Source organism: Pelobates fuscus, chromosome 11 (assembly GCF_036172605.1).
Source record: "Pelobates fuscus isolate aPelFus1 chromosome 11, aPelFus1.pri, whole genome shotgun sequence".
Taxonomy (NCBI): Eukaryota; Metazoa; Chordata; class Amphibia; order Anura; family Pelobatidae; genus Pelobates; species Pelobates fuscus.
In genome coordinates this window covers 24,865,012-25,009,190 of record NC_086327.1, presented here as the reverse complement: position 1 = coordinate 25,009,190, position 144,179 = coordinate 24,865,012, and the positions used below count along the sequence as shown (strand labels likewise).

The 144,179-nt window shown below is 43.3% G+C and overlaps 3 protein-coding genes across 3 annotated transcripts in view; 1 reads left to right on the top strand and 2 right to left on the bottom strand.

The window, feature by feature from the left end:
• LOC134576779 (lutropin subunit beta-like) overlaps nt 1–1,491 on the top strand; it is a 2,056-nt gene extending 565 nt beyond the window's left edge. The window contains exon 2 of the mRNA XM_063435483.1: nt 1,095–1,491. Within this exon, the coding sequence (XP_063291553.1) occupies nt 1,095–1,325 (231 nt within the window). The 3' untranslated portion in view covers nt 1,326–1,491. The remainder of the gene's footprint in view (nt 1–1,094) is intronic.
• A 703-nt stretch (nt 1,492–2,194) lies between these two features.
• On the bottom strand, nt 2,195–18,012 carry RUVBL2 (RuvB like AAA ATPase 2). The gene is made up of 15 exons (XM_063436861.1): nt 17,931–18,012; nt 16,677–16,725; nt 14,870–14,925; nt 14,274–14,415; nt 13,470–13,599; nt 11,286–11,352; nt 10,935–11,041; nt 10,649–10,742; nt 10,440–10,563; nt 8,879–8,973; nt 8,185–8,303; nt 7,971–8,090; nt 6,710–6,839; nt 2,563–2,677; nt 2,195–2,433 (listed from the first exon to the last, which is right to left on the bottom strand). The coding sequence occupies exons 1-15, from the start codon at nt 17,943–17,945 to the stop codon at nt 2,408–2,410; spliced, it is 1,389 nt and encodes a 462-aa protein (XP_063292931.1). The 5' UTR covers nt 17,946–18,012; the 3' UTR covers nt 2,195–2,407.
• Nucleotides 18,013–35,685: 17,673 nt separating this feature from the next.
• Nucleotides 35,686–100,622, bottom strand: TMEM145 (transmembrane protein 145). Its single transcript, XM_063436619.1, has 15 exons — nt 100,216–100,622; nt 55,758–55,832; nt 54,469–54,546; nt 54,289–54,375; nt 53,513–53,614; nt 52,014–52,098; nt 49,959–50,030; nt 47,968–48,036; nt 47,305–47,385; nt 45,836–45,914; nt 42,152–42,245; nt 41,868–42,040; nt 41,550–41,670; nt 37,856–38,047; nt 35,686–36,403 (listed from the first exon to the last, which is right to left on the bottom strand). Exons 1-15 carry the CDS (start codon nt 100,312–100,314, stop codon nt 36,167–36,169), a joined length of 1,644 nt encoding a protein of 547 aa, XP_063292689.1. The 5' UTR covers nt 100,315–100,622; the 3' UTR covers nt 35,686–36,166.
• Nucleotides 100,623–144,179: the final 43,557 nt, after the last annotated feature.

Here is a 144,179-nt window from a genome sequence, read left to right as displayed (position 1 = left end):
TCCATTTCAATTCTAGTTGCTTTGCAGAAATATATTTTAAATGATATAGGTTTAAAATTAAATGGGAATCAGTACCTCAGTGTACAGGGCTGTTGGTACAGAACATATGTGAAGAAGTGAGTGACAAGAGAAGGACAATCCTCCCACACTTGGTTCTCCTGCTCTCTGACACAGAAACTACAGTGTCACTGCCAAGCATATCTTGCACATTGCTGGATAAATATAGGTTCAGATGCCCTTGTGTTGGCAACGAAGTCAGCTGTGGACATCATTGGGTGAGTATTTTCCATGGAGGTCCAATCAAGAAAGTTCAGGGCTTTTTTTTTTTTTTAAATTTAAACTTCCTTTTTTAACCAATAATAGAGCCAAACGTTCTTAAGCAGGAAAGCTTATTAGGTCTTGTGAGCTAAGCCCTGCAAGGTGCTCTCAACCAATGCTTAGGAACCTCCAGCTCCACAGTAGAGGAAGCAGGGAGCAAAGCCTGGCAAACACCCAAACCGTTCAAACACTATTTTATTACTTACTGGTGTGTGTGTGGTGGGGGGGACGGAGAAGAGGGAGCGATTGTTATTTTGAGTGCTCATTTAATAAGGAAATGAAAGGGGGTGGTCACTGTGGCTAAAAGGTTGGGCTAGTAATGGGAAAGGTATGGAAACTATGCAAGTGAAGAGGCTACAGCAACGAGGGAGGTAACAGGGTGTGTAGAAAAGAGAAAGGAAAGAACTAAAGTCTGAGGTGGCCACGTTCATGCAGCCAGAGCACTGTGTGTGGGACAAGGTAAATGACTAATCAGCCTGGGCACTGGGAGTTTAAACACTGCAGGAAAGAATATGGCATGCACGCATTTCCTAGAAAACATATTAGAAATGACTAGCATGTATTGATCTGGGATGCAAAACTAAACACTGTACACTAAACTATTACATGCGATAATAATAGTGGCATTGATACTCATAACTTTCAACATGTCTGACTTGCAACTTTTGTGAGCTGTAATTTTAGATGATATAAACCTGACACTAAATTAGAGGTCATGAATGTAGGTGTCTGTACCAAAAGGGGTGCACAGCTAACGGCTGTTTTTATTTCACCAGGAATTTGTACTCAAGACACCCCTTTCCACATTGAGGCAGAAAGTTTGTACCTACAAAGAAATTCGATACGAGACCATCAAACTGCCCAACTGCCTGCCGACCACTGATCCATTCTTTACGTATCCCGTGGCTGTGAGCTGCGACTGCGGTTCGTGCAAAATGGACTACAGCGACTGCACAGTTCAAAGCATAGGGCCAGCCTTCTGTACTAGCAACGCCATACTCATATAACCTGCTTCACAAAGAAGAAGTCCAGAAACACAGCCTGCTCCCTCTAACGTGCTTTGTCTGGCACTGAAATATTAATGTGTTGTATATGTTATTTTTTGAACTGTTGTTGAGCAGGGCTGCTCACTGCGAAGGGAACACTGCACGTTCTTGGGTTTGTTGTAATTTAATCATACGGTGATCATATTACTCTACCAACCCCTTTCACACACCTACCAAGGCGTATAAGAGAAAAAAATAAAAAAAAAAGCTCAAGTGACTCCTAAGACCAAACATAATAAAGTATGTTCTTAAGACTTCACTACCTCACTCGTTGGACAAGCGTCATTCTTTTGTTCTTCTGACTTATTGTAATCTAGAGATTTAACCTCTAAAAAACAATGGCAATTTTGTCATAAGATACCAGCCTTTAAATAGTATAAAGGACATGCCAGTTATGTAATTTAAAAAGCCTGCAATTCACAGACAGCAGGCAAGAGTTGCAGGGAGACGCAGGAGGCAATATAAAACCCACCACTAACGATCCACTTGAAGTCAGAGCTGCAATCGGATTGGCTTCTTGGTATTGCTAGCCAATCAAAATACAGGTAGCATGCAAATCATAGAAGAAAATGTACACATGAACATTAAAGAAAGGTCTGCCCCTGCCTGCTTTAAATTGCAAAAACACTAGAATGAGTACAATAATCAGCAAATTAATGTATTGGAATACAGTTAAGTTAATTAGTATTGCATCATGTCTAACTGCAGTACCAAATAGCTTGTTTCTCTACAATAGAGTTACTTGCAAAATACAAAGCAGTTACGTGCTTAAACGCAAAACACATGATATATATTTGTATACACATATATACACAAACACACAAAGTAAATCAATTAGAATGTTCTTTATATATAAAAAGGGAGACCGATCACAACAGCATGAACATAAGGCATGAAACGAATTGTTTAACCTTTTGAGTGACAGGGAGGCATGGATGACATAATTCAATGCATTGCTCAACTCTGGCATACAAAAGGTTAACCAGACTAAGGAATAATAAAACAAACAAAAAATGCAAAGCATTCAGTTCATTCTCTGATTATCACGACGTGTCCATGGTGTCTCCTTCTGCAAAACAGGAAAAAAAAAAAAAAAAGTAGCATTAGTAAAAAAGTGATTATTTGATTGCGGCAGGAATCACATTTTCTTTTTATCTTTGAGACATAGTAAGCAGAACGAAGGCACTTGAATACTTACTCATTTCATTAAACATAAAGGCATCTTGATATTCTTTCATGTACTGTGTTGATCTGGACTCATCAAGAAAGAGGGAATATACTCGTTTGATATCGTCTACCTGTACATCATTTCCCTGGAAGACAGTAATGGAAGAGTAAGATGGCTGCCCTAATACAGACAAGCAGCTCTTTTTCGTATGACTGTAGCTCAATGATCTCTTTATTCATTAAGGGGATCTTACAGGAACACTCAAAGTACCATAACCACCAGAGTCTGCTTTAGGGGTTATTGTCAAAAGTGCCCTGGCTCCGTCCCAGAGTTAAACTCTTTTAGAACGGTTTTAGGACTTCTGTGGGTCCCCAGGTGGCTACATCACATCCAGCAGTCTCCTATAGAAGAAGACAGGTCTCTCCACAAAGCACAAGCATGGCCAATACAGGACTGAGCTCTTGGATGAGAAAGTTCAGCTGACACTCTCGGGCAATGAGCGTGGTCGTTCATGGCACTTGCAAACAATAAATGTTTAAAGGAAGAGGACACTGCCATTTTCTGATTTGTTTACACCTGACCTGGCACTACTGTTTAAACAAATAAACTGTAGTAAGTCCGTAACTTTGGACAGTTCTGAAAGGTACTGTAATCTGTAACAAATTATTAGATTTGATGCAAATAATGCATATATGTTGATATTAAAACAAGGGACAATGCATTCAAACAGTTTAAGGGCAGCTCAGGGCAATATACACAATATAATGGAGCACTGCACTAGGGATCGACCGATATTGATTTTTTTAGAGCCGATACAGATACCGATAATCTGTGAACTTTCAGGCCGATAGCCGATAACTTGCCGATATTCTGTACATTTACCATTTTGAAAAAATAAACTATTTCTAACGGTAAATGCACAAAAAATACATGCCACATGTAGTGGATGAAGTGTATTTAGACAGGGGAGCTGTGTGTGTAGTGGATGCAGTGTGTATTTGTGTAGTGTGTATAGTGAATGCAGTGAGAGTTTGTGTAGTGTGTATATAATGCAGTGTGTGTGTATGTGTGTATGTAATGCAGTGTGTGTTTGTGTAGTGTGTGTGTGTGTGTGTGTATGTAATGCAGTGTGTTTGTGTAGTGTGTATGTAATGCAGTGTGTGTATGTGTGTATGTAATGCAGTGTGTGTTTGTGTGTATGTAATGCAGTGTGTGTTTGTGTAGTGTGTATGTGTGTATGTAATGCAGTGTGTGTTTGTGTAGTGTGTATGTAATGCAGTGTGTGTTTGTTTAGTGTGTATGTATGTAATGCAGTGTGTGTGTAATTTTTTTTTTTTTTTTTTTTTTTTTTAATATTTACATTGTGGTTTTTTTTTGTTTCTTTTCGTCCCCCCCTGCTTCTTACCAGGGGGTAAGTCCTGGGGGGGCGAGCAGCAAGCGCTGACTTACCTTGCCAGCAGCTCCTCCAGCTCCCCAGTGTAAATCTCGCGGCCCTTAGTGCCGCGCGGAGCGTTGCCATTGTAACCCGTGGCAACGCTCTGCGGCCGCGGGTCTCGCGAGATTTACACTGGGGAGCTGCAGCAGCTGCTGGCAAGGTAAGTCAGCGCTTGCTGCCCGCCCCCCCAGGACCGCCGGGCTTGTAATGAGCCTGGCGGTCCTAGGAGGTATTATCGGCAATATCGGTAGCTATATTGGCCGATACCGATATTGCCGACAATACCGAATATCGGCCGATAATATCGGTAAAACCGATAATCGGTCGATCCCTACACTGCACACAAGTAAAATACGTTGGAGCTCTGTGGTAGGGGTCCACCACAAACCAAAACAATGCTTCCCATTCACAAAACAAAGCGAAAATGGTATATACTTGCACCGCAAGTACTTCATTTTGATTAAGTTGTTATAGTGCCCGGAGTAAAGATAGGAATACATAGGTAACAGTGTAGGGTGCAAATAGAAGGATTTAGTCTTGACAAAAAGGACAAAATAAAATATACAATGTTTAGGCCCTGACTAAGGCCTGACAGCCAAAACGTATATTTTATTTTGTCCTTCTCGTCCAGAATAAATCTATTTGCACCTTACACTGTTACCCGATTATCCCAATCTTTACTGCAGGCACTATAACTACTTAATAGAAATTAAGTTCTTATGATGCAAGTACGTACCATTTTCACTTCCTTTTGTGAACGGGAAGCATCAGCGGCACCCAGTCCAATGCTTCCTGATTACATTTGCTAATGAAAGAACACATTGCAGGATGGAATTTCATCCAAGAAGCAATTACGTTTTCATTTCGTTCATTTGTCTTATGGACGAATAGCAAGAATTCTGACAAAAACATGCTCGTCCGAAAACGTATTCCAAAGTCTAGTAAACAGCGCAAAGCATGTTAAATTATGAAGAAAAAATATAAAAATAAACACATGTTTAAATGTACATGGGGGCGGGGCCTGACCGCCATGCTAAACCGTCGCACTAGAAGTGAGCTCCCGGCTAAACCACGGAAACAAGCTGACAAATCCACTCAAAACCCGACAACTCCTGCTGGAGACACCCTGTGACATACCGACCGAACGGTGGTCTTACCCCGGCGCATCTCCCGTGGGGGTGACTGGGGAGAAACGGCCGATCACCCTGCTGACCACCCTGCCGGGACGAGGAGAGGTGTTCGGGCTCCCCGTTCCCCCCCCACCCCACCCCCCTGCCAGTGAGGGACATCCTGGTACAAACTCGACGGCACATCAAACCACAAGGGCCGGTGTGATCCTGCAGAAGCCCTCCCAATTAACCACCCTAAAATAGCGGACGCGCCATGTGACAGCAGCCTAGAGACCTCCATGAGGCGCCTGGACGAAATCTTCGCCAACTTCTGGCTCAAACTTGCTGACAGGTACAAGCAACATGAGGAGAGGGTGCAGGGCAATAGCTCATCGCAGGACTCACCTCCTAATACCTATCGACCCGCAAAGCAAGTAACCTCCACACCGCACACCCTACACAAGCAGAGGCAACACAATAGACCCCCTGGCACTTACCGGAACCCAAAGGCGACCAAAACCCAGCGCCGCACTCCCGGGCAAAGAACCGCAAGGGGGAGTAACCCTGGAGCACGCATCGCACCTCCGGAGGATGAAGCTTCCAGATCAAGCTTGCACTGGACCACACCGAGACTTCGGCAGAGGAACCGCATGCAGGCGGACCCGGATCCTGACTCAAGCCTGGGGTAAACAGCATGACAAGCGCAGGGCCATAGACCTGGAAGCGGACTCTCCACTATGGCATGCACGGGGCATAGGCTGAGGACGGCGGACAACATATTTAACAGCCCATCACCTGAAGCCCGACCCCGGTCTGAGCCCTGACAACCCTACTTGGACACTGCCAAACATAACTAGCATTGTATACACATGCCAACTCACCATGGCTAGCTACAAAAAAAAAAAAAAAAAAAAAAAAATCGCTTTATATAGCTCTGGACTGTGATATAATCTGTTCATTTAAGCTGACGCTCAAACCAGCTTGTTACATACCCGGGACACAGCCTCCGCTTGGGACCCTGAAAGCAAACGTGGGGGTGGGGTAAAACCTGCAAATAAGCCTGGGTGCATTGAAGGGATAATGACATTATTACTGCTGTAACTCTCAGTTCTGACATGCATATCCCAATTATTTGTGCCTAGGGAACTCCTTCCTGCTCACTCCTTTATTACTAACTACCACCACTGCACTGTGCTTCCATTTAGCAGATTACGCACGAGGCACTGGTAACCCACAAGCACTTGGTCGGTCAGTCTATTAGTCTGTCCCAGTGCCTCGGCTGCCTTAACTCACCACCGACGGTCCGACCTACAATAAGACACCCACTTATGCCAGTTACCCCACTAACGCAACCGTTGTTTGCCTTGATATTGTTTTTTCGTGTTTTGCAAACTGGCGAGCCCCTGTAGTACATTTATGGAAAAATACAAAACAAACCACACATCTATTGTCAAGACCATAAAGATCACGTTAGAAATCTCAGGGCAAGCAGCTTTAATGTGAGCAATCTGGTTTTATAGTTATTTAAAAACCGGTTTAAAGCATGACCAAAATACACGTTAGTCAAGATAATAAAGTGTAAAAAAAAAAAAAAAAAAAAAAAAGGGACCAGAATATGAACTGTAGAACCCACCTTCCGCTTCCTGCAGACCAGACTTGCAGCTGTGATGAGCTGAATGGAGTATCGGAGAGAGGTTTCCATACCGATCCGCGTCAGTACAGTGTAAGCATCCTCGCTCATATCCACATCTTCCTCTTCACACCTACAGAAAAGCCACAAATGAAAGATAGCCGTTGACACAGAGTACCATGTCTGATTTTCCTGTGAAGCTCAGCCACTCATTCTACTAGCTGAGCATCATGGAAAACACAGTCCACAACACACATTATGTCTATTCTCATTTTCTGGTTAGTCTAGAAACAGACAAGGTTATTAAAGGGACACTGTAGGCACCCAGACCACTTCTGCCCATTGGAGTGGTCTGGGGGCCAACTCCCATTACCCTTAACCCTGCAAGTGTAATTATTGCAGTTTTTTATAAAGTGCAATAATTACCTTGCAGGGTTAAGTCCTCCCCTAGTGGCTGTCTACTAGACAGCCACTAGAGGGAACTTCCTGCTCTATAGCACAGGTTTTCTGTGCTAGAGCATCGCTGGACGTCCTCACGCTGTGTGAGGACCTCCAGCGTCGCTCAATTATCCATAGGAAAGTATTGAAAATCGCTTTCAATGCTTTCCTATGGGGTGCACTAATGCGCATGCGCGGCATTGCCGCGCATGCGCAATAGGTCTCCTCGGCCGGTGGGCGGGATCAGTCTCGCCCAATGGCCGACATAGGCAGAAGGTGGAGCGGCGAGGGAGGAGCAGGCAGCGACGTGGGACATGTCGCTGCCTCAGGTAAGTCACTGAAGGGGTTTTCACCCCTTCAGCAACTGCGGATTGGGGGGTGGGAGGGAGAGGAATCCTGCAGTCCCAGGAAAACGGATTGAAGTATTGAAGGATTAAAGTCTGTAAAAAGCCAGGAAGCGCCTATCTGAGAGACAACCACTAGAGGCAGTCTAAAGCCTGCAATGGAAACACTGCGGTTTCTCTAAATGTTTTCCATTACTGGGTTAAGGGAACTTGCGCACTGCACCCAGGCCACTTAAGAGAAAGTGGTGCGGGTGCCTAATGTCCACTTTAGTGAAAAACTCTACCTGAGAGTTTACGAATCTGATTTAGATCTTCCTGTCTGGAGGGAAAAGCTTGCATACTGGCATGAAGCAGGTTGCTAATACTATGTTAAGTGAAATAAACCAGAGGCAGCTGAGCAACACTTCGGCTAAACTCTTAAATATATATTTAAAACAAATAATAAAAAAACTGTTTTAAATCCAGTAAACTAGAAAACTCACCTGATCTTCAAGATCTGTTTGGTTTCCTTTTCATTGTATGGTGAAGTTGAAATGATAAGTAACCGGTCCAGTAAATCGATTGGAATTCCGTGGGGACTCTGGTAGTTTGTTCCGCGAATCCTAAAATACATTTAATTCTCATTAATATCTTGAAATGAAATACATTTGTTCTTAGAAGGAAAAAGCAAATCCATGCCAACTGCAGGTCACTTACCTAGTGATACCTCTGTTTGTGGCCATGATCAGCACAGGGGCCATGTCACTCTCCAATGCCCGATTTAAAAATGAGAAACATTCAATGTCCAACATGTGTACCTCATCTATAAAGAGCACCTATGGGAGAAAACAGAGGGTTAAACAGAAGTCAAAACAATATAAAGATTTACAAATATGTGAACCCTTTGCAAATGGAAATTTCAATGTTACCCATGGAGTCTTTTCATCCTGGTAAAAAACACATACTTTCTCCAGAATTGTAGTTTTTAAACACTAACATCTGAACTGAAGAAAACTGAAATTCAAGTGACCCAATTTAGGCTAAAATAGGTCATTTGGAGAATCTCTTCAACTCACGTAGAGTCACATTTTTAATACTTTAGCTAAAATCTTGCCATTTGTATTTCAATTAGCTACAATTTGGAATTTAGTAAATAAACCCCATAATCAGCAAATATGGCAGGTCATTAGAACATGGGAACTTCATTGCACATTCACCACTTGAAGTAGAAGTCCTATTGACTTCCTTAAAATACGATTGCAAGGTACTTGTGATTATATTTATGAACTTGAATAGGAAGCTATCCGAAAGCGAATGGGGATAAAATACGATTATATTTATACCTAAAAATCTACAACACAAGTGTGAACTTTAACAAAACGATCAGGCCTTTCAGAGGATTGAAATTTACCCCAGGGATAATTTCAGCCTTTCCTTCCTCTCGCCATTCTGCCACCTTCGCATTGATCTGTTCACGAACTTCAGATTTGATCTCTCCGGTGTCGCCTACATCGGAAAGAAACTCCATAAAATGAGGAAATATTTCAAAACTAGATACACTATCACGTTCACTACAATACAAGACTATGTTCACACTTAAAGCGGCACGGTCACGCCGTACTTACCTTTCCCCAATCGATTCCTCTTCTCTACCTGTCAGGAGCTGTTCTTTATGTCTGGTTTTCATTAAAATCATAGGACAAAGTAGGGACTATTTGTCTTATGGGGGGTTCCTACGGCTGACCATCGGAGGAGCACAGTGTGCTTAATTTTCGGTGGTCAGAGCAATTTTGCCACAATTCTCAACTTTCCTCTGTGTTCCCGCAAAGCCTCCTTTCACTTTTCCCGAACGTCCTGTCATTCAGACAGAACGCTGGCGAAACTACAGAATTTCATCCTAACAGAATGGAAACAGATCAGGACTTTGTTCGGATCGGAATTTGGGGGGGGGGAGGGAGAGAGGACAATAGCTGCCCCCCCCCCCCCCCATTTAGGGCAGACACCCGCCGCTCTGGGGTGGGAGGACAATAGGTACCCTATTGTTATTTAGGGTCCCCACCCGCTGCTCATGGGTGGGAGGGAGCACAATAGGCCCCCTCCCCATTTTCAATTAGGGACCCCACCCACCACTCATGTTTAATAGCCCCCACTTGCATGGTTTTGTTTTTTGTTTTTTTTAACAGTGAGCAGCCACTGTTTACTAGACATGCCCCTAATCGCAGTATAGCGAGTAGGGGCAGAATTTACTAATACGAAGTAATCTTTACTTAGTATTAGTAAATTTGGCTGAAAGACCAATTTAGTTCTTCCAGCCTTTTGGTAGATTGCTCCCTAAATCCCACAGATCCTGACAGGAGGAGAGAAGAGGAATCAATTTGGGAAAGGCAAGTTCGGCATGACAGTGCTGCTTTAACTGCAAGTTTAGTCTGCACTAAGATCTTACAATAAAAGTACTGAGCCCCCACATCCTACAAGGAAAATCATTAAACTGAAAATGTACACCTAGAAATACCTTAAATCTAATCATGTCATGTCTCTATGCACAATTAACGCTTTCTCATGCATGTTCCTGCTCTTAATGAACATTAGCGATCGGTTTATACACAGAAACCTCTAAACATGCAGACACCCAGTCATTTGCGATGCCCATATTTATTTAATTTCCTGTTGGAACTGGAAGCTAGGGCTAAACTCATCAGATTTTATGTGAATCATGCACGGTAGGCAAGAAAATATGTATCCATCTATTCTTTAAAATCCAATTACTTGCTCTAGCTAAAAAACTATTTCCGCCCCCTGGTTCCACCCGTTCTAAATGGTTATTATAACAGTGTATCCAGTCTTTGCACTGTTGCAAAATTCTTGGATGTTCTTTGCGCTCACGTGCCACTAATCGGCTACTTGTCAATGCAATGCACCGTATAAGGCTACTGGCGAATTTTTAAGAAATGCTACCCACCCTTTAACCATACCTGAAAAAAGAGCAAGAAATCCCTGAGTCCTGCTGTTAATAACATCGATTTCATGTAGAGACACAGTGTGGACTACTTCCTTGCGCTTCTGTAATTCCCCATCAGGGCACTGGACAAATTTGGTCTAAATAGGGGGGGGGGGGAAATGTAATTTAAACAAGTTCATGCAAAACATGCACCCAACACATAATCTCTCTCCACCAACATACCTGGGATCCCATGGCATCATAGTCTCTCGCTCTTGTGAAAGCACGACCCAATTTGGTAATCTTGCCTGTGGCTTTATCAATGGTAATAACATCGCTAAGAAACAAATAAAACAGATGAATAAACTAGGAAACAGAACAAATATCAAGTAAATAAAAACACACAAATTTTAGAAAGAAAAAAAAAAAAGGCACTTTTGCCTTCCCATTGAGGTAGACTGTTTAATAAAGAAGAGATTCCCAAATCCCATGTCTGGATAAACCAGATCCAGTGCCATTATCAGCTTACCCAGCCTGAACTTTTTCCTTTGTCAGTGATTCGATCATCTTTGTTCCCAAGTCATAAATAGTCTCCATCTCTGTAGTTTTCAATGTCAGTTTGCCCACCTTTGCACCCTTTAAAAGCAGGAATAATAGAACATAAACATTAAGCTTCAGCAAAGATTCAGAAATCAAGCCATGCCTGCAGCAATACAAAAGCTCGTCAACTGCTGGAAGTGGGTCTGTGGTTATTACAAAGCTTACATGAGGCTGTATTTATTTGATACAGAAATGTCGCCAAATTGTATGTTTAAACTTGGAGTAAATATGTTTTTAAAGTTATGGGTCACAAAAGAAAAAATAAAATTAAAAATCTTACAGTTCCAGTTGCAGGTCTGTCAATTTGAACTTCGACAACCTCTCCTTCAATTATTTCAGTTTCTTCTCTGAAAGGGAAAACAAAATGAATTGAATCCACTGATTGTAATGTAAACTTTTAAGCTGAAATCCAAGGTGTAAAAAAAAATATATAAATATAATCATGACTGCAGAAGTAAAGCAAAGTTCATTATTGTTTTATTTCTAAAACACATGCTAGCTAGATGAATCCTTTCGGGTTAAATCTTTGATATCATTATCAATAGCTATATCGTATTAACGTTGTATTTTGTCAAACTGGCAAGAAGAAACTCCATAATTATTATTATTACCATTTATATAGCACCAACACATTCCGTAGCGCTTTACAATATCACAAGGGGGGGGGGGGGGGGGAGATTTAACAATAAATGAGAAAATTACAAACATTTACAGGAAGGATAGGTTGAAGAGGACCCATCTCAAAGGAGCTTACAGCCTAGTGAACGTGGGGTATAAAACACAATAGGACAGGAGATAGCAATCAAATAAGGTGGGAGTGAATCAGAGCTGGAGGAGAGAGTAGAGTGCTGCCCTTTAGGAAGAGACAGGTATGTGAGGTAGAAGCTACTTTGGGAGGCCATAAGCTTTCCTGAATAGATGGGTTTTAAGGCACTTCTTAATTAAACGATTAAAGACTAGGGGAGAGTCTGATGATGGGTAGGCAGGCTATTTCATAGAGCGCAGGTAACTTTTTCTTTGGTTTTTACTGTATGTATTGGGGCTGATATGTGCTATGGTCATTGCTGCCGCGTAGGCGTGATGGGAGTTTGAGCGCAGGACTTGTTTTTTTGTGTTTGTATTTACTTTTGTATCACACAGCTACATTACAATGGTGCCACCCATCCCATGTGTTCCTTTTTAGGGGTTAATAAACATGTAGGGGTGTCTCATTATAGATATCTTTGCCAGAAACTCAAGGAAGCAAGGTAAAAGGTTAGTGTAGGACCCACCTGAGAGGTTTGCCTGGATGTGGCAGGTGGGCTAAAGTCTCTCATGGCCATTGGAGAACCTACATAATCTCCATTTGTTTAAATATGCATAGGGATTTGGGAAGAGCGCAGATAACTATTTTTATTAGCATCACTCGGCGGCCCGGCAGTCAGGAGAGGTATTGCAGGATGCCTTGATGCAATACCCTTAGAGCGGCTGGAAGTGATAACGATCGCTTCCAGCGCTCATATTTGCCACGGACGTACTAGGTACGTCCATGATCCTTAAGGGGTTAAAATAGGGCAGACTTATTGTGTTACATTGTGAGTAAAGTGAATAAATTCTTCCCTCACATGTTCCAAACACCTTATTAAATTGCCAACATATTATACAGCACTGTACAATGGGTGGGCAAACAGAAAATCGTAGTAGGACAAGTTAGATTTACAAATAAATAAAAAAAAAGGTAATGTGTGTCCTGCTGAAACAAAGTAAGCAGGCTGAACTATATTTTAAAGGGACACTATAGTCACCAGAACAACTACGGCTTCTTGTACTGGTGAGTAGAATCAATCCCTTCAGGCTTTTTGCAGTAAACATTGTCTTTTCAGAGATAATGCAATGTTTATATTACAGCCTAGGAACACCTCTAATGGCCACTCCTCTGATGGCTAGTTGAGGTGTTTCCCAGGACAATGCTGCACACTGCAGCTTTGCCATTCAGTGTCTCCACCCTCTGCATGGAGACACTGAACTTTCCTTATAAAGATGCATTGATTCAATGCCCCCCCCACACCCCCCAGTCTGCCATCTTGTATAAGGTCATCAGAATTGACAATCTGAGACGATCCAATGTTTTCTATGGGAAAGCATAGTGATTGGCTGATAGCCAAGAAGGCATATTGGGGCAGAACCAGCACACTGGGATAAAGGTACGATTTTACTATCTTTAGGTTTCCTGAACCTATAGTGTTCCTTTAAAAATGACGTGGTAGGAGGTTGAGATTGACTGAATGCAAGATGAAGCAACAAGTGTACTTGGCACTTTAGAAGTGAAATAATTATGTATGCAGAAGTGCATACTCACATGGAGTACCAATGGGCACATGTTAAGGATTTGGGTTAACCATGTAAATCCGTTAAATATAGAACCTGCAGTAGACATGTTTATAATGCAAGTACGAAAGATAGTCACAGTGACAGTAATGCTTACTTGATTCGGACACCGATAGAACGACGGAATGATTGCGTCAAAGCTTCAGTTTTGCTCATTTCTAGGGAGAAGATTTCACTGCCAGCAATTGCTGTAAATGGCGTATCTTGGCCCAGGGCTTGTGCCATGCCTGAATAACAAAGAAGGTAGGATTCATGGACATGTTAAAACGTTCACCAAAACCTGGAGTTTACTATAAATAAACAATACAAAGTTGCCCATTACAAAGGAACACTTATTGTGAATAATAAAAATATTACACTTATTATAGCTTATCTGTGCATTATTTTGTAAAGCATACCCATTAGTAAGACACCTATCAGGGCCTCTCCCCCTCTTATCTTTTGTAGACCCAGTATTCAACCCGTCTTTGGCCAGAAGCACCACATATCCAATTGAAGACCATGCCTAATTTAACATTTTTGCAGATGTCAGGATTCATGAATGTGTACCATTTCTAGATTTTGTAGTGTTTTTTTTTTCCCCCTCCTTCTTCAAACCAAAGAGGACTTAAAAATGTCAGCCCAGGTGGACATTACAAAACAATTAAAACACAGGCTATATTAAAAAAAAAATATATATATAAAGAAATGATGACAGTGTTCCTTTAAGATCTACATTTGTTAATTCAAACTGAACACTTCCCTACTGCACCGCAACTGTGTTCAACAATCAAACAATGGGACCTTCTAATCGAACTGGAAGCCTGTCTTAAAGGCAAGATCCCAGGTGAATGTGCCATAAACAACCTTGGCATTAAAAAGGGAAATACAGCCTTAAATTCTTGTTGATTTATAGACCTACCCATAGCTATGGCAGTTTTTCCAGTGCCAGGTTGTCCTGCAATCAGCACAGCTCGTCCTGCAATTTTGCCTTCTCTGATCATTTCCAAAATAACTCCAGCAGCACGGCGAGCAGCCAGCTGGCCCACCATGCCCTGCGAAACCTGGAGAAAGAGAGCGAAAAAGCTTTGAGGAGCATGAAGGTAAAATCTTTAATATTATCAGTTAGATATATACTGTGAAATCAGAAATTTAAAACAGAATCTGAAACGCCCGAGAGAGAGAGAGAGAGACAAGAAAACAAGAACAGATAATCACATTTAATGAATACATTTATTTTACGCTTACATCAAAACTATGCTTTTAGGTCTCTTTTTTTTGTATATATTTTATTTTTTAAAACTATTTCCAATACTGGTCTAAAATGCATTGTATTTCCCCTATGAAAAAATGTTTGGATTTCAGTACTCTTTAAATTTTTATTTACCAAAACCTTTTCCTTACTAATAAATTAAAAACACCAAATATTTATTGCTAAAGTATGAGGACATGAAGAAAGAAAACAAAAAAACAACAACTTTATATTGTGGGAATTTACAGATATTAATATTGCATTACCTGTCGGGGTTCCAAAGCTTCATCCAGACCAAGTCCTCGAATGTGAGAATGTGCACCTAGTGAGACAAGAGCCAATGAATTGCCACAAAACAGAATTTGGCTTTGAAAATTGTTTGAATGCCACCAATCAGTGCAGTGAAGAACTCTAGCTGCATATATGCACAGATTGTGTGAACTAGACTTCTCATAATCCTGAGCCTACCATGTATAGTGGAGGAGCAAAGGAATTGTAGTAAAATGCTAGCTGAACGAAATGAAAGTTAAAGGACCACTCCACACCCCAAAAGCACTATATGGGTGAGAAGTATCCTAGTTTAATCGGCACTTTTATAAATTAACAAGGGAACGCCCCCTGGCTGGTTTGCAGCCTCCTTCCGTTAGCTCCCCTGAGGTAACGCAAGTGGCAGGCACGCTTTACTAGAGCATGTCTGCCTCCTCCCACATCGAACTCAGACCAGACATGCGCACGTGGACACCAATTCAGAGACGTCTCAATGAGAAGCCTCTGATTGGTTATTTCCCTGTGAAGAGACTGAACATCTCTTCCAGCAAAAAAAGGGGAGGGGCATGCCAAGGCTGCAGTCTCTACAAGCTTTTTAAAGATATACCCCAACAAATAGTTGCATGAAATATTCATGTATTCATTGGGGGTATATCTACTGAACAGTGACATTGTTTGCCCATTTGAGCAGTGTAGCGTTCCTTTAAAAAGGGACACGATAGGTATCAAAACAACTTAATAACTAGCTTAATGAAGCAGTTTTGGTGTATATATCATGCCTCTACATTCTCTCTGCTCACTTCTGTCATTTATAAGTTAAATCACTTTTGTTTCTGTCCATGCAGCCCTAACCACACCTCCCCAGCTATGAATGACAAAAAAAAAAATGTCAATCATATCTTAACTGTCTAAATTAAACTTTAATTATAAACAGGAGGCTCATGCAGGGTCAGGAGATAAAGTCTAATTTTAGCAGCCTAAAGGAAGTTTAAGCATTGGATCTCTCTTCATAGGAAATGTTTAGGATGGCTGCTTAAGTCACACACAGGGAGGTGTGACTAAGGTTGCATAAACAAAGTGATTTAACTCCTAAATAGCAGAGAATTGAGCAGTGAGACTGCAGAGGCATTATCTTCAGACCAAAACTGCTTCAACAAGCTAAAAGTTGTTTTGTTGCCTTTAGCATCCCTTTAAATCTAAGTAACTACCAGGAGTGTGCAGAGCTGAACAATTACACTCTACACACACACACTGAACCGTTTAAGTCATATATACGGTTCAAAATGGTTTGACTTTACATTAGCAACTCAAAGCAGAGCTGTAAGCACATAAAGCATACATAATAGAATTCAAATAGTGAATACATAGTATGCATGGTTTCAGTAACAGATTCATTATATTTAATTTTAAAAATGTATGAACTTTTTAAAATTAAATATTTTGTATATTATATATATATATATATCTCTATCTTGTAAAATATCATAAAAAATAAAGTTGCCAAATGTATTGGCATAACTAGCATTTAATATATAGCGCTGAGAGCAATACAAACGTAACTTTGTTTTGCAGCCCTCATCTCCATGGACACAGGCTGCAATGTGACAGTTGTAGTTTCCATGGAAACTAATTAGGAGCAGTAACAAACACCCTTTTCAGTGCACTCTTTGTATAAATACCAGGTAGAAAGCACTGCTACTTCATTCTGACTTTTAAAGTTAAAACGCAGACAAGCAAAAAAGTCTAAAAATCTTATTCCAAACCAGAACTATGTAACTAGTTAAAATATATTATTGCTACACTTACCAATTCTTTCAATTCTGGTGACATCACGCACTTCGGGCACCTTGGGAGTCTGAGAAAATATGTGCACAAATACAATAAAGATGTAAATGAATAAAAAATAAAATAATATACACTACTACTAAGTAACTATGTCATGATTAACAGAGCAGTAGTTTAGTTTAAGTTATCAAAAGGAGATGAAAAGGAATGCTCTCGAGCTACAGCGGAATTAAATTTTCAAGGTATTACAAAGATTGAGTGAGAACCATAGGTGTGGTGGTAGATCAACTAAGAATTGCAAAGGAATCGCAATACGCAAAGGAGGTACAAACACAAAGCTGACATTCTATATCGCATAATGATGAAACTATACAGTAGATTAGATGTCTACTGAAACAGCATTACAAGAGTCACAAAAATATAGCCATTTACTCCTAAAACTACAAAAGTGAAGGGTGTGTTACTCCCATAAGGGCTTCACAACGGGCATGGGTTATTTAAAATGTTACTGTCATTTAGCAAACAGAATTTTTGCCTAATTTCCAGGCTCCAAAGAATGTCTTGATCCTGAGAGTACGCAACATCTAACAGCATAAATAAATCAATATAAAAATGCGAGACATGGATTGTTCCCAGACCTGGCACACAACATTAACCCTTTTACCACCTAGTGAGTGCAATATGGAGCTCATTCAATTCTTGAAGTTAAAGTTAACCCTCAATACAGTGGCACAGCAATACAAGATTGCTGCAGGAGTTATTACTCCTTTTACACTCAACCTTAACCCTTTCACTGTCGGGGGGGGGGGGGGGGGGATCATAACACAGGCCTACAGGAGGAGTGCTCACTCATTCTGCACTCAGTTTCAGTGCCATTGCCTGGGTTGTAATACAGGGCTGCTGCAGGGTTGTCCAGTACTAAAAATCTAACCCTTTCAGTGTCATCGAGTGCATTAAACAACCACAGAATGAGTGCTTACTCATCAGAAACTTAACCCTTACACTGCCACATGGAGTCCACAGGAGGGTTTCCTACTCCCCCCAATTTAATATCACTCCATGGTGGCCCTGTCCATTGCCATCAGGCATGTTTGCTGGATCAGACTGTCCCCAGCACTCACAGAGGGGGGAGCAGGGGGCCCTGCTGGGGACACATTATTCTGGGAATGGGGGTCCCTGCTTAAATTGCCCCCCCTGTCTTCCTAGGACCTGCTAATAGCCTCCTTCTAACCCCGTTCTCATTGAAACCCTGCTACCCCCGCCTGCCCAGCTTACCGCCATGGTTGCCATGCTTTCAACTCTTCTTCCGCCACTAACAACCGCTTCCAGCAAACTGAATGTGCAACCAGGAAACAGTCCCGACTGGGGAACAAATCCGCCCACCAACGTTCCGGGAGAAGACCCTCCCTCCCTCACAGGGGGAGGAGGAGGAGGGGAGAGCAGAGTACAGGGAACAAAATATTCTATTTACACAATGTTTGCAAATTAAATAAAGGCATAGGATGCTTTGGAATGTGAAACAATAAATTGTACTTAAAAAATAAATAAAGAAGTTTGTATTTTAAAATAACAATGAGCTTTAAAAGGACAAGCAAACAGGTTAAAATGATAATTATATTTGGGACTTACTACATGAATATTCACTGAATTGTGAATTCTAATGAAGAAGGTAATGGCAAGTGTTAGGGCAAATTAGCAGAACTGGTCAGATAGTCCCCAGCTTACCTTTAGTCACAGCATCTCACAAAAGTGAGTACACCCCTCACATTTTTGTAAATATTTTATTTTATCTTTTCATGTGACAACATTGAAGAAATGACGCTCTGCTACAATGTAAAGTAGTAAGGGTACAGCCTGTATAACAGTGTAAATTTGCTGTCCCCTCGAAATAATTAAACACACAGCCATTAATGTCTAAACCGTTGGCAACAAAACTGAGTACACCCCTAATTGGAAATGTCCAAATTGGGCCCAATTAGCCAGTTTCCCTCCCCATTGTCATGTGACTCGTCAGGTGTGAATGGGGAGCAGGTGTGTTAAATTTGGTGTTATCGCTCTCACACTCATTCATACTGGTCACTGGTCACTGGAAGTTCAACATGGCACCTCATGGCAAAGAACTCTCTGATGATCTGAAAAAAAAAAGAATTGTTGCTCTACATCAAGATGGCCTAGGCTTTAAGAAGAATGCCAAGACCCTGAAACTGACCTGCAGCAGTGTGTCTTGCCTTAAGTCAAGCATGGTGGTGGGAGTGTCATGGTCTGGGCCTGCATGAGTGCTGTTGGCACTGGGGAGCTATAGTTCATTGAGGGAACCATGAATGCCAACATGTACTGTGACATACTGAAGCAGAGCATGATCCCCTCCCTTCGGAGATTGGGATGCAGGGCAGTATTCCAACATGATAAAAAAAAAAAAACACCCCTCCAAGATGACCACTGCCTTGCTAAAGAAGCTGAAGGTAAAGGTGATGGACTGGCCAAGCATGTCTCCAGACCTAAACCCTGTTGAGCATCTGTGGGGCATCCTCAAACGGAAGGTGGGGGAGTGCAAGGTATCTAACATCCACCAGCTCTGTGATGTCGTCATGGAGGAGTGGAAGAGGACTCCAGTGGCAACCTGTAAAGCTCTGGTGAACTCCATGCCCATGAGGGTTAAGGCAGTAATGGAAAATAAGTGGCCCTGATACCGGAGAAACTGACGGAAGCCAAGCACAGAGAGATGGACACAGGTTTCTTCAGGAAGGAAGAGATTCTTTATTGGATCACCGATCGGGACTCAGAGGGACTAATGTCACCAAAATACAGCAAGTTCTGAGCCCCGGACAATAGTGCAGGCTCCTTATATAGGCATATAACTCCTCCCATATTAAGCTCCACCCGCACATTCTCTTGACCAATCAATACAAATAAGAATTAAGTTCCTGCTTGACCGCATGGCTTGTCCAGCACAATGGAGGAGGGGAATACTATATCCTGTATTCTTGCACATGCTCCGTACACTACTGATCGTATCTTGCCTCGTGCAACCAACTGATCGATACGTCAGCATATGCACGTACACATGCCACGTGGTAATCTCGGCCTACTAAATTTATTTTTACCGAGATTCCACCACATTCCCCCCTTTGATGCCTCTTGATATTTCACAATTACTTGAGGCATCACTTAACCTTGGTTTGCATACACCACAAGTTACCTTGAACCAGACCAGACTTATCTTATGATGTGAATCTTCAACACTCATCTTCCTGCATTGGCTCTCCCTGATCTAGAGCCTTATATTTATAAATTGCCATTATCTGTGCAGCAGCCTTCCTCTCTGCTATATTTTCTATCAGGCTTTGCACAGACCTAACTACTAAGGGTATAAGACACGGCAGGAGTAGACACAACATTAAAATCAGTAGGACTCCACCTACCACTGCCTTAAGCCCTCCAAACCACTCATACCAGCTACCAAACCAACTACTTGGATTATACCCTTTCCATACCTGAGTAGGCACATGCGCTAGTTTAACCATATGGCTAGTAAGCTCAACTATTGCTTGCCCTTCGTCATCTATTTGAAGACAGCAATTGCTCAGGTTAAACTTCCCACATACACCTCCCTCTACTGCCAAAAGGTAATCCAAGGCTGTCCTCATCCTGGTATTGTGCTTCGCTAGAAGATTGAGCGCTTGTGATGTCTCGTTAGTAATGATCTCAACCACCGCCTGTAATCGTATAATACGGTTGAGCATATAAATAGGGGTTCTATAACCAAAGGTACCATCCTCTGCCCACGTGGCTGGCCCATAGTAATCTATAATACGCTGGGGAGGCCATTCATTATCTTCCCAGGCGCCTATCTCTATGGGTCCCCTTTTCTTCCTATGATTCACATCATACACTTTAACACCTAAAGTCTCACCTGTTTCAATAGGTAACAAGAAGAAGGATGGTTTGAGCATACCCAACACACATGCCCCTTCCCAGTCCTGTGGCAACTCCGAATAGGCTTTCTTACCACAGATCCAGTACAAATTTGCTGGGGCTCTCCAGGTAGATGTGATGGATAGATCAAACCACACATCCTTTAAATTGGCGTATCTAGCAAACGGGTTAGATGGTTCTGAGACATTTGAAGCCGACCACCAAGTTGTATTCTTCGTATCATCATCATAAGCTTTTTGCCCTAGACAAGTTAATTCTCCTACAGAAGTATTATACATCACTCCTTTGCTTCCCAAGGCCATTGGTCTCCCATGTTAGTACCTCCACACACATAGCAGTTGGTAACATTAAGACTACCGGCAATACTCTCAGCTAAATCAATAAACAGGTTTTTAGCATTATGGGGGATCTTATTATCTATGCTCATCTCTTCATAAAAGGAATGGTATACTTGATGAGTCTGGGAGGATACCGTATCAGTCTCTATCCCTATAAACAATACTGTCCCAGGATCTAAACCCGTCCCATATATTTGAAACCCAAATAAATTACCATATTTATCTAAGAACTTGTCGGGGTTATTTATAAGTATATGGACTGGATTGCATTCCATAGACTTACAATATGGGCTGGTAGGCAACTTAGTCACAATCATGTCCTTGTCTACTGTCTGTCCCCAAGTTGCCCACCCCACACAAGACCAATATGGGCAAAAGTTATAATCTCTATTTGGGCATCTAGGACTCACATATTTATTTTTACTACTGGGACAAATATATTTATCGTTAGACCCATACGTCCTCTCCCATCTAAGATCCCCACATACATTCCACGGCTTTCTACCACTTGATATCGCCTTACACGCATCAAATAGCAGAACACCCGAAGAATATACGGATTCTAATACCGTCTTATTAATTAGGGTCCCCTGAGGATCTCCATTCCTGAGAGTCAACCAAATTGTACGAGGTTGATACTCTGGACTGAAGCACTTAGGTTCTCCTACTCCTAAATGGCACACACTATATTCTATATTTAGGTATCTACATCTTGATACATCTCCTTTACACTCGTATTGCGAATGCCAAATTAGGGTTTGGGAAATATGGTTACCTGTTCTTGTAGTCTTAATGCATACCTCACAGCTAGGAGTGTCGGTACCTCTACCTTCCTGAATATAAAAATACACATATAAAAACATTATCAGAAACACATCTTTCGTCGTCATCCTCAGTCTTCGTCCGTGCGAAGGCACCTCAGCTTCCAGGATGTAAGGGCTGCAGGGAATGGAGTTCTGCTCGTCTTCACAGGGGTCCCTTCGAGACTTTTCCTGGCTTATATACTATACGTCGGTGAGCGGACAGGCTTTATTATGGCCTTCTCACTCACTTACCAAATCCCTGAAACAATAAAATTTTGTAATCCACAAAGTTCCTCGTCACTCCGACTGAGTCGTGCGCTTTAACCGGATCTTGCAGGGATTCTCTGGATCTGCTGTAACTTGCCAAGAATCGACTGCTGCTGGTTTAACCCTGGAGTGATGTATCCACGGAGTCACTTCGGCTACTTTTATCGCTGATGGGGTAGACAAAAGAACAACATAAGGACCTCTCCACTTGGGCCCTAACGGTACATTATTCCACTCTTTAATCCACACTTGGTCTCCTGGGTGGTAACTATGAACTGGGGGATAAATATTCACAGGTAATCTATCTTGTACCCATTTCTGTACCTCCTCCATAGTCTTACCCAACTCTACAACCTGCTGCCGGGTAATTCCTTCTCCCAACTGACTCAAATCCCTCCTTAAGTTACCAAGTACGAGAGGTGGTCGCCCATACATGATTTCAAAAGGAGAGAGGCCCATCCTTCTGGTAGGTGTACTGCGGATTCGCAATAGAGCTATGGGTAAGAGAACGTTCCACTTAAGTTGGGTTTCCTGACACATTTTAGCCAACTGATTCTTAATAGTTCTATTCATTCTCTCTACCTTACCAGAACTCTGGGGTCTATATGCCGTATGAAGCCTCCACTTTATACCAAGCATATGAGTCAGTTGTTGTAGGCACTGATGAACAAAAGCTGGACCATTGTCCGATCCTATAGAGCAGGGTAGTCCATATCGGGGTATTATTTCTCGTAACAGGAATCTCACAACTTCTCCTGCTTTCTCTGTACGAGTAGGACAGCCTGAATAGGTACACACAACCACCAGCAGGTAGCGATGTCCACCAGATTTAGGCATCACTGTATAGTCAATTTGTAAATCGGACATGGGGAGTCCCCCCATAAACTGGACTCCTGGTGGCTTTACTGGTCCTTGCCTTGCATTATTTTTAGCACACGTTACACATCTTCGTACAATGGCCTGAGTCAAGTTGGACAATCTTGGTATGTAGAAATGTTTTCTGAGAGATTCTTCTGTGCTGTCTCTCCCAGAATGTGTCCCGTTGTGATAGTTTTGGACAATTTCTACCGCTAGTGATGCTGGAATGACTATTCTTCCGTCTTCTAACTGATACCATTTGTTCTCCAAATACTTTCCAGGTTCAGTCTTTAACCACTCCTCTTCTTGACCTGTATAAACTGGAGTCCATTGAGACAGTGGAGTTGGTATAAGAGCAGCTATATGCCCCACATACTCCTGTCTTCCCGATTCAGCGGCACGCTTAGCTGTACTGTCTGCCATCCGATTTCCTTTGGTTACATCACCATCTCCTCTCAGATGCGCTCGACAATGTATAATACCGACTTCTCTCGGCTCCCACACTGCTTCCAATAGTTGTAGGATTTCAGCTGCGTACTTGATTTCTTTGCCTTCTGAATTCAATAGTCCTCTTTCTTTATACAAAGCTCCGTGGGCATGAGTGGTTAAAAACGCATACTTGGAGTCCGTGTAGATGTTCACTCTTAAACCTTCAGCCAATTGTAACGCTCGTGTCAGTGCTATCAATTCTGCCTTTTGTGCTGATGTTCCTTTTGCCAGTGGCCGAGCTTCTATCACCTTGTCTATCGTTGTCACTGCATATCCTGCATAGCGGATCCCTTCTTTCACATAACTACTGCCGTCGGTGTAATATTGAACATCGGGGTTCTGGATGGGAAAATCACGAAGATCGGGTCTACTTGAAAATACTTCATCCATTACTTCCAAACAATCATGTTGACTTTCAGTAGGTTGTGGCAAAAGGGTAGCTGGATTTAAGGTGTTTACAGTCTCTAAATGCACTCTTGGGTTTTCACACAACATTGCTTGAGACTTGGTCATACGGCTGTTACCAATGATTTCCTTTGTAATCCAACAACGTCTGTACTGCATGTGGGACTCGTACATAAAGTTCTTGACCCAGAGTGAGTTTATCGGCTTCAGCTACTAGCAGGGCGGCTGCAGCTACGGCTCTTAGACAAGGTGGAAGTCCGCTGGCCACTGCATCCAGTTGCTTAGACATGTAGGCAACAGGTCTTTGCCATGATCCCAAGTACTGTGTCAATACTCCCACAGCCATTCTTCTTTGTTCGTGTACATACAGGTAGAATGGTCGTGTGTGATCAGGTAGACCTAATGCTGGGGCACTCATCAAAGCCTTCTTCACATCTTCAAATGCCGTTTGCTGTTCTTGAGTCCATAAGAAGGCTCTGTACCTTTGATAGCTGCATACAGAGGTTTTGCCAGTATCGCGTAGCTGGGAATCCATATCCTACAGAAGCCTGCTGCCCCCAAGAATTCTCGCACTTGTCTTCTATTCTTGGGTATCGGTATTTGGCACACAGCTTCTTTTCTCTCTGGCCCCATGATTCTTTGACCTTCAGAGATATGGAATCCCAGATATTTGACAGTTGGCAAACACAACTGAGCCTTCTTTCTAGACACCTTGTATCCTGCCTTCCAGAGAATGTGTAGTAGATCGTGCGTCGCTTGCTGACATATTTCCTTTGTAACTGCTGCTATCAACAAGTCATCTACATATTGTAACAATACACACTCTCCTGGGATGGACTCGAAATCCAGTAGATCTTGACTTAGAGCTGAACCAAATAGGGTAGGTGAATTTTTAAACCCTTGGGGCAGTCTTGTCCAGGTCATTTGGCGTTTTGAGCCCGTTACAGCGTTTTCCCATTGGAAAGCGAAGATACATTGACTTTCTGCGGCAATTCGGAGGCAAAAGAAGGCATCTTTGAGGTCTAAGACTGTAAAATAGGTAGCCCCGCCCGGAATTAAAGCAAGCAGGTTATATGGATTGGGCACAACTGGATGTATACTAACAACCGCATCATTGACTGCTCTCAAGTCCTGCACAGGTCGATACTCATCTGTACCGGGCTTTTGAACAGGCAGCAATGGGGTGTTCCAGGGGGAAGTACAGAATTTTAGGATACCATACCGTATGAACTTATCCAGATAAGATTGGATGTTCTTCTTAGCCTTCTGCGGGATGTGATATTGTCTTAGGCTCACTGGATAAACCCCAAGTTTTAGTTCGATTTTAATAGGTGGAATATTGCGGGCCAGTCCTGGTGGGTTGTTCTCTGCCCAAACTCCTGGTATGTTGAATAAGGATTCATCACTCCTAGGGTTTTGACTAGTCAACGCTGTATAAAGTCGCCACTCTTCTTCCTTTGGTACGGATAATGTCATAATACCTGAAGGTCCATTAAACTTTAAGGATGTTGTTCCATTTGGTAGGAACGTAATCTGCGCTTGTAACTTAGATAGCATATCACGTCCCAGCAATTGGACTGGACATTCAGGCATATAAAGGAATTGATGTTTTACTACGTGGCCTCCCAATGTACAGAGTCGACTTTTAAGAACCGGTTTTGCAGCACTTCTTCCAGTTGCTCCTATTACAGTAATAGTTCTTCCAGATGGAGGAGCAACTAGGTCAGTCACCACCGAATGTTCAGCACCAGTGTCGATCATGAACGCACTCCTTTTTCCCCCTATTGATACATCGACCATAGGCTCCGCTCGACCAAGGGGGATGGAGCCCGGTCGGTATCAATAGTCCTCCATGACCGTGTCAGCCAATCCTACAAAGTCCCTACCTTCTCTATCGCGGGACCTTTGCGCTGCTGGGTAGTACCTATCTTCCCTTACACTTCCTCTGTTCCCATTACTCCCTCTATTACCATTGCTCCCTCCAGGGCCTCCTCTACCTCTCGCTCTGCCTCTAAAGTTTCCATAACCTGTCCTAGGTCTGTCTCTCTCATACTGTTCTCTTCGCGGACACTCATTTCTCCAATGCCCTTCTTCCCTACAGTATGCGCACTGATTTCTACTCAGAGGTTCCTCATTCCACTTACTATCACCTCTATCTGTGCCCCGTCTATCTACGCCTGCGATCGCTACCGCTAGCATATCTGCCTTTCTACGCATCTTGCGCTCTTCCTCTTTCTTTGTCTCTGTTTCCCTGTTCATATATACTTTATTCGCTACCTCCATTAGTTGGGTGATAGACATACCTGCAAACCCTTCTAACTTTTGTAGCTTGCGCTTAATATCTCCGTAAGCTTGGCTGACAAAGGCGGAGTTCACCATTCGGGAATTATCTGCGTCTTCCGGATTAAAGGGGGTATACAAGCGGTATGCCTCCAATAATCGGTCATAAAAGACACTGGGCGCTTCATCACTTTTCTGAATCACCTCAACTGTCTTCGACATATTAATGGCTTTCTTCCCTCCGGCTTTCATGCCAGCAATTATAGCGTCTCTATAGGCTCTGAGTTGAACCATATCTGCGCCATTTACATTCCAGTTGGGATCGGTATTAGGGTAATGTGTTGCGGCCCATGCTGCCGGATTGGCTTGATTCAAAGCACAGGCTCTATCCTCTAGCGCTTTAATGGCCGCTTGATTAATCCTTGTCCTTTCCTCATTATTAAACAAAGTCATTAATAACTGCTGGCAATCAGCCCATGTCGGGTTATGTGTCTGAACTATCGAGGTGAACAGATCGGTCATAGCTTGTGGTTTCTCAGTGTACGAGGAATTGTGGGTCTTCCAATTCAAGAGATCGGTAGTCGTGAACGGGACATATACGAAGACTGGGTCAGCATGTGCCATTTGACCTGCGGCATCGATATAGGCTGACCCGGGATTCAGACGAAGAGGCATCTGATAATGTTTTAATTGTTGGGTACCGGTCAGTTGTCTGGTTAGTATAGGGCTACGTGAAGGGGCGTCAGTTATGGGTTCCAATCGGGGAGAAATAGGGCATGAGGATGTGGGAGCTTGATTTTGGGAAAAGTTAGTAAATAGAATACTCTCAGCCGAGCTAGAAGAAGCTTGACCGGAAGTTTGAAGTGGCGCCAAATCAGGATATTTAGATCTAACGGGGGTTGGTTCTGGTTCCGGAAGGGGAGGTTTAATACGAGGGGGGGTGGATTCTGTACTAGAGGAGGAAGCGGAAGTGGATGAGGGCAATGAGGGGAGGGGTATAGAACTTCCTGCATTCGCGTTACCTCTTCCTGTAGGGAAGTAAGGGGGCGGCAAAGGGATCTCGGACTCAGGGGGCGTGTCCAAAATGGGCCTAACCACAGTCCTAGTGGACAAACAAGTCCTGGCCACCATGAGGCGACATTGCTCCTCGTGGCATATCTGAATCCATTTTGGCGAGTCGTTTACGGCCTGTCTCCAACAATCAATATATGGAAACTGTCCGTAAAGTTCAGGCCTACCTGACACAGCCACGTGTACACGCTGTATCAGGGTTGGATCCAAACTACCACGTGGCGGCCATGCCGCAACCAAAGTAGGCCACTCCCTAGTACACAAAGTAACCAAACGTACAGGAGACATTTTAACCCCAAAATCACATGTTTTGAATCCCTTTTTAAAATTCTTTACCATACAACCTAAGGGATCCGGAATCGTTGACTCCGACGCGCCCATACTTATCAATGGAACGTCATTGACAACGAATACTATGCACGCGTTCTATTCAACAGTCACACCCGTTTCCTCTGGCAACAGCACCACGTGGTACGGTTACCAAGTGAAACGTACACAATAACACAATAAACACTCAGGGAATTCCCGTACACACACAGCTGTTACACCAGTCACTAGATAATCAATATTATGCCCTTTGGCGAAACTATACAGTCACCCACGCTATAATTCTCTATATATGAATTACCCGTCTATAACACACCCCAGTAACATCGTCTTTTACAAATAGCGGTTACAGTACGATTAGCATAGGTCAAAGCACAATTTAAGGTCACAATACAATTATTAGTGGTTATGGTGTTAAACATGCAATGGACGACAGTGATTAGTACTTATATACAGTGTCAGTAAATATACAGGGTTATGGTACCGTGCACTATGATACAGCAACACACTATTAACACTCTCGCTAGACGGCTGAGCTCTATATCTAACAAGATATACACTTTACTAACAATCTTTAACACATTTACAATTCCCAACTAAACTATTGGCCAGTACCTTGAATGGACTACCTAAAACTATCTACATCCGTTTTGGTTAGCCACACTGCCCAAGCACCACATATAGCGAGCTAGAGGACCGAATTTACACAGACGCCTCTTAGTCGATTACTATCAAAAATCTAGTGGGTTCCAAATTTACACGCCTTCCCACTTAGCCAAGATAGGTTGAGAGCTAGCGAACCGAATTTACACAGACGCCGCTTAGTCTCCCGGTCCCTCCGACCTAGCGAACAAAATATACACCCTAGTCTAGACAAGACACCGGTGTCCGGCTAGGGCTATTTACACCAGAACCCCGCCTGACTAACCAAATCACACGGTCTTACTAAAGAGCGTTCGATTGAGCGGTGCGCCTTCGCAACTTCCCTCCGACAGAGGGGGCAGATTCCATACACAATTCAAACCCCTTATGGGCCTACCGCACAATCGGTATACCCCTAGTGGGTCTGCCGTCTAAAACAGCAGTTGTCTTACCTCCTCGTTCCTGAACCTGAGTTCACACTCATCGACGGGGACACTTCTTACGTAGAGGCCGATGATCTCCTGGACAACAGACCAGTGGCGCCGAGACGAAGGGAGGTCCACGCAGAAGTTCAGGGGTGCAGCCGTAGAGAACGTGGGCAAAGATAGACCGTCTCACGCCTCTGCCTCTCAGCTACCGTTGAACGATGAGCTTCCCGGCCAATGCATCAAATGATACCGGAGAAACTGACGGAAGCCAAGCACAGAGAGATGGACACAGGTTTCTTCAGGAAGGAAGAGATTCTTTATTGGATCACCGATCGGGACTCAGAGGGACTAATGTCACCAAAATACAGCAAGTTCTGAGCCCCGGACAATAGTGCAGGCTCCTTATATAGGCATATAACTCCTCCCATATTAAGCTCCACCCGCACATTCTCTTGACCAATCAATACAAATAAGAATTAACTTCCTGCTTGACCGCATGGCTTGTCCAGCACAATGGAGGAGGGGAATACTATATCCTGTATTCTTGCACATGCTCCGTACACTACTGATCGTATCTTGCCTCGTGCAACCAACTGATCGATACGTCAGCATATGCACGTACACATGCCACGTGGTAATCTCGGCCTACTAAATTTATTTTTACCGAGATTCCACCACAGCCCCACAAAAAATGGACACTTTGGGCCCAATTTGGACATTTCCACTTAGGTGTGTACTTAGGTTTGTTACCAACAGTTTAGACATTAATGACTGTGTGTTGAGGTATTGTGAGGAGACAGCAAATTGGCACCATTATACAGGCTGTACACTTACTACTTTACATTGTAGCAGAGTGTCATTTCTTCAGTGTTGTCACATAAAGATATAATAAAGTGTTTACAAAAATGTGAGGGGTGTACTCACTTTTGTGAGATACTGTAGCCTACATTTTGCCATTCAAATTTTAACTTACTTTAAAAAAAAAACAAACAAAAAAACATTCTAAGCAATATAACCACTACAGACTGTTATAATGGTTATGCATAGATCCCAACGTGTCTCATATGTAAATCAGGACAGGTGGGTGGAGTTTGGAGGGGGCATCGCTAGCTATGTGAGGCACGTCAATAGCAACGCCCACAACGGAAGCCGCTAGAGAGGGCGATCCCGTACACAAAGGGGGTGTGCCAGTCTGGAAACTGGGGCAGGCCTGTAACCTGGCCTTCTGAAGTGCTCCCTCCATGGTTTTAGTGCCCCCTACACAGCGTAAGCGCCTCTAATGATGGTTCTAGTGCCTCTAATAACTGTGCTGCTCCAAAGGCACTTCCCAAGTAAGGCAGGACAGCACCTCAAAATCGGGACTGTACTGCTAAAAGCTATATAAAAGATTATGGTGCCAGGAATACTCCAGCCACCTCTCAAGGTTTGACGTTTAAACCATTATAGTACCGTTTGACAACTTAGCCCGGTCCGCTACGTCCAGTCTTCCCCATCAGGAAAAAATAGACGTCACTACTTCGATCAATACAGAACTCCAATCGTTGGCTGAGAGCTGCGTTTAACACTCTTAGCCAATGAGTGTGGTCCTCCACTGGCTTGATTTGCTCTATAGAGCTATCAAGCTGCACCTTCTGGAGAAGACCAGAAACACTGCAGATGGCAAGCGGAACCCAAGTAATTTCTCAAACTACTAGAATGGTATTAAATCTTATCGTGATACAGTGAAAGGCTACTCCTGGCACCATCCTCAGGACATACTTGGAAACCAGAGAATCTGAATGTACCTTTCCTGGTCAAACACTTTGTAGTTATTATAACCACTTCTTGGTTAAAGTGGGAGTATTTTCTAAACCAGCGATGCTTTAAGTTTGGCTAACCTGGGCTTAAATTTGAAATTCAGTTTAAATTCTCACTTTTGTAAATAACCCTGTCAGTCTGCGTCTAATGATGCACAACAACTTTTTGTTGACAGTTCTCTCCAAAAGCAGGACACAAGGGAGCCAAGTTGGGACAGCAGGACAGGACACCAAAAACTGTGACTGTCCCGCCAAAACCAGGACAGTTGGGGGACATGCGTTCTGCTACTCTGCCCTCAAATTTGAATTCACTCTGATTGTTCACTTTAGAAATTAGACCTGTCACTGTTTCCTGTGCATTGAAGTGATCGTATGTGAGAAAGAGAAAGTCCAATTTGCACTGAGCTGCACTACTTAAGAACCAGTATGTCAAACGTAGTAAGCCATTATCATCGCACTGATGACAAATCATGGCTTAAACTATCTTGCTTTGCATGTAATGCATCTATCTCATACATTAGTTTCCCCTTTTACGTTGCATTACTGAAATAAATGAACTTTTGCACGATATTCAAATTTTTCGAGTATCACCTGTAGTATCCCTTTAAGGAGCATACAGTTTGCTGCAGGCAAAATGCTATATTATCACTAGGACATATATAAGTATAATGGGATAACCAACTCTTTTAATATGTTTTGTTTTTCTCAAACAATGCATTATAAGACTTTAATAGCTACACCAGATTTTTTGGGGGTGTGTTCTTCTTTGATTTTCCAGCTTCTATTTTGACTTTGAGTACCTCTGCTATGTAATCCTGAGCTGGCTAGTTTAACCATTCTCCCGTACTTCTATTACTCTGATCTTGGCATTTTGTACCGTATTCACCATTATTCTGTATAGACATTAAACACAGACACTCTAAGATCCGGTAATATGTTCTATCCTAGACTCTTGCTGTCTGACTCGAGTGCTGTAAGTTGGATGGTGTATCCATGACACCAATGCCTATTTTTCCCCATAAAAACACACACATTGCATAAAAAAAATGATATTTATTATGGAAGTCAGTTAACGTCGTCTTGCTGCGGACAGTATGCAGCGGCATGAAAGTCGCAGTAACAAAGTATGGGCGAACGCTATAAAGTAACAGGAAGAGTAATTTCATTCAGCAGCAAGAAATGGATGGAAAGTCTCAACATCGCAGGAAGGGTTAGTAGCAGCGACTGCTTTGTTAATGGTGTGGGTGACCAACGTACGATCACGTTTTGCCCCCAATCAGGAGCCTAGCATGCCACTTTACGTTCAAAGTCCAAGCATTTTAAAAGCAGAATATACCGCATCCTGTATATACAGAGGGTAAGTCCTACTATCAGTCACCATCTGTAACGTTGCAAGGAATAAAGAGGAGTAAGGATGCAGGTTAAGCGGTATCTGGGGACGCGGTCTTTACTATAAAAATAAGCACAACTCTATCAGAGATAACATATGGCAAAAATGATTACAAAACATGCTAAAGATGATTATCTAAGGTGGTATTTATATTCTCCTAAGGCAATGCCAGCCGTGTGCTCTTTATACTGTTAATTATCCATTTATGATATTCCCATTTTTAGACATACCTCCATGAGGCAGCAAAGCACAATCAGACACACAGATACCCTCTGACACTTGTGCACCTTGTAATGTTTAAAGGAACAGCCAAACATACATTAACAGTTTTATCGTACCATAACAACAGGTAGTGGGATGCAGAGACACAAATGCTGAAAATTAGACACTGTGATGGACAAGACATTAATTTGAAAGCAGGATATTTAGGAGAAGTGAAAAAGAAAAAAAGAAAAACCGAGAACAAGAAGCGACAGGCTGCAGGAGCGACAGGAAGCTACAAGCATTAAGAACTGAGAGACAGGAAGCTACAGGCATCAATAACAGAGATAGACGGTAAGTTCCCGGGCCACAAATGCAGTGAGAGACAGGATGTTACAGGCAACAAGAACAGAGAGAGACAGGAAGCTACGGGCAGCAAGAGCAGAGAGAGACAGGAAGCTACGGGCAGCAAGAGCAGAGAGAGACAGGAAGCTACAGGTAGCAAGAGCAGAGAGACCGGAAGCTGAAGGCAGCAAGAGCAGAGAGACAGGAAGTTACAGGCAGCAAGAGCAGAGAGAGACAGGAAGCTACAGGCAACAAGAGCAGAGAAACAGGAAGTTACAGAGCAAGAGCAAAGAGACAGGAAGCTACAGGCAGCAAGAGCAGAGAGACAGGTAGCTACAGGTAACAAGAGCAGAGAGCCAGGAAGCTACAGGCAGCCAGAGCAGAGAGCCAGGAAGCTACAGGCAGCCAGAGCAGAGAGCCAGGAAGCTACAGGCAGCCAGAGCAGAGAGCCAGGAAGCTACAGGCAGCCAGAGCAGAGAGACAGGAAGCTACAGGTAGCAAGAGCAGAGAGACAGGAAGCTGAAGGCAGCAAGAGCAGAGAGACAGGAAGCTGAAGGCAGCAAGAGCAGAGAGACAGGAAGCTGAAGGCAGCAAGAGCAGAGAGACAGGAAGCTGAAGGCAGCAAGAGCAGAGAGACAGGAAGCTGAAGGCAGCAAGAGCAGAGAGAGACAGGGAGCTACAGGCAACAAGAGCAGAGAGACAGGAAGCTACAGGTAGCAAGAGCAGAGAGACAGGAAGCTGAAGGCAGCAAGAGCAGAGAGACAGGAAGCTGAAGGCAGCAAGAGCAGAGAGACAGGAAGCCACAGGTAACACGAGCAGAGAGACAGGAAGCCACAGGTAACACGAACAGAGAGACAGGAAGCCACAGGTAACACAAGCAGAGAGACAGGAAGCTACATGTAACAAGAGCAGAAAGACAGGAAGTTACAGGCAGCAAAAACAGAGAGAGACAGGAAGCTACAGGTAAAAAGAGCAGAGAGACAGGAAGCTATAGGTAAAAAGAGCAGAGAGACAGAAAGCTACAGGCAGCAAGAACAGAGAGAGACAAAAAGCTACAGGCGGTATAGATAAGAAGACAGAACGATCAGCTACAGGTAGCAAGGGCAGAGCGAGATAGAAAGCTACAAGCAGAATTTATCACAAGAGGCACTGAACGAATGATGTTTAAACAGGAAAATACAAGCAGAGATAAAGGATGCTACTTGCAGATTGTAGTTATGGTGTGTGACTTTTCTGCTGCCTGTATTTTGTCTTCAAACAGCAGTGACATAACGAAATAGGGGTTAGTTTGGATAATTAAAGAAAAAACTAAAACCAAGATGTAAAAACTGTAGACCGCAAAAACAATTAGAGACAGAAATCTAAAATGGGGTGGAAGGTTTAGTGGCAAGAATCTGCAAGGCAATATGAACAAATAGAATTAGAAATCCAGAGACAGCAGGAATGATTGGAGGCAGAAATCTACAGACAGCAGGTATGATTGGAGAAAGGAATCTATAGACAGTTGGAATGGTTGGAGGCAGAAATCTACAGACAGCAGGAATGATTGGAGGAAGGAATCTATAGACAGCAGGAATGGTTGGAGGAAGGAATCTATAGACAGCAGGAATGATTGGAGGAAGGAATCTATAGACAGCAGGAATGGTTGGAGGCAGAAATCTACAGACAGCAGGAATGATTGGAGGAAGGAATCTATAGACAGCAGGAATGGTTGGAGGCAGGAATCTATAGACAGTTAGAATGGTTGGAGACAGGAATCTAAAGATAGCAGGAATGATTACAGACTGAAAACTAGAGGCAGCAGAAATGAAGGGAGGCAGGAATCTTCAAACAGCAGGAACGAATGGACATAGGAATCTTAAGATTGCAGGAATGGTTGGAGACAGGAATCTAAAGATAGCAGGAATGATTACAGACTGGAAACTAGAGGCAGCAGAAATGAAGGGAGGCAGGAATCTTCAAACAGCAGGAACGAATGGACATGGGAATCTAAAGATTGCAGGAATGATTGGAGGAAGGAATCTAACGATAGTATGAATTATCACAGACTTAAAATCTACAGGCAGCAGGAATGATTAGAGGCGGGTATTTATAGATCGCAGGAATAATTAGAGGAGGGTATTTACAGATAGCAGGAATGATTAAAGGCATGTTTTTATAGATAGCAGGAATGATTAGAGGTAGGTATTTATAGATAGCAGGAATGATTAGAGGCGGGTATTTATAGATAGCAGGAATGATTAGAGGCGGGTATTTATAGATAGCAGGAATGATTAGAGGCGGGTATTTATAGATAGCAGGAATGATTAGAGGCGGGTATTTATAGATAGCAGGAATGATTAGAGGCGGGTATTTATAGATAGCAGGAATGATTAGAGGCGGGTATTTATAGATAGCAGGAATGATTAGAGGCGGGTATTTATAGATAGCAGGAATGATTAGAGGCGGGTATTTATAGATAGCAGGAATGATTAGATGCGGGTATTTATAGATAGCAGGAATGATTAGAGGCGGGTATTTATGGATAGCAGGAATGATTAAAGGCGGGTATTTATAGATAGCAGGAATGATTAGATGCGGGTATTTATAGATAGCAGGAATGATTAGAGGTAGATATTTACAGATAGCAGGAATGATTAGAGGCGGGTATTTACAGATAGCAGGAATGATTACAGGTGGGTATTTACAGATAGCAGGAATGATTACAGGTGGGTATTTACAGATAGCAGGAATGATAAGAGGTGGGTATTTACAGATAGCAGGAATGATTAGAGGCGGGTATTTACATATAGCAGGAATGATTAGAGGTGGGTATTTACCGATAGCAGGAATGATTAGAGGCTGGTATTTATAGATAGCAGGAATGATTAGAGGCTGGTATTTACAGATAGCAGGAATGATTAGAGGCGGGTATTTACATATAGCAGGAATGATTAGAGGCTGGTATTTACAGATAGCAGGAATGATTAGAGGCTGGTATTTATAGATAGCAGGAGTTATTAGAGGAGTGTATTTACAGATAGCAGGAGTGATTAGAGGAGTGTATTTACAGATAGCAGGAGTGATTAGAGGCGGGTATTTATAGATAGCAGGAATGATTAGAGGCGGGTATTTACATATAGCAGGAATGATTAGAGGCTGGTATTTACAGATAGCAGGAATGATTAGAGGCTGGTATTTACAGATAGCAGGAATGATTAGAGGCGGGTATTTACATATAGCAGGAATGATTAGAGGCTGGTATTTACAGATAGCAGGAATGATTAGAGGCTGGTATTTATAGATAGCAGGAGTTATTAGAGGAGTGTATTTACAGATAGCAGGAGTGATTAGAGGAGTGTATTTACAGATAGCAGGAGTGATTAGAGGAGGGTATTTACAGATAGCCGGGATGATCAGAAGTGGGTATTTACAGATAGCAGGAGTGATTACAGGCGGTTATGTTTACAGATAGCAGAAAGAGCAGAAAACTAGACACACGAAGAACAGGAAACTACAAGATGCAGAGTAATTGGGCAAAGAAAAATTATTAGAAAGAAGGAAGCTACAAGCAGAGAAATAATAAGAGATGGGAGTATAGAATGCAGAATGGACACAGCATACAATAAGACAAAATATAAACAAACAACCAAAACAATAATTATTCAGAATGGGAATAGAAATAGGTTAGAGATGATACAAGTGGTAGGGAAAGGCACATGTACTAAAACAAATAATTATAGAGTTTGTGTGTTATGTACACACATACATACATATAAACACATGAAAATGAAACACGATACACTTGTCTCTCCACTCAGTTCTGTCCTTTACACACATACATCCAGATGAGTTCTGCTTCGGAACATCAACTCATATGTGAATCTAGAGGGTCCGTATTGGCTCAGAAAGTACTGCAGTGTGGAGGGGACACGTCCCCAGACTGTGTTGGGTTTCTACATGGGCTGGGGACCTGCAGAGCGGATGCTGAAGTATTCAGGGAAGCCATTCTGATTATGGATTTGAGGGGCATGGAGCTGCTGAAGACTCCCAAGTTGTGTCTCCCCAACTGGTATCTTCTGACTTCCAGGGGCACCATTCACTGGTGGCGGAGTGACCACCTGATGAGGGTCAGAGGTCAGCTGGGAATAGTGCTGCCCGAGGGTCACAGGATATTGTAATGGTTTATTTACCTACAGAGGTGAGTGAGAAAAAAGGTACGTGAGCAATAACATATGGCAAATACATACATATATAACATATAGCGGACACATAATGCTGAAACATGTATTTTTGGGAGTGTCTCTAGAACCTCTGAGATGGAATTATTTCCCCAAATACTTGCTTCCTGCCATGCTATGGGTAGTTTCCCACCAATTGTACAGCGCTACGGAATTTGCTGGCGCTATATAAATAATAAAATAATAATAATGTTTGTGGGTGTTATACAACCAGTAACTGCTGCTACTTGCAGCTGCTTTCCTTAAAAGAACACTATAGTCACCTAAATTACTTTAGCTAAATAAAGCAGTTTTAGTGTATAGATCATTCCCCTGCAATTTCACTGCTCAATTCACTGTCATTTAGGAGTTAAATCGCTTTGTTTCTGTTTATGCAGCCCTAGCCACACCTCCCCTGGCTATGATTGACAGAGCCTGCATGAAAAAAAAAATGGTTTCACTTTCAAACAGATGTAATTTATCTTAAATAATTGTATCTCAATCTCTAAATTGAACTTTAATCACATACAGGAGGCTCTTGCGGGGTCTAGCAAGCTATTAACATAGCAGGGGATAAGAAAATCTTAATTAAACAGAACTTGCAATAAAGAAAGCCTAAATAGGGCTCTCTTTACAGGAAGTGTTTATGGAAGGCTGTGCAAGTCACATGCATGGAGATGTGACTAGGGTTCATAAACAAAGGGATTTAACTCCTAAATGGCAGAGGATTGAGCAGTGAGGCTGCAGGGGCATGATCTATACACCAAAACTGCTTCATTAAGCTAAAGTTGTTCAGGTGACTATAGTGTCCCTTTAAATAAAGCTATTTCCCTTTAGTAATATGTTGAGAGAGGGTCTGTGGAGAAAGAGTTACTCTGTCTCCCCAGGCACGCTCCTGGTTTAGGAGAGAGGCCGCATTAGCGACAACACTGCAATAGCAGCAGCTGCCCACTATAGTTAACAAATCATATCTGTATCTGCTCAGACAACATTTCAGTCCTTGTAATCTGCCACCAAGTTCTTCATGCAGCAAGTACTTTAAAGGTTGTAAAAAAAACAAGCTAAATGGTTTCTAGACTGCCTGACAGATTTATTGGAGAAAGAGATCACAAGTAAGTTCCTTTCTCATGGTCTCACATGTAGATGTTCCGGAACACTTAAAAAGGATCAAACGCAATAATGTATCCATGTTAATAATGTACATCATGTTGCAATTTCATCACAATTTTCTAACTCTCACTGATGCATTAGAAACAAGGCTGTACAGGACACGATAAGTCAGCAGCCAAGTTCAATAATTTGCATAGTGGTTATCGCTTTTCTCTCTATTCAAGAAAAAAACAATGTTTCTTTTGAAAACTCCGTTAATGCGTTATGATCTTGTATTTGATTTTAACAGAAAAAAAAAAAAAAAAAGTATCTCACCACTCCTGTAGTACCATTGCAGTTCGGGATAGAGAACAGCTCAGTGACATTGGGGACAGAATCACTGATAAAGGTGACGTTTCCATAGACGTGGTGGGGAAATTTTTCTGTGCTCTGCTCCATGATCCCAATCTGAGAGGTGCGCACGTGGTATGGAAAATTCTTATTGGCTGCAGAAGGTCTTGTGATCACCTGAGGTTGGGAATAGATTTGAAAATATTGTCAGGTTTTGGGGATATTTCGTTACGAAATCTATTTCTGCACAGCTTTTTTTTTTTCTACAAACTTCAGTGAATAAATAGGGGATTATATACTACTATCTGTGTCTACAGGAATAATACTAGTGGGTAATTAATACATTGTTAAACACAGATCTGCACAGCAGTCAAGCCATAAGACTTGTTTTTCCCACCGATATCTCAAATCAGCAGTGATGTTACTACTGCAAGGGCTTCTGGGCTGGCATATGCAAATTAGTTCAACAAAGAATCACCTTCTTTCCTCATTATTCCATTTTAAACATGGATTACTTGGGGTTTGTCTTTGCTGTATACAACATCTTTGAAACACAACTCGGGAAGAGATGCAAAGCCAGTGAACCACTCATGCAACTCATCAGCATTAGGTTGGTGCTGGCTTGCTAGTGAGGCTTGGCGTTACTTGCAGAGTTGTGTTTCAAAGCAGTTGTATACAGTAAACGGAATGCAGGTTTAAAATGGTATAATGAGGCAAAAAGGTGATTCTTTGTTGAACTAATTTGCATATGAACACCCAGAATCCCATGCAGTAGTAACATCACTGCAAATTTGAGTTTTCCGTGGGCAAAGCCATCACTTTTTTCCCCACCATAACGTTCTTGGTTTGTGCTCCAGATTAATACTACGTAGACTGTCACTTTCTAGTGTTGCAAGCATTACATCCCAAACAATGCAAATGCACCATACTCAAAAATGAATAATGAATAAGAAGGTCATCATTGTTGTGAGGGTTTATTAAAAGTTATGTTACATGGCGTATTCCTACCAAAATGAGTGACAAGGACATACACACACATACACACTCAGTTAAAAGCAGTCACTGCACTGAGTAGAAGGGGATAGGGGGACCAAAATAAAGCATACAGAAACACTGGACGTGTTTTGCGCCTCCTCAAAGATGCTTTGTCAACTGGCATTACAGACAAATACAGCTGGAATGCCTATTTTTTTTCCTTTAATAGCCGAAAAAGATAAAGAGATCTAACCAGTAACAATCTGCAAACAAGACATTCAATAACACACAATTTTCTATATTGATCCAAAAGCAATCTTCACACAATTTACTTTGTGCTTGAAGTTAGATAAAAGAATGCAGGCGTTTTATGACGGTATCTGTTTAAGCTATAATCACCTCTGTAATATCGTCCAAACAGACTGTAACTGGAGAAGTGAGTGATCAGACGATGAGCTCGAAGCCAGGGTCATTTGCCAGTTGACAGCAGATGTTGTTTGACATAATTTATTCTATTCGCACGTCAAGGCTTAGAGCTGACTTTGCAACAAAATTCTAGGTAAAAGAAGACTTTTTAACCCATTCTTTTTCCGAGGTGCACTGTCTGCTCGAGGCAGTGATAAGCAAAATTGTAACTCAGAGCCAGCAGAAAGTTATTAAACACCGTAAGCAAGGATTTTATTTGCTCTCAACCTCTCAACAGTTAAAGCTTATTGATATTGTTTAAATATCAATGCTAGGGTTTAAAAGAAGACTTTACACTAACCAGCCATAACATTAAAGCCACCTGCCTAATATCGTGTAAATCCCCCACATGCTGCCAACGCAGCTCTGATGTGTTAAGGCATGAAATCCACAAGACATCTGCACTGTGTGTTCTGACACCTTTCTATCATGGCCAGAATTATGTTTTTCAGCTATTTGAGCTATAGTAGCTCTTCAGTGTGATCGGACTCATGACCCAGACGTCATGCATCTTGGACGTAAAAACCCAAGGGTAGAGTACAAAATATTTGATAGAGTCCTAACCTCAACATCTGAGGAAAGGGATTTAGGGGTGATTATTTCTGATGACTTAAAGGTAGGCAGACAATGTAATAGAGCAGCAGGAAATGCTAGCAGAATGCTTGGTTGTATAGGGAGAGGTATTAGCAGTAGAAAGAGGGAAGTGCTCATGCCATTGTACAGAACACTGGTGAGACCTCACTTGGAGTACTGTACACAGTACTGGAGACCCTATCTTCAGAAGGATATTGATACCTTAGAGAGAGTTCAAAGAAGGGCTACTAAACTGGTTCATGGATTGCAGGATAAAACTTACCAGGAAAGGTTAAAGGATCTTAACATGTATAGCTTGGAGGAAAGACGAGACAGGGGGGATATGATAGAAACATTTAAATACATAAAGGGAATCAACACAGTAAAGGAGGAGACTATATTTAAAAGAAGAAAAACTACCACAACAAGAGGACATAGTCTTAAATTAGAGGGACAAAGGTTTAAAAATAATATCAGGAAGTATTACTTTACTGAGAGGGTAGTGGATGCATGGAATAGCCTTCCAGCTGAAGTGGTAGAGGTTAACACAGTAAAGGAGTTTAAGCATGCGTGGGATAGGCATAAGGCTATCCTAACTATAAGATAAGGCCAGGGACTAATGAAAGTATTTAGAAAACTGGGCAGACTAGATGGGCCGAATGGTTCTTATCTGCCGTCACATTCTATGTTTCTATGTTTCTATGAGTCACCGGTTGTACTTCCTCGCAACACTTTTGGTAGGTCCTAACCACTGCACACCAGGAACACCTCACAAGACATGGTATTTTGCAGATGCTCTCAACCAGTCCTCTAGCCATCACTATGTGGTCCGTGTCAATGTCACTCAGAATTGTTCCCTTGTCCATTTTCTCTGCTTCCAACACATTACATTCAAGAATTGACTGTTCACTCGCTGCCTACTATATCCCACCCCTTGACAGGTGCCGTTGTAACGATATAATCAATGTTATTCACTTCACCTGAAAGTGGTTTTAATCTTGTGGTTGATCAGCGTAAGTACCATAACTACTACAGCACATTGTAGTGGTTATGGTGCCAGGAGTGCCATGGTTTGCACAGAACACCTCCAAAGAAAGTATTTAAACCGTTTGCTAACAGTTTGACAACTTACCTGGGGTCCGCTGGCAACTCTGAGTAAAGCCTAGTGGTGCAGGGCTTAGTTCATTGGCTGAGAGCGATCAGAGGTTTAGGAAGCTCAAATAAGGAGATTTCAGCTCTCAAAGAATGAAGTGATCGTGAGCAGGCGGTCCCCGGGTAGTTGTCAAATCATTAGCAAATAGTTTGACTACTTACCTTGGGGGGTCTCAAGACCCACCTGTAATGATAACCACTATGGTGTACTGCTGTGGTTATGGTGCTTGGATAGCTCCTTTCAATCAAGCAGAGCTCATAGTATAACATTTACGCAAAAACTGTGAATTTGAAAAAAGATGTCAGTTTGCATCTTTAACAGAAATGGCATTGCTGTAAATTCTTGTGTTTCACTACAAGTGAGGCTGTAGTATGGTAAAATGGCAAGAAAATGTGTTGGAATGTTCAATTTAAAACTTAAGAAACATTGATTCCGGGGGGGGGGTACTCTAATAATTTTTCAATTAAAAGAAACCGGACTATTTCTCTTTTTTAGCACGTGGCTCATACTCACCAGGAAGACAATATGTGCGTAGAGATGAATTCCAAGTTGGATCCCATTCACAATCTTCTCACGGGCCCATTTAGGAATTCCAAAATTAGCTATCAGCGCCATAACTGGAACTGCAAAGAACCTGCACATACAAAATCTTAGCCAAAATCAAGACTTTCAGCAGCAGCACAGACTACCTTCTACCAGACTAGAACGACCCCTGATTAAACAACTAATAGATGCAGCTTAATAAACAGAAACTATGGTCGTTTAACTACTTTATAAGCCCTTGTTACAGCTCTCCCTCTCTTCACTAATCTGCAGCCCTCTCATACTCACCAGAGTGTATAAGCAGCAAAAAATGGCACATAGAATGCCTGCTTCTCTGGAAAGTGTTTTAGCGTCACTAACACAGCGTAACAAAACCAGATATATGCCAAGAACTGCAGGGCGATGTTCCCGTAACCTGCCGGTGATTCGTAGGTGTACAGGACCTGAGCAGGGTCAAAGAACTGTAAAGGGAGGGAGAGAAATGTGTAGTTGAGCTGGTTGGAGCACACACATGGATGTGACACGTTTCAACATACAGGTAGCATGTCACATGTGACTAGGCAGTTTCTCACCTGTGCCTCATTTATAAACAGCACGGTGTGTGTTACCGTGTACAATGTCATATACACTGACAGCTTAATGGATCCCAGGTGACTTATGCGACCCCTGTAAAAAGAGATATTGGCTCAGTACAAAGAAATTAAAAATCTCTATTTATATACTGTGACGTTGTCACGTGACTAGTGTGGCTGATGGGTAACTTCATGCAGTTAAAGTGATAAGAGAATATTTATCAAAGTGTTCTGAAAAATGAAGCTTAAAGTCTTCATTTTGATCGTATTTATTAGAGATCTAAAAATTGATGGTTTTCTTTATGGTAAATTCTGAGCGTTTTCATACAAATTGGAAGAAGACTGCTAAACTAACAGTGACTAGAAAAATTGGCCAGTTTCCTGTTGGGAAAAATGAATACATTTGTTGCATCATCAAAAAATGGCATATATTAAAAAGAATTATGGCTATGGTACAAAAAAGTCATAGATTAAAAAAGAAATCAGGCATGTTTTGTCACAAATTGGTCTAAAAATTAGACATAAATGTGTCGGTGGCACTGTGATAAAATCTCCTCATACAGAGCAGCAGGCAGTATAGTACAGATGGCCAGGCTCACTCAGTGTGCCCCCCGGACAGGTCACATTAAACCAGACCCTTGACAGCTCTTCAATTTTCCTGTAATGGTCAACCACAAACTCATCAGTCCAAATATGAGACAGCTCTTGGGCCAGGCCATCAGCCACGGTTTGAATATCTACTCCTAATGCAGGGTTAAACACTCTGAAAATAGTTCATCATGAAATCTTGCTGAACGAAAGTCTGGTCTGCTTTCTGGGGGTTGTGAAACTAGCTGCACTTTATAATTTCTGTGCAGCATTCATAAACCACTAGAGGGGAATTCAATGAACAAATCAAAGCAATTACTTTGAGAGTCATTTTTATTTAATGGATTTATATCCATTCCTGCAGAACATGAATGCTGCATACTACAATTAAACACTTTACATGCCCTATCCATCAGCATGTATAGGTGATATGTATCTGGTAGTTCTGACAAGAGTAATAACACAGGCATTGATTGAAGTGGATGCATGCACTGCTATAAAGCAAACCAATTTAGCAATATCAGCTTAAGGACAAAGATACGTTTATATCTCTGCAAAGATCAATACCTGGTGTAGTTACACATACTGTCCATTAGAGGTCACTACATGCGTTCATATAGATGTAAATTCTAATTCCAAGATCCTAATTGCATACGTAATAGGGATGTTATGTCATTAGCAGCAAATAAGCAGTTACATTTCTGATCTCCTGGGACTATCGGCATTAAAGCAGCTTAATTCCTGTTCTCATGTTACTATTGTGATTTACCTAGTTACATTACTGATTGCATGCTGATATTGGGAATTGGTCAGTTAAATTACTGATTGCATGCTGACATTGGGAATTGATCAGTTACATTACTGATTGCATGCTGATATTGGGAATTGATCAGTTACATTACGGATTGCACGCTGATATTGGGAATTAATCAGTTACATTACTGATTGCACGCTGATATTGGGAATTGATCAGTTACATTACGGATTGCACGCTGATATTGGGAATTGATCAGTTACATTACCGATTGCACGCTGATATTGGGAATTGATTAGTTACATTACGGATTGCATGCTGATATTGGGAATTGATCAGTTACATTACGGATTGCACGCTGATATTGGGAATTGATCGGTTACATTACGGATTGCACGCTGATATTGGGAATTGATCAGTTACATTACGGATTGTATGCTGATATTGGGAATTGATCAGTTACATTATGGATTGCACGCTGATATTGGGATTGATCAGTTACATTACGGATTGCACGCTGATATTGGGAATTGATCAGTTACATAACGGATTGCACGCTGATATTGGGAATTGATCATTTACATTACGGATTGTATGCTGATATTGGGAATTGATCAGTTACATTATGGATTGCACGCTGATATTGGGATTGATCAGTTATATTACGGATTGCACGCTGATATTGGGAATTGATCAGTTACATTACCGATTGCACGCTGATATTGGGAATTGATTAGTTACATTACGGATTGCATGCTGATATTGGGAATTGATCAGTTACATTACGGATTGCACGCTGATATTGGGAATTGATCGGTTACATTACGGATTGCACGCTGATATTGGGAATTGATCAGTTACATTACGGATTGTATGCTGATATTGGGAATTGATCAGTTACATTATGGATTGCACGCTGATATTGGGATTGATCAGTTACATTACGGATTGCACGCTGATATTGGGAATTGATCAGTTACATAACGGATTGCACGCTGATATTGGGAATTGATCATTTACATTACGGATTGTATGCTGATATTGGGAATTGATCAGTTACATTATGGATTGCACGCTGATATTGGGATTGATCAGTTACATTACTGATTGCACGCTGATATTGGGAATTGATCAGTTACATAACGGATTGCACACTGATATTGGGAATTGATCAGTTACATTACGGATTGTATGCTGATATTGGGAATTGATCAGTTACATTATGGATTGCACGCTGATATTGGGAATTGATCGGTTACATTACGGATTGCACGCTGATATTGGGAATTGATCAGTTACATTACGGATTGTATGCTGATATTGGGAATTGATCAGTTACATTATGGATTGCACGCTGATATTGGGAATTGATCAGTTACATTATGGATTGCACGCTGATATTGGGATTGATCAGTTACATTACGGATTGCACGCTGATATTGGGAATTGATCAGTTACATAACGGATTGCACGCTGATATTGGGAATTGATCAGTTACATTACGGATTGCACGCTGATATTGGGAATTGATCATTTACATTACGGATTGCATGCTGATATTGGGAATTGATCAGTTACATTACGGATTGCACGCTGATATTGGGAATTGATCAGTTACATTATGGATTGCACGCTGATATTGGGAATTGATCAGTTACATTATGGATTGCACGCTGATATTGGGAATTGATCAGTTACATTATGGATTGCACGCTGATATTGGGATTGATCAGTTACATTACGGATTGCACGCTGATATTGGGAATTGATCAGTTACATAACGGATTGCACGCTGATATTGGGAATTGATCAGTTACATTACGGATTGCACGCTGATATTGGGAATTGATCAGTTACATTACGCATTGTATGCTGATATTGGGAATTGATCAGTTACATTACTAATCTCATGCCACTGTACACAAATAACCAGCCCTGTTAATGCCTCCAAACTGGGGTTGCCAGATGTTGTCTCGCCCTGTAGATTGTTACATTAATCTGAGCATGATTCCTTGTTAATTAATGACATGGTTTCCTAATTGCACTTTTCAGGTGCTGCCCATCAAGTGGTATGTGTCCAGGAAGACAGGGTGTCTTTGGCAACCCAACGTTACACAGTGCAGTATAGAGTGGGATAGCCCCAGAGCCTGTCCTGCTGTATTATTTTGGGTTGAGTAGTAGTATGATGATGTGATTTCCCTTGGCCTGTATTAGTCCAGTATCTGCTCCCGGGATAGGGCATTTGTGTGACCTGTGTTGACAGAGTGCATGCAGTGTAGATAGAATGATGATGTGTGGCATGTTTTGCCATAGTTTAGCATGGTTTTAGCTTAGTGTTTTACCTGGTAACAGTAAACCCTTTTCCCAACAGGATCAACATCAGCAGAAAGATCAGGAAACTGGCAGAGAACAGGAGCTTAGCTGCAAGAGAGAACAGAGAACATTGGAAGATACTGCATAGCAATGAGTACACGGTCAGACATCACACAGCGCTAAATACACGGTCAGACATCACACAGTGCTGAGTACACGCTCAGGCATTACATAGTGCTGAGTACACGGTCAGACATCACACAGTGCTGAGTACACGCTCAGGCATTACATAGTGCTGAGTACACGGTCAGACATCACACAGTGCTGAGTACACGGTCAGACATCACACAGTGCTGAGTACACGGCCAGACATCACACAGTGCTGAGTACACAGTCAGACATCACACAGTGCTGAGTACACGGTCAGACATCACACAGTGCTGAGTACACAGTCAGACATCACACAGCGCTGAGTACACAGTCAGACATCACACAGCGCTGAGTACACAGTCAGACATCACACAGCGCTGAGTACACAGTCAGACATCACACAGCGCTGAGTACATGGTCAGACATCACACAGCGCTGAGTACACGGTCAGACATCACACAGCGCTGAGTACACGGTCAGACATCACACAGTGCTGAGTACACGGTCAGACATCACACAGCGCTGAGTACACGGTCAGACATCACACAGTGCTGAGTACACCATCAGACATCACACAACGCTGAGTACACCGTCAGACATCACACAGCGCTAAGTACACCGTCAGACATCACACAACGCAGAGTACACCGTCAGACATCACACAACGCTGAGTACACCGTCAGACATCACACAGCGCTGAGTACACGGTCAGACATCACACAGCGCTGAGTACACAGTCAGACATCACACAGTGCTGAGTACACAGTCAGACATCACACAGCGCCGAGTACACCGTCAGACATCACACAGCGCTGAGTACACCGTCAGACATCCCAGAGTGCTGAGTAAACGGTCAGAAATCACACAGAGCTGATTAAAAGGTCAGAAATCACACAGAGCTGAGTAAAGGGTCAGAAATCAGACAGTGCTGAGTACACGGTCAGAAATCACACAGAGCTGAGTACACGGTCACAAATCACACAGCAATAAGTACACAGTCAAGCATCACACAGTGTTGAGTATACAGTCAGACATCACACAGCGCTGAGTACACAGTCAGGCATCACACAGTGCTGAGTATACAGTCAGACATCACAGAGTGCTGAGTATACAGTCAGACATCACACAGCGCTGAGTACACAGTCAGGCATCAGAGTGCTCTGATTACACAAACACCACACTCAAAAAACCACACAGTGCTGAGTACACAGTCGGTAACTGCAAACCACTGATCACACAGTCAGACTGTGACACCACAAAGCACAGAGCATACAGTAATTCATCACAAACCACTGAACACAGTCAGTGTTGTATTGTGTATATACACAATAACATTTTGCATACTGACCTAGTACCTTGATGCTGGGGTTGCCCACTCCATCCTGTGCATATTGTCCCCAGTATAGGCAGAAAAACAGCAAGCTGAGAACTGGAAATATCAGAGGCTGTTACGTGCTGGAAGAGATCGTAAACAATAGAGGGCGACAGCGAGAACAGATGGAGCTCATACAAGACTGGAAAAGAGAGCTAAAACAGTGTGAGCCAGTATGTCCTCTGTACGATGGCATCACCCAGACATTGCATGCATTCTGCTGTGTCTGATTACTCTATGTCGCTGCGGAATACGATGGGAGATTTATCACAGTGCCACGGACACTATTCCTTCAAATGTTTTGCAAATAAAATTTAGGGGATATTTTGCTGCAATTTATGAAATTCTGTCATATTTTTCTTCAGTTGCTTTTTTTTTTTTTTTTTGCGCCCGAACCATAATTTTTAAATCTGCACCATTTCTTCACCAACGCAACAGAGTTATCAATATTTCCAACAGAAAAGTGGTGGAATGTTTCTGCCACTATAGATCTAGCAGTCTTCTGAAGTTTACATTTGTGACTTTTTAGATCTGTAATAAATATGATAATAATAAATCACTCTCCATCACACTATGATAAATATCTCCCATAGTGCTTAGAACAACATTATGGAGCTCATAGGGTACTGTGACACTCACCCTCCACCGCGGCTGCAGCCATGAACATTTTATACGTGGTGTGAAGAAGCTGCCGTCCCCTTAATATATCTGGAGAGATAAAAGGGAACAGAATACATGGACTTTAACCCATGTAGCATACAGAGTACACAGGCTGTAACCCATGTAACAAACAGAATACACAGACTGTAACAAACAGAATACACAGACTGTAACAAACAGAATACACAGACTGTAACCCATGTAACAAACAGAATACACAGGCTGTAACCCATGTAACAAACAGAATACACAGACTGTAACCCATGTAACAAACAGAATACACAGACTGTAACAAACAGAATACACAGACTGTAACCCATGTAACAAACAGAATACACAGGCTGTAACCCATGTAACAAACAGAATACACAGACTGTAACCCATGTAACAAACAGAATACACAGACTGTAACCCACACACCATGTTGAATGCACATGTACATTAATAATCACTGTTCTGTACACTGTGTACCCAAATCCAATAAATTAGGCGTAATGTAGGGATAGACCAATTATCGGTCTCACTGATCTTTAGAGTCGATATTCGGCACATTTCTGATAATCGGTATTGGTACTGTAATTTACCGATATTACCAATAACTTACTCACTTCTCCCAGTCACTGCACGCTGCCTTCCACATCCAGAAACTCCAACCACCAACCAATGAGGTTCCATGTCGCGAACCTTGGTTTTGTGGACAAAACTCAGACCCCCCCCCCGCGCGCGCCACCCCCACCCAACCCTTCCCCCCTGCCCCGCCTTCTAAATACACACACATTCACTGACAGATACGCATACACTAGCCAACAGACACACACACACTAACGGACACACACAGTTGGACACACAGTCAGACACACACACTAACAGACACACACACACAGTCAGACACACACACACAGAGTCAGACACACACTAACAGACACACACACACTAACAGACACACACAGTCGGACACACACACTAACAGACACACACAGTCAGACACACACACTATCAGACACACAGTCACACACACTCACTCACATTAATACTCACTTCTCTTTTTTTTTATTTAACCCCCCCCCCCCCATATTCCGTCATATTCCGGCTCCCAGCCTCACTCTGCGGGCGGTGCGCGAGGGAGCTGAGCAGAGAGCTCAGGGGAAGTGCTCCCTCGCCAGCCGCCCTGCAGCCAGCCCAGCCCAGCATATCTGTTAGCCGCAAGGCTAACAAGACATTTGCCCTGGGCGTTTGGGGCGGCGTTTTTTGCCGCCCCCTGGAAAATGCCGCACAAGGCAAATGCCTTGTTAGCCTCGCGGCTAAAACGTCCCTAGTCGCGACCCCACGTCGGGAAGGTGAATAATCTACTGTAATGTTCTGGGCTGGCTGACAGAGTGATAGGAGTGTGACTGCGGTCATCAATCACACTCCTATCAGTAACATCACTGTACAATCTCAATGATTCCAGCATGTACTAGCTGCCTGAGAGTGATAGGAGTGTGATTGCTGACAGCATGTTCAGTCAATGCCAGATTTGTATAGAAATTGTGTTGCTTTGTCAAAACTTCAAATTTACAGAATATTGACACCTTTAATCGGCAATTGGCTCAAAAGGCAACTGATAATCTATATTTGCTCTGGAGAAATTATATCACTCAATCCCTAGTTTGAGTAATAGCCATATAAAACACTATTACCATATTATAATCCACGTGGTCTCAACTGAAGTCAAATGGAGTTCAATTCCAGGAAACCACTAAACCTTGCAGCCAATGCTGGTACCTGTGAAGCTGCTCAGTTAAGTTGCCAATGTCACAGTCCAATCAGTGGGGATTCAATATTTCCCAAATCTGACAGACCTATGAGACGTTCCCAGTAGTAACAGTTGGCAAACTCTTAAGGCAAATTCCATGGTTCAGGGAACCCAGACAGAGAGGGTAAGGCACACTTAACACTCAACAATAATAGCAAGCGTGGTGGATACTCACATCCAAAATAAGTCGATACGAGAAGGATCAGGGTGAAGATCAGGAGAAAGGTTATATCTGTTTCAAGGATTCCTGCATAAAAACACACACCATGCTGAATGTAAAACACCAAACAATGGCGTTACAGGGCAACTACCAACACTTCACTTCTTATCTCTGAATCACTTGTCCTCACTGAAGATGCAAAATAATAGTAATCCCAGTTGTGTTATCTAAAGAAAGCATCTGGCATGTTCAAAATCATGGGCTCATGGGCTTCAAGGGCTCTACGTGGACTCTACTGCCCCAATAAAAAAAATAAATAAAAAAAACTACTTTTTTTAGTAGATATACCTTGAATAAAAACATGCATGCCTTTAATTTAGCATTTTTTCATTGTAGTTATATCTAAAAACAGCCTTCAAAAGCCAGAGATTTCATGTTTGCAGCCTTTGCAAGCCCTCCCCTTCTAACCCCGCCCATACTTTATGTTACTGTCCAATCACAGACTTCCCAATGCAGCTCAATGAGAAGTGTTGCAAGGCAGGTTCTCTGGGCAACTGCTGCCTCTTGAGCACAGTGCAAATAACCTAACCAAACCAGGAAGTAACAGGACCAATTGTCTGATTGACAGCCAGAGAGTGCAACAAGGTTAATTTATAAAAAATACCAATTTCTTTTCAAATCTGAACTTTTTGTTAAGTGTTTTAGGGGCTGGAGTGTAATTTTAACTCCCCGATAGCATATTGAGTGTCACTTGACTTCCTGTTCTTAATACTTTTTATTTATTGCTTTTTTTGTTTTGTTTTATTGATTGTAAGTTTTATTGAGTGAGTTTTGAGAAAACATAGGATTGGAAATAATTTACATATTTTTTGCTGCAAGTAAATGTAACAATTTCTACAATGTACCAAAAAGTCAATGTATTTTTAATGTAATTAATTCAAATTCGACAGATTCACTTAATAAACTTCAATCATTTGAAGATATTTTTTTGATAGACTACGTGGAAGTGCAACTACATCTCATAAAGAGCAGAAAAAGTAAATGGGAAATAAGAAACTCAAAGCAGAATATAAAATGAATCGCACAGTAAGATACAGTGACTCCAAAGTGACCTATTTTTCAAGTGTCCTCAGGTCATTCATAATAACTGATGAAATTGTAGATGGCTATATACTGAGCGCTGAATTTGCACCTTACCAGACTAATCAGGGAGGATATTCAAACTGACTTGAAAAATCATTAGCTACTTATGAAAGACCATTATAATCAAAATGTGAGTTTTGTAAACTGAAAGGTATTAACCCCTTAAGAACCAAACTTCTGGAATAAAAGGGTATCATGACATGCCACACATGTCATGTGTCCTTAAGGTATTAAAGGGTCTGTTTGCTGCATAGTCTGCCTATAGACACAGACTTGAGAAAAAAGAGGGGAGTATTCAGGACCCCCCAAAATCAGGGAATCTTTATTTTTCCAACATTCTGGTCCCCCGTTCCTTCGTGGCCCCCCGACACATCAAGGGTTAAAAACCCTTTATTTACTCACCCGATTCCAGCGTCAATGTCCCTCATTTCAAAGGTTAAGCCTAAATAGCCAAACTGCTACTCTCCCCATTTGTAAGGCTAATTTAATAGTGAATTGAAAGCGAATTACAAACTTAAGACTAAAGTAGGAAAACTGGAAAAATTTGCTTCCACTTCAACGACTTTACCCTTAAATTGTGATGATGCATTAAGCCACCCAATTACAGGATCAGTTTAAAGTGAATATTATACTGCTTCAAATACAAGCAAGACATTATCATCCCAATCAGGTCAAATCACGCTTAATATTTGCAATTGCTAAGTACCAGGAAGGGATGGAATCCAGCAATAACGTGTCCACCGAGTCCACCGAGATAATAACTAGACTAATTTTAATAGCATCAGGAAAGAATCCTTTAGCTTTCTGTAGTTTTAAGTATTTCCTGGGGTCTAGATGTTATTACTGCCCAACTCAGCTCATTTTATAGAGCTCAGCTGACAATGCTGGGAATATAACCCGAGACAATGAGATAATACAAATACTAACCGAATTCATCTGCAGAAAAGTGACGTGTCCAGAAGGACTTGCCGTTGGTTAGAGTCATTTCGTATTCTAGCTGCAGCCCGTCCCCCTGCAGATAGAGACAGAATCAGAACCCATCCATTTGCAAACAGAATTTGACCCTAAAGCAATAATAAGCATTATATCAAATGACAGTGTTAATACACCATAAGCCAATATTATGAATAATACGTGTGCTAACTCATGCATTGCAAAACAAACCAAAAAAAGTCCTGGCACTGAAGATCTGTAATAAAATTTACCATTCTACTGAAATACAGGGCAAAGTTCCATCCTCAGACACAAAAAGACAGGCCATCCTGGAAGCCAAAGACATTTATATACCCGAGTGTTAGACCTCTTATAACACACTATTTTCCAAACACCTGACACACTAGCTCTGCAACCCAGTGTCAGGGGGACTGTAGTAAAAGGCATAGTGTTAGCAGCACTCGTTATATGGACAGCCGGTCATCCTGGAGTATATTCATGCCAGGTTGATATGCTTTGTTGTCAGTTGGGCACAGCGTCTGTGACGCAAATTGAATCAAAGACACGCCAACGTGCCTTCCTTACCTCGCTCTCCACTTTCAGACCTTACAGAATTGGCAGGACTGCGGTTTCCTCCAGGGAGGTTATGTACGTAATCAAATTGACTAGCAGCTTAGCTAGCCTATAGCCATGCATCACTTGATAAGGTCTACAAAGAATCCCTAGTGACATCAGCAATGATGACTTTAGTCCACCAGTCCTATCAGGGTTATTTACTAAAGTGAGAGTTTAAGATGAATTCAAAGTGAAATTTAAGGCTAAAATAGCTGAACTGGAAAAAGTCTTTAACTAAGTTTTGGCCTTAAATGAACACTGTAGTCTTCGGAATAGATATCTGTATTCCTAACACTACAGCCCTGATGCCCCTAATCATATAGATCGTCACGTCCTCCCCGTGTTAAAGAAAAAAAGCACAACAAATAAAAATAAAACAAATTACTCACGTATTCCTTCTTCGGTAGCACGCCTCCAGGATGACAGGTCTCTATGACCTCTAATTCTCTATGGCCGACCTTGATGACACTGCGCATGTGCTCGTGATGTCACGGTATGTTACAGTATGAGAACCGAGACGTAAAATTTGGAAGCTGTGCTTCCAAGCCCTCTAATTAGTGAGGGGGACAAGACTGCAGGCACTATGACCATGTCAATAAAATTAAGTTGCTAAAGTACCTTAACAACCTTTAAATGTGAAATTCACATAAAATTCTCACTACAGTAAAAAAACACAGCCCTGTCTCAGAAAGATAGAAATCTAAAAAAAAAATCACCCTTCTCTCTAATCAAATATATTAGAGACAAATTCTTTGATCAAGAATCAATTAAATGTGTCTAACAGTACAAATGTGAAAACACCATTTCTCTTTAAGGGGCTTAAATGTTATATGTCCCAATTTATTGTCTGCTTAATCCCTCTTGCAGCCCATTCTCACCCCACACTTGCTCAGGGCTATGTACCACCATCTTTCCCGCACGGATCGGAAACTTCTACCACTATTGCAGCTCAGATAACTTGTCCCTCCTTCTTTTATCTCCTGTATATGGAAGAAACAAAGAACGAAGAGAAGTGCAAATGACCACAACAAAACAAAGAATTTATGGTTCATATGTCACATACCACAGCTTTCAGAGGAAGGTTCATATTGCCAAAGCAACTTTAGCTTAATGAAGCAGTTTTGGTGTACAGATTAGGCCCCTGCAGTCTCACTGCTCAATTATCTGCCATTTAGGAGTTACATCACTTTTTTATTCAGCCCTAGCCACACTTCCCTGCATGTGACTTACACAGCCTTCCTAAACACTTCCTCTAAATAGTTATCTAATTTTTACACTTCCTTTATTGCACAGTCTGTGTTTAATTTAGAATTTCTTATCTCCTATGTTAATAGCCTTATAGACCCTGCAGGAGCCTCCTGTGTGTGTGAGTTAAGTTCAATTTACAGAGCAGGAGAAAAAAAACTTCTAAAGTAAGTTAACATCTGATCGAACATTAAACCATTGTTTCGTGTAGGCTGTGTCACTTACAGCCAGAGGAGGTTTGACTAGGACTGCACAAACAGTGCAAAATCAATTTAACTCATAAATGTCAGAGAATTAAGCTGCAAGACTGCAGAGATCTATACACCAAAACTGCTTCATTAAGTGAACATTGTTTTTATACCTATAGTGTCCCTTTAAAACTGTATCAGAGAATTAGTTCCTTTCTCACCTGACATCCAGACCAAACATACTGGGTAGTCAAGTTAATGACCTGATTGTTTTCTGGACGGATCACGGATTCCTTCATAAAACAGTCCTGAGGAGGAGAGCTTGAGTCAATGACTCACTTACACAACAAGGTACATTATGAAGGATTGACATTTAGATACAGACACCGATTCCAACAAACCTTGCTCCCCTTCTTATAGACGGCTGGCCACTGAGATGGGTCATCAAAGTAAAGCAGGATGTTCTCACAGCATTTTGCCTGAGTATGAAAAAGATCACTTCAGAATGTGCCAGAAGGGACCCAATGTGGTAAAGTGCAATTGAAAGATATAGCAACAAGTCATTCATCAACGCTTACATGTTAGCCTACATAGTTATAGCCATGCTCGGTCTAAGATGCAGCTATTCTGTTTTCTTATTATTTAATGGTGGAAAAGGAAAATTTACTCAAACTACCTTTGTTTCATAGTATGCAGCCTTTTTCTTGCAATAAGGTGGTCCATGAGGACTGGGTTGGGGACCACTGGTATAGATCAATCATTCATACAGTTTTATTGCTCAATTCTCTGCCATTTAAGAGTTAAATCAATTTGTTTACACAGCCCTAGTTACACCTCTCTGCATGTGATTTACACAGCCTTTTAACCACTTCCTGTAAAGAGTCATCTAATGTTTACACTTCCTTTATTGCACATTTTTTTAATGTAATATTTCTTATAGTCTGCACTGTAAATAGCTTGCTAGACCTTGCTGGAGTCTCCTGTATGTAATAAAGCTCAATTTACAGAGCAGGAGATAAAAAAAATGTTTAAAGTAAGTTAACATCTGATTGAATATGAGATAATTTTGCTTTCATGCAGGCTGTGTGAGTGACAGTTATTTAACAAACAAAAGCGATTTAACTCATAAATGACAGAGAACAGAGCAGTGACACTTCAGAGGTATGATCTATACAAAAAAACAGGTTCATTAGGCTAAAGTTGTTTTCGTGACTACAGTGTCCATTTAAAAAAAATAAAAAAGAACAACAGAGGATTTTGGAAAAGAAAACCCTTCATAAAGAACTGCACCCTACCCATCATAGTGTATGAAAGGTGGGGGTGTCTGGGTAACCTTTATACTAAACTAGTCTCAGGAAGCCAAGTTTACAGTAATTTGTGTTTTCAAATATAAAAAAAATTTATTAGAGAAGGGGAGAGTCAATTAACAGTAATAGAGAGTCAAGATAACAAGTAGAGAAGACAGCACACAGAACCTGTGCCAAAGTAACAAGTACATTGCTCTGAATTCCCAGGAGTTCAAGAAAAGAAGCTCCGTAATATGTTACTGCAAAATAATTATTCATTTATAGTACATACCGTCATCAGACAGTCCCACAACACAGCGTAAAATACCCAAGTTGATAAAGCAGCCTTACACGGCCAGATTATGGAGCCTGTGGTCAGATTTTTAAATTTGTACAATTCTTACCTCCGGGTATTTAAATCTGAATTCAAGACGTCCATAATCAGACAAGAAGCAAAATCTCGTGAGAAAAACCCAGTCCTGAAAAAAATAAGAGAAAGAGGGAAAAAGATAGAACAGGGGAAGAGAGAGTGCGAGAAGCAAGAGATTACAAGGGAGGAAAAACAGACAACAAAAGATAATGGAGAAAGTAAGAACGAGAAAAGGTAGAAGGGGAGAAAGTAAAAGAGGAAAAGAGAGGGGTGAAAAGGGAGAAAGACAAAGTGTTAGCTCATCTTATATTTACTATCCATCTTCTAGAATGGTAATGAAACACCACTTTTCTGCAGACATAGAAAAAAAATCATTACCGTACTTCTGTCACGTATGTATTTGTCATTTTAATTCTTCAGTAATTCACTCATCTAGACAGGTCATACCGCTTTGCAGATTTTCCATTCCCCTGCACTGTGCTAAAGATCTAGGATAAGTAACATCTCTCCACTTTGAGAACTGCGATTCCGAACCCCAGAGGCTGGCTGGAGTTTGTGGGAGCTGTAGTCTTAAAACTGTACAAGGAACACATGGCCTAGTCTGATTGGTCACTGTTGGCTAGCGGAGAAAAATGGCAGCTGTGATTGAACTATAGCTGGGAATTCAGTTACCCAGAAGTGATCAATTATCTCTCAGCAGCCTGTCCTCAATTCTGTCTGCTCACTGCATCGTGTATTTTTCAAGATAACTTGTTTCATAGTTCATAATAGAGAGAGAACACACGAGGGTTATGTATAAACAGCAAACATAGAGCAAAGTTCTAAAAGTAGAATAATCACGATGTTACTATAAAAACCAATGGCATGTTCCTATATATTCCTCCATTGACAACATGGCAGCAGAAATGCTTTTTATTCCCCCCACACACCATTTTTGGATGTAGGGCCAAAGAGGCATTTAATGTCTCCCTACCATACCGATTTGAGTGGAAAAGTCCAGATTTTCCCACCATAGTTCCCTGGTGTCCTACATTTGGGGAGACCAGGGAACTGTCCCAAACATTCATATCACAGGCGCATGATCAGGCGCGCTCACGCCATATTTAGTGAAACAGTGCTCCCTGTGTGTCCTGCCCTCAGCGGGCGGCCTGAGTGATGGACAGGCAGTCTGAGGTGCATTCACGCAGGCTGACCTGCCATTAACTCGGGAGGAAACGCCTCTTTCAGGGCAGGTCTGCCCTTTTGGGCATCACTGACCCACCCCCTTTAGAGTTGGGAGGTATGCATGTTGCACTGTATGCAGCCTCATACCTCCCAAGTGTCCCTATTTAGGAGGGATAGTCTCGATTTGGGCCCAAATCCCTCTTTTTCTTTCCCAATGTCCCTCTTTTCTAGTAGCTCCATATTGATGGTGTGTCTGAATGTATAACAGAGCTCCACAGTAATAATACTCCTAGTATCTTTAAACGTTTTATGATAAATTTGTGTTCTAAATTAGGGTTACTCTCATTTTCCAGCAAAAATGAACAAATAAGAAAAAATAATATGCATCACAGAATAACCACCCTACAAACACACACCTCACCCATTATTTAGTGAACTGAAAAAAACGTATTGCAAGATTTAGGCCGTAATAGCCGAGCTGTGACTACAGCTGCATTGGAGAACATTTACACACAGGCTATTTAAGCCCATTTTTGGTTTTTTTCTTGCAATTAGTTTTTCAAATCGCTGCAATTCTCACAGTGAGAACTGACACTCTCATTACTGTGATTAGTTGTCACGTGGCCATGTCATATAACAGCACCTTCTCTCCCAGAAAAATGCCGACTGGGTTACCATGAAAAGAATCATGTATTAAAGCAGCTCTGTCACCCCCCGCACACCACACACCAAGCGAGACTTCCCTTCTAATCCCGAACAGTTTCATATGAAACTATAGCACTCGGTCCAAAACTATTTAAATATTCATGTCACTTCTTCTTCCACTCCATATAAATTAACATAGCTGTCACATGTTAGGCAGGGTTAATATCAATATAATATTGCCAATTAGCTTTCTGGATAATCCAGTCTACACCCACCTTAAAAGACAGATGGAATTTAGACCTTGGCACTACCCTAGAGCTGGGTTAAGGTTGCCCAGGGCCCTAGGCAGTGTGCCAGACTGGGGCTCCATCTAAAACCCAGGGTTCTCTTTCTGTAAGTGTTTGTGTGTGGTGGCTGAGTGATGTGTGTAGTGTCTGAGTGTGTGTTTTCTCCCTCCTGCTCATCTTTTCCTGGTGGCCCGGTGGGGAAGCATTGTGGACTGCACCAAAACCATTTAAAAGGCTCCCTCGTGGTTCTGACACTCTGTCAATGGCTCAGCGCTCTGGTTGTGGTGCTCTGAGTCATCAATAAGTGTAAAGAGAACACGACAGAGCTCTTAAAGTGGTCTAAACCCAATTGGTGCAGACCACAATACTTCCTCAAGGAGGTGAGAGGGCGTAAGGCCGAGCACAGAGATATTTTTGATCTTCCTACCAGCTCATGGAGGCCCCTCACAACCAGAGCTGTTATCTTTGGTGGAGTCCAGTGAATCTGTGAAAAGATCAGGCACCCAAAGAGGGCATTCTGATGGGACCAATGATCAATGGCAGACCAGAACCAGAGGCTTGTGTAGTAATAGGACAGTCCTATGTAACCATGGTGTATAAGTGGCCAAGGGCCAGTGGGATCAGACTGCATAGCAAAATGTTCACGTGGTAAGTCCACGGCTTGTGAATTGTGAATGGTTCCCCATGAGTGTGTGACTGGGTGGAGCGAGTGATAGTCCTGAGTGTGTGTGTGACTGGACGGAGTGAGTGATAGTGCTGAGTGTGTGTCAGGATCGGGACAGGGATCCAACACGCAGAGTACAAACAGGTACAGGATACGTATACCGGACCTTAGAATGGCCTGACTAACGTACGGAGAATATAGAGAATGGTCAGAGACAAGCCGAGGTCGAGGGAACGAGAGGACAGGTAAGCGAGGAACAAGCCGGGTCAAGGATAACAGAGGTAAACAGAGTAAGTCAAACAAGCCGGGTCGGAACCAAAGGGATAACTGAAAATACCAGAGCACTGTGTGACTAGGCAGGCTAGAACCACGACAGGGCAATGAGCAAATGAGAGAAGCACTGTTAAATACCCTGGCTCAGAAGGGTAGACACGCCTCCGACGAGTCCTGATTAGTCTCCACACAATTGAGTGACAGGTCGTTCCGGGTTGGCGTCATGACGTCGACTTCCGGACGTCATGCTACAAAAGGAAGTGACTCCCTCACGGCCGGCGTTTATGTGACCGGGTGGACCGCGAGGAACAGGGGAAACAGACCGTCCGGATGGATAGACGTCTAAGTCTCTACCTCTCCCAGAGGTAGAGACTTCAGGTACCCTGACAGTACCCCCCTCTCAGAAACGCCCACCGGGCGGAATGAACCGGGACGAGATGGGAAGCGGAAGTGAAACGCCCTGCAGAGACGAGGAGCATGAACATCCTCTTGAGGCACCCAACTCCTCTCCTCAGGACCATATCCCTTCCAATCGACCAGATATTGTACTCTCCCCCGGGAGATTCGAGAATCGATGATAGCGGTAACCTCATACTCCTCCTGACCCTCCACCTGAACAGGGCGAGGGGAGGAGACCGTGGAGGAAAATCTGTTACAGACTAGTGGTTTCAGCAATGAAACATGAAATGAGTTAGGGATGCGTAAGGCAGATGGAAGAGCTAGACGATACGCAACTGGGTTAATTCGAGTCAGCACCCTGTAAGGTCCAATATAACGAGGAGCGAACTTCATGGAAGGCACTTTTAAACGAATGTTTCTTGTACTCAACCATACTCTATCACCTGGAACAAACACCGGAGCCGCCCTTCTACGTTTATCAGCGTGTTTCTTAACCAGCATAGAATTGTGCAGAAGAATTTGTCGAGTCTGATCCCACAACTTCCTCAAATTGGCAACATGAACATCAACCGACGGTAACCCTTGGGAAGGAGAAGCCGAGGGAAGAATAGATGGATGAAAGCCATAATTCATGAAGAAGGGGCTTGAATGAGTAGAATCACAAACGAGATTGTTGTGTGCAAACTCCGCCCAAGGAATCAAACCAACCCAATCGTCCTGGTGTTCAGAAACAAAACAACGTAAATATTGTTCAATCTTTTGGTTGGTGCGTTCAGCAGCTCCGTTAGACTGAGGATGATAGGCAGAAGAGAAATTCAATTTGATACCCAGTTGAGAGCAGAAGGACCTCCAAAAACGGGAAACAAATTGGGAACCTCTGTCAGACACAATTTGGGAGGGTATCCCATGTAAACGAAAAATCTCCCTTGCGAATATCTCTGCCAATTCGGGGGAAGACGGGAGTTTAGGCAGAGGAACGAAGTGAGCCATCTTGGTGAATCTGTCAACCACGGTGAGGATAACAGTCTGTTTTTTAGAGATAGGTAAATCGACAATGAAGTCCATAGCTAAACAGGACCATGGCTTCTCTGGAACCTCTAAGGGATGCAGAAATCCACATGGGAGCGTATGAGGTTGCTTAGTCTTAGTACAAACCTCACACGTACCGATGAAATCCTTAACATCCTTACGTAAAGCAGGCCACCAGAAATCTTTGGAGATTAAAGCATACGTCTTGCGAATGCCAGGATGCCCAGCTACCTTGCTGTTGTGGAAACACCGTAACATTTCCAGTTGGAGAGCAGGAGGAACGAAGTGTCTATCCCCAGGAGTCTGTTTAGGAGCTAGATGTTGTAACTTCATGATCTCAGCAAGCAACGGAGAATGAATCCTGAGATTCGTGTTAGCGATGATATTACATTTAGGAACTATCGAGGAAAGAACTGGCTCAGCTATAGTGGACGGTTCATATTGGCGAGATAAAGCATCGGCTTTAGAGTTCTTAGAACCAGGTCTATAAGTAAGCACATAATTGAAGTGAGTCAGGAATAAGGACCAACGAGCTTGCCTGGCGGATAGGCGCTTAGCCTCCCCAATATAGGACAAGTTCTTGTGGTCCGTTAGAATCGTAACAGGATGTAAGGTCCCTTCTAATAAATGTCTCCACTCCTTTAGAGCCATAATGACCGCTAACAGTTCCCTGTCACCGATGTCATATCTGCTTTCAGGGCCAGATAGTTTCTTAGAGAAAAAACCACAAGGGTGTAACGGTTTGTCCACCCCTAACCTTTGTGACAGAACAGCACCTACTCCCGTCTCAGAGGCATCGACCTCGAGTAGGAACAGCAGAGTCGTATCAGGATGGACTAAAATTGGGGCAGAAGCAAAAAGTTCCTTGAGAGTCTTGAAAGCAACAAGGGCCTTAGTAGACCAGGTCTTAGTATCAGCCCCTTGTTTGGTCATATTGGTAATAGGCGCAATAATAGAAGAGTAACCCTTAATAAAGCGCCTATAATAATTAGAGAAACCAATAAACCTCTGAATCGCCTTGAGTCCCTTAGGCAATGGCCAATCTAAAATAGATTGGAGCTTGTCAGGATCCATCTTAAAGCCTTCCCCAGAAATCACGTAACCAAGAAAGTCTATCTGAGACTGGTCAAAACTGCATTTCTCCAATTTACAGTATAAGCCATGTTGCAGAAGTTTGTGCAATACCTTTCTGACTTGTCTGTGGTGGGTCTCAATGTCCCTAGAGTGTATAAGTATGTCATCCAGGTATACAATAACACAATCATGTTGAAACTCCCTAAGAACTTCATTAATCAAATCCTGAAATACTGCCGGAGCATTACAAAGACCAAATGGCATAACCGTGTATTCATAGTGACCATAACGGGTATTGAACGTTGTCATCCACTCGTGTCCATGCTGGATTCTCACCAAGTTATACGCCCCTCTGAGATCTAACTTGGTGAAAATTTTAGAGCCCTTTAAACGATCAAACAGCTCGGTAATAAAAGGAATCGGATAGGCATTTCTGATGGTTATCTTATTCAAACCTCGGTAATCAATACAAGGTCTCAGAGTACCATCTTTCTTTTTAACAAAAAAAAAACCAGCCCCGGCGGGAGAAGAGGATCTCCTAATGAATCCTTTTTCTAGATTCTCACGAATATATTCCTCTAGAACTGAGTTCTCTTGAGTGGATAGAGGATATACATTGCCCCTCGGAGGCATAGTACCAGGTAGAAGCTTAATTTTACAATCAAATGACCTGTGTGGAGGTAAGGTATCAGCATTCTTCTTGTCGAATACTGCTTTTAAGTCCTGGTAGAGAAACGGTATCTGTCTCTCTGTAGACTGAGTGGAAGTACCTGGTGTGTTTATTACAGCCAATGGAGAAACCCTGCGTAAACACCTCTCCTGGCAGCCCTGACCACATGAGAGTATCTCCCCTAACTCCCAATCGATAATAGGGTTATGTCTTTTTAACCAAGGGTACCCCAGGACTATGGGGACAGAAGGGGACGAAATGAGCATAAGTGATAACTTTTCCTCGTGTAAGATACCAACAGTTAAGTTAACGGGTATGGTCTCACGGAAGATAACAGGCTCAAGTAAAGGTCTACCATCTATGGCCTCAACGGCCAAGGGTGTATCCCTTAACTGGGATGGGATAGTGTGTTTAGTAGCAAAGGCTTGGTCGATAAAATTCTCAGCAGCTCCGGAATCTATCAAAGCCATAGTCTTTAGTACTCCCTTCTCCCAAGTTAAAGAAACTGGTAGCAGAAGCCTGTGATCTTTATAAATATGAGTAGAGGACAAAATAGAAACACCCAAGGCCTGTCCTCTAGAGAAACTTAGGTGCGAGCGTTTCCCGAGCGATTAGGACAATTCAGGCGTAAGTGACCTCTGACTCCACAATACATGCATAATCCCTCTCTTCTTCTGTACTGTCTCTCTTCTTCTGAGAGGCAAGTATTGCCTATCTGCATAGGTTCAGGAAACAGTGAGGTAGTGGAATCAGGGCTTTGAAATGCGGGAGCTAATTTAAAGGAAGGTCTAAGGTTCCTCTCTCGAGTGTTTTGTCTCTCTCTTAAACGCTCATCAATACGAGAAATGAACGAAATTAAATCCTCCAAATTTTCAGGGAGTTCTCTAGTAGCAACCTCATCAAGGATTACGTCTGATAGCCTGTTCAAAAATACATCTATATAAGCCTGCTCATTCCACTTAACTTCTGACGCCAGAGACCTGAACTCTAGTGCATAATCCACAAGTGTTCGGTTCTCCTGTCTCAGGCGCAACAGTAATCTGGCTGCATTGACCTTTCTACCAGGGGGGTCAAAAGTTCTTCTAAAGGCAGCTACAAAGGCATTATAATTATATACTAACGGGTTATCGTTCTCCCATAGTGGGTTGGCCCATCTCAGAGCTTTCTCAATGAGTAAGGTGATAATAAATCCATCTTTGCCCTATCTGTAGGATAGGAACGAGGTTGCAACTCAAAGTGGATACTAATCTGGTTTAAAAAACCACGACACTTCTCAGGTGAACCACCATAACGTACTGGTGGGGTAATGCGGGAGGAGGCACCTACAGTGGCTACCTCTAGGCCAGAACTTACAGGAGAGATAGAAGTAGTACGTGTCTCCTCTGGTGGATTATTGGCACGAGATAATAACGCCTGTAGCGCTAGGGCCATTTGATCCATTCTGTGTTCCATGGCTTCGAACCTAGGATCAGAGGGGCCAAGCTGACTGTTTGTACTTGCAGGATCCATTGGCCCTGTCGTAATGTCAGGATCGGGACAGGGATCCAACACGCAGAGTACAAACAGGTACAGGATACGTATACCGGACCTTAGAATGGCCGGACTAACGTACGGAGAATATAGAGAATGGTCAGAGACAAGCCGAGGTCGAGGGAACGAGAGGACAGGTAAGCGAGGAACAAGCCGGGTCAAGGATAACAGAGGTAAACAGAGTAAGTCAAACAAGCCGGGTCGGAACCAAAGGGATAACTGAAAATACCAGAGCACTGTGTGACTAGGCAGGCTAGAACCACGACAGGGCAATGAGCAAATGAGAGAAGCACTGTTAAATACCCTGGCTCAGAAGGGTAGACACGCCTCCGACGAGTCCTGATTAGTCTCCACACAATTGAGTGACAGGTCGTTCCGGGTTGGCGTCATGACGTCGACTTCCGGACGTCATGCTACAAAAGGAAGTGACTCCCTCGCGGCCGGCGTTTATGTGACTGGGTGGACCGCGAGGAACAGGGGAAACAGACCGTCCGGATGGATAGACGTCTAAGTCTCTACCTCTCCCAGAGGTAGAGACTTCAGGTACCCTGACAGTGTGTGACTGGACGGAGTCAGTCATAGTGCTGAGTGTGTGACTGGGTGGAGTGAGTGATAGTACTGAGTGTGTGACTGGATGGAGTGAGTGATAATACTGAGTGTGTGACTGGATGAAGTGAGTGTTAATACTGAGTGTGTGACTGGATGGAGTGAGTGTTAGTGCGGAGTGTGTGACTGGAGTAAGTGATAGTACTGAGTGTGTGACTGAGTGTGTGACTGGATGGAGTGAGTGATAGTACTGAGTGTGTGACTGGATGGAGTGAGTGATAATACTAAGTGTGTGACTGGATGGAGGGAGTGATAATGCTGAGTGTGTGACTATAAGGAGTGAGTGATAGCACCGAGTGTGTGACTGGATGGAGTGAGTGATAATGCTGAGTGTGTGACTATAAGGAGTGAGTGATAGCACTGAGTGTGTGACTGGACAGAGTGAGTGAAAGCGCTGAGTGCATGATTGGACGGAGTGAGTGAAAGCGCTGAGTGCGTGATTGGACGGAGTGAGTGAAAGCGCTGAGTGCATGATTGGACGGAGTGTGTGGGATCACAGCTGAGTTTTTGTACCAGCAAAGCTTACTCCAACCAAACACAGTGTTCTATTAAAGCAGATAGCTGGACGACCTGACGGCCAGGGTAAGGGGTACCCAAAAGACATTTCAAAGAATATGGGAACCATGGGAAAACTGCCCCCTAGGTACTTAGAGAGCGTTGGGGCGCGCTCCTCGCCTTCCCTGTCCCCTCGGCCTCGCTCCCTTCCTCCTCTTCTATTTCTGTTCTCTCCTTACGTTTCCTATCCATTTTCTCTATGTGTCTACACTCTCTACCTATATCTTCAGGGGTAACCTGTTAACATTTGATAAATAAAATCACACCCGACAACCCTGCTTTAGAGATACATAGACACTACGTCCGGGCCCCTGGACTCCACTGAGCTACAGATACACAGGGTCAGGCCCTAGTGAGGGTCTACGCAACATGCAGCAACTATTTTCGGACCCGGGGTCGGAGGTGAAACCTAGCCACTAGGAAAGAAAATCACCCTAGATATAGGCAGGAGTAAGGGAATCAAAAAGTATAGAATACACCCCAAACTTCGGCCTAGAGTCAGAGATGTGGGATACATATACTTCTCTACTTTTGTTACTTGTTTATCAAAAATTAACATGGACTCCAGATGAAACTGTACCATCCAGGGATATCACATGTAATATATGCTATTCAATTTTGATGTTCAATGGCAATAATCTACTGCACATGTTCACATTGTTCATATATGTACGATTTAATGTTTTGAGCATGCCAAGGCATGTCAATGCTAAATAAAGAATAAAAAAAAAAAAATGAAAATAAAGCAGATAGCTGTCTGAATTGCACATCTGTGGATTTACAATCCAGTAGGTACAGTCTCATCACTCTTTTACAGGTGAGAGATGTCTAGAGAGGTTCCCAACAGCCACCCGTCTAATTCCACTTGTCGCGGCTTAGCACAAGTAGCTTACCGTGACCCAGGCAGCTCAATTGAATGGGAAACGTGGATCTGCATGCATAATAACCAGCTGAATAAACCACTTTGATATGCTTCGCTCCGGGCTGCCAATAGCTTTCTCAGATGGAACAAATTGTGGTGAAAGTGGATAATAAGGAAGCCGTCTCCCCACTTTAATCTGCTTTCCTGACTACCATTTTTGCCTGGCTTTACTTTATGCTGCCCGTGGGATTACTGCGTTTAAATGTCAGGTAACGGAGCAGTGAAACTCCAGAGGCAAAAATGCTTGCCCAATCTAAAGATGTTTTGGTGCTTAGAGTGTCCCTTTAAAAGGACACTTTCGTGTTAGGAATGCAAGGATGATTGAATCAATGCTTTATTATGGGGTTATTGCTTGACGCGGGATGTCCTCACGCAGGAATCAAACTCAGTGAAACTGCAGGAATTGCCTCAAAAGGCTGTCTGGTAGACAGCCACTAGAACGGTCCTAAAACTGCAACATAAACATTGCAGTTTCTCTAAGCAGGGCCTAGGGGAACAGGGACACTTCAATGAGATGAAGTGGTCTGGATGCCTATAGTATCCATATACATACATATCATGTTACTGCATTTGACAGTGATGCAGAAAGGGCAGCCTCTGGCAAATAAAGCTATGCAGATAAAAAAAAAGAACTCTCATAGTGCATGATGGGAGTTGTAGTCTGTGAACAATTCGTATGAGAAAGCCAGCCAGATATGACCTAATCCTACAAAGCAGGTTGTCTGCATTGCTCTAGTAGAGGCATAGGCAACATTCGGCACTCCAGATGTTTTGGACTACACCTCCCATGATGCTTTGCCAGCATTATGGGTGTAAAAGCATTATGGGGGATGTAGTCCACAACATCTGGATTGCCAAAGGTTGCCTACCTTGCTCTAGTAACTCATTGAACTAAATGTGTTGTATTTTATGCAATAAATACAAACATGATGGCTTCATTTCCCACTTTTCCTGTGGGAAAACTCCCTGTATCGCTTCCCATAGTCATGCCCCACTATCGTTAAAAGTGCTTTTTAAAATAAAATGCTTAGTCTTTTACAGAAAAGAGCAACACATATTTATTCATGGGTAGGGGTGGGTAGTATGGCAGCCCCTTCCTCTAAAGTTATGTTTGGGTGCCCCCCACCAAATAACCGTTGCTAGGAAACAAGTCCCAGCTCAGCGATTGCCATGGCAACTACTGGAAGACTGGGAAGAAACCCAAAAAGCAGAGAAAGAAAGTGAGTGTGTACGTGTTAACCCTCTTAGTACCAGACGGGTAGGCAGTGCAACGTGGTGCATTGTCCAGCGGCAAGAGGATTGGAGCTGGATAAAGCCTCCGCTGGGCCCCAAGCCAGGGTAGCAGTCATGAACCCCCCACCAAGAAAACATTAAACGACAACTGTGATTTGAGAGCGATGAATGGACATGATGACACCAGATATAAAGACTGAGTCCGCACCAATCTGTGCAGAAAGAAAAACAAATATGCAGCAAGAATGACATATTGTGGCCCTCAAAATGTTGAATTGCAGCATCCATAATTCAAAAATGATTTCGTCGGCAGTCCAAAATTATAAGGCTGGCCAAGCATTATGGGAGAAGTAGTTGTACATCAGCAGAGGATCCACTTTTGGCTGACCCTGCACTCAATTTTAACGATTATTACATTTTGTTACTACAATAGCCCAGGGGTTCACAATTCATTTTTCCTGTGGAACATTTTGACATAGTGTATCAACATCGTGGAAAAATTTGCGCCGGTGTGTGTCAAGATGTGTATATCTGTGCCTGTATGTGCCAGTGTGTGTATATCTGACACACAGATACACACACACTGGCACACAGATATACACACCTTGACACACAGTGTGTATCTTTGTGTGTATCTAGTATCTGTGTGTCAAGGTGTGTGTAACTGTGTTTGCATGTGTGTGTATCTGTGTTTGTATGTGCCAGTGTGTATGAATCTGACACAGAGATACACACACACACTGGCAGATAGTGGCACAGATACACACTGACACACAGATACACACAGTGTGTATCTGTATCTGTGTCTGTATCTATGTTTCAAAGTGTGAGTATCTGTGTTTGTATGTGCCGGTGTGTATCTCTGTGTCAGTGTGTATCTGTGTGTGTGTGTGTGTGTGTGTGTATCTGACACACAGATAAACACACACACAGGCACACGGATACACACTGACACACACATCTTGACTCACAAATACACACATACTCAGATACACACACTTGCAGCCACAGATACACACTGGCACATACACACACACACTTAGATACACACAGTGACACATACACAAACCTTGACACACAGATACGCACTGACGCACATACTCTTTGACAGACACACATACTCTTTTACAGACACACATACAAACACATATACACTCTCATTGACAAGAACAGATACATTCTAACTGACAAACACACACTGACTGACAAGCACACATATACTCTTTGACAGACACACAAACACATACAAACTCCCTAACAGACACATATACAATTTTTTTTAATTTTTTTTACTCCACCCAGCCCCTCCACCTTTAGGAGTGCTGGCATGGAGTCCTTGGGGTCCAGTGGGGCTGCTGAGTGGCTGGAGTGTGGACGGCGAGGGAGCAGTGATCTCCCTGCTCATCTCCCCTTGTGTGCCTCTTAGTGATGCCAGAGTGACGTCATATTCCGGCTCCAGCATTTCTGCTGTGCACACGAGGGAGCTGCTCCCTCACCGCCCGCGGCCATTTTATTTTTTAAACTTTTGGCGGAACACCGATTGGGATACGCTGCAATAGCCAAACTGGAAAAATTAGCCAAAAATTGAGACGTTTTCAGTTTGAGTATGTTGGCCTGTAATTTAAAATTCACTGTGGATTTCTAACAATCTGTACTTTAGTAAATTATGTTGTCTGTGTTGCAAAATCAAATCCAAAATACAGAGCTAAAGACAGTTCCCATCTCAGCTATTTTGCCCTCAGATTTGCAACTGAGCCGTGGTTTCATATCCAGAATTGTGTGTTGAAGACTGCAGACGTGGTCTATGGGTATATGGTGATATTGTTTCTGCTTGTGCACCGTCACCTTTTCTATTTTGGAATGGCACACAACTTCCTCTTTAAAGATACACTGTCATCAATTGTGATACTGTCACAGTTATTCACTAGAGTAAGAATTAGAAATTTAAAGGAACAATATAGACACTCAGGACACTTCCGCTAACTGAGGTGGTCTGGGTGCAGTGTCCCTTTTGCACTTAGTGTTGCAATGTAAAACATTGCAGTTCCAGAGATAGTCAGTCACTGGGGGCGCTTCCTGGATCGAAACGGACCTTTGGTCCGGTAACTGACGCTGGATTTCCTCACACTCTGAATGAGGACCTCCAGCGTCAGATTTTTCCCAATAGGAAAGCATTGATTCAATGTTTTTCTATGGGGAGGTCTAAGGCGCGTGCGACACTTGCTGCGCAATGCGCATTAGCGCCCGCTTCTCGCGGGACATCGGAGCTGGGATCAGGTAAGTAAATAAAGGGGATTTAACCCTATATTCACCAGGGGAGAGGTGCAAGGGAGGAGGGAGCGATAGTGCCAGGAATACAGTTTTGTCCTGGCACTATAGTGTTTATTTAAGACCAAAGCAGCTGAGCTGCATTTTTACATAATTTTTTCTGGATCACCTATTTTGGCCTTAACTTTTCACTTAAAAAGTATGACTTTAGTAAATAACCCTATATATATTCAAGCACCGGCACAAACCTAGACACTTCCTTTGACTATGTTTGTATTCCATTATTCAGGGGTATGTTTCATACCTCCCATAGCTAAAAATTACATATAACCCCCAAAATTATTGGTAAAGTAAATTCTGCATGTGGTTTTCTTGCAGTTAAGCGTAATTCGCAGCTATGGGAGATATGAAACAAGAGGTTGGTGATGCGGAGAGGGGCACCCCCCAGTGATGTGTACAGCTACCCTGGTAATGCAATGGGAATGTATACTGAGCCACCACTCATACCACACAGTGTGAGCTGCAATAAGCACGCATAGCAGTGATCACAATTAAGGCCACTTTTGTTGGGGAGCTTTTTTTCTGTTGTCCCCAAACACAGAAGCCCTAGTTCGGGAAACTCCTGTTAAATCTCATACATTTGGAAGGTACGGAACATACTCTGAACAAGGGAAATCGTTATAAATAAAGATGTTCTATTGGTTACATGTATCAATGTTAATTTAACAAACTGCTCTATTTTCTCATTAAGCTGGTATTGAACTTTGTAGTTAAAGGCCATACTGCTAGCACACAGTGCTTTTTAATTAGAAAATTAGAAACGTTTATTTATTTATAATATACGACGATTGGTTGGTTTTTTTTTAGGTACTGTCTTAACCAATCAGCAACTCCATACAGACCCACAAATTAACAAACCAAGGTTAACAGTGGGCACAGAATTTCAGGTACTTTGAAGAGACATTCCATGCACTATAACTGCTACAGTTTATTGTAGTGGTTATAGTGCAAAGAGTCGAGTAGAGTTCTTAAGGATCACTGAAAGCACCCAGACCACTTCATTACAATGAAGTGGTTTGGGTGCAGTGCCCGGTCCTTTTTGTAGAAACTCAAAAAACACCTCTAGTGGCTTTATTCCTCTGGAACAATTGAGTCAAACTTGGTCATATGACCAAATGAAGCTCATAGAAAAGCATTGCATTAAATTATTTCATATGAGAAGCATTTCAATGGATGCATGCGCACCTGGTCCCCGATGCTCCTCTATGAGAAACATTGGAGTGGACATTCATCATGGAAGCGACATTGCAGGGGGCAGATTGAGCACCAGCACAGAGAGAGTATCAGTAGTCAGAAAAGCTAAAAGTATAACATTTTATTCTCCATTATTCCAGTTCAACAGGGGGGAGGCTGAATCTTAAGTAGCACTAGGAGACTAGTGTTAGGAATCCAGGTTTGTATTCCTAATGCTATGGTGTTCTTTGCCTCAGCTGTTTTCAAGCTTGAGCCCTCGTAACAAAGACGTTCCACTTCCTCATTATCTGTCCAATTGGCTGATCTGCATCACTCTTGGATATAGGTGTAGAACTGCCCTGAATCTCGCAGCAAAATGAAGCAATGCTGCATGTGGCTGTACGGTAGCACCTGAATGGACAGTGACAATTCAAAATTGCTTAAAACACAAATCAATATATACCTCAAGAGTCAGTGATTCGTGCATGCTCCACGTGTGTTCAGAAGACGCTAGACTTGAAAGGTCAATGTCAGGTCTCTGGCTGGAAGGATATTGCTTCTCCTTTCTCTTTAATTTCTGCATGAATTCCTCATTGTTCTTGATATTAACCCCAGATACAAAAGTAAAACGAAACGCACCTGAACTGAACACAGAGTTAAACTTGCACATAGAGTATGCTTCCAACGTCTTTTCTGGTTTTCTGTAATGAGCGTTCAGATATGTGTCATAATACATCCTTGATGTTGGCAAGTGTAATTAATTTTAGTATTTTGGTATGCTAAATAATAAATCTTCCTAAAATATCATGTTTAGTTAACATTTTTTTTTTTTCTTCAACTTGAAGAAGCTCAGAGATGCTTGGTGGTGGTATTATAAAGTTTTGGGAGGGAAGACATTATGTTCTGGTGAGTGTGTTTTGTGTAGTCACTCACCACCTGGCTCTGTCCCCTGTGTAAAAGGATGTCTATTTTAGAGGAGTGGTAATCATTTTCAGGCAACCCTCCACATTTATGAATGGAAGTCATTTCTTGGTCTTCCGCATACTATTTATCGCTGGTATGGCGGTGTGAATACATCGCTGGGTACCTTATTCATTTGCCCCCAAAGACGTTTTGACGTTATCTGATTTCTGGAAAAGTATAAGAAGTCTCCTCTGCAGTGTTTTTTTTATTCTATCTGATAATTTATAATATGAACATTAAAATGGTTCACAATACATCACAATTATAGTTAACCTGCTTTTTCTCAGACTGCAGAGTGAGGCCTCAAAGCTTTAGCTTTTGAATGAGACGGCTGTCATAAAATGATGCATGTCCCTTTAAGATTTCTTTGACAATCAACAGGTTTCCAGCGTTCTGCAATGAGCTCTAACTGCACAAGGAAATAGCTAACAGCAGTCAGACAATCCTAGCTTTTTAAATGCAGTCACACAATGACAGGGAGACACACTGAACTAGGACCCATGTGAGTAGTTTGGTACTTATGGTGCTTGGGGAATTACTTTGATGCTTGTTATCTCTTATTCCAGACCACACCTCAGGCAGATGGCTCACCTTAATTCTATTTTGATCACCAACATCAGTGGATTGCATGCTCAAAGCTACGCAGTGTGATTAATTCTGCCCAGGGAAATTTACATCCAAGGTATGCAATATAGGTCTGCAGACACGTCCTCTCTTAGCTGAAACGTTCTTGCACGGAGAGAAAAAAACTTAAATCAATTCATAATTGTGTTGAACTGGCGCGCCAAATTGCTAAACGTGGGCCAAAATAGTGCCGCTGGGAAAAAGCTACTGAGTCAGAAATACTTGATCAGTTTGGCTATTTTATATAAAATTTAGCAATTTAGTTGTTGATTTATCACAGTACACTATTAGAGGGATGGATTTTACCCTTTTTTTTTTTTTTTAACGCAAAAAGGATAGTCAGAGTATAGTATAAAATAGTATAAAAGATAGTCATTTTTGAAGTCCGTGCATTTCCTACACAATGCCTGGCAGTCTATGATTTACAATGAGCTGTCATCAAACCAGCAAGTGAAGGATGCGTGACAGGGCCGGTGCAAGGAATGCTGCCGCCATAGGCATAGGTCCATTTTGCTGCCCCCTCATGAGATTGTTCTACAAGTTTATTCACTAAACTCCAAAAGGAAACATTCCACTGATTTCTTTGAACAATTTAGTAGATATACCCCAAAGAAAATATGCTTTATATTCTGCAAGCTGTCCAATTAGAGGCTTCTCGCTGAGAAGCCTCTGTTCTGGGGCTGCAGTTGAGCGCATGCGCACTCGATCACAGCTTTCCCATGTTCCCCTAGCTCAGAGCATTGAGAAAGGGAGAAGGCAGGTGCACGCTAGTACAGCATGTCTGTCTCCTCTGGTAGCTCTGTGGAGCTAAAGGAAGTGGAAGAAAACCTTCCTAGATGTGTGACAGACAGGGAGGTATTTTTGACCATAATTATAAAATGTCCAATTTCTATTAAAATCAGAAGCAGCACCTGGAACCTTCTCCCTCCCACTAGCCGCCTCTTCAAAGGACTTCTGGAGGCAGTGACGGAGTTAGCCTATTTGTGGGCGGAGTTAGCTGTGGGATGGGCGGGGTTAGTTGGCGGGCAGAGGCGGGGTTACGTTCGTAACTCCTATGTGCTGATGAAAGAAGTTTAGCTAGCCAAATTACAAGGAGGAGGGGCTGCAACAGTGAGGGGAGGGCACCGGCAGCTGCATCACAGGCGGAGGCGGGGTCTCTATGTTCTCCAAGGGGTAAACACAGCCAGCATAATCTCATGGGGGATTCAGTCTGCATTATGGGGGATTCAGCCCTGTGGGCTCTCACAGAGCGCCCTAGGCAACTGCCTAGTTTGCCTATAGGAAGCACCGTCCCTGATGCTTACTTTACCACAGTTCACAGCTTTTCTGGTTAGATCTAGTTTGTAGGCACAGCAAGAGTTTTTGGGAGTCATAGTTAAATTGTTCGCTCTCCCCTGCAGATTGTGATGACATCATATACAGCAGTACTTTTCAAAGTAAAAACATTTAACACAGCAAAATGGAAGGTGAGGGGCAGACAGGATATGTTTATGGGCAAAACTTGCTTAGAATGTAGACAATGGTCCAGACACTCAAGGTGTAACCAAAAAAGGTTTATTGGAGCAAAGCTTGAAAAAGACCCTCAGGGGGTCGAAAAGTTTCTGGACTATAGTCAACTTTGTAAACTACAAAGTGGGGTTTGGCCTATCTCAGGTCCAGTCCCACCTTGAGGACCAGGGCAATGCGGTGTCCTTTGTACTACTGAATATGAGCAAAATTAATCATTACAAAAAAAACACACACAAAATTGGAAACAACTATGCAACATAACACTAACCTACACAATGCACCAAACAGTTCATGATGCCTCAAGTGCCCTTTAAGTGAATTGGATTAGCCAGGTGGTAGTGGTTTCTTTCAATTTTCAATTGGAAATAAGCTAAGACCAATTTAGCTTTGTAAACGTACAGAATTACTGTCTTTATAAGATCTTGTAATCCACTGATAGAAATGTACGAAACTATCAAGTACATTAACTTCAAGCACCTCTTGGCTATAACTGTGCTGCTAATTATGTATATGACTTATGTTAGTTAGAATGCAGGTGGCTCTTGCCAAGATGCTAGCTGACAGCAGTACGGTTAATAGATTTTTTTCCCTTGCATTTTTCATACTCAGCAGATGTGTCTTTTCTGCTTCACTGCTCATTCGATCAATGATTTAAAAAAAATTGAACATTTTTTCCACTTCTTGGAAGGAGGTAGCATGAAAACGTCCTATCCTCTCTCCATTCACAAAGTGTCTACACATTTCCCAAGGTGTCTGCAACTACTCCTGCCTAATTGGCTTGCAATGAAGCATCAGGAGGGGTGGGAACAGGTGGAAATTGACAAAAACTATTAGGTTTGGAGCATCAACCCTGTGCTGCATGAAAAACTCAATATCACAAGACCAGCAAGAGTTTTATGGGCAGAAGGCAGGTTATGGCATTTTTACACAAAAATACCAGAATAAAACATAAAACAGAGCATTTAAAATGCAGCTGGTAACATTAACCTGCATACTGAATAAAAGAAGAGACATTCATTATTAAGGGCCCACCTGTTTTGTGCATGTTTGGTTTTCTGAACGGGACTTTAACATCGAGCCGAGCAATGAAGGTCTACTCTAAATATTATACAACATATGGTCCTTCTTTGACATGATAAACTTTATTTGAGATTTCTGTTTTGCCATTTGATGCTTAGTCTTTTTTATTTTGATTTAGATGTATGTGCTTTCTATAGGTAAAACCTATAGCATGATTTTATAAATTTTCCATGTACCAGTTTGATGGACTCTGCAGACCCTGGGGATTTGAAGCAAATTGGGGAATCTTAGAAAAAAAACATTATAATATCCTTACTTTCTAATTATATTTTTAATTTATTTATTTTGTAATGTGTTACGTACATCTATTTAAAGTCAGTTAAATGCATGATCTCCATAATGCATTACAATGGAACTTTTAGCCAATCTGGAATTATGTCCCTTTAAATCATTACTTGTAGCACATGTTCAAACCTCATGGTTCGAGATCCTGGTTGGGTCAACCTTGCTTCCTTCTCAGGTCAATGAAATACATTCTATTGAGTTTTTACATTTCTTACTCTGTATTTTGAATGGGGAATACTGTTAGGCTGACAGCGTCAGCTGACGTTCTCAGCGTTTTAGTCTGGGGCTTCCTGATTGGAGCATCGGACTCAAATGGAAATAGCTAAGCAGTGCTGACAGATGCCCAATTTAAGACTTTGACGTTTATCTGTTCATTAATGGTTTAAACCATTGAAGAACTTTATTCCAATTAAGTGGGTAAGGTGTCTGGTTTGTTCTTTTAATGGGGAGATCCCAAAATTTGACAGACTCCCATTGTTCAACTGCCAAGCCAGGTAAAGTTGAACTAGGTTTATTTGGATTTTCCACTCAGTGGACTCACTCAACATAATCCCCTTAAGATTTACCCTGGTAATCCTAATAACTGATATGAGCCTGGAGAACAATGAATTATACTTTTGTCAGGTTGTAAGTTGATAGAATTTCCATAACCTTTTTGGGGAAAAAATGCACTTTGATAATATAGGTGACCAAAAGCCAAACAAATTCCAAATACAATGTGCCATAAGATCCTGATGTACGCCGATGACCTTCTCTTCATGTTGTCCTCGCCGGCCGGTACCCTCACACACTGATGGAGTGTTCCGGACTATTGCCGCCTTATTTAATTTGACGATAAATCAGAAATACTCAGTGTCATGGACTTAGGACCAGTGGCAATGCAGCTCAGGCAGTCGTTCCCTTTTCGTTGGTTCCTCTTGAAGAGGTACCTTGGATTATGAATTACCTTGGATCGATCCCAACTGTTCAAGTTGAATTTTGACTCGTTCCTTGACCGTATACAACACGAATTTCGAGATTGGAATTTGAAGCCATTATCATGGATGGGACCGTCCAACTTAGTCAAGATGACGATCCTTCCACATCTCCTAAACCTTTTTCAAACAATTCCAATTCGTCTTCCCCCACAGTTTTTGAAGGAGCTCTGATTGTTGATAAGGCAGTTCATACGGGGCTATAAATCTAAATAATTTCTTATGCTCAACTGACTCTGCTGAAACACATGGGTGGATGGCTCTACTAGATATCGAAAAGTACTATGCATTCTCCACACCTGTCTCTGGTGGTGGCATGGAGAAACCCACTAAGCAGTGGGTGGCACTGCAGGATGAGACGATTCTGGATTGGATGTGGAGGGGGATTGAGGGCGGCTAGGCCGAACCAGTTTGTCTTAGCAACCATGTTGGCATGGAGGAGGTTTGGAGCCCAGCATTTCCTTAGTACGAACCTCGGCCCATTGCTTCCATTGTGGGGAAATCTAGACTTCCCGGCGGGCATGAGGGGCAATGTTGCATGCATTTTCTGGGAATAATGCACCCTAGAACAAAACATGTATTGAAAGGGATTGGGAAGATATACCCCTATGCAGGTTATTACCTTCCTACACAGGCAGGTCCACCAGTACTTTTCAACTATACCAGCAGAGCACTGCCAGGCTTGCAAGCTTACCCCATTACATTTTCTATGACGAGGATACCCTCCCACGGAGGGGCATCTCACTAATCAACTCAATGTTACTGGAAATTAGATACTCACTGCTATTGCATGTAAGTGGGAAGAATGATGGGAATCATTGATTGAAAACAACTTGCCATCAGATAGTCTCATCTATGTATATCACAAGATTTATTTGTGCTATGTATCCAAGTTCTAATATTTTGCAGAACAGATCTTGAGATGTCTAACTATGCAACAGAAATGATCACACCAACATACTCACAAATACATATTGTGATATACTATATTGCTAAATATAGTATTGATAAACCAGCAGTATCAAACAGGGAGATAACACAGGGACACAAAATGAATAACTGTCCATTTAAATATTAACCTGTTGTCTACCAAGTGTCAAAGCATGCTTGAAGGTCTATATAATATAATATAGTATACAAACAATACAAAATTCGGATAGCACTTATCACTTATATAATATAAAGATCATATAGTTTCTCGGTCAGAAGTGGCTGAAAAAGATGTTTGAATTTACTGCACTTTCTTAATACTCTTTGCAAGTACAAGCTATTTCCTCTATTGAAAAAATAGACTCTGTGTTATTTAGAAGTGAATATGCACAGCTATAAGCCTCCGTCTTGCAATACTGTTACCCGTGGCAAGACATTACCAGGTTGGGCTACTTTATCAAATGCCCCTTTTACGGCAAAATGTGTTAATACATATTTGCCATTTTTGGCAATGGTGGAAATAGTTGATCTGAAATTTTATATCAGCAGCTGATGGCACTTACAGAGCCAATTGCACGTTTTAAATCCAGATATCATGTGCTCGTTACAGTATGCGAACATTTATCATTCCCTTCTCATCGGCTCATATATTTCTTATAAATAACTATTAAGAAAGGGTAACCACTACAATGCAATAAGTTGATCATTTTGGGGTCATAATAATATCATCTGATTTTTTAATTTTTCTTTTTGCCATTTTGCCAAAAGCTGAGCACGGCATAGACTTTCCTCGGCGCTCGTATTGTAGAGCCTGTTAAACAGACCCTGCTGTGATTGATGTGGCCTCTCTGTGGCGAAACCAACCTCGCCACTGGGCCCTGGAGAAGCCTGTTTGCTAGCCTCCTACCTACTGACTATGGCCCCTGGGTTATTTGGGGCATATTGTACTGTATATTGCTGCTACTGGCCCTTTTAACAGCATCTATGGACATATTGGGACTTTTGGGACTACTGTCCCTTTAAGACTGAGAAGCATATTCGAGTGTACTGCCTGTAATATTATATATGTATTTATAGATGTGTTAAGTGTATCCTGGGTGATTTATATGCAACATTCATCTGATTGTTCGGTAGAATCACTCCATTCAGTATATTGAGTGAAACTACCGAACAACCAGACCACCCAGGAATGAGTGTGCCTCCAATTACCGTTTGCAACAATGTTGCAAACAGGTAATTGGCAATCAGTGCAGTGTGGTCTTTGTCCTCTGGGTGGCCGCCATTCGGGAAACAAACACGTGGCGGCGGCCATCTTAAACTACCGAACAGCGGTGTTTTGCCGTCGAGTGTCTGGAACTAAAATCGGACACTTGACTAGGCAAACACCGCTGAGACCTCCATACTTCCAGAAATTCGTGTGGAAACTACCGAATGACCCGCCGTTCGGTAGAAAGAGCCCCATAAACAAGGGAATTCATTCAAACCCTCTCCAGGCTCTATAACACAGGCAATTCGCCTGTTTTCATTCCCTTGTTTGTGACCGACCGCAGGGCCAAAATGCATGGAACTGTTTTCGGATACTTTACCCATGCGGTCGGTCAAATCTTTGTAACCCCATATCTCACGAACCATTCATCCGAATTACTTGAATTTTGGATATGTTGTCCCCCTGAATAAGGACTATCCAGCGATGCTGGATTTAAAGGTGTACCCCCGGGTTTTGGGGTACATCCAGAACTTGGCTGAAAAAGTGTACCGGATAATTGAGTTTAATGTTATCTGAGGGGAGGGGATGTGTGGGCTGAACCATGTATGTGATTGGTTATTTTATGCCTCCCCCTGGGTGTGGCCTGTATGTGGATTAGTGTAATAAAAGCCAGGCTGGATGAGCCAGTCCTGAGTTGCTGTTTTACCCTCAAAGTGATGTGTCGTCTCATTATTGGGGGAAGGATTTAATGTATGCTGTTCCAGTTGACTGCTAGGAGTACAAGCCTATTCGTATGGTTCCTATTCAATGGTCTACAGCATTCATACGCTTGGGAGAATTTAAAGGTTTCTCGGATTCGGTGATTATGGTGTCTGCCAGAGTGCTTGGAGTCCTCAGGAAGCGCTAGGAGCATCCATTAACGGAGGTACTCAGTCGGGGTGCCAGGTGATCCGTTACACTCTCTTCAACCAGTCAATGCCTCACGAGGAATAAATGGATTTTCATGAAGAAACAAAAAGCATTAAAATAACTAAGAGGTTAGAGAGTTTACTAAAAATAAGCACAGCCTCTTCTGTTTGCAGCAAAATGTCATCACCTTCGGCAAACAAAAATGGAACGGAAAACAAATAAGGAGGTGAGAGCGAAATAATGGCCTGTGGCATGAAGAACAGAAAGTTGGTGCAACAAAAGATGATTAGATTCAACATACATTCTATCATTCATGTATTTATTTTATAGCTTAGTCTGGATAAAGCAAAAAATATAAATAAACACCCAAAAACATCAATGCTTACTAAAAAACTGCATGGGAATACTAAATTATATTATAGCTTCACATTAAACATTTATCTTGGCACAGTTAGACCCCATGTATGACGTAGCGGGGAATGTGGTGCAAATAAGAATAATGGAGCCTACCCCAAATACCCCCCCCCCCCCAATAACGACAGACACCGAGTTTGGATGGAACAGGTCACAGCATTTATTAAACATAATACTGTAGGACTCATCCAACATTTATTAACTTTATCATTTAATTATAATCAGAGATAAATACATAAATAACATATAAATTAACACCTAGTGCCCAGAGCCTTTAGCTTACATAAACGTCCTTGCCAATGAAAGAGACCACGTGCCTTTGCCTTAACTTGCACACTGGGTTCTCGCCTCCCCCTCGTCCAAACCAAATTCTCTTTTCCTTTTAATGCTAACCACCGGCCGGCTTTTAGCTCGGTGGGCACGTCTAAGTCGGTAACTTAGAAATTTACCCTACAGAGCATGGGAGGTCGAGACCCGACCTTGTTCATATCCTGAAATTCAATGTAATAGCCCCTAAAAACCTATTGGCAAGGACACGCCTCCCACCACAACCCCGCTTTTGTAAGACTAAAAACAGCGGGGGGCCCCACCCAAACCACTCAAGGCCTGTTCCACCGCTTCCTAGATGTCAAGATTAAAAAAAGTCGAACCCAACCTCCGTGAGGTGAACTTCATCACCCCGAAACAAATTAGCTGCCTCCCGTTCGAACACCCTGTGGCGAACAGGAATCCCTTTAACCCCCAAGAAGAACTTAGAGACCCTCCTATTTAGTTTTACATGGCAGCGTTAAACTAGATAACTAGAACGCTCGGAGCACCCAGAAGGCGGGACAGCTGAACCAGCTCCAGGAGGAGCCGAACCCATTTCATAACTCTGGCGGCAAACCAACGAACCTCCGCTTCAGATGGCGTAAAACCCAGTAAGCTCACCTCCCGGACGGACACAAGCCTCTTGGCCCAGAATACATACGAGTGCCCGATCACCCATACGCTGGGAAGTGTTGCACCTGCGGAGAAAAACCCTCAATTCAGGAGGCGGGAAGGACGTACATATAAGACAAAACGCCGAAATTCCCACCTCCCGATCCTCTGAACCGCTTGCGCCGGCATACCCAGCCTAGAAGCCTCCATTCACACCACACTTTACTGTATCGAGTCCACGTGGAGACTGACCCACAGACCAATTCCATCAATCTGCCAGACCAAGCAACCACATCTCAGCGACCGCCCGAAATTCGGACCACTGCGAGCGAGAGAGAGCATCCACCATTACATTGTGAACGCCAGGTATATGCTCTGCCCTACAATACATATTTAGACATAAACATCGGAGCATCAATCGCCTAAGCAACCAAACTACTGGAGAGGAGGAGGCCGTCAGCCGATTGATAGCTTGAACCACCTCTAGATTCTCACACTGAAAAAACAACCCATTTATCCCGAAACTGGGACCCCCAAACCTCCACCAGAATGGGGAAGAGCTCTAGGAAAGCCAGATTCCTAGGGAGGCCAGAGACATGCCAACTGTCCGGCCAAGAGGCAGCACACTATCTAAATCCCAGAATCGCACCAAACCCAACCGAGCCCGCTGCATCCGTGAAGAGGTGTAGGTCCACGTTAGAGACCTCCGGCGCTCGCCAGTAGGACCTGCCATTATAGGCAGCTAGGAAGGAGTCCCAGACCGCCAGATCATCCTGCAGAGGCCGAGTCAGTCGAATGAACTGCCGGGGTCCGGTGACCCCGGACGTCACCGCAGCCAGACGCCTGTTAAAGACCAGTCCCATTGGCATGATCCGACAGGTGAAATTCAGCTTACCCAGCAGCAACTGCAGGCTCCGCAGTTGGATCTTACGCAGCCCTAGGGCTATAGACACTTTCCACCGTAAGCCTTGAATCTTATCCAAGGGCAAACGGCATTCCCCCGCCAAAGAATCAATATCGATGCCCAAGAAGCTGAGACAGGTGACTGGACCCACCGTTTTGTCATGGGCCATTGGGATGCCAAAGTGTTGAAACACATCCCCCAAAACCCGCAGCAGCAGCGCATAGGTGGGCGATCAGCAGGACACACACAAAGGAAGTCATCTAGGTAATGCAGCAGGGAGTCGATACCGGCCTCCCTCCTAACCACCTACTCCAAGAATGTGCTGAAGCAGGATATGGAACAGCCCATCGGGAGGCACATATCCACATAATACAGGTCTTCAAAAACACAACCTAGAAGATGATGACATTATGGATGCACCAGCAGCAAACGGAAGGCCGATTCCACGTCGGCCTTGGCCGCGTCAAAGGACGCGTAGGACACCCGGCAGTGTTCCGAAGAGATGTCATCATTCACCAAAACCCCACAAGGGTATGACAAATGATGAATCAAACTGTATTTCCCCTGCTCCTTTTTGGGCACCACGCCCAGGGGGGAGACCTGCAAGTCCGGCAAAGAGGGGGTCACTAAAGGGACCTGCCATGCGACCCATAGACACCTCCTTGCCAAGCTTCTCCCAAACCACATACGGGAAATCCCGGACAGATCGAAGGTTCCGAACCAGCAGCAAAGGAGGGCAACAAGAGAAAGGAATCCAGAAACCATGCTCAAAGCCATCCAATAGGACGTTGGCTGCCCGACGATTCCTATAACTGGCAAGCCATGGGCGCATTGCGCTTACGACCACCGGCGTCGTCGCTCTTCGACTCCAGATCCCCTTTCTCACTAGCTTTTTCCACTTGAAACATCGGGAGACTGGATGAGCACCCCCACAGGTGGAGCATTCGTGCTTGAAATGGCACCAGGCTCCCTATTTGCAATGATTGTCATTAAATTTCCAACAACAGCCTGGCCTCTGTTGCATGGCCGGTCAGGCAGAGGATCCCCCCTACAGGTTCCACCAAGAAAGGACAAGAAACCACCCTGCTGCGGCGCCCGGTGTGTCATAATGGAGAGCCAGAGGTCAATGTCCATCTGGTCCCAGAAAATTTAGGGGCGCACCGCTAATTGTTGACAAACACATCAACACCAGCCCTCCATAGGCATGACAAGCTTTCCAAATGGTGTCCTGGTAGCAGAACAATGCGGAGCACTTCTGTGGAGCCTTTTCCCAAATGACACTAGCCAGTATGGTAAAAGTGCAAATCCAATTTCCAAAATGTTGGTGATCTTTCGGTAACGGTATTTTCTTTGTCTTTCTCTGATTCCTTGCCGTCCTTCTCCACCAGCTGAGAAGCCTCCACCATTGGCAGAAGGGAGAAAATCTCGACAAATTCTCCCATCAAAATTTTTTCCCCTAACTTCCTTCTTCAGGAGAAAACCCAGAGGCACGGACCAACACCTATAAGCGGACTCCCGCGCCACGTCGGAGACACCCGAAGAGTCACCTGTCACCGGGGGAAACTCAACGGCGCTGACTACCGCGCGGACGACAGCAGGTGCGGTGGTACCCGACACCACAGAAGGAACGCTAGTAGTGACATTAAGCACGGGTGAGGGGGACCCCATGATCCCTTGTACAGCCTGTACCCCTTGCGGCTGCTGAGTGGTGGACCAAACTGACCGAAGCGGACTAAGAAGGAATCCCTGCACGCTTGCGTCACCAGATTCCCCCCCCCAGTGAGGGATCTCCTGACTGCAATGAAGAAACAGTACCGTATTAACCAGCCGATGCCTGATGGTCCCAGGAACAGCAGCCAGATCCTGTGAGAAGAGCTGCGGAGTGGAGATCAGCTCACACCCCGCAGAGAGGGGACGGGAAGGGGGGGACGCAGAACGGGACACCAAAGAGGGGGTTAAGAGCAGGGAACAATAGCCAGGAGCAGGGGGAGGAGAAGCGGACCCCCCCGGCCAACCTTCGTCCCCAGAGGACATACCAGAACCCGCGGGGCCCACTCCGACTGTCGTGCCAACCAGGTTGAGCCCGGGAATGCCATCTTCTTGTGCCCTCAACCCACTGTCCATTGCAGGGGCATGCTGGAGACTGCGGGGGGAGCAGACCGCATGTCGCATGGAGCAGACATGCGGGCCTGGCGGCGCCTCGGGCTTGGGCTCCAGCAAAGAGCCCGAGGCGAGCAGGCGGACGGCAGCACCAGCCCACAGGGGCTGCGGTCGCATGGGAGGCCCCAGCAGAGGCCTGGCCGTGGGGGGAACCACGCCGGCAGCCGAACCAGGCTGGAGGTGAGCAAATTGCTCACGGAGGCGCCTACCACCATCCAAGGCAGCTGAAGCTCTGAGGGCAGACAGGATTACTTCCACATCCATCCTCAAGCATAAAGTTTCCTAGGCCCATGACAAACAAGAGCAACAGAGTAAGGGTAAGTTGTTTGCTGGCCCGTCTCCCAAGAGGCACTGAGGTAAGATGATCCCTACACCACTCCCAAACACATAACCACTCCCATACACACATACAACCAATCACAAGCATCCGTCCCACACTCATTCATGTGCCCTTGTCTGCGCTATCTCCCCAGGGCCTGGTTTACCAGTATATCCTGCAACAGTAAGTAATCATATAATGCCAACTTTTTAGAAGGACTGTTAGAGAGGCTAGTGTGGAAGGTAGGCCATATGGTCCTGTGAAATCACATTGAATGGTACTCCCTCCATATTATGTGGTGGATGCGGTAGCACGGCTTGCCATGCCCTCAAACGCAATTAATAGCAGAGATGTCCAACTTTTGCCCTCTGGCTCTTGGCCTATATTTCCCAAAATTTTCTGCATGCCAACAGGTTAACAAATAGTTAAACAAGGGTTATGGTACAAGAAGTCCACTTTCCATTGGTTTGTCACAAACTGGGATTTTATCAGTGTCTGAAGACCAGCCTCTTGCGAGCAACTGAGATAACGTGTAATTTTTATTTCCCCACTGTCCATCCAAAGCTGTCCAAAAAAAAGGCAGAATTTTCATTGCTCATCCTGCAGGGACAGGCTATAGACACCAGAAAATTAGGTTGTGGTGGTTCCGGTGACTTTAGTGTCCCTTTGAGTAAAATAATTGCATCAGTGCCCAAATGGGAGAGTACACATATAAAAATATGGGTTTGACAGACTGAAATTTTGAGAAGTCACATCATACAACCACCCCCAGCATGACCTGCACAGTATAAGAGCGCACTCACTAAGATCTAAGAGATACAGACTCTGCTTCTCGACATTCCATTTCCACCAAAGACTAGCAGGATGTGTGATCAATTTCTTCAGCATGCCTCATCTCACCCACGGCCACATCGAAACACCTCCCATGATACCAACACACTGATCAAAGTCTTGAAGGTCGGTCTGCACCAGATACTTTCATTTCCCCCCCCAAAATATCCCAGGGGCGCAGTCAAGGCCTATAAATATCCCTGCACATCTCACAGTGCTAGCTTTCAGAAGAAATATTGCAGCAAGCAAACCCTGTGTACTATGAGCAACTACCAACCTGACCGTTCCCCGAACATAAAAAAGACTAGCAGTAGTGCTTTGATCACCTCCATGATATATATACAGTACAGTAGAACAGCAATGACTATCCATGGCATTCCAGATATATTTACACTACATTTCCCATGATGCACATAACGCCATCACTGACACAGCACACTGACAACCCTAATTATCTATATGACTACTTTGCTCCAGTTTTAGCTGTCTCCGCTTGTCCCTTCCTTCTCGTTAATGCTCCCCCTCCTACCTATTCCCTTCCCTTAGGCTTTCTTATGTCTTTACAATATCATGCAACCACTGAATGCTTCAATGAGTTCTCACATTACAGATCCGCTAAAATATGCCCATCACTCTCTCACTCTTTGCTTCTCTCTGTCCTAGACGGAATGGCATACATATCACTGATTAATCACCAGACTGGTAGCAGACCATTAAAGGGGTATTAATCTTAAAAAGTTACATTTCTCCTACAGTGCTTTTATGTTCCATCAGAGTGATGCCCCTCTCCCCATCCCCACTCATGTGAGCCAAGTTCTCTGGAGATGATACAGAGATCCTCTTTTTTGGAGATTTTAATATATCTAGATTTTAATATATATATATTGTTGCAGGAAAGCCCAGATACTGGGGGCAGCTATATCACTTCAAGCATCCTGTAAGGAAATCCCCCAGAGTCCACTTCTATCAATCGTTATTGACCACCATCATTTAATATTTAAATGTAAACTTAGCCATGTCTTTATTTAATTAATGAAAAAGCCACTTATAACAGTCGTGCTCTCACAGCTAACAAAAAGTGTATCTAAGTATATTTGTGGAAGATGGAATGATAATGTCATAAGTGGCTTTTAAAAAAAAAATACAAACATTTATAAATCTCCACTTTATTATTAAATCACGACATTCCACAATAAATATCAGTAGACTCTCGCTCACACTCTCATACACTGTCAGATTTTGAGACTCAGACACTCTGAGGAACTAAGATACTCTTACAAACATATTCAGACACTGACACAACGATGCCCTCTTACAAACAAGTAACACAGTTAGCATTCTGCTAAAGACTCTCACGGACATAGCAAGTCAGCAATGCCAATCCCTAATATATAGTCTTACAGATACTCAAACACACAGGTACTCTGGGGTGGATTCAGACATAATCTTACACTGACAAACAGATGCACACTTACATGAGCAATGATCCCGCTTGTTTACTTCCTTTCATTTCTCACTGGGGTCATTGGTGGTCCTTAGCTGCACTTTGATTGGCAGAGCCTAGACCAGGGCTGTCCAACCTGCGGCCCCCCAGATGTTGCTGAACAACAACTCCCATGATTCCCTGGCTGTTTCATTGAAAGAATCATGGGAGTTGTAGTTCAGCAACATCTGGGGGGCGCAGGTTGGACAGCCCTGGCCTAGACTGTCCAAGCCTTTGAGTGTAAAACCCCACTCTGCTGCTAATATCCAGTCGTTTCAATACTGTGATGTTTTCGTGTTTAACTTTTATGGTTTGTTTTTTCTATTTTAGGAGCCTTGTTAAGTTTACAGAATAGCTTAATTTAAGGGAGTTTTCCTCCCATTAGATTGTGAGATTGTGTCCTCTATTGAATTAGGGGCACAATAGCCCATTGTACAGCACTATGGAATTTGCTGGCGCTATATAAATAATAAAATAATAATATAACTTTATACATATGTGTAATTTATGTCTGTTCCACCAAGGACCCGCATATGTGCTCATGAAATGAAGTCTGGCAGTGCCCAAGGCCGGGACGTGTTCCAAAAAATGTATTTCATCTTAAAAAACTCTAGAGCTATACCTGTGTAATGGTATCGCTAGAAAAACAAATTGATACAATTAGAAATCTATATAAAAGGGCATTACATCATATTTGTAGACTCGTAAAATTCCAGAATACTCTGAAAGCTGTAAATAATAAATAATGCAGTTTAAGATCCTCAAGCAATGCTCTATATGAATATTTCAACCAAAAATAAGACCAGTATTTAGCATTCTCTCAGCAAGATGTACCGGAATCCAAACATTTAAATGCACAGTGATATCCTGCAAGCTGTAATTTCTAAATTACCACCATTCACAGAAGAATGGAATGCAAAGCATTTAAAATGTGTAACTGCACTTGGTCAACAAAATCGCTAGGTTCAATAGCGGAGATTTAAGGGGGCAGAAGCATTTATAAAAGAATATGTATCATAAATTCCTAACCACTGTCGCAAAATTGGTTATAAAACCGCACTTCTCATTTATGCATAATCAAATCATGTTTAAAGCATTTGTCATGTTTTTACATTCTACTCCTAATACTGTCTGTTTTTGTTTTGTGAATGAATGGACTTCTTAAAGAAGCAGTCTAAGCACAAATTTGGTCAAACTGCTCTAAAAAAAATATTTGACTCATAACCAAGGGACTAATAGGAGCCAACGGTCCAATGGCACCATAACCACTGCAAGTGCATTCAGTGGTTATGGTTCTTACACTAATCATTTTAAGCCTACGTATCGTCTTTTTTTTTTTTTTTGCTGTGCTGAAGTCAGTGTGGTGACACTCACTGTTTTGTGTTCAACATTGTAACTGGATCCCTAGGTAACATATATTACAGGGTCACGCTATAATCACGGCTATCCTTCATTATACATTTTTTATAGGCTTCTCTAGTCAGACTGAAACTTAATCACCCTACTTAGGGGTCATAGTGCAACAGGCAAGGTTATTTAAGCAAATTCTAAACGCACACAAAGAGACAAAGGGTCAACATCCTATTAACAGAGCTGATGACGTGCTGTAAATTCAAGCCACATCAACCATATTGTAATGATATCATGGCTACTGATTGCATAGGACTGGGATTGGCAGGTGCGATAAGAAGAGTTCACAGCAATAAGCAAATTGTCTACATTGCCCCCATCTAAAAATCCGACAGCTTTCTAATGCAGGGTAGTTAAGAGCAGGCCTCCTTAACTCAAACCACAACCTTCAACCAAAGATGCAGGATTTGAAGATACAAAAAAAACCGTGCACACACTGAAATTTAATGAATGCGACACTGTCACTTTATATATAGTATTATATACCAATTATACACTTATACGGTTACATTAAACTGTCCAGAATTCACCTACGTGAGCTGGATACATAGATTAAAATTTATTTTAGCCAAAAATTAGCAATTTTCTGTTAACTTGACATGTCACCATTTATGTTTACTCCAGGCACTATGACCATTTCAGTTATCTGAAGTAGTCATGGTGCCTTGAGTCTGTGCATGCAGCATTTCTCAACAAAGTTGAACCCCTCTGCTGCTGGATTTGTAAACCTTCCGGTAGTATCATTAGCCAACCCAGAACAAGAGATTTGAGTGGCTAATATGAATTCTGTGCATATTGGAAATCTGATGTCAGCATGTATGACAGGCTCCCAATGGCAGCATCCCCCCATGTCTCCCCTCCTTGTCACCCATCCTTCTACAGCAAGAGGGAGTGACGTCAGCAGAGGAGGATCGGGCTACAGTGAGAAACACGTATTAGTTTAATTTTTTTTATTTGGGGAGGGCAAACCAGCACAGCAATGGTTACTGTAACCAAAAACACTGTTTTCGACTTTTTTTTGCTTGGAGTAATCTTTTAAAACCCTGACTTTCACTGGAACTCCAGAGGAGAAAGAGACACACAAAAGGAGTTTGGGTGCAGAAAGAGGCACACAAATGGGCTGGGAGGAAAGAGACACTCAGAAGGGCTGGGTGGAGGGGAAAAAGAGACACACAGAGGGTCTGGGTAAGAAGGGAAAGAGACACAAAAAGTAGCTGGAGGGAAAGGACAAACAAAAGTTGTCTGGAAGGGAGAGGGGAGAGACACACCAAGGGCTGGCAAAGAAGAAAAATAGACACAAAGAGAGGCTGCAAAAGTGGGGGGAAAAAACTCACTAAAGGGGCTGGGGGGCAGGCACACAATTGTGTTTGGGGAAGGAGAAGCACAGATGGGCTTGGGGGGGAAGAGACATACAGAAGGGCTGGGGAAAGGGAGAAAGAAACACACACACAAAAGGGGATTGGGGCTGGAGAAACACAAAAGGAACTGAGAGGAGAAAAAGACAAAGCAGCTGGAGAAGGAGAAAAGAGACACACAAACAGTCTGGGGGAAATAAGAGACACATAAGTGGGGTGGTAGAAGACACAAAGGGTTGAAATGGGGATAAAATACACTAAAGGGTGTTTAAAACACTAAAGAGGGAAAGGTATTGGAAAGAGGGGATGGGAAACACAAAGCGGGGCAAGAAATTCAATGGGTGTATAAGACACACAGGTGAAGATGCTTTTTGGAATGGGGCTGCAAAATACATCATCTTCTGTGTAGCAAAAAAATCTTGCACCAGCCATGCTCGTGCCACCACAAAAATCATGTTATGCCAAAAATGACACTGCCACTTCAACAAGAGGAGCTCTGTCATGGCAACCAAGGATCCATGCGGGATTCATCAACTTCTTTCAATGCATCCTGTAAATCTGCAGTGTTAGGTGGTCAATTCCCATTACCCTTAGTCAGCCAACTCTAACTGACTCTAACTGTGTGTGATGATGTTTAAGCAACAGCAGCTGCATGGGAAATGGCAATGATTATATATATGTATATGTATTCCATTCATTCTTCTTGTATTTTCTTTGGTCACAGGGGAGGTAATGGTTCACATATAGTCACAGTCGGTCCTGATAATGGCCTGCACAAGACGTCATCTAACCCACACTCTTGCAATGAGTGAAGATGCAGTAGCAGGCCTGCAGCCACTGCTGTTTCTGCATGATGAGCCTGCTAATGGATAGACAGGGATATGACATCATACCCTACTATAGGGCCTTCACACAGTCACAGGGCAATGCCAAGGCAGCATTGACTACTCGGATACCTGTATTCATAGAATATCACCTGGACATTGTAGTGCTATATAAAAGTACTGCTATATGAATATTTACAAGTGGCACATTAAGTATCCCCCCTTATAATATTGTAAAAGGCTGCAGAATACATTTGCATAATATAAATGCCAATAATAATAATAATAACAACTTCTTTGCACATCCCCAACCCAGGAACACCCTCTATACATGATGCTGGGCATTTTAATCATCCTGTATATGCTGTATAATCCATTTACATGTTCCCAGTCCATATAACCCACTTTATATACTCCCAAATACTCTGTAATAACCTGTACATGCTTCCTGACCCTTTCTGATCTTGTACGTGCTCTCCAGTCTCTTTAAAACCCCTACTTTACAGACTACCATTCCAAATAATCCCCCTATAGGTGCTCCAGATCATTTAATACCCTGAGCCCATTGCAGTGGGGCTGGAATAAAGGATACCCACTTATGGTTAGATATGAGCCACACACCTGGTGGTCCATCTTCTGGATACGCAGCACTTTTTACTTCCAGGTAAAAATATACCACTTCCTTTAGGCCTAAAATGATTTATTATTAATTATTTGTTAACGATTGTTCAGCCATAAAAAAAGAAAGAAGGGTAGCGCCACAATTTTGATATGTACAGTGATATATACAGTATGTATTATAGAATAGATAAATATATAGTTGAAAGTCCAAAATGGTAAAACAAGTCCAAGAGATAATGTAGATATGCACTTATCATTTTTAGTATTTTTCTACCAAGTGTCTGGGTAATTCCTCAATGGGCGTAGCAGGGTGGGATTCAGCAGTGGACTCCGTATGAAAAAACAGAAAGGAATAATAGGGTAGTTTGTTCTTACAGGGGAAATAAAAGGAAAATTATATAGTCCTACTCACATTTTATGGAGCTGTAACTAGCTCCAGTAATAATGACATACAGTGGTACAATCCCCACTTGCAAGGATACGTGAGGATGAAGTCTTTGTAGTAGGTAGACCATAAAAATAAACAACAATAGTGCTCCCTAAATAAAATGCCAGGAATAAGGATAAATGGAAACATACTCACATTTGCCAGAGCAGACGGACTGCTCTATGGATCAGGTGTGGGTGGTATAATCCCCACCAAGGATGTCTTTGGAGTAGTACTCACCGGAGATAAAAATCAGGCAATTCCTGATTTTTATCTCAAGTGAGTACTACACACCTCATTTTTATAAAAGGAGAATACAAGTGGGGCGCTTCTAAAATATCAGTATATGGAAGGGTGAAATAGGTGTTTCCCCAACACCTTAGTAAAGACAATAACAACAACACCAGCAACAAAGTGTATAAAAAAAACCCAAAAAAACACAGAGTGGAAGTGCACCCTTCCAAAGGAATACGAATGTATAATGAATAAGTTAATACTTATATGTATGTATGAATGGCAAGGAGGTCTTCACAACGCCAACAACAGTAACATAAAACATAGTGTGTCCATGGAGCACTGGTCACACTATCATTTTTATCAAGAAGGTTTTTATTTACTCCTTATGTTTTATTCAATACATTTTTGATACTTTCATCCTCTGCTGCTGCTTCATCTGTATCTCCGTGATCCATCTGTCACCAGTGGTCCATGGATATCCATCATTAGCCTGTATAGGCACCCTTGGGCCTTATTATACAGAGCCTGGCACGGCTCTAGAATTCGTGAGTTTAACCATTTATCATCTGATATTCAATTATGTTTGTACAGTACACACTATGTTTTATGTTACTGTTTTGTAGGAATTGTGAAGACCTCCTTGCCATTCATACACACATATAAGTATTAACGTATTTATTATACATTCGTATTCCTTTGGAACAATGCACTTCCACTCTGTTTTTTTATACACTTTGTTGCTGGTGTTGTTGTTAGTGTCTATACCTCATTTCTATCTCATGTGAGTACTACACACCTCATTTTTATCTCCAGTTTTGGACTTTTAACTATATATTTGTTTATCTATTATATAATAAATACTGTATATATATCACTGTACATATCAAAATTGTGGCGCTACCCCTAACTCTCTTTTTTTCTGTGTTTTATTTCCCTTAGTAGGAAATGAGGGATCCCTACTCTTGGGGTTAGTGGCCAGCCTCTTTTCACTCCTCTAGTTAGATATCTACAGCACTGGTCCATGATCCATGATTGTAGAGCCATGCCAGCTATGAATAAATGTACAGAAAAAAGGCAGGTGTAGTTGCTCTCTATAATGTGAACAGGCAGCAGTAAATTCTACTAGGATTCCCAAACCTTGCGTGAGATACAGAAATGTGACAAAACAAGAGGTGATAAACTTTAGAAGTAGAAGCCCTGCTGGGAGAAATGCATAAAGTGTGACCTTAGAGAAGTTCTTTATATCTATATATTTTATTCACTTGTAATATTACTTTTGACATATATATATATATATACACACACAATTCGTTGTCTATAACATCATATCCAATTTGTTGTTTTGCTGCTGAACAACTATCCTGGTTCTTGCACATCCTTGGATGGGGATTATACCACCAAGGCTTTATACCACCAGAGCAAGTTTATTGCTCTCCAAAGTGTAAGTAGGATACTTTGCTTTTGTGCACCTTATATAGTTTAACATATTGCACTATTAGACCCGCTCTGCTTTATTTTATTTTATAATTGTGGATCTACATATATCCCAAGACGGGGATTATACCGTCAAAGTGCTAAACAGCAGAGCTCTCAATAGCTCATAAAAGTGTGAGTGAGACACCTATATACACCATTAAGACATATTACACTAATTTTTGTTGTATTTCTGTTTAAGTTTGAGGTTTTCCTAGTACGGAAATACAAAATTACTTTACTCCAGAGAGAGTACGTTTATACAGTACATAATTTAGTACACATTATTGGGTTATTGTTAAGCTTGAGTATACCGTGTGATTTTTTTTTTCAGTTCTGTTTGACGCGGTTTATCACCTGTTGTTTTGTCACAGCTATGAATAAATGACATTCTAAGTCTTCTACTTTCTTCTACTTTCAGTATCAGAGATAACATGAAAATATTGTGTGCTCCATTAGCACAGCTGTCCTGCTATGTTTACATGCTGTGTATGCTAGACGTTTCAACATGGATGTCTGGCAACACTAGTGTTGGCACCAGCTGCTGGAATCGTGTGCATTAAGCGTGGGCAAAGTATAGAACACAACATTGGACTCTATTTTCATGCCAATATGATGCCAGCTTTGAGCAGCCTAGAGTAGTCTTCATGCCACCCTATCATACAGACCCAGTCTGCAGAATGGTGCCAGCTGTCTGAAACAGGAGGCCCAGCACATAAATTATAACATATTGATAGGCTTATTAGAACACACAGCATGCAAGTATAGATAAAGAGTCTATAAACTATGCAAACCATCAGTATATACCGTACAGACCTTCGCTTCTGTCTCTTGCCAAAACAGAAACTAATATATATATATATATATATATATTAGAAATGACAGCACTCACTGTATTTTTTGGGGGAAAAAAATAAAGAAAATCAAATAAATAAATCAATGTTTCGACCAATACACAGTCTTAATCAAGTCTTTATCAGCTTCCACCCCTTCCATTCTTTAACAGAGTATCATCGACAGCCAAGCAGCTAGGTTCCCTCAAATATGTTCAGGCTCGAATGACCGTAATTCACATCTAAATGTACTCTCCTTGTCTTTTAGACAGAAAGGATTCAGATCAAGGACTATTACCGAACAAATCCACTCTGAAAACTCCACGCATACACTTGCAACAAAACAGGAAGAAAAAAAATGACCAGATTTGACTAATTTCATGACATAAAGTCATTGTTTTATTAAGGACACGGAGGCAAGTATTATGCTTATCTCTTTCTTTTATTCCTCAGCAGCAAAGAAAGGATATTTAATATTCAAAGAAAAATAAAGCATGTACCCCAAAGGGTTAACCACAACATAAACATGTTATCCAATAAGACTGTTCCTAGCACCATAATGTCCCATGCGACCTTAAGCCACTCCTCTTTCTTAATGATGCCGACCAATATCCCAGGATAACCGAAAACTGGACATCCAACTCGGTGCGAAGAAACCATCGCCTCCAGAACAAATCAACACTTGAAAACTCCAACTAGGAAACTTGTATGCATCCGCTCGACCGTGCATAAGCCAATGTTGACCGGTGTGCAAACTAATTAAGAGGATGTACGAGATAGAGAAAAAAGTGGTAAAATATGTTCCTGAACGTAGGATTTATCCACAATGTATCAATAGACCTACAGTATGTCCGATGTTACAAACATTAATATCATACAGTTTGGTCAAGAAAAACAACAAGCAGGATCAAAAGGTCGTAAACCCAGCTCATGGGAAAATAAAACATATATCTAACATATATGTATCAGGTGGGATAATACTCTCCTTTGTGTCCTTAATAAAATCATGACTTTACGTCATGGAATTAGTCAAATCTGGTATATGTATTAAAAGACACGGAGGCTCATATTATGCTAGTTCAAAGCTGTGCAACCACGATAGTAGAAAAGTGAGGCACTGGACGAAAATAAAACTTGAAAAGTAGATTCACGGGACCAATCAGCGGCACGGAGGAGATCTTCTAATTTGCATGCCAAGGAGAAGGCTTTAGATACCATGGCGCCTCTAACAGAGTGTGCTCCGTATGCGGAAGTGTCAATGTCTGCCAATGTCATCATCCATTTTACCCAACGAGATAAGGTGAATGTAGAAGCAAGTAGATGTGGACGTGGAATTGCAAGAAACAAATCCGGATATGTAGGGTCGCATACTGAAAAGGTCCTTTCTTCAAATTCCTTGAGACAGGACACTGGGTATAGATTTATGTTATGTGGAAAGGCTTGGTAAAAGACTGAGGTAATAGATGTCTTTGTGCGTCTTGAAATGTCAAAGGAAATGCCATCTTGAGTAAAGGAACGTGCCGAAATGTCCAGGGCATTAACATGTGAGACATGAAAACTAGTTTTCCTGTAAGCTGCTTGAGCGAGAGGTCTTTATTCTGAGGCCAGTTTTCAAAAAGTCTGAGAACAAGTCCCACGTCCAATAAGGAGGAATATCTAGGACGTGGTGGACGTGCAAATCTGATGCCACAAAGTAGTCGACATACCATGGCATGTTTACCTGATGGAAATCCGTTCCAACCCTGATGACCCGCTGAGATGGCTGATCTATATAGAATTATGGTACGGTACTCCAGTCTGTGTTCAAAAAATGAAGTGAGGAATCCCAAGACATAACAGGAGCAGAAATGGGATCCACATGCTCTTCCATGCACCAACCGTTCCATGAATTCCAGGCATGGAGGTAGGATTTCCTTGTTCTGGATGCCCAAACTCCCACCAGAAGGTCCAGAGTTGTTCTTGGAATATTTGGGACGAAACAGAATCTCTGGAAAGGAGCCATGCCAGTATTTTGAGATCTCCCTGAATTGATATGCATTCTCCGTTCTTCCATGGACCATTTCCCCTCAGTGGAGGTAGGAACGCAGCGTGCTTGCATCTGATTCTACTATGAAGTCCGGAGTGGTGCCAAAGATTGCTCGCCCATTCCATGCCTCCATGTGTTGTAGCCACCATTGGAGTTCCTCTTTGGCTGTGCAGTCAAGAGGAACAGAGTCTGAATATGAGTGACCCAAGCGAAGGTTTGGGTCTGGCTTTTAGGCACTGAAGTGCTCTGTAGTGTAGTGGGCTGGGAAATATGGCTTGATCGATGCTGACAAAAAGGCAGATGATTCTTGCCAAGTAGCTCAAAGTCAGGAAAGGTCGGGCTAACATACAACAATTTTTTTTTCTTTATGGTCTTGATCTTGAACGGAGGCAGTAGGAGTACTCCACACACGGAATCTATGGTGAATCCCAGGAATTCTATGGATTCAAGAACCGACTTTTCCCAATTGATCAGGAAACCTAGGTTGACCAGGAGGGTCATCGTCCAAGACAGGTGTTCGTGAAGTAGGTGAGGGTCCTGTGCTATTAAGAGGATATCGTCCAAGTATATTATGAGGACAACTCCCCTGCTTCGGAGCAGAGCAACAACTGATCTCAGAAGCTTTGTAAAGCACCATGGCCGAAGAGAGGCCGAATGGAAGGCATTTAAATCGCCACATGGTCTGTGCCAAACAGAATTGCTGGAATTTCTGGCAATCTTCGGCCATCGGAACGGTGAGGTACACATCCTGCAGGTCAAGTTTTACCATCCAATCCCTCGGGAGAAGGAGGCCCCGGAAAGAATGAATACCTTCCATCTTGAAATGGTGGTATGCAACAAACTCGCAGATTGATGACCGGTCGAACGCCTCCACCTCTTTTGTGGACTAAGAAGAGGTTGCTCAGGAAACCTGGAGTTTGAGGATGAATTTCTAAAAAATTGCGCCTTTGGATGCGAAGGACTGTATTTCCTGCGTCACCAGGCACCTGTCGTGTATTGAGAACACAATGTGGTTGAGTAGAGACCACTGAACAGGGTACTGAACGAAATCTATGGAATAACCAAGGACAGCTTCGAGGACCCAAGCATCTGAGGTTAATTGTCAAAATGGCCAAGTCTGCCCCCCACCGATATCGAAGACTATTGGTAGGAAATTGGACTTACCATAAGGCCATCAGCTATAGGAAGAGCCTCTGAGTCTGATTGTCAAGGTCTGCCACGAACCGGGAAAAACGGTGAGGTGGGTTTGGACTCAGGTGTTTGAAACATGGAGTGAACAGAGCCACGAGAACCATGGTATAAAGCCTGGGAGAAACAGCCGGGCAGACGGCCCCGATATTTGCCGGCCCCGCCAAAAACATTCTGGGAGAACACTCGCTTCATATTGGCTTGCGCCTTATCCAGTGCCGTGAACGTCCCTACATAGGAGCCTTACTCCTTAACAAAATTGTCTCCGAACAAATATACCCTTCCTTCTCTCAGTGGCTAGTGCTGTAATGGCGTTGCCAAGTAAGCATATGGACCGTTGGATCCACTGCCTGATAGCTAGCAAGTCTGCAGGGGTTCCACCATGCCACCCTGTCCAGTGTTTTCCTTATGAGCGCAGCAATGTACTTTGCTACATGATCTAGAGGATACCACTCGAAAGATCTCGGATGTTGTAAAATATCCGGGTCAAAGAGTGGTTCGCCTTGAGGGTCAAAGAAGTGTGGAATCATCCACCCAAGTCTTCGGGTTAACCCCAGGCCCGGTCAAGGAAACTTGTTCAGGAAAAAATGCACCTGAATCATAAGAGTCTTCATCATCAGACTCACTCAGTGCCTCCTCCTGTTCCGACTCGGATTAAGAATATTCAATTGGGGCTTTTGCCCTCTTCCAACTCCTCACTGATTTTGCCCGGTGCAACCACATCATCTGTGACAGGACGTACCCTGTCGATCTGAAAAATTTTGGAGGCATCCTCGTCTAAGTGACGGGATTTTTTGGTGGATTTACGCCCACTAGGAGCAACCAGCTTACTCTCTGGAGGGTTAGGAGAAAGGAAAGTAGGTGGCTTTTGAGAAGTACTGACAAAGAGACAGTATAAAAAACACTCAAATAAATGCAGTTAATATCTGACAATCCCACAATTAATATAGAGGGTATAGAAATTTGAACTTAGCTGAGGAGGCAGCAGCAAAGAAAGAGGAGTGGCTTAAGGTTACATGGGACATTATGGTGCTAGGAACAGTCTCATTGGATAACATCTTTATATTGTGGTTAACCCTTTGGGGTACATGCTTTTTTTTCTTTGAATATTAAATACCCTTTCTTTGCTGCTGAGGAATAAAAGAAAGAGATAAGCATAATATGAGCCTCCGTGTCCTTAATAAAATCTCTACAAGTGTACCACTTATGGTCACATAGGACCCAGCTCTCGAAGAAACACAGAAAATTATTAGAGATCTACTACCAATGCTAGCAGAAGTTGAAACTTTGATAAACTTTCTCTGAAACTCCCATTTTGGCCTTTAGACAACCACAAAACCTTTATTTATCAAAATTAACCCCATTCTGTAATAGTCTATATACCCCCATAGTAGAATAGTCTATATTACTGTATTATAAAAACCAAAGGAAAAATGTTACATGCTCACTATCTCAAATCCTTATGCATTGAAAAAACTGCCTACCCCATCTCCCATATTAAGAGTTAATAAGTGAGTAGGGGTTTATAAAAAATACTCAGAGATTAATAGTCTATATACCTCCATACTATACTATATTATAACTTATGCTCCCCAATACTATAATAGTCTATATACACCCATAGTGCTATAGCCTATATCCAGTCCATTCTGTAATAATTAATATACTCTTCTGTAATAGTCTTTACCTCCATACAGTATTTAGTCTATATTCCCTGTAATGCACCAGTCTGTACGCCCCTCATATAATATTTAGAATACCGTATATGCCCCCATAAAGTATTAGTTTATATCCCTCCAAACTATATTATTCTATATCTCCCCATAAAATATTTAGTCTATATCCTTCAGCAGTATTAGTTTATATTCCACATAGAGTATTTAGTCTATTACCCCCATGCTGTATTAACATATATCTCACCATTCAGCATTTAAATCGATAACCCCATACTGTAATCTACTCTATCTACTCTATATCCTCCCATACTCTATGAGTGTGTACCTCTCCATACAGTATTTAGTCTTCATCTCAACATGCTGTATTAGTATATATCCTCATACAGTATTTAGTCTATATACCTTATACAGTATATAGTATATACTCCATATATTATTTAGTTTATGTCCCCAATCAGTGTATAGTCTATATCCTACTATAGGCTATATCCCCCATACAGTATATAGTCTATATCCCCCATACAACATATAGTCTATATCCCCCCATACAGTATATAGTCTATATCCCCCATACAACACATAGTCTATATCCCGCCATACAGTGTACATTAGTCTATATCCCCCCATACAGTATATGTCACTCTATATCCCCCCATACAGTATATAGTACACACCCCAAACAGTATATTTCAGTCTTTATCCCCTATACATTATATATTAGTCTATATCGCACCTATACAGTATATTTTAGTCTATATCCCCCATACATTAAATATCAGTCTAAATCCCCCATACAGTATATATTAGTCTATATCTCCCCATACATTATGTATTAGTCTATATCCCCGCTATACTGTATATATTGGTCTATATCCCCCATACATTATATATCAGTCTATATCCCCCCATACAGTATATATCAGTCTATATCCCCCATACAGTATATATTAGTCTATATTCCCCATACATTATATTTCAGTCTATATCCCCCCAATACATTATATATTTCAGTCTATATCCCACATGCGATATGTTTCAGTCTATATCCCCCATGCAGTATATATTAGTCTATATCAAGCCTATACAGTATATTTTAGTCTATATCCCCATACATTATATTTCAGTCTATATCCCCCCCAATACATTATGTATTAGTCTATATCCCCCCTATACAGTATATATTGGTCTTTCCTGACCATTAGTCATGGCAGCATATACTCTTGGGTAGCTCCGCCCCCATTATCCCCCCATTCATTATATATCAGTCTATATCCCCCCATACAGTATATATATCAGTCTATTTCCCCCACACAGTATATATTAGTCTATATCCCCCATACAGTATATATTAGTCTATATCTCCCCATACAGTATATTTTAGTCTATATTTCCCATACATTATATTTCAGTCTATATCCCCCAATACATTATATATTTCAGTCTATATCCCCCTCTAACATTATATATTTCAGTCTATATCCCCCTATACATTATGTATATCCCCCCATACATTAGATTTAAGTCTATATCCCCCCATACATTATATATTTCAGTCTATATCCCCCTATGCACTATATATTATATTTCAGTCTACATTCCCTTTACATTATATTTCAGTCTATATCCCCCAATACATTATATATTTCAGTCTATATCCCCCCCTAACATTATATATTTCAGTCTATATCCCCCTATACATTATGTATATCCCCCCATACATTAGATTTAAGTCTATATCCCCCCATACATTATATAATTCAGTCTATATCCCCCATACAGTATATTTAAGTCTATATCCCCCCATACATTATATATTTCAGTCTATATCCCCCATACACTATATATTATATTTCAGTCTATATTCCCATACATTATATTTCAGTCTATATCCCCCCCATACAGTATATATTATATTTCAGTCTATATCCCCCCCATACAGTATCTATTATATTTCAGTCTATATCCCCCCATACAGTATCTATTATATTTCAGTCTATATCCTCCCCATACAGTATCTATTATATTTCAGTCTATATCCCCCCCATACAGTATATATTATATTTCAGTCTATATCCCCCCCATACAGTATCTATTATATTTCAGTCTATATCCCCCCCATACAGTATATATTATATTTCAGTCTATATCCCCCCCATACAGTATCTATTATATTTCAGTCTATATCCCCCCCATACAGTATATATTATATTTCAGTCTATATCCCCCCCATACAGTATATATTATATTTCAGTCTATATCCCCCCCATACAGTATCTATTATATTTCAGTCTATATCCCCCCCATACAGTATCTATTATATTTCAGTCTCTTTATTTTATAATATTTGGGTATTTTACCTCCTTGGTGCTCAGGTTACCCCTCACATATTTGGCTGCGCTGATCCGCAGGGAGCCGAGGAGGAGCAGGAGCAGCCCGGGGCCCGCTGGGGGCCCCATGTCCGGGAGCTGGGAGAGGGGGCGCAGGATGGAGATGCGGGGTCACCACAGACCGGGCCGGGGGGTTCGGGGAGCCGGGGGCTCTCGGTATCCGGGGTTACACCGTGCGGCTCCGGTGGGAGGTCGGGCCCGGGGGGTGTAGGGGTCTCTCCCGGGGGGCGCACAGTCAGGCGGCTCCGATACCGGGAACACGGGCTGGGAGGAGGAAACCACACCGGGAGAACCGAGCGGAGCGCGGCCACGGGACACGGGGGCGAGCACTGCGGACACACGGAGTATAGCGGGACCTGCCGAATATACAGAGACAGAGAGAGAGAGAGCTAATACAGAGAGAGGGGGTCTGTCTAATATACAGAGAGAGAGCTAATACAGAGAGAGGGGGTCTGTCTAATATAGAGAGACAGAGAGAGCTAATACAGAGAGAGGGGGTCTGTCTAATATACAGAGACAGAGAGAGAGAGAGCTAATACAGAGAGAGGGGGTCTGTCTAATATACAGAGAGAGAGCTAATACAGAGAGAGGGGGTCTGTCTAATATACAGACAGAGAGAGAGCCAATACAGAGAGAGGGGGTCTGTCTAATATAGAGAGACAGAGAGAGCTAATACAGAGAGAGGGGGTCTGTCTAATATACAGAGACAGAGAGAGAGCTAATACAGAGAGAGGGGGTCTGTCTAATATACAGAGACAGAGAGAGAGAGCTAATACAGAGAGAGGGGGTCTGTCTAATATACAGAGACAGAGCTAATACAGAAAGAGGGGGTCTGTCTAATATAGAGAGACAGAGAGAGCTAATACAGAGAGAGGGGGTCTGTCTAATATAGAGAGACAGAGAGAGAGCTAATACAGAGAGAGGGGGTCTGTCTAATATACAGAGACAGAGAGAGGGGGTCTGTCTAATATACAGAGACAGAGCTAATACAGAAAGAGGGGGTCTGTCTAATATAGAGAGACAGAGAGAGCTAATACAGAGAGAGGGGGTCTGTCTAATATAGAGAGACAGAGAGAGAGCTAATACAGAGAGAGGGGGTCTGTCTAATATACAGAGACAGAGAGAGGGGGTCTGTCTAATATACAGAGACAGAGAGAGAGAGAGAGAGCTAATACAGAGAGAGGGGGTCTGTCTAATATACAGAGACAGAGAGAGCTAATACAGAGAGAGGGGGTCTGTCTAATATAGAGAGACAGAGAGAGCTAATACAGAGAGAGGGGGTCTGTCTAATATACAGAGACAGAGAGAGGGGGTCTGTCTAATATACAGAGACAGAGAGAGGGGGTCTGTCTAATATACAGAGACAGAGAGAGAGAGAGAGAGCTAATACAGAGAGTGGGGGTCTGTCTAATATAGAGAGACAGAGAGAGGGGGTCTGTCTAATATAGAGAGACAGAGAGAGCTAATACAGAGAGAGGGGGGCTGTCTAATATACAGAGACAGAGAGAGCTAATACAGAGAGAGGGGGTCTGTCTAATATACAGAGACAGAGAGAGGGGGTCTGTCTAATATACAGAGACAGAGAGAGAGAGAGATAATACAGAGAGAGGGGGTCTGTCTAATATATATATATATATATATATATAGAGAGAGAGAGCTAATACAGAGAGAGGGGGTCTGTCTAATATATATATATATATATAGAGAGAGAGCTAATACAGAGAGAGGGGGTCTGTCTAATATACAGAGACAGAGAGAGCTAATACAGAAAGAGGGGGTCTGTCTAATATACAGAGACAGAGAGAGGGGGTCTGTCTAATATACAGAGAGAGAGAGAGCTAATACAGAGAGAGGGGGTCTGTCTAATATAGAGAGACAGAGAGAGCTAATACAGAGAGAGGGGGTCTGTCTAATATATATATATAGAGACAGAGAGAGCTAATACAGAGAGAGGGTCTGTCTAATATAGAGAGACAGAGAGAGCTAATACAGAGAGAGGGGGTCTGTCTAATATACAGAGACAGAGAGAGGGGGTCTGTCTAATATACAGAGACAGAGAGAGGGGGTCTGTCTAATATACAGAGACAGAGAGAGGGGGTCTGTCTAATATACAGAGACAGAGAGAGGGGGTCTGTCTAATATACAGAGACAGAGAGAGAGAGCTAATACAGAGAGAGGGGGTCTGTCTAATATAGAGAGACAGAGAGAGCTAATACAGAGAGAGGGGGTCTGTCTAATATAGAGAGACAGAGAGAGCTAATACAGAGAGAGGGGGTCTGTCTAATATACAGAGACAAAGAGAGGGGGTCTGTCTAATATACAGAGACAGAGAGAGAGAGAGATAATACAGAGAGAGGGGGTCTGTCTAATAAATATATATATATATATATATATATATATATATATATATATATATATATATATATATATATATATATATATATAGAGAGAGAGAGAGAGAGAGAGAGAGAGAGCTAATACAGAGAGAGGGGGTCTGTCTAATATAGAGAGACAGAGAGAGCTAATACAGAGAGAGGGGGTCTGTCTAATATATATATATATATATATATAGAGAGAGCTAATACAGAGAGAGGGGGTCTGTCTAATATACAGAGACAGAGAGAGAGCTAATACAGAGAGAGGGGGTCTGTCTAATATATATATATATAGAGAGAGAGCTAATACAGAGAGAGGGGGGTCTGTCTAATATAGAGAGACAGAGAGAGAGAGAGAGCTAATACAGAGAGAGGGGGTCTGTCTAATATACAGAGACAGAGAGAGAGAGAGAGAGCTAATACAGAGAGAGGGGGTCTGTCTAATATAGAGAGACAGAGAGAGAGCTAATACAGAGAGATGGGGTCTGTCTAATATAGAGAGAGAGCTAATACAGAGAGAGGGGGTCTGTCTAATAGAGAGAGAGAGAGCTAATACAGAGAGAGGGGGTCTGTCTAATATAGAGAGACACAGAGAGAGCTAATACAGAGAGAGGGGGTCTGTCTAATATACAGAGACAGAGAGAGAGAGAGAGAGAGCTAATACAGAGAGAGGGGGTCTGTCTGATATATATATATATATATATATATATATATATATATATATATAGAGAGAGAGAGAGCTAATATAGAGAGAGGGGGTCTGTCTAATATACAGAGACAGAGAGAGCTAATACAGAGAGAGGGGGTCTGTCTAATATACAGAGACAGAGAGAGGGGGTCTGTCTAATATACAGAGACAGAGAGAGAGAGAGCTAAGACAGAGAGAGGGGGTCTGTCTAATATACAGAGACAGAGAGAGCTAATACAGAGAGAGGGTCTGTCTAATATAGAGAGACAGAGAGAGCTAATACAGAGAGAGGGGGTCTGTCTAATATACAGAGACAGAGAGAGGGGGTCTGTCTAATATACAGAGACAGAGAGAGGAGGTCTGTCTAATATACAGAGACAGAGAGAGAGAGCTAATACAGAGAGAGGGGGTCTGTCTAATATAGAGAGACAGAGAGAGCTAATACAGAGAGAGGGGGTCTGTCTAATATAGAGAGACAGAGAGAGCTAATACAGAGAGAGGGGGTCTGTCTAATATACAGAGACAAAGAGAGGGGGTCTGTCTAATATACAGAGACAGAGAGAGAGAGCTAATACAGAGAGAGGGGGTCTGTCTAATATAGAGAGACAGAGAGAGCTAATACAGAGAGAGGGGGTCTGTCTAATATAGAGAGACAGAGAGAGCTAATACAGAGAGAGGGGGTCTGTCTAATATACAGAGACAAAGAGAGGGGGTCTGTCTAATATACAGAGACAGAGAGAGAGAGAGATAATACAGAGAGAGGGGGTCTGTCTAATATATATATATATATATATATATATATATATATATATATATATATATATATAGAGAGAGAGAGAGAGAGAGAGAGAGAGAGAGAGAGAGAGAGAGAGAGAGAGAGAGAGAGAGAGAGAGAGCTAATACAGAGAGAGGGGGTCTGTCTAATATAGAGAGACAGAGAGAGAGAGAGCTAATACAGAGAGAGGGGGTCTGTCTAATATATATATATATATATATATATATATATATATATATATATATATATATATAGAGAGAGAGAGAGAGAGAGAGAGAGAGAGAGAGCTAATACAGAGAGAGGGGGTCTGTCTAATATACAGAGACAGAGAGAGCTAATACAGAGAGAGGGGGGTCTGTCTAATATAGAGAGACAGAGAGAGAGAGAGAGCTAATACAGAGAGAGGGGGTCTGTCTAATATAGAGAGACAGAGAGAGAGAGAGAGCTAATACAGAGAGAGGGGGTCTGTCTAATATAGAGAGACAGAGAGAGAGAGCTAATACAGAGAGATGGGGTCTGTCTAATATAGAGAGAGAGCTAATACAGAGAGAGGGGGTCTGTCTAATAGAGAGAGAGAGCTAATACAGAGAGAGGGGGTCTGTCTAATATAGAGAGACACAGAGAGAGAGCTAATACAGAGAGAGGGGGTCTGTCTAATATACAGAGACAGAGAGAGAGAGCTAATACAGAGAGAGGGGGTCTGTCTAATAGAGAGAGAGCGCTAATACAGAGAGAGGGGGTCTGTCTAATATAGAGAGACACAGAGAGAGAGCGGGGGTCTGTCTAATATACAGAGACAGAGCTAATACAGAGAGAGGGGGTCTGTCTAATATATATATATATAGAGAGAGAGAGAGCTAATACAGAGAGAGGGGGTCTGTCTAATATACAGAGACAGAGAGAGCTAATACAGAGAGAGGGGGTCTGTCTAATATACAGAGACAGAGAGAGGGGGTCTGTCTAATATACAGAGACAGAGAGAGAGAGAGCTAATACAGAGAGAGGGGGTCTGTCTAATATACAGAGACAGAGAGAGCTAATACAGAGAGAGGGTCTGTCTAATATAGAGAGACAGAGAGAGCTAATACAGAGAGAGGGGGTCTGTCTAATATACAGAGACAGAGAGAGGGGGTCTGTCTATGTAACGGACCGTTTCAGCATAAAAGGGGAAAAATCCGTTTAGGCGATAATCCCGTTTTCTAGAGACAGGCACAGCTACTGCAGAACACCAAACTCCCGATCTGGATACGAAATAACACTCCGAACTGGAACAGCTGAACAAGAAAAGCATACAATCCGCTTACACTCTTGGCAGTCAGCTTACAATCCAATTCCCCCCAAGAACGAGACGACACTTCATTTTGAGGGTTAAGCAGGAACTCAAGACTGGGACACCCAGTCTGGCTTTTATTACCAACAAGTACATACAGGACACTCCCAGGGGGAGGATGAAATTAACCAATCACATGGATGTACCTCCCACACATTTCCTCCCCTTAGATTAACACTTAACACAATTATACTGTACACCTTTTTCCCCAATTCATGGATGTACCCCAAATACATATGCTACACCTCCAAAACAGGTATCCCCTGATAGCCCTTATTCAGGGGGACAACATATGCAAGAATCAGCCCATTCGGATAAATGGTTCAGGAGTTATGGGACTTTAAAGTATTGACCGACCGCATGGGTAAAGTATCCGAAAACAGTTCCATGCATTTTGGCCCTGCGGTCGGTCACAAACAAGGGAATGAAAACAGGCGAATTGCCTGTGTTATAGAGCCTGGAGAGGGTTTGAATGAATTCCCTTGTTTATGGGGTTCTTTCTACCGAACGGCTGGTCATTCGGTAGTTTCCATACGAATTTCTGGAAGTATGGAGGTCTCAGCGGTGTTTGCCTAGTCGAGTGTCCGATTTCAGTTCCAGACACTCGACGGCAAAACACCGCTGTTCGGTAGTTAAAGATGGCCGCCGCCACGTGTTGTTTCCTGAATGGCGGCCACCCAGAGGACACAGAACACATTACATGATTGCCAATTACCCGTTTGCAACATTGTTGCAAACGGTAATTGGAGGCACACTTAATCCTGGGTGGTCTGGTTGTTCGGTAGTTTCCTCAATACAATGAATGGAGTGATTCTACCGAACAATCAGATGAAGGCTGCATATATATATATAACCCAGGTTAACTGCATACATAAATACATATACAATATACAGGCAGTACAATAGAATATGCTTCACAGTCTTAAAGGGACAGTAGTCCCAAAATGTCCACCGCTGATTTTAAAGGGCTAGTAGCAGCAATATAAATTATACATGCCCAAATATAGTCTTTAAAGTGCAATATGTCCAGGGGCCATAGTCGCAGGGCAGGAGGCTAGCAGCCAGGCTTCTCCAGCCCACAGTGGCGAAGTTGGTTTCGCCACAGTCTAATATACAGAAACAGAGAGAGGGGGTCTGTCTAATATACAGAGACAGAGAGAGAGAGCTAATACAGAGAGAGGGGGTCTGTCTAATATAGAGAGACAGAGAGAGCTAATACAGAGAGAGGGGGTCTGTCTAATATAGAGAGACAGAGAGAGCTAATACAGAGAGAGGGGGTCTGTCTAATATACAGAGACAAAGAGAGGGGGTCTGTCTAATATACAGAGACAGAGAGAGAGAGAGATAATACAGAGAGAGGGGGTCTGTCTAATATATATATATATATAGAGAGAGAGAGAGCTAATACAGAGAGAGGGGGTCTGTCTAATATAGAGAGACAGAGAGAGAGAGAGCTAATACAGAGAGAGGGGGTCTGTCTAATATATATATATATATAGAGAGAGAGAGCTAATACAGAGAGAGGGGGTCTGTCTAATATACAGAGACAGAGAGAGAGAGCTAATACAGAGAGAGGGGGTCTGTCTAATATATATATATAGAGAGAGAGCTAATACAGAGAGAGGGGGGTCTGTCTAATATAGAGAGAGAGAGAGAGCTAATACAGAGAGAGGGGGTCTGTCTAATATAGAGAGACAGAGAGAGAGAGCTAATACAGAGAGATGGGGTCTGTCTAATATAGAGAGAGAGCTAATACAGAGAGAGGGGGTCTGTCTAATAGAGAGAGAGAGCTAATACAGAGAGAGGGGGTCTGTCTAATATAGAGAGACACAAAGAGAGAGCTAATACAGAGAGAGGGGGTCTGTCTAATATACAGAGACAGAGAGAGAGAGAGCTAATACAGAGAGAGGGGGTCTGTCTAATATATATATATATAGAGAGAGAGAGAAAGCTAATACAGAGAGGGGGGGTCTGTCTAATATATAGAGAGAGCTAATACAGAGAGAGGGGGTCTGTCTAATAGAGAGAGAGCGCTAATACAGAGAGAGGGGTCTGTCTAATATAGAGAGACACAGAGAGAGAGCTAATACAGAGAGAGGGGGTCTGTCTAATATACAGAGACAGAGAGAGAGCTAATACAGAGAGAGGGGGTCTGTCTAATATACAGAGACAGAGAGAGAGAGAGAGAGCTAATACAGAGAGAGGGGGTCTGTCTAATATACAGAGACAGAGAGAGGGGGTCTGTCTAATATACAGAGACAGAGAGAGAGCTAATACAGAGAGAGGGGGTCTGTCTAATAGAGAGAGAGAGCTAATGCAGAGAGAGGGGGTCTGTCTAATATAGAGAGACACAGAGAGAGAGCTAATACAGAGAGAGGGGGTCTGTCTAATATACAGAGAGAGAGAGAGCTAATACAGAGAGAGAGGGTCTGTCTAATATAGAGAGAGAGCTAATACAGAGAGAGGGGGTCTGTCTAATATATAGAGAGAGCTAATACAGAGAGAGGGGGTCTGTCTAATAGAGAGAGAGCTAATACAGAGAGAGGGGGTCTGTCTAATATAGAGAGACATAGAGAGAGAGAGCCAATACAGAGAGAGGGGGTCTGTCTAATATACAGAGACAGAGAGAGAGCTAATACAGAGAGAGGGGGTCTGTCTAATATACAGAGACAGAGAGAGAGAGAGCTAATACAGAGAGAGGGGGTCTGTCTAATATAGAGAGACAGAGAGAGGGGGTCTGTCTAATATAGAGAGACAGAGAGAGCTAATACAGAGAGAGGGGGTCTGTCTAATATACAGAGACAGAGAGAGAGAGCTAATACAGAGAGAGGGGGTCTGTCTAATATAGAGAGACAGAGAGAGCTAATACAGAGAGAGGGGGTCTGTCTAAAATAGAGAGACAGAGAGAGCTAATACAGAGAGAGAGAGCTAATACAGAGAGAGGGGGTCTGTCTAATAGAGAGAGAGAGCTAATACAGAGAGAGGGGGTCTGTCTAATATAGAGAGACAGAGAGAGAGAGAGCTAATATAGCGATAGGGGGTCTGTTTAATATATAGAGACAGAGAGAGCTAATACAGAGAGAGAGCTAATATAGAGATAGGGGGTCTGTCTAATATAGAGAGACATAGAGAGAGAGCTAATACAGAGAGAGGGGGTCTGTCTAATATACAGAGACAGAGAGAGAGAGCTAATATAGAGAGAGGGGGTCTGTCTAATATAGAGAGACACAGAGAGAGAGAGCTAATACAGAGAGAGGGGGTCTGTCTAATATAGAGAGACAGAGAGAGCTAATACAGAGAAAGGGGGTCTGTCTAATATAGAGAGACAGAGAGAGAGAGAGCTAATACAGAGAGAGGGGGTCTGTCTAATATAGAGAGACAGAGAGAGAGCTAATACACAGAGAGAGAGCTAATACAGAGAGAGGGGGTCTGTCTAATATATATATAGAGAGAGAGAGAGAGCTAATATAGAGATAGGGAGTCTGTCTAATATACAGAGACAGAGAGAGAGCTAATATATAGAGAGAGAGCTAATATAGAGATAAGGGGTCTGTCTAATATAGAGAGAGCTAATATAGAGATGGGGGTCTGTCTAATATATAGAAAGAGAGCTAATATAGAGATAGGGGGTCTGTCTAATATAGAGATAGAGATAAGGGGTCTGTCTAATATAGAGAGAGAGCTAATATAGAGATAGGGGGTCTGTCTAATATAGAGAGAGAGCTAATATAGAGATAGGGGGTCTGTCTAATATAGAGAGAGCTAATATAGAGACAGGGGTCTGTCTAATATAGAGAGAGAGCTAATATAGAGACAGGGGTCTGTCTAATATAGAGAGAGAGCTTATATAGAGATAGGGGGTCTGTCTAATATATAGAGAGAGCTAATACAGAGATAGGGGGTCTGTCTAATAAACAGAGAGAGCTAATATAGAGATAGGGGGTCTGTCTAATATAGAGAGAGCTGTCTAATATACAGAGAGAGAGCTAATATACAGAGAGAGAGCTTTCTAATATAGAGAGAGCTAATATAGAGATAGTGCTGTCTAATACAGAGAGAGCTGTCTAATATAGAGATAGTGGGTCTAATACTGAGAGAGGGGGTCTGTCTAGTACAGATAGAGCTGTCTAATATAGAGATAGGGGGGTCTAATACTGAGAGAGGAGGTCTGTCTAATACAGAGAGAGCTGTCTAATATAGAGATAGGAGGTCTGTCTAATACAGAGAGAGAGAGCTAATACAGAGAGAGGGGGTCTGTCTAATATACAGAGACAGAGAGAGGGGGTCTGTCTAATATACAGAGACAGAGAGAGAGAGAGAGCTAATACAGAGAGAGGGGTCTGTCTAATATAGAGAGACAGAGAGAGCTAATACAGAGAGAGGGGGTCTGTCTAATATAGAGAGACAGAGAGAGAGAGAGAGCTAATATAGCGATAGGGGGTCTGTTTAATATATAGAGACAGAGAGAGCTAATACAGAGAGAGAGCTAATATAGAGATAGGGGGTCTGTCTAATATAGAGAGACATAGAGAGAGAGCTAATACAGAGAGAGGGGGTCTGTCTAATATACAGAGACAGAGAGAGAGAGCTAATATAGAGAGAGGGGGTCTGTCTAATATAGAGAGACACAGAGAGAGAGAGCTAATACAGAGAGAGGGGGTCTGTCTAATATAGAGAGACAGAGAGAGAGCTAATACAGAGAAAGGGGGTCTGTCTAATATAGAGAGACAGAGAGAGAGAGAGCTAATACAGAGAGAGGGGGTCTGTCTAATATAGAGAGACAGAGAGCTAATACACAGAGAGAGAGCTAATACAGAGAGAGGGGGTCTGTCTAATATATATATATAGAGAGAGAGAGAGCTAATATAGAGATAGGGAGTCTGTCTAATATACAGAGACAGAGAGAGAGCTAATATATAGAGAGAGAGCTAATATAGAGATAAGGGGTCTGTCTAATATAGAGAGAGCTAATATAGAGATGGGGGTCTGTCTAATATATAGAAAGAGAGCTAATATAGAGATAGGGGGTCTGTCTAATATAGAGATAGAGATAAGGGGTCTGTCTAATATAGAGAGAGAGATAATATAGAGATAGGGGGTCTGTCTAATATAGAGAGAGAGCTAATATAGAGATAGGGGGTCTGTCTAATATAGAGAGAGAGCTAATATAGAGACAGGGGTCTGTCTAATATAGAGAGAGAGCTAATATAGAGACAGGGGTCTGTCTAATATAGAGAGAGAGAGCTAATATAGAGATAGGGGGTCTGTCTAATATATAGAGAGAGCTAATACAGAGATAGGGGGTCTGTCTAATAAACAGAGAGAGCTAATATAGAGATAGGGGGTCTGTCTAATATAGAGAGAGAGAGCTAATATACAGAGAGAGAGCTAATATACAGAGAGAGAGCTTTCTAATATAGAGAGAGCTAATATAGAGATAGTGCTGTCTAATACAGAGAGAGCTGTCTAATATAGAGATAGTGGGTCTAATACTGAGAGAGGGGGTCTGTCTAGTACAGATAGAGCTGTCTAATATAGAGATAGGGGGTCTAATACTGAGAGAGGAGGTCTGTCTAATACAGAGAGAGCTGTCTAATATAGAGATAGGAGGTCTGTCTAATACAGAGAGAGAGATGTCTAATATAGAGATGGAGGTTTGTCTAATATAGAGATAGGGGGTCTGTCTAATACAGAGAGAGCTGTCTAATATAGAGATAGGGGGTCTGTCTAATACAAAGATAGTTGTCTAATACAGAGATATTGTGTTTGTCTAATACAGATAGGGGGTCTGTATAATACAGAGAGATCAGTCTAATATTGGGGGTCTGTCTAATACAGAGATAGGGACCTGCCTTATACAGAGAGAGCTGTCTAATACAGAGATAGAGACCTGCCTTATACAGAGAGAGCTGTCTAATACAGAGATAGGGACCTGCCTTATACATAGATATAAGTCTGCCTTATACCGATATATATCTTATACAGAGATAGGGGACCTGCCTTATACAGAGAGTGATATCTGTAGGCAAGGGCCGGTCTCAATTTGCTAGGTTTTATACGAAAACCACACAAAACGCTTTCAAGGGTAGAATGCTCCCCCCAGTCGGTAGTTAGTATCTCCCGAACGCCATTCGTATAGGTGGTCGGGAACTTGAACGGGCATCAGTTCCATCTTCACCGGTGTTCACGGGAGTGCCTAGCCGAAATCAGTTCCAGGCACACGACTAAGTACTGCTTCCTGAATTCGGGAGACAAAATGACCACCATCCATTCTGTCGACCACGTGCATTCGGTTACACGAAATGGTGGCCACTCAGAGGAGCATTCTATTAATTGTTGGGGTTTTCGTACTGGATACTTTGTGTTCCATGTTCTAATGAGGTGCTGGGGTGGCCGTCGTTCGGAAACCGAACCAGGTGGGTTAGAACAAATAAATGAACATAAAGGAAATGAAATGTGCTGAACCATATTGAAAAAATATAAGAAAGGTATTTCACAGGACACTCTCCGCGTCAGCCAATGAATGATGCCCAAATTTATATTGTAAAGCAGATTGGAACATTTTACTTTAGCTCGCTCTAGTGGCAATGGTTCTTAGAGTGTCCGTTTAAGTCACTGCTTTAAATTGATTAAATCATGGTGACAAAATTATGGATACAATATAAATGTTACTCTAGAATTAAAAAGCCGCTAGAGGCGCTTCCGCGCTTCTCACCGGTATTTTCACAGTGAGAAGACGCCAGCGTCCATAGGAAAGCATTGAAAATGCTTTCCTATGGACTGTCTGAATGCGTACGCGGCTCTTGCCACGCATGCGCATTCAGCCAGGGACGTCAGAAGAGGGAGGAGAGTCCCAGCGCTGGAAAAAAGGTAAGGGATTACCCTAGCATCCTAGCTAAGGTAAGGGATCCAACCCTAGCATCCTTGCTAACATCCCTAGCTTTTCACTGCCATAATAGCTACCTTTGGTCAAATAGTCCCCCTCCACTCACCATTTATTATTTTATATGGTATGTTCTGTGTCACAGAGAGGACGGGGCAGTGATGTCATCACATAGCGCAAAAAAGGCTGTCCATGAAGAATTTAAAGCAATGGTGGCATCTCAGCTGTGGGTCCAGTGGCCAAGGGGGCAGGTAAAGATGAGTTTACTTACCTGAACCTATCCCTCGCCGGTGCTGCCGTCTTGGTCCGGTGTGGTCATCCTCGGCTCTGATGTCATTGCTGTACTCTCGCACATGGGCGAGAGTACAGGATTGAGGTCTATGATCCCTGCAAGATCGTGGGATCCTTCATAGACCCAGCCAATTCCCTGCAGCCGCCACTGATAAGGGTTGCAGGTGTTGACTCCGTCTTGTGTCAAAGTAAGTCAGCCTGAGGAAAAATACAGAGACAGTAGTCCCTACGTTGTCTATTTATATCTCTTGACTGGGTTGGAATTTCAGTGAAACATTCTATCTTTATGAAATACAAATTTTTATTTATTTTAATTATTTCCGACCAAAGGTTAACCTTTAAATTGACATGGTGGTAGATTATATTGACTCTGAAACACTGTTTAACACTCGTATATGTAAAACATTCGGAACTACTAGAAAAGAGAGATATTAGCATAAAAATACAAACTGAGGGTTCTGGACCTAAAATAGGGACCATCCCTCCTAAAATGGGACACTTGGAAGGTATGCAAATGTTTAGCACCTAGTTTGTATGTTTGTTTTCCTTGTCTGAGCAGATCATTTGGCTTAACTGTGTCTATGATCAGTTACACTGTGCGGAAAATCATAATTTGTCTGGGATGGTTGTTTGTTTATATACGGAACCTGATGAAGTCAGAATTCTCTTGATGAAACATTTTGTGCATTTGAATGTGTTGCTGGAGGGTAGGGTTGACTACAAAACTACAGTCTGTCTGGTTAGATCATCTCGTATCTGAAAGAGCTACCCTAAGCATGCACTGAGTTAGATGTTTTTTTTAATCTCTTTATTTATTGAAGGCTCTTAGTCGTACAAGTAAGAAAAAAATTGTCCAATACAAAAACAAATATCCTGAACATAGGTACAATATCATTTTTATGTCTAAAATAGAGGAAGGGTGGGAAGGGAATGGATTAGAATTCTCTCACTGAGGCCGGTTGTGCATCATGAGGAATGTAGCCAGAGTATGCAAGGGACAAATTCACGTACGGAAACTTGACCTTACCCTGAATCCCCTGGGACCACCCAACAGCCAAAGATGCAGTCATTGGCAGGGGGGGAGGAAGGGGGTGGCTTTGCCAATTATTCAAAGATGCCAGGGGGTAAATGAGCTACTTTAAAGAAGTGTAAATTATACAATATTAAGAAAACTATGTTAAAGTTGCCTTTTAACACCATGATTTTACTCAAATATACCAGCGTGAGGAGTTCCTCTGTTAGCGACAGGACATGCCATTTAGATCCAGAAGAGATAAGTGGGCAACAAAAACTATAAACTAGAAAATGGTCCGATATGACACTTTTAGCTTTTAATATTATAATGGGTTCAGTGAATTTATATGTGTAGCGTTTATATTAGTATTGCCTATTAGTATGTACAATAAAATAATGCAGATGCCCGATATGAAAGGATTTGTAGAATATAATATAATAATAGAATGGAATATGCAGAATGTCACCTTCAACGGTCATTGGAAAATATTCAAACACCCTCCGAAAGATGACAGGAGTCTTAAAATGACCCAAAAAAGTCTGTATTGCCAGAGTTTAAATGATGGCGATATATACGGCAAGTTTTGGTGAATATAGAAGTTGTATGCTTTAAGTGAATGTTGTGTTCCTCTGACCTTTGATGCCTAGCAGTAATTTATGTTTCCCTAATGTCACATTGTTATACTGTCCCCACAGCAATTGTGACAATCCATGACACGCAATAGCAGTCTCTACTGTCTGTACTAAATCCACTAATACACACAATAAGACAAAATAATCCTTAATTAATACATTCTAAACTGGCCTTTATATATTCATCATCCAAAAATAGTATGAAATAAATGTTCCCCGGGGGTGGCGGTGGAGGCAGACCACCACAAAATCGCAGCATATGCGGATGATATGCTATTTTTTATAACAAACCCAGAAATCTCCCTCCCAAACCTCATGGCAGAGTTTAAGACATACGGCCACATCGCCAACCTCAAGATCAATTACGCTAAATCCTCTATTCTTAACATTGGCTTCCCCCAGAAGAGGGCAGACCAAATCCGACGAAATTTCCCCTTCCAATGGCAGGACACCGCTATTAAATACCTGGGGGTGAAGCTCACGGACGACCTATCCAAACTCTACCATATGAACTTCACCCCACTGATGGCAACATTACGGAAGAACCTGACAGAATGGGCCACACCTCACTTCTCCTGGCTCGGCAGGGTGGCCATTGCCAAAATGAACATCCTCCCACGGGTACTTTACCTATTCCAGACACTGCCACTCCAACTCCCTACCACCTTCTTCTCCGCACTCCGCACCCTCCTCATTAAATTTATCTGGAAGGGTACCAAACCCAGACTCAAGTATACACAACTCACACTCCCCAAAACAGCAGGAGGCCTGGCCGTTCCTGATTTTAAACTATATTACCAAGCATGCCACATGCAACGGGCCCTGGAATGGGCAAAAGAGGGAATTAGCAAACCCTGGAAGGCCATCGAAACACACCACGCAGGCAGGCCCCTTTCAGCCCTCCTGTGGCTGGACCCATCGATTGGTAGGCGGCTAGTTCGCCAACAGCCCTTCACCACCGCCACCCTAACCGTATGGCACTCACAAGCGAGGAAACTACGCCTCTCCTCCTTCCCGTCCCCGCTACTACCTCTGGCGTACAATCCGGAGTTCGAACCGGGGGTAAGACCGGGGAGCCTCCGCTGCGTCCTCCCTCAAACCATACCCAGACTCCGAGACATGACCGCCAATGGGAAAATTGTGTCCCTACAGACGCTCACGGGCACACCCACCCAGCCTTTCATGACAACATTTAGATACACCCAAATTAGGAACTACATCACCGCTATACCACAACATCCCGACATATATAGGGACCTCATTCGAACAGCTATGCCAAGACCCGGAGCCCATGCCCCATAGTATTTCGTACCTCTACTCCATGCTACAACGGCAACAGGGACACCCCCCACCTCCCTTCATGTCCAAATGGGAGACTGCCGTAGGGGAAACACTTACCGAGACCCAGTGGCACAAGATCTGCGACCTAGTGCACCATTGCGCAATCGCTAGCAAAACCCAGGAAACGGCCTATAAGGTTCTCACACAATGGTACCTGACCCCAGAACGCTTACAGAGAATGCATTTGGACGCGGACGGCCTCTGCTGGAGGTGCAAGAGAGGGGAAGGATCCTTTCTTCACATATGGTGGGAATGCCCACTCATAGTACCGTTCTGGGAGAAAATAGCTGCCATGGTGGCCATGTTCACGGACAAGGTCCCACCCTTCCAGCCCGCCCCATACCTCCTACACCACACGACAACCCCCACATCACGTTACAAACGCTCCCTGACCATCCGAATTCTTAATGTCGCAAAACACCTAATACCTTTGTACTGGAAAAAAGACACAACCCCAACACTCTCCCTATGGTTTACCAGAATGGAGGAGTTACGAGTCACAGAGGAGATCTGGTATTCAGCCCAAGACCGAACGCAGACATACTTAGACACATGGACACCATGGTTGGCACGGGTGGGTACAGAGGCATTCCGGACTATGCACTTGACCATGGGGGGAGGAACAGACAATCCCCAGGAGAGGACGCTGGGAGACTAGCGGGACGATCCACACCTGGCCCAAACCGTGATGCCTCACTCCCGCCCCACGTCAAAAGGGGGTGGGGCGCTGTCCGGGGGACCCGGGGGGCGGTGCCTGGGCCGACCCCGCGGGGGTGTGCGGGGAAGGCTACGGCGCCTGCTGGGGTGCGACCACATGCGGAGCCCGGGGCGGCCTGCAGCCCCGCTAGCGAGGAGGGTGGAAGTGCGCCAGTTTTGTGAGCTATAGAGCTAATGAGTTTGGAAGGAGTCGTAGGATACCCCTTAGGTTATCCCCATCAGCACAACCTACACCGCTGGGCAGAACCGAACCATACTAAGGTAGGGGGCCAACACCCCACAACACTGCCATCCAGGACCATAGACACAGGGTCACTGGAGGGCTGCACGTCCTGAAGGGACCCTATACAACAGATGGCCACATGCCTCACTACTGCCTAGAGGCTACAGGGTGGGCAGGGGGAATAGACAAACAAAACACAACAGTGGGGCATGCAAAACCACCCAACGTAGAAATGGTGCATATTGAATATAACAGAGTACGAAACACCACCGGGTAACACCGGACCTGCGAGTCCATAATACACATGCTATTTACTCAAGAAAGCGACCTGCGAGTCGCCCAGACACGTACGACATCATATGCCTTCCGATGTATAAGCTTTTGTGAATGACCAGAGGGACCTGGGAGTCCACGTTTCTCTTTTACATGTTGCAAAACCAACAAAAACGAAAGGTTCAATAAGAAGATATTTACAAAAAAAAAAAAAAAAGAGTACTAAACACCATGTAACACCGGACCTGCGAGTCCACAATACACATACTATTTACTCATGAAAGCGACCTGCGAGTCATGACATGCCTTACAATGTATAAGCTTCTGTGAATGACCAGAGGGACCTGCGAGTCCACGTTTCTCTCTTCCATGTTGCAAGTCCAACAAAAACGAAAAGTTTAATAAAAAGATATTTACAAAAAAAAAAAAAAAAATGTTCCCAACATTTGGGACCATGACATAATTTCATGCATAAAATGACAGGGGGGATATGATAGAAACATTTAAATACATAAAGGGAATCAACACAGTAAAGGAGGAGACCATATTTAAAAGAAGAAAAACTACCACAACAAGAGGAAATAGTCTTAAATTAGAGGGGCAAACGTTTAGAATTCATTTCAGGAAGTATTACTTTACTGAGAGGGTAGTGGACGCATGGAATATCCTTCCAGCTGAAGTGGTAGAAGTTAACACAGAGAGTGAGTTTAAGCATGCATGGGATAGGCATAAGGCTATCCTAACTATAAGATAAGGCCAGGGACTAATGAAAGTATTTAGAAAATTGGGCAGACTAGATGGGCGGAATGGTTCTTATCTGCCGTCACATTCTATGTTTCTATTGAATATGGAAAGCCCATGTGGATTCAAATGCATAACCTACTATGCGAAGGCACATTTCCCCAGGTAGCATCTGGTTCCCAGCCTTAGTCATCATATAGAGTAAACACATAGCGAATCTTAGAAAAGGTCTGTGTAACTTTAGATTGAAGTGTAAATAGAGTGAGTATCAATTTCACAGTAATATTTGTTCCTAAGCCTCTTTACTCTTTCTTTTTAAGAAATTACTTAGTGTGAAAAGGATTGACTGACCGTTACTTATTGCGTTCTGAAGCCCACCACCTATGCAGCGTTTTATATCATAACTACATGTAAAATGTATTATGCATTTGTATTGTTTGCATGCAATAATCAGCCTTCGAGTAGGGGTAAAAAATGCAGGTGATTTGCCCAGCGCTAATTGGATGTTGCTCAATGCGTGTATCTGTATAAATTGCAGTAAATGCCTTTATAAGTGAGTCTGTACAAATTAAACACTTAGATGCAGTTGTAAATAAGTTATCCAATTAGTGTAATAGCTGTCAATAAGTCACAAAGCACCGAGTGTCATTTATTTGATGTTAAGTAGTTGACGGCATCCATTTTGAGCACATTTATTATTGGCAAGGGGAGTGAATTTACAGTAATCAATAGAGTAAAATGGGTGTTTCTTCATGAGATACTGAAATGCCAATATGTTTCATTAAACACTCTAATAAGTGACGTGTTTGAGGTATTTTAAATGCTTTTCAATCTTTTTATTTATATGTCCAAAAATACCAAACGGATATATCACAACCAGTGAGACATTCTTCCTCACTATTAAGGAAATTTGTACATAGTAAAAAAAAAAAAAAAATCTGTCAAACTCTCCGGCCTTGCTGGTAACATATCAGCTGAAATTTTGAGCCCTGTGCTCAAAAACATTTTAATACAATCCCAAAAAGACTGTACCTAAAAACACCTTGCACCATAACCACTAGAATAATGTGTAAGGTTTATATAGGGGTCATAGGTAGCAGTGGCTGTATCATAGGACTCTGTGCATATGTATGACAGGAACCTTACATTTGAGATGGGCTTACAGGTACAGCGACACTACAAACCCCTAGAGCATTTCAACTTGCTGAAGTGCTTTATGTGTGAAGAGTGTGTCCTCTTTTTTTTCATGTTACAAATATGCATATTGCAATAGAAATTGGTAGTTTTGTAAATAAACTTTGTTGCTCCCCTGCCCATGGCTTTCAGTGAGACACTCGTGTTACTTCCGGGTTTGTTTATGTCAGTGAAGGTCTCATGAGGCAGCAATTTCCCAGATCACCTGCCTTGCAAAGACTTCTCACTGAGGTGCATTGGGAAGTCTGTGATTGGACAGCCACAGAAAGTCTGGGCGGGGTTAGAAGGGGAGGGCTTGCAAAGACTGCAGACAAGATATCTGCATTTCTGTAGCTTTTGCATGCTGTTTTTAGATATATCCTTAATGAAAAAAGTGCATAATTAAATGTATGCATGTTTTCGTTGGGCATATATCTACTAAACCAGGGCTCGACAAATCCCACGGCGACTAGGAATTTTGTCCTGGCGCCTGGGATATGTAGGCCCGAAGCGACGAGGAAGTATGCAGACAGCCAGCTGACTGTGGGAGAGCAGAGTTGGGCTGGAGGCCGGTGTTATGGGAGAGCAAAGACCTGGTCAGCAGTCGCTGTGTTGAATGGAGCCGGGCGGAGAGGAAGGGGGCTATCATCTCCCTGCTCTGCTCCCACGTGCACCCTGCAGTGATGCAGAGAGCTGGAATATGATGTCAATCCGGCCCCGGCATTCTAAACATTGCACTTCAGGGAGCAGAGAGGAGATGACCACGTCCCCACTGGACCCCAGGGAAAGCCAATCCATTGTAGCTCTCCAAAGGTAGAGAAGCCGAGTGGATTTTTTTTTTTTAATTCTTTATTTTTGTTGTGCATGAATTGAAGAGATGCTCGTGCTATGCCCCAAGAGCATAACAAGGATTATAAAATACAAACAATGCAAGATACAGGGCATATGAGATTTTTGCTGTTTTTTGTTAAGTATCTAGGTCACAGTCTAATCATACATGTACTAATATAAAGTAGTGTAGATTATGTGGTCAATGTGGATTAGTTGGACATGTGAGTGGCTACGTGAAAATAAAGTTTGAGACTTGCTTATTAGATGCTTGAGTGGAGAGGAAAAGTTATATATGGACGTAAGCTCACTGAGTGCTAGGCAAGCATGCATGGCGGCACAATTTTAGTGGGTGACAAGGTATCTGTAGACATGGCTAGTGGCGGTAAGAAGACCCCATAATGTAGCCCCATGTAGCTAGAGCGCAGCTAAGCGGAAAAAGGCCTTGACAGGGGTTAGGAGGCGGGCTTAGGAGGAAGTAAGCAAGGGTTGGATTATGGGTAAGTAGGATGGGCTATTTAAATGAGCAGCCATCTTAGGTGAGTCATTCTAACTTTCTACCCGGTTGAGTTTGTGTTCACCTCGGTGTGCGCGGACTTTGCTCGGTTGGATTTTTCTTTGTCTCCTCTGCAGGACCAATGGACGACGTGGAGCGATTGCTGGAGGGGATCAGGTCGGCAGCACGGCATCAGGGTGTGGACTGGCTACGGGCACAGCTCGGCCCTGCCCTGGCGGAGGCGGCGGATCGGGACGGCGATGGCGGGAGACCGGTCAGGGCCCGGAGGCCCCCGAGGAGGCTGAGCCCGGGCACGGGGCCCGGTGAAGTTGTCCCCGGTAGCAGTGGGGTTCCGGTTGCGTCCGGCAGCAGGCCCGGGAGCCGCGTGGTCGAGGCCTTGCCTCCCCGCGTGCGGACGGAGCCTCGGACGAGCACTCGGAGGCAGAAGGATGTCGTGGACGGGGGCGCTGCTGCTGTCGGGTCGGACGTGGCCGGGCGGCCCCCTGGCGTTGCAAGATCCACGGAGGGGAGGTCGGGGCGGGCTTCCCCCCCATCGGAGTGTACCGAGGATGACGAGGCCAGATCCGGGAGACCGCATGGCCGGCCTGGGAGGCAGCAGGCAAGTGCAGGGGGCTCCGGCCGGGGCCCTCTTGGCGGGAAGGTTGTTAAGGGGAGCTCTGCCACGGAGAGAGGCGGGAGTAGGCCAGTGGGGGGTGCCCAGGCCTTAGTCCTAAGGGGGGAGGGTCCCGGGGCCCCTAAGCGTAAGCGTAGATCGAAAGGGGTGAGTTCCAGGGGCAGGGGGGGGTCTCGAGAGGTGGCCAGGTCGGAAAGCGGGTCCCCTGTAGGGGTGGTGGGTAGGTCCGGGCTGTCGGGGTCTAGTCAGAAAGGGGGTAAGGGTAAAGGGGCGGTAGGGATAGGCGCAGGAAAAGGGGTTACGGAAGCGGTCAGTCGGAAGAATGCAGGAGGTCGGGGATCGGGATCCTCGGTAGTGGTCGGGCGGCGGGGGGGCCCGGATTCTGAGAGTGGTAGCGATAGTCCATCACCCGTTAGGTCGCAGGGGTCCCGGGAGGCGCGGGGGAGGTCGGGTCGGCACTGCTCCCCCTCGGACAGCTCGGCAGGGGAATGTGCGGCAGCCCCTAGGTATGGTCGGCAGGGGCGGCCGGCTAGTAGAGACGGGAGGAGTCGTAGCCCCAGGGGTCCCAGGGTGCCACGTGGTGGTAGAGGTCAGCGGGAGGCTTCGGTACAGAGCGGGCGCTCCCGGGGTCGTGAAGGGAGGGGTATTGATGTCCGTTACACCCTACCCAGGACTTCTTCTCCTTGTCCTAGGTCTCGGAGCCGTTCCGCCTCCTCGCAGGCTGATCACCGGGTGGGCTCCCCGGTCGGCGTGACAGCAGCGGAAGTTCCTCTTCCTGGATGTCGGGCGATCCGCACTGCAGCCCCCGCCGTCCCGGTTTCGGGGGGCTTGGCCGGTGAGTCCAGTGGGTCATTACACTCTAACGCATTAATTACCACACTTCAGGCACTACTCCACTCATTGGGGGCGGGGGGTGACACTAGCGGCATTGGTCAGGTGTGGGCCCCGGGCGTTGGGGCTACGGGCTCGCGGGTTGGGAACTCCACAGGGCCTAGTTCAGGCGGGGATATGGTGTTGCCGCAGGAGGTAGGGGAGATTGGGAGCGAGAGGGCTGAGTTGTCAGGGGGCATTCCCGACGCGGCTAGACAGCACGCGTATGTGTCGTTTGCGGGCCCGTTGGGGGTCCATTTGAAGCAGGAAGTGAAGGATAAAATATGGAAGGGGGAGTTTTGTGAGATCTTCTCCCTCCTCCCCTTGGAGGACTTTATAGACCTCAAGGAGGAGGATAAGAAGGACGAGAAGAAGGAGGAAGAGGAGAAAAGGAAGCGGTATCGCAAGATTCCGAAATCCTTCGGGAATTGGCTGAGGGCCTTTTGCGTGCTGGCTAGCGTGCTCGGCGAGAAATCGCCGGGGTTATGCTCCTCGCTGTTTTGTTATTTGGATGGCATTTGGGAAGCGTATCGGACTTACGGTGGGTTGGCGTGGTGGCGGTACGATGAGCAGTTTAGGCAGCGGCTGGCGGCTAACCCGGGGATGCGGTGGGACCAAATGGACCTGCCGCTCTGGATGAAGTTAATGATGGCGCAAAAGGCGCAGCCCTTTCAGAGCTCGGCCGGCGCTAGGGGGCAGTCCGCCTCGTCGGCCGCCTTACCAAAGGGCTTATGTTGGCTCTATAATGAGGGCCAATGCAAATGGGGGACCGCCTGTCGCTTCAAGCACGAGTGCTCCGGCTGCGGAGGCGCTCATGGGCTCAACCGCTGCTTCAAGAAAGGGAAGTCCGGTGGCGCCGGTGCTGCGGCCGCGGCCGGTGGAGGGGGAGCATCCGCTTCCCCTGGGCTTAACCCCAGTGAGGCTAAGCGCGATGGAGCCGTGGCTAAGCCGCTACGTTAACAGGGCGGATGCCGCTGTTCTCCGGGCGGGTTTTGAGAAGGGGTTTTTCATTCCGTTTCAGGAGCAGGAGGGGGGATCGGGAAGGCTGCGCAACCTGAAGTCTGTGGCTGACTTCCCGGACGTGGTTAGGGAGAAGCTGGGCAAGGAAGTCGGGCTCGGCCGCATGGCGGGCCCGTTCACAGTGCCTCCACTGGGAGGCCTGCGGATTTCCCCACTCGGGGTGGTTCCCAAAAAGGAGCCGGGTAAATTTAGGCTCATTCATCATCTCTCGTACCCGAAGGGTGAGTCGGTGAATGACGGTATTCATAAGGACTTGTGCTCGGTGTCTTATGCGTCTTTCGACCGGGCGGTCGATTTGGTCCGGCGGGCCGGGCGTGGGGCTCTGATGGCGAAGGTTGATATTGAGGCCGCGTTTCGACTGCTGCCGGTCCACCGGGACTGTCATCACCTGCTGGGGTGTTTCTTCGAAGGGGACTACTTCGTGGACTTGTGCCTGCCCATGGGTTGTTCCATCTCGTGCTCCTATTTTGAGAAATTTAGCACTTTTCTCGAATGGGTGGTACGGGTGGAAGCAGGGAATCGTTTTATTGTACATTATTTAGATGATTTTCTGTGCGTGGGGCCGGCTGATTCCTTGGAATGCCTGCGCCTACTGCGAACGGTTGAGTGGGTGGCGGGCCACTTCGGGGTTCCGCTGGCGGCGGATAAAACTGAAGGCCCGACCACGTGTCTGAGTTTCCTGGGTCTGGAGATTGACTCTGGGTTGGGTGAATGCAGGCTGCCTGGGGATAAGCTGGACAGGCTTCGAGGGGCGGTGGCCGCTGTAGCGGGGGCGCGCAAGGTTACTCTGCGGCAGCTCCAGTCTTTGATTGGGCTGCTCAATTTTGCGTGTCGGGTAATCCCGATGGGTCGGGTTTTCAGTCGCAGCCTGTCGGCTGCTACTGCGGGGGTTCGGTCTCCGCACCACTTCATCAGGGTGTCGGCGGCCATGAAGGAGGATTTGGGCATTTGGGATGCCTTCTTGCGGGATTTTAATGGGACAGTGTTGTTCAGGCAGGAGGGCCAGTCATCGGCCGAGCTTGAGCTTTTCACGGATGCTTCGGGCAGTGTGGGTTTTGGGGGCATACTTTGGGGGCTGTTGGTGTGCGGAGAGGTGGCCGGACTCCTGGGGTTCGAGCCCTCTTATGCGCAACTTGGCTTTCCTTGAGTTATTCCCGTTAGTGGTTGCGATGGCACTATGGGGCGACAGGCTGCGTAATCGGAAAGTGGTCTTTTTCTCGGATAACATGGCGGTGGTTCACGCGGTGAATCGTCAGTCTGCGGCCTCGAGGCCGGTGGTTAGGCTGCTTAGGCGCTTGGTGTTGCTGTGTATGTCTCGGAATGTTGTTTTTCGCGCGCGGCATGTTCCCGGTTACTTGAATGAGGTGGCTGACGCTCTGTCTCGTTTTCAGTGGTCCCGATTCTGGCTGGTGGCGCCGGGGGCTTCGAAGGACGGGCAGGCTTGCCCGGACGAGATTTGGCAGCTGGGAACATCCTGCTTGGAGGACTTGTGAAGGCTTCTCTGGCACCGGCCACTTGGGCCTCGTACAGTAAGGTTTGGGGCCTGTGGGAGCGGTCGCTGGACGGGCTGGCCATGGACAGTGGGGAGGCCCTGCGGGATGCTTTCCTGTGGTACACTTGTCAGTTGCTGGCAAAGAGGGCGTCGCCTGCCGTGGTGGACAGGTCCATGGCGGCGATGGCGTTTTGGTTCAGATGGCATGGGAAGGAGGACTTTACTAAGACCTTCATTATCAGGCAGGCCCTGAAGGGCTATCGCAAGGGACGCAGGTCGCCGGATACCAGGCGCCCGGTGTCGGTTCGACTACTGGGGGATTTGGTGGGTTTGTTGCCCAAAATCTGTTTCGATGGGTTCGAGGCTTCTCTGTTCAAGGTGGCGTTTATTTTGGCGTTTTTTGGGGCATTCCGAATTGGGGAATTGGTGAGCGCTAATAAGATGGTGCAAGGGGGCTTGCAATTTTCGGGGGTTCGTGTCTTGAATGGGAAGGTGGTGGTGCACCTTGGCAGCTCCAAAACGGATGTCCGCGGCATGGGCCGGGACGTGGCACTGGGGGCCTTGCCGGGCTCGGCTTTGTGCCCGTTGGCTGCTACGGCAGAATACCTGGCACGGAGGCCAGTAATGGGGGGTTCCTTGTTGGTGCATGCCGACGGATCCTCCCTCTCTCGGTTTCAGTTCACGAAAGTTTTTCGGTTGGGCTTGGGCAAGTTAGGGTTTCATGCTGAACGATTTGGAACGCACTCGTTCCGTATTGGGGCTGCCACGGAGGCGGCTCGGTTGGGATTGGGGGACGAGGTGGTGAAACGGATCGGGAGGTGGGAATCAGTAAGATTCCGTTCCTATGTCCGATTGGGTCTGTTGGAATAATGAGTTTGGGGACCGTTTTATGCAAAAAAAAAAAAAAAAACTGTATATAAGTTGGGGATGAGCGGCTTGTAACTGGCTGTACTGTAACGGTTCTCTGTGTTATTTGGGCTGGGGTGGGGGTCTCTGTCGGACTTCCCTCATCATTTGTTTTTCCCCCCAGGGCGTGAGGCATGGATCGTGGGCCATTCGTTTGTCTTCTGGGCCGAGAGGAGGGCCGCAGCTCGAGCGCAAGGCCAGCAGCTGGGTTTTCCGAGGGGCCAGTTGGCAGTTCGCTGGTTTGGGTATCGGGGTTTCTGCTGGGGGGATGTTTGTGGTAAACTGTTTGGGATGCTGGCGGCGGGATACGCGCCAGACTTACTGGTCCTGCATATTGGGGGTAATGACCTGGGCCTTACGCCGCAACGACGGCTGGTGAAGTGGATGAAGCAGGACATTAATAAGTTGAGGGGCCTGCTTCCGGGGGTCATGTTGGTGTGGTCGGAGATTGTCCCGAGGCGCCGGTGGCGGCACGCTCGGGATCCGTTAGCTATGGATAGGTGCAGGAAGAAGGTGAATAGCTTGATGGCAAGCTTTGTGCGGAAGGTTGGGGGTGTGGTAGTACGGCACCTTGAGCTGGAGGAAGGGTTGCCAGGATACTACCGCTCGGATGGTGTTCACCTCTCGGAGGTTGGTTTGGACCTGCTCAACTTGGGTTGGCAGGATGGTATCCGGATGGCCCTGTTTCTTCGGGGTGGCGGAGCTCAGACAGCTTAAGGGGTCAAGGTCTGAGCTTGTGGCGGGACGGGGAGCCGAAGGAGAGAAAATAGGCTCCCCTGGATGAACGTGAGGTGGAATAACAGATTGTGGTCATCGGTGGTTGAGAGGTTTCGAGTCCTGGAGGTGACTCAGAACCTGGTGGGGCAGGGGTATCCGGGTATACCCCTGCCGTGGTTAATGGTTGGTTGGCACTTTGGAATGTTGGTGTATGTTATAAATATGTTATAAATATGTATAGGTGTTATTATATGGGGGTCATTGCCTTTTGTATGGTAGCCGAAGGAACAGGATGCCAGGGGGCGGAGTATGGGGGGCAATGACCCATGTTTAATATGTTAATTTATTATTGTTATTATTATTATTATTATTATTATTATAATTATTGGTTAATAAAGCTGTGGACAAATTTCCCCATAATACTTAGTGTCCGTGTGTTATTGGGTTAGGTTATGGGGGTGGTTTGTCCTGGATTCCGACTGCCCAAATGGCGACTATACACCTGTCATGTAGCCCCATGTAGCTAGAGCGCAGCTAAGCGGAAAAAGGCCTTGACAGGGGTTAGGAGGCGGGCTTAGGAGGAAGTAAGCAAGGGTTGGATTATGGGTAAGTAGGATGGGCTATTTAAATGAGCAGCCATCTTAGGTGAGTCATTCTAACTTTCTACCCGGTTGAGTTTGTCCCACCCACCCTCCCTTTGTTTGTTATGTGTTTATTTAACCCGTTTCTTTCACAGCGGCGGGACGGGGAGCCGAAGGAGAGAAAATAGGCTCCCCTGGATGAACGTGAGGTGGAATAACAGATTGTGGTCATCGGTGGTTGAGAGGTTTCGAGTCCTGGAGGTGACTCAGAACCTGGTGGGGCAGGGGTATCCGGGTATACCCCTGCCGTGGTTAATGGTTGGTTGGCACTTTGGAATGTTGGTGTATGTTATAAATATGTTATAAATATGTATAGGTGTTATTATATGGGGGTCATTGCCTTTTGTATGGTAGCCGAAGGAACAGGATGCCAGGGGGCGGAGTATGGGGGGCAATGACCCATGTTTAATATGTTAATTTATTATTGTTATTATTATTATTATTATTATTATTATTATTATTATTATTATAATTATTGGTTAATAAAGCTGTGGACAAATTTCCCCATAATACTTAGTGTCCGTGTGTTATTGGGTTAGGTTATGGGGGTGGTTTGTCCTGGATTCCGACTGCCCAAATGGCGACTATACACCTGTCATGTAGCCCCATGTAGCTAGAGCGCAGCTAAGCGGAAAAAGGCCTTGACAGGGGTTAGGAGGCGGGCTTAGGAGGAAGTAAGCAAGGGTTGGATTATGGGTAAGTAGGATGGGCTATTTAAATGAGCAGCCATCTTAGGTGAGTCATTCTAACTTTCTACCCGGTTGAGTTTGTCCCACCCACCCTCCCTTTGTTTGTTATGTGTTTATTTAACCCGTTTCTTTCACAGCGGCGGGACGGGGAGCCGAAGGAGAGAAAATAGGCTCCCCTGGATGAACGTGAGGTGGAATAACAGATTGTGGTCATCGGTGGTTGAGAGGTTTCGAGTCCTGGAGGTGACTCAGAACCTGGTGGGGCAGGGGTATCCGGGTATACCCCTGCCGTGGTTAATGGTTGGTTGGCACTTTGGAATGTTGGTGTATGTTATAAATATGTTATAAATATGTATAGGTGTTATTATATGGGGGTCATTGCCTTTTGTATGGTAGCCGAAGGAACAGGATGCCAGGGGGCGGAGTATGGGGGGCAATGACCCATGTTTAATATGTTAATTTATTATTGTTATTATTATTATTATTATTATTATTATTATAATTATTGGTTAATAAAGCTGTGGACAAATTTCCCCATAATACTTAGTGTCCGTGTGTTATTGGGTTAGGTTATGGGGGTAGTTTGTCCTGGATTCCGACTGCCCAAATGGCGACTATACACCTGTCATGTAGCCCCATGTAGCTAGAGCGCAGCTAAGCGGAAAAAGGCCTTGACAGGGGTTAGGAGGCGGGCTTAGGAGGAAGTAAGCAAGGGTTGGATTATGGGTAAGTAGGATGGGCTATTTAAATGAGCAGCCATCTTAGGTGAGTCATTCTAACTTTCTACCCGGTTGAGTTTGTCCCACCCACCCTCCCTTTGTTTGTTATGTGTTTATTTAACCCGTTTCTTTCACAGCGGCGGGACGGGGAGCCGAAGGAGAGAAAATAGGCTCCCCTGGATGAACGTGAGGTGGAATAACAGATTGTGGTCATCGGTGGTTGAGAGGTTTCGAGTCCTGGAGGTGACTCAGAACCTGGTGGGGCAGGGGTATCCGGGTATACCCCTGCCGTGGTTAATGGTTGGTTGGCACTTTGGAATGTTGGTGTATGTTATAAATATGTTATAAATATGTATAGGTGTTATTATATGGGGGTCATTGCCTTTTGTATGGTAGCCGAAGGAACAGGATGCCAGGGGGCGGAGTATGGGGGGCAATGACCCATGTTTAATATGTTAATTTATTATTGTTATTATTATTATTATTATTATTATTATTATTATTATTATAATTATTGGTTAATAAAGCTGTGGACAAATTTCCCCATAATACTTAGTGTCCGTGTGTTATTGGGTTAGGTTATGGGGGTGGTTTGTCCTGGATTCCGACTGCCCAAATGGCGACTATACACCTGTCAAGTCATGGAATATGCGAACTGAGCCTATTGTGTAACCCGGTGTCATGACAGCGATATCAGGAACAGCGTGCAATCTGCTTAGGGAGGCTAGGGTTCCTATATAGTAGTATCTTTCGTTACAGATCTTATTTAAATAAATCTCTAGGAGATACAGTAGTGTTCCTGGGAGTAAGTCAGTTTTGCTGTCATTTACCGGCATTAATAATAGTAAGTACATGTGTAAGTGTGTGGTGTTCGCTGAGTCAAACATAAAAGTGTTTCATAACATAACAGTTATGCTCCCAATAACCGCAGCAAGCTGGGTAACTATATAGTATTTCAAAAGTCACTTAGCCCACGCCAGCAGCTGGTATGTTATTGTCCCCAAGGTGGCGTTGCATTGTATGAGGTCCATAGGTTGATGCAAAAATCTGTGTGCGCCTTGTCCCTCAGCCTCTCGGTCGGGAAACTTGGGTCCCGCTTCATCAGTGTCAAAGTAGGCCCCTTTGCAGCTGGTCTAGAGTTATGCCAATGCGGTCTGTGCCGTCGGGAGCGTACCCTCTGGGTGTCTGAAGCCTCAGGTCGGGCCTGGAGATATCGGTGAGTCCGTGCAGATGAGTGTCGTTTTTGCTTCATCTGTACATTATGGCGTTGAGTGGGAGTGTCGGCAGTAGCCTGTCGCGGGGGGTTGCGGCTCGATATCAGGCCCTGTTTCCCCGAGGGCCGAGCCTTCTTGCTGGACGCTGGTAGCCGGTAAGGCTGCTGAGGTGAGTCATCGGGTGGCTGTAGTGGGCCGTGGAGGGTGAGTGTTAATGGGCGATCCAGTGCTGCGCCTAAGAGTGTCCCCCTCTTTATCGACTGCACGTGGCCCCTCTCACCTGCTTCTCGTCTGTGCACTCTGTGCACTTCGTGAGGTCGGTGCCGCTGTCAGGGCGCTGCTTTGGGGTTGCGGGCTGGAACTGCTGTCGTGATGAGTACTCAGCCGCCATTTTGTATGTGCCTCGTGTGTCGCCGGCCCTGGAGCTCGTCTGCTACATGGCTGTCGATGCAAATGGGTCGCTCCGGGCTCACAGCGAGGACTGGGATATTCCCCACCGGTCCTGGGGGGGTGGAGGGGGGTAGGAGATTTGAGGGTCAAGGTGATTAAGTAGCAGGTAGGGAGAGAGGAGAGCGTCCGTGTCTCCCCTGCTCGCTGTCCTGTAGGCCTCGGTTACCGCAGTTTGGGTTCTCGGGTGTTGGGCTGATTATTTGGGTATCCACAGATGTGCCCGGGTGTCCCCAGTACGGCTCTACCCCTCTAGAGTAGATTTGCGCCAGTTATTGGGGTATTTACCCCCGAAATCAAGTATTTTGTGCAGGAGCTTGGTCTTGGCACGTCCACTCAGCCTGGATGCCAGGCTCCGCCCCAGCTGAGTGGATTTAAATTAAAATAATTTAAAAAAGAAATAAATTACAACTTCTGAGTGTGCGTGTGTGTATATGTATGTGAATGTGTGTTTCTGTCAGTGAGTGTGTGTCTGAGTTTGTGTGTGGCTGTCTGTCAGAGTGTGTCTTGAGAGTGTCTGTCTGTTAGTGAGTGTGTCTGTTTGGGTGACCGGTCCCCCTCTGATTGCATGGGAAAATTGATTTGACTCACCTTTTTTCCATGCCGTGACAGTCTCGCCGTGGCTGGACCCTCCTCCATGGCTGAGATAATTAATATTGATGATCTCAGCCAAGCCAGTGCTTTCACATAGGAAAGCATTTGGAAGCCTATTGTGCATGCAATAATTTGCATCTCCTCATATAGATCCATTAGATCAATGCATCTCTGTGAGGAACATTCAGCGCCGCTACGCCGAACGTGGATAAGCTGAACATAGGTGCTGCACGCTGTGCAGTATTGGACTAGGAAGCACCTCTAGTGGTCATCTGAGTGCCTGAGGGCAGCAATGTAGAAAAAGGCAGTGTTTACATTGAAAAGCCTGAAAGGACAAGCTACAGACACCAGAACCACTACATTGAGCTGCAGTGGATCTGGTGACTACAGTGTCCCTTTAAGAATTGTATTTTTGTCACTGAAAATTAAGTTTAGCTAGTTAAAAAGCACTGGCTCCTAACTTTTTTTTAGCTGTCTCCAAATTTGTCACGCCCTGTACCAAACAGTGTTTTTTATGTGTGGGATAAGATGTACAAAGACATTTAAAAACGGGGATAAGAGACACAAGAGGCTCCCGAACCCGATGAACAACCACACACAGACCTCACACAGAACCCAGGCTACCACAGCCGACTCACACATCAACACCCAAGACGGGACTGGACAACAGGAGACCTAAGAACAAACCACGCACACTACCGCACTAGCGACTGTAAATCTTGATCCCTGAGCCACGACCACATACGTAACGAGGATAGTTCTCCTTTCAAAGGAACTCACATCGCACATACACACACCCCAGCCGTATGATTTGCCCGAGGATACGACATAAGACACAGGAAGGATGGGGGGAGGTCAACACAACTAGGATGGACCTAAAAGTCCAACACACACTAAAAACAAACGCCACTTGTTCTAACCATCCATGACCTCTAGAACAACATGTCACCAGAGTTATTTCTACATGTTATTTATAGTTTACCTGAAAATATAATGCGAAGATCCCAGACTACAAGAGAACACAAACTTCATGGCTGGGACCAGCGAGCCCTCAGATGCTCCCGGCCTGCGTGCCCATATAGATACCTCACGCAATTACCTAATACCATTTCATGCATATTTAACACGGGACCTACATAACCCACACAATCCCTAACACGAAAACATATAACAAACAGATGATACTAAAACAACAATGTAGTTCAACCGAGAAGAACAAATCTCCTTATGGGAAGAAAGATTTCTACTGGGACCTGCGAGTCCACTATGTATCTGCTATACGCTCTCACCTGTGACCTGCGTGTCACCGAAATATGTTATTATGCTCAATATTACTCTTGCATGATCGAAGTCGCATTATTCGAGTGGGACCTGCGAGTCCGCACTGCTTTTCAAAATAACAAAGAAAAATATTCAATAAACATATGTTTACAAAAGAGACACAAGAGGGGGGTAACAAAAGAGGGGTAAAAGACCGCAACAGGGGAATAAAGATGCAAAAGTGGGAATATGAACGACAAATTTTACAATACCCTAAAGGGAGCCCAGTGTCACTGACCTACTGTTCAGTGTTAAACCGTTCGTGATCAGTTTGACACGGAATGTTGGTGGCCTGGCTCAGTCAATGTTCCCAGCCCATCGCTGGAGAGGAACAGCAGAGAGGGGCTCATTCATCGGTAATTAATTCAACATCTTTTCTGTGATGTCACCAAGACAAGCCAGTGGTGCTAAATAATATTATGGGCCTGTGGCCATTCAAGCTATGCAAGGCAGCATTTATTAATGGGACACTTCAAACACCATAACCACTACAAAAACGTATCATTCCCTATCTCTCCCGACTCCCTTACCTAGTGACCTTATGATGAAATTGAATTTTCATGTGTAGCCAGAGCACGCAGTTCAATGAGAGGCTTTGATTGCTGAAGTGTATGATGAGTCAGCCCCCGCAAATTAACACAGTGCTTTCAGCTTGAACAAATTGCGGTTGACCTTTTTTTTGGAGACACCGAGTCAATGCAGATTAATTTAAATTAATGCCGCAAATCTTCTATATCAATAGTAATTACTTTATGATAAATTTCCTTTTTGTGCTTTCGATAAAATTTTTAGACCCGTTTTGTGACTGTAAAGTCTATTCGATTCACGTATAGCGCAGTTAATCCAGTAATTCTACTGCTATCAATCACTATCAGGACTAGAGGAACTCTGTCTGCGAGACGCACAGGCAGTTCCCCTTGCGGGATTGACAAGTTTCCTTACACCGTAATCCTTTTGTCACAATTACTCTTTATTAAGAGAGCTGTAAACTTCCACAGAGACTTAGCTCAAGGCTGTGTCAACAAAACAGGTGCTTTAACTATAGACTTCCTTAAACTCATACACTTCCTCGTGTCCCAAGGCAGATGTGCTTGTTTTAGATGCTGGTCTCACAATACTGCTCTGGGCAATGTAAACTTGGGGATAAAATGTTATTCTCTCCGCTGGTAGTGTCCCCTCTTTCATAGAACCTTACATCAAAGAGGATCTGTCACTTGTTTATGCTGGTGCCTGTTACTCATTTATCTAAAAGTAAACTTTACTCAGGATTATTCACTAAACTGTGAATTGTCCTCTATACTTCCAATAGTCCATACATTAATCTCAACTTTGGACATCTTCCATAATCCCTTAGGAAGAACACATGAACGACTGGACATTTCTTTGCAATGCAACCTCACATACGTATTCACGTGATATAAGGGGATTCGTTTGCAGTTACGTAGACCGAAAAGAGAAGCGTTTTTCAAGTTCAGCCGTTCTCATATCAGTTTTTGCTGTTGATCCAAAAGAAGACAAATAAAACAGTTTGAAGCGCTTTCCAAATTTGCAACCAACTAGAAAAAATTCCTTCTTGACCCCAGAATGGCAGTCACTCTTTCCTTTGCCACATACTAAATCTCCTTTCTTCCAGTCTAAATGCGTGTCCAATGTATATGTTTATGAATAGATTTCCAGAAAATAGTTTGTATTGGCCCAGAGTATATATGTATAATACTACAAAATCCCCTCTAATGTGCTGTTTTTCTAAACTAAACCATTTATTTTGTTAAAGTGACACTATAGGCACCCAGATCATTTCATTTCATTGAAGTGGTCTGGGTGCAATGTTCCTGTCCCCTTAATCCTGTAATGTTAATTGTTGCCATTTTAAGGGTTAAGACTGCCCTTAGTGGTTGTCAGTCAGACAGCCACTAAGACACTTCCTGCTTTTAGGAGAGGTTTGGTCGCTTAACTGCCGCTGGACGTCTTCACGCTCTGCATGAGGACATTTAGCTTCGGTAATCCTGTAATTGCTGTAATGCTTTCCTATGGGGAGGGCCTAATACGCTTGCTACACATGTGCATTAGCCCCCTCCACCCGTCGGGTGATGTCAGAGAAAGTGGAGCGCCGAGGGAGATTGGTGCTGGAAACGAGCAAGTATAGTAAGGTTTTTTTTTTTAAATTTAAATTTTGTATTTTTGCTGTGCATAATGACATTACAAACACGCTTGAGGTGCCCCAACTGCAGTCCTCATGCTAACCACCCCAGATAACATTTGGGGTATTTGGGGAAAACATGCACATTTTTGTATAATAAGTTCAGGCTAACAGTATACGTCTAGGTTGAACTTGTTTTTTAAGCGAGAGTTACGAAGCACAATATAAGTAAGTGTCAATAACCTTTACGTGATTATGTATGGCTAAGCGTTAGGTTGTGGTAGCTTGTCACAGAGAATAGTGTCTAGGCATATAGATAGGCTAGTATTCCTAGTATAATATCTCATAGGTCAGACTCATGGCTCTTACTTACTGTTGCTAAAAAAAACACTACTGGCATAAAATTAAACATAGACATATCTAGGATAACGAGTTGAACCACTGAATACAGCCCCCTGTCCTCCCCCTATATTGCTCATGCTTGAAGAGTATAGTGATGAAAACATGAAAAATAAACATTAAAATAAGCATATATCTCAGACAGGTCGTTCGGATAGTATTGCATCAAGCAGATGGGATCAAGCATGTGATCAAGCCTTTCACGTTCTGGGGGCTCTTTTCTCCGATCATCCGATCCCTGTAGGTGGCGAGGTTGGTGCTGAATGAGGAGATAGTCCCCAGACCACATCGGTTTGCCAGAGCTGGGCTTCCCTCCAGCCCCGAGCGGTAGAGAGAGCCAGCACCCATATTCCACAAACTTGGGGACACTTTGGTGCCAAGTCTTTCCCCTGTTGGGGGTGGCTGGAGTATCTAGTTGTAGTTGTCCGCTTTCTGCAGTGGATCTTCAGCCTGCGTGGTCAGTGCATTGAGGCAATGCCTCGGAGTGCTCTCGGCCCGGGTAGGGTAATTGCAGAGTGGGTTATCGCTTGCGAGGTCGTTTTACCCAGAGGGAGTCAGCTCTACCCCTTCTCTTGTGGGTGAGGTGGATGAGCTTTTGCTCGTTCCTGTAGTTTGTGCCAAAAGGCTTGAAAGATGTCGTCCAACCGCTGCATGGTATGTGAGATAGCACTGTGTGCTGGCTGCCATGGTGGGCCAAAGCCCCCTGTAGTAGTTTGAAGTGCGCCTGACATTTTGAAGAGTCTCAGCAAGTTAGGAGCATTCGGGAGACAGTGGGAGGTAGGTGGTGACACTCCACACGCTTGGTTGATTTTCAGTGAGGACCGGGATGACCCCCACCGGTCCGGGGGGGGGCGGGTAGGAGTTGTGCGTGACCACACTGTAAGGTGTAGAGCGGGAAGGTCGGCCGCCTCTCCCCAGCTCCATCCCCAGCAGGCCGAGGTAATAATTTTCGGGTTCCTGGTGGAGTTATGAGCCGGTTGACAGCTCTATTTGCTCGTCTGGAGATCCCTGACTCAGAAGTTGCTTATTCATCAGTTAGTGTGGCTTGTTGGCCGGGTTGAATCACCCCGAAACGGCCATAAACTCAGGAGCTATTGTGCAACACGTCTGAGCCGCATGAAGGTCAGGCTCCGCCCCCCTTACAGTGCCTGGGAGGGTAAAGGGATGGAGGGGGCACGAGAGAGCTATAGTTCTAGGCACTGGCATACATACCGCGGTCACAGGGGTCACAGCCACGACCGGGCCCGTCACTCCAGGGTAACTGCTGCCATCTTTTGCGGCGCCGGCCCGGGACCGGCTGTGTGTATGTGTGTGTCTGTCTGTATGTGTATGTGTGTCTGTCTGTGTGTGCCTGTATGTATGTGTGCCTGCTTGTTTGTATGTATGTATGTCTTTCTATGTATGTGTGTCTTGTGTGTGTTTGTATGTGTGTCTGTCTGTGTGTGTGTGCCTGTATGTCTGTGTGTGTGTCTTCCTGTATGTATGTGTGTCTGTGTGCTTGTCTGTTTGTATGTATGTGCCTTTGTATGTATGTGTGTCGTGTGTGTGTGTCTGTCTGTATGTAAGTATGTGTCTATGTATGTATACCTGTCTGTATGTGTGTGTGTGTGTCTGTCTGTCTGTATGTGTCTGCCTGTGTGTATGTGTGCCTGTCTGTTTGTATGTATGTGTGTCTTTGTATGTATGTGTGTCTTGTGTGTGTGTCTGTATGTATGTATGTATGTATGTGTCTGTCTGTGTGCCTGTCTGTTTATATGTATGTGTCTGTGTGTGTCGGTCTGTATGTATGTGTCTGTGTGTGTGCATCTGTCTGTAAGTATATATGTGTGCCTGTCTGTTTGTATGTATGTGTGTGTCTGTCTGTGTAAATGTATCTGTCTGTATGTGTCTATGTGTGTGTGTGTCTCTATGTATGTATGTGTGTGTGTCTGTCGGGGAGGGAGTGGGGGGTATAGGAAGGGGGGGGGGCACGGATCAGTTTTGCACCGGGGCCCCATGGATTGTATTCCTAGCACTATAGTATCCCTTTAACCTTTCTTCATAACTAAACTGTTCCATTATTTTTTATTAATTTTTGGAGCCCGCCTCTGCACTTTTTCTAGTGCCATAATATCCTTCTTTAGAACAGAATGGCACAGCATATCCATGTTGTGGTCATCTGCCACAGTAATTTCATCTGCCATTTGAGTGAAACATGACTTTCAATGCCTATTTAAAAATCATTTACAAATATCTTAAATAGACTCAGAACAGAACTCTGGGGGACACCACTTGCCGTTTGTGTCCAGCTTTAAAATTCACCATTAATGACAACTCTTGGTACTTTATCTTTAACCCCTTAACGACGCAGGACGGTTCAGGACCGTCATCGGCATTTTTCCCTTGCCGACCGACGACGGTCCTGAACCGTCCTAAATTTAAGAGGTACTTACCCGATCGCCGTCGTTCCCCCGGCGGCGATCGGCGGTGCTCCCGGTGTGGGGAGACTGCCTGCAGCCCAGACAGTCTCCCCATGGCGGATTAGGACCCCTGTGGCCATGTGATCGCCCAACAGGTCGAACACATGGTCACAATAGGTGTCCATGTGTCTGCCTGCAGGGGGACTGTCTATGCTGACAGGCAGTCTCCCTGCAAGTGTAAAATCAAAAAAAAATTAAAGTTATAGTTAATAAAAAAAAATGATTATTATATATGTGTATATATATATGATATATAGACATATATTATACCTATATAATATATGTCTATATATCATATATATAATGTCATACTAAGTGTATTTTTATATTAATATGTACATATATTAATATAAAAATACACTTATAATTAAATTACACACGTATATATATATAATATAATAACTATATATATTGTATATATATATATTATTATAAAATACAAATAAAAAGTAATTTAAATTAAATTAAACGTAAAAATAATAATAAAAATTGTAAAAAAAATTATATATCTATACGAAATTTTATTCTAACTGTATTTTGATATTAATATATATATATTTATATCAAAATACACTTAGAATGAAATTGTATATATAAATAAATAATTATATAAATATACACGTAGATGCATATATATTTAAATTCTACGTGCGTATTTATGTAATATTTTTACATAATTAAGTTATTTTATTGATTGCAATTTAAGGGACCTGCCTGCCAACCCAAGCCGAAAGTCCAGAGAATTTAATTTGCTGTCACTGTATTTTACCCTGTAACGTTCTACGACACCCTAAAACCTGTACATGGGGGGTACTGTTTTACTCGGGAGACTTTGCTGAACACAAATATTAGTGATTCAAAACAGTAAAACATATCACAGCGATGATATTGTCAGTGAAAGTGACTTTTTTTGCATTTTTCACACACAAACAGCACTTTTACTGATGATATAATTGTTGTGATACATTTTCCAGTTTTGAAACACTAATATTTGTGTTCAGCAAAGTCTCCTGAGTATAAAAGTACCCCCCATGTACAGGTTTTATAGCGTTTTTGAAAGTTACAGGGTCAAATATATGGGTCAAATATTTTTACATTGAAAATGGCCAGGTTGGTTACGTTGCCTTTGAGAGCGTATGGTAGCCCAGGAATGAGAATTACCCCCATGATGGCATACCATTTGCAAAAGAAGACAACCCAAGGTATTGCAAATGGGGTATGTCCAGTCTTTTTTAGTAACCACTTAGTCACAAACACTGGCCAAAATTAGCGTTCAATTTAGTTTTTTACTTTTTTCACACACAAACAAATATGAACGCTAACTTTGGCCAGTGTTGCGACTAAGTGGCTACTAAAAAAGTCTGGACATACCCCATATTGAATACCCTGGGTTGTCTACTTTAAAAAAAATATGTACATGTGGGGTGTTATTCAGCGATTTATGACAGATAATAGTGTTACAATGTCACTATTGATACATTTTAAAAATTTATGTTTTGAAACCGCAATATCCTACTTGTACTTATAGCCCTATAACATGCAAAAAAATAGCAAAAAGCATGTAAACACTGGGTATTTTTAAACTCAGGACAAAATTTGGAATCTATTTAGCAGTTTTTTTCATTCGCTTTTGTAGATGAGTAAAAGATTTTTCACATAAAAATAAAAAAACATGTATTTTTTTAAATTTTTCATCATATTTTTTCATTTTTTTTAAATTAAATTACATGAGAATATATAAATAATGGTATGTAAAGAAAGACCCTTTGTCCTGAAAAAAACAATATATAATTTGTATGGGAACAGTAAATGAGAGAGCGGAAAATTACAGCTAAACACAAACACCACAAAAGTGTAAAAAGATGCCTGGTCGCAAATGTACAACATCGCAAAAACAGTCCGGTCCTTAAGGGGTTAAGCCATCATTCTACCCAAGAACAAGAATTTTTATCTTTTAGTTCAAACATCAAGCTATTATGTGGAACTGTATCAAACGTCTTGGAAAAATCCAATACTTCTATTTACTTCTTCGTAGAATGCAATTAGGTTAGTTTGACATGACCTATGTTTCATAAAACCATGCAGATTTTTGCTGATGACCATATTCTTCCCAATGAATTTCTAAATATTATCTCTTAATAACGCTTTGAATACTTTCCCAGCCACAGAAGTTAAGCTCACAGGTCTATAATTTCCAGGTTATGATTTTGAACCCTTTTTAAATATAAGAACCATATCTGCCTTCCTCCAATCCTCTGGTACCATTCCTGAAATAAAAGAATCCTGAAGTAGACAAACCATATCTGCCTTCCTCCAATACTCTGTTACCATTCCTGAAATAAAAGAATCCTCAAATATACGAACCATATCTGCCTTCCTCTAATCCTCTGGTACAATTCCTGAAATAAAAGAATCCTGAAATATAATAACCATATCTGCTGTCCTCCAATCCTCTGGTACAATTCCTGAAATAAAAGAATCCTGAAATATAATAACCATATCTGCCGTCCTCCAATCCTCTGGTACAATTCCTGAAATAAAAGAATCCTGAAATATAATAACCATATTTGCCGTCCTCCAATCCTCTGGTACAATACCTGAAATAAAAGAATCCTGATATATAAGAACCATATCTGCCTTTCTCCAATCCTCTGGTACAATTCCTTAAATAAACGAATCCTGAAAGATTGATAACAGAGGTTCACCTATTCCCACACTTAGCTCCTTAAGTACTAGTGGGTGAACACCGTCAGACCCAGGAGCTTTGTTTACATTAACTTTCTTTAGTTGCTATGCACCTTGTCTTGGGCCATTCAATCACATTTTTTTCTGACTGTTTTTTTTTTTGTGGCAACCATCTTCTTCCATAGGTTCTTCGTTAATATATACTGAGGAACAGAGCCGAGCCTAGGTGGGTGCACACCACCCATGTGCTCTGTAGATAGAGGCACATCGTTGGGGTGTGCAATGATTGACTCCACCCCTCACATTAGATTCCCTCCCCTCGCCACCCAGGATAGACTCTGTCAAGGAAAAATTGTTATTTAACATTTCTGCCTTTTCCTGCTCTTCATTAACTAACACACCCATCTCTGTTTTGTTTTTTGGTTTTTTTAGAATGTACTTGACATTTTTGGGGGTTAGTTTTGCTCTTGTTGGCTATCACTTTCCCATTTTCTAGTTTTGCCCATCTAATCACCCTTTTACTTGCATTATTGGCTTCCTCATATCTTATACACTATGCATTTTATTTGTCTGATTTTAAAGTTTTAAATGCCCTTTTCTTATTTTTAAGTTCTTGGTTTATAGTTATTACTCAAAGGTACAAACTGAGAAATGTACCTTTCTAATATTTGTTTGAAGATATTCCACTTATCCTCAGTGTTTATTTTTCACTGTAGAGTTTATGCCAGTCGATATGTTGTAGAGCTGCCTTTATTTTATTGAAATTGTCTTTTTTTAAATTATATGTTTTAGTATACCCTATATGCATTTGGTTTTTTTGAGTTTATTTCAAAGGACACTATTGTGATCACTATTTCCCAAATGCTACTTGAATGTTGGTCAGAAGATCAACATTGTTTGTTATAACGAGATCCAGACAAGTGTCCTTTTTAGTTGGTGCTTGTACCAGTTGTGACATGAAGGTGTCATTTAATTCATTGAAAAACCTGATTCCCCTAGCTGAGCTACTAGTCCCTCTGTCCCAATTTATGTCCGGGTAATTAAAATCTCCAATAATTAACGTGTTACCTCGATTTGCAGCTTTCCCAATTTGCTCTAACAGCTGTTCTTCCTTTAATATTTGCATTAGGTGGTTTATAACATATTCCAACCAATAACTGATTTCCATTTGTTTGCCCCAAGCAGATATCTACCCAGAAGCATCTAGATTTTCCTTGTCACCTTCCACTTCCTTAATATTTGGCTTTTACGTATGGTTGACATACAAACATACCCCACCACCCTTCTTGTTTTTCCTATCCTTCCTAAATAACGTGTACCCATTTAAGTTAACTGCCCAGTCCTGTGTCTCATCCCACCATGTTTCTGTTATGTCTATTATATCATATTGCTTAGTGTTTGCTATTGCCTCTAGTTCCCCCATTTTGTTATTTAGGCTTCTTACATTATTGAGTATACAACAGCTAAAACCCATCTCCTTTCTGTCTTCTCTCTGTTTTGTAGATTTCTGTGTATCCCCCCTACCTCTAGTTTAAAATCTCCTCCAACCTTCTAGCCACCCTGCCCCCTAGCACAGCAGACCCTCTTCCGTTTAGGTGCAATCCATCACAGTTATAAAGATTTTACCCAAGCGCATAACCAGTGTTCTAAAAAGCCCAAACCCTCCTTCCTACACCAAGATTTCAGCCATGCATTAACCTCTCCAGCTGCCTTTCTACTGTAGTGTGCGGCACAGGTCCTTTTCTTCAGTTTACTTCCTAATTCCCTGAATTGATTCTTTAGGACTTGCCATTTTCATCTGACTTTGTCATTGATACCAATATGGACCATGACAGCCGGGTCATCCCCAGCACTTCCCAATAATCCATTCACCCTGTCAGCAACATGCCAAGCACTCAGGAGGCAGGGCCAGATTAACAGCCCAGTGGGCCTAGTGCTGACAATTATGACGGGCCTAATTACAGAATCATATCGACCAAAAACACTAAAACACTCCCAAGCGTCATGTATCTGATGGAGATGGTGCTGGAGAGAAAGAAAACAGCAGCTATAAGAAAACACACACCCTATGCTAATCTCCCTCTAATTTATGTTTTTATCTTTCAAGTAAATACATAACTCCTAACAGCAGTGTCCAGTCAAGCAGGAAGTCAATGGGCACGGTAAAAGGTTGTGCCACTGACACAAATCACGTAACCTGCCAAAAGGGGCGAACATGCCCAAAAAGAGGACATGTCTGCCCAAAGAATTAGAAGACCAGCCTGCCAATCATGCAGCTGGCCAACTAAGGGCATACTATGCAGACAGCACCCAGAGCTTGGCATAAATGCATCTAATGATGCGCTCGCTCAACGCTTTCTAAGGACTGTCCTCTAGCACTCGCTGGTCCACTTGTCTCCTTACCTTCTTACTAGCAGACAGACGCTGCTGGTATATAGTCTGGGACAGAGAAAAGCTGTATGTAGTGAGTGTAGAAGAAAGGGAACATGCCACAGTGTTAGAGAGACCAAAGTCAGCATTACCTTAAGATGAATTTAAAGGAACACTAAAGTCACCTAAATTACCTTCGCTAAATAAAGCAGTTTTAGTGTATAGATCATTCCCCTGCAATTTCACTCCTCAATTCACTGTCATTTAGGAGTTAAATCGCTTTGTTTCTGTTTATGCAGCCCTAGCCACACCTCCCCTGGCTATGATTGACAGAGCCTGCATGAAAAAAAAAACTGGTTTCACTTTCAAACAGATGTAAGTTACCTTAAATAATTGTATCTCAATCTCTAAATTGAACTTTAATCACATACAGGAGGCTCTTGCAGAGTCTAGCAAGCTATTAACATAGCAGGGGATAAGAAAATCTTAATTAAACAGAACTTGCAATAAAGAAAGCCTAAATAGGGCTCTCTTTACAGGAAGTGTTTATGGAAGGATGTGCAAGTCACATGTAGGGAGGTGTGACTAGGTTTCATAAACAAAGGGATTTAACTCCTAAATGGGAGAGGATTGAGCAGTGAGGCTGCAGGTGCATGTTCTATTCACCAAAGTTGTTCAGGTGACTATAGGGTCCCTTTAATAAATTAATCTCTATGAGGAAAGTTCAGTGTCTGCATGCAGAGGGAGGAGACACTGAATGTTTGGATGCATTTTAGGAAGCCATGACCCAGGAAGAATCTCCAACAGCCATCTAAGGAGTGGCCAGTGAAGTTATTACTAGGCTTTAATGTAAAGACTGAATTTTCTCTGAAAATACAGTGTTTACAGCAAAAAGCCTGACGGTAATGATTCTACCAACCAGAACAAATTCAATAAGCTGTAGTTGTTCTTGTGAACCATTTAACTATATTCATTGTCAGCCAGTCCACACAAGTTTTGTTCCCATACATCCCTCTTAAGTTTCCATACTTAAGTAAGAGTATGTGAAAAGTAGTTAGGGTTGCCACCTTTCTTGGAAAAACATACCGGCCTTACTAATTTGTATAATTAAATATGTATGGGTGACATCACATGATGTAAATCACAAGGAGTGACAAGAGAAAATGCTGTAAAATCACAAAAAAACTACTTAGTTTGATTCTGCTGTATAGATGGATTCCTCCCAGTGCCCCATGTGTCGATTACTCCAGGTCTCAGTGTTCCTATGTATCAGTGTCTCAGTGCCCCATGTCTCCCAGTGTCCTCTAGTGTCGTGTCCCCAGGTCTCCCAGTGACCCTATGTATCACAGTGTCCCTATGTATCACAGTGTCTCAATGACCCATGTCTCTCTGTGTCCTCCAGTATTCCCATGTGTCTATGTCCCCATGTATGTGTCACTAGGACACTAGGAAGACGGGGAGACCTGGGGACACGGGGAGACGTAGGGACACTGAGACACCAGTGACACTGGGAGACTAGGGGACACTGGCTGGGACACATGGGGACACTGGGAAAATAGGGGACACTTGAAGACATGGGGACACAGACACTGGCTGGGGGACATGGGGACATTGAGTCATGGGGGCACTGGGAGACATGGGGACACTGAGACACCAGGGCCACAGACACTAGGGACACTAGCTTGGAGACATGGAGACATTGAGACACTTGAGGCACTCGGAGACATGGGGACAGTGAGACACTGGGAGACTAGGGGTCACTGAGAGGCTAGGGGGCACTGAGACACCAGGGACACTGGCTGGGAGACATGGGGACACTGTGTCGCCATGTGTCTGTGTCATAATGTCTCCCAATGTCCCTTAGTGTCTCAGTGTCTGCCATAATGTCTCCCAGTGTCCCTTAGTGTCTCAGTGTATGTCTCCTTGCAGCCTTTCCCCCATCCCTTACTTCCCTGAGCTGTAGGCTGTCTCTGCAGGGTGGGAGTTGCTGTCTGGACTCTCTGTAGCTGCACCCTTGCAGATCAGTGAGTATAGATAGGCAGGGAGGGATATACTGGAACCTCCTATCCCTGCCTGTCTCCACACACAGCGACCCCTACTGGCCAGTGCTGGTATTGCATAGTAATCTCTTGTTTATACTGAGAAAAATACCAGCATTTGTATTGCCAATATCACTGCAATATTGGCACCAGCCAGGCAGCCTCAAATACTGTCTGTGCCAATAAAATAAAAACCAGGTGGAATCCCTAAGAGTAGTGTGTGAAAAAAAAATGTTAAACCCCCCCCCCCTTTTTTTTTTTTTTTAAATCAATGGGCCTATTCCATGGGCCTGGGCCTGGAGCTGCAGCTCCATCAGCCCCTATGTTAATCCGGCCCTGTCAGGAGGTAGCAAACTGTCCAGTTGAGAGCGGCAGATTGCCCTATCTATTCTCTTTATAATAGAGTCCCCTACCATCACAACTTGTCTAGCCTTTCTTACATTCACAACCCAACCCGTACTAGAGGGGCTGTTCCCTCGGCTGTTAGAAAGAACAGCTTCCTCCAGTGCAGCCACTCCTGATGCTCCCGACACCTTCCCTCAAACGGGCAAATCTGATAGGTTGCACAAAGTCAAGACTAGTTAAACATTTCCTCTTCCCTCCCCCCTGCTACCTGGCCAAACTGTTACCCAGTTACATGCCTGTTCCCCATTTGTCTTATCTCCTCGCACTCTACTACAGACCCCTACTAAACTCTGCTTAGTTTACAGCAGACCCCTTTCAAGATTGTAAATCTGTTTTAGTGTTGCAATTTGCTTCTCCAGATCTCCAAATACTGGATTCCAGAGAAACCACTCA

Bases quoted from the DNA above. Each gene is read 5' to 3' on its own strand.
- RUVBL2 (XM_063436861.1), bottom strand. The intron at 10,743-10,934 runs GTAAGCTGATAA...TTTGTTTCTTAG, and splicing joins AAGGAAAAAGTTCAGGCTGG to CGATGTTATTACCATTGATA. The intron at 2,434-2,562 runs GTAAGTATTCAA...CCTGTTTTGCAG, and splicing joins CTTTATGTTTAATGAAATGA to AAGGAGACACCATGGACACG.
- TMEM145 (XM_063436619.1), bottom strand. From the start codon at position 100,314: ATGGGGCCCCCAGCGGGCCCCGGGCTGCTCCTGCTCCTCCTCGGCTCC. The intron at 48,037-49,958 runs GTGAGTATCCAC...TTATCTCTCCAG, and splicing joins CGTATCGACTTATTTTGGAT to ATATATTAAGGGGACGGCAG. The intron at 41,671-41,867 runs GTGAGTATGAGA...TTGTATGTGCAG, and splicing joins TTTGCTGCTTATACACTCTG to GTTCTTTGCAGTTCCAGTTA.